This window comes from Squalius cephalus (genome assembly GCF_949319135.1).
Source record: "Squalius cephalus genome assembly, chromosome: 13".
Classification (NCBI taxonomy): Eukaryota; Metazoa; Chordata; class Actinopteri; order Cypriniformes; family Leuciscidae; genus Squalius; species Squalius cephalus.
In genome coordinates, this window is record NC_137134.1 from 33,287,754 (window position 1) to 33,431,932 (window position 144,179).

A 144,179-nucleotide genomic window follows, 5' to 3' on the forward strand; every position below is an offset into this window, starting at 1 on the left:
CAAACAATATGATGCAGTTAAACGTTAAAGTGTTAAAATTATGGTAATTCTAGCTTTTTTATTATTATTGAACTTTAAAAATTACAGAATTCCATGTCAAGTTCTTGACACATTTCTTTTACAGATTTTCGCATTTGTAAGTAGGCCTACGACTTGAAACAAGAATAATTTAAATAGCCTAAAAAAATTAAATAAAAACTTAAAAATAAAGGGCATCACAAACGTTAAATTAATTTAGCAGAGATACAGTTCTTTGGAACTTTTAAAAACTTTACAGACTCTAAAGACATTTTAAAGGCTGATTTAAAATGAGCAAACTTGGGTTTTGATCATAGGCTTGCAGCCGCCAGACCCTGGGCTTATCTGATGTGACTCAGTGTATTTTCTTCAAGAGGATCTCTGCTATTTGCCTAAACGCCCAGATTGTCGGCTGTTTCTTTTCATCTATATAAGAGGAAGTTTTCTGTTTTTACCCATTATCTGGAGTCTTTTCCATTGTCTCAATAAAGACATTGTAATTTGCATTTGGGTCCTCTCTTACCTTCACAACAAGATGACAAATTTAAGACTAGGTTGCAGTTCATTTTAACACCTAGAAATTGAGACATCTCATACCAAAAGCGATGTACAATTTAGGACTAAGTTAAGCGAGTCATCGTGAAGAGGCAAAAACAACGCAAGAAGTGCTCAAAGTTCGAAGTTCATACGAAGTTCAGGCATTGCTCAGAGTAGCATAAGCCCGATAAGGGAAGATTAAAGGAAAAGGAATTTCCATCACTCCATGGTGGTCTTGGGAAACAAGGCTTATCTGCCTATAAAACAGTATAAGCAGTGACCCAGACTGCCCCATGAAACAGTGCCCCAGACAGTGAGGTCTAAATATTAGATGGGTCAGCAGTCATCAACATGCTGAAACCAGGTGTAGCTAAAACCTTGCTTTTCCAGCCAGATCTTCATGCCTTATATCAAAGAGTAACTTGAAAGGGTCAACAGAGTGGATATTGTATGGGACTGCAATGAAATTACCAGCTTAAATTTCCAGAAGAGGGGAAAGGGGACAAGAACAAGAGTGGATGTGGTGGATGCTTTTTACCCCAAACCCCATAGTTTTACATATTCTTCCGTTATTGAAAAACTGTTGAACTGTCAAACTTACCTTGAACAAAACATGAAAATAGTTGAGACCTCTGTCTCAAAATATATTCAACAATTTTATTGATTCTCATTTAATCCCACTTCAGTTGTGAGTGTAAGTTTTTCCTTACAGATTTTAGTGTGGGGAATTAAAAAGCATATTAGGCTAATTTAAGATGTCCACATGAGTTCTGGGAAGGTCTAACATTATTGGGGATAGTCATGTAACCACACACATTTATTTCGGGGGATTGCCTTAACACAATGATTATCAAAGCTCAGAAATGACAGCTGAGTTTTCGAAGTTCATTTTTGAATAGCTCGTATTATTTTTATTTATTTTATATCTATCTATCAATCTATCTATCTATCTATCTATCTATCTATCTATCTATCTATCTATCTATCTATCTATCTAATAAATCAAGAGTCTTGTAATTTTCATTAAAAAAAATTAAGGTGACAACTAAAAACAGTGTGTATATTTTATTAAGAAAATTGTGGTTCAGTGTTGTATAGAAAATATTGAGAATATTTCACTAAAAAAAACAATGAGGAACCAAATAAGCTGATAAAATTAAGGAAAAGGGCTACATATTTATTTTAAGAGAATTAGCTCAATTATGCGGTTTTATTTATGGTTAGTTCCCAGCATGCTTTGCATATGGCTGGAAATGGAGAGTAAATATTTAAATTAAGTGTTATTTTATGTGTTTTTGAGTAAAAGGAAACTCTTCAGTTATGTTTGACATTTGAAAGAGTTCTGATATGGTGAAGTTTTGATCATTAGTATTAGAGCCGTAGAGCTTTTGGTTAGGTTGTGAATAACTGCACTAATAATATGAAGCATGTGGCTATGTTCAATGAGAAATAATTTAGCTAATGCCAGTATTTGATGCTCTGATAGCAGAGATCTGAGTGTCTGTCTGTACTTATTTATTGTGTTATTTATTATTTCAGTTTATTTAAATATCTTCCAATTTATTATAATTTATGTAATTTTGTCATCATTTTATTTGATTATTTGCCGTGCCGTACTGCTGCATAGGAATGCTATTTTTGCTTTTTGAAACTGAGCCAGACAATGTTTACTTCATGGTTAATGGAATAAAACACTCATTTCAACTATTTAACCGAGTATTTAATCATTTTTTAAATTCATTAACACAATAGACCTAGACTCCCTGTGTTCTACTACCGGTCACAATTGTGACCAGACATAACACCATTTGTTTCATGGACTTTTCATTTTTTTTTTACATAATTGAAATTGATTGTTTAATATCCTTACACATACCATGCAGATTCATACATGTCATCTCTGGGAAATTTTTCGGATTAAATGGGTCAAATCTACTAAATAATAATATATATATAGGCCTATGTAAAAAAAAACATCAAAGAATAGGCCTAGCCTATAGCCTATATCAAAATAGCGCAGAATGCCATCAAGGATCAGTCAAATTTAACTGTGTCTTTTGAAAAGTGGATGTTTTGGACGTTTTATGCATTAGCAACCAGCTCCGGACATTTAATCCAGTAGAAAGATTTAAAAACGAACCGACTTACATTTTATTAGACCATACATGCTAAAAATGAGGGATGGATTTCACAAAATGAGTGTGATTTTCTTTTTTTACTTACTTACTTACTGCATAACTAATAAGTCATTATTGAAGAACTAATAGGTAATTATTCATTAACTACTTCTTCACTACTGTTAACTACTAAGGAAGATGTGTTGTAATATATTTTTATGATTGTGTTAAGTAACAGTTAGTTAATCAATAAATAATGAATTCTGTCATAACTCTTGAAGAACTACTACTAATTATCTACTAATTAAGGTTCAAGAAAAATAACTAAGAAGAAGTAACTACTAATGAACAGTCATACAAAACTAACCTCAGATTAGTTTTTATATTTTATATACAGTACTGTGTGTGTCTGTTTTCCTCAGCATAGAATGCCATTGAGTAAATTCATGTTTGAGGCAATGACTGAGGGAAACTGAAAATATAGGGAACTTATTAGTAATTCATAAATAATTATCAAATAATTCTGCAGGAATTACTTGGAACCTGGAACAGTATTCTAAAGTGAGAATATAGGGAACTCATTAGTAATTAATAAATAATTATCAAATAATTATCCAGGAATTATAACCTGAAACAGTATTCTAAAGTGAACATATAAGGAAATTAATTGGTAATTAACAAATAATTATTAGATAATTCTTCAGGAATTACTTGGAACCTGAAACAGTATTCTAAAGTGAACATATAAGGAAATTAATTGGTAATTAACAAATAATTATTAGATAATTCTTCAGGAATTACTTGGAACCTGAAACAGTATTCTAAAGTGAACATATAAGGAAATTAATTGGTAATTAACAAATAATTATTAGATAATTCTTCAGGAATTACTTGGAACCTGGAACAGTATTCTAAAGTGAGAATATAATGAACTCATTAGTACTTAATACAGAATTACCACATACTTCTGACTCAAATCAAACTTACTGTAAAAAACACATTATTAACGGTAGTATCTAAACCTTTGTAAAATAGATAAGTTATCATACATTATGATACATTTTGCTAATTAAATAAAAAGTTTGCTTATTTGCAGATCAATATATAGCCTAGTAAATATCTGCACTTATCTTTCTTATTAGTGCTGAAGAATGACTAAAACTGGCTAGAAGATAAAATAAAAAACATTGATCAGTGCTTTTTACTTTTCAAGTAATTACCTTTGTACTTTTACTAAGGTAATTTTGAAAATGAATAGGCCAATAGTTTATCATTTTACTGGAGTAATATTTTATTGGGTTATCTGTACTTTTACTCAAGTACTTGATTTGTGTACTTCATCCACCACTCCACTGCTAAAATAAAACGGTTTATTGTAGTAACCACTGTGTATGACTGTTCATTAGTTACTTCTTAGTTATTTTTCTTGCACATTAATTAATAGATAATTAATAATAGTTCTTCAAGAGTTATGACATAATTCATTAGTTATTGATTAACTAACTGAAACTTAACACAATCATACAATTATATTACATACTAATTAGTTAACACATCTTCCTTAGTAGTTAACAGTAGTGACTTAAGTGTTAATAAATAATTATCTATTAGTTCCTCAATAATTCCTTATTAGTTATGTAGTAAGTAAGATACAGTATTCTAAAGTGTTACCAAAAAATCTTGATTAGAAATATATTTCAGCGGCACTTCAGGTAAATTTGTACACAAGCGACAAGACTTTTGTCAGGGGCTGTAAATGATACGAGAAATATCATTCGTTCTATAGATACGCACTTTCATGAGATCGGGCTCCTTATTGACTGACACTCCGGCAAAATCCGGCAAAAACACTAAAAACAAAAGAAAAGAAAATCATTAAAACATAATCCTAAAAACAATTTCATAAAATTGTAAAACTACTACCTCCTTAACGGTGTGTAGCCTATCATATATTCAGCTCTCAATAACGCTGTGCCAACATTTAACATAACTGCTCGTCCGCTATACTCTTCTTCTGAAGTGATCAATCTGCCGCGACATCATTCACACATGACTCACAATCAGTGCAGCAAAGAGGAAGCGAGATAGCAAACTAATCTCTATATCTACCAGCAGTTGACGCTTTAGATGTGCCGCGACATCCATTCATCCACAGGTCAGTCAAGGACAGGAAGCGAGAGAGAGCGAACAAACCTCACTACTTCATTATATAGAGCTATAGGGCTGATGGGACTTGTAGTGCCCCAACCATGTCCCATCAAGTGTATACTAAAAGCGTCCTGCAACATTCACTTTGGGTGAATGAAATTACCCTGTTATGACTGAAGGAAATATGATTGCGACCACAAATAATGAAAAGTTAGAAATGATGGCAAAGGCTTTTGTTAATATATATATAGGCTATATATATGAAATTTGTAAATATTTGTTAATAAATATAGAAAGAAAATATAGGCTAATAGAAAAAAATGTAAATAGAAAGAACAAAAGCACAGTATAAGGATGTAATATGCAGGAAAGTTAATGGAGATGAGGAGCAAGATGCTCTTTTAAACATGGGAGAGGGAGAGTTACAGAAAGCATTGAATAGCACAGGGGAAACGGCTCCAGGAAAAGATGACGTGCATGTATTGCAGTATGGGAAAACAAAACTGGAAAGTCTGGATACTGTTGTGGAACGTGGGAAGGCTTCCAAGCTGGAAAGAGCCAGTAATTATTTCATTAAAAAAGATGCTGGTCACCCTTTATAATTTAGACCTATTCCATCAACATATAAGAGAATGGAAAACTAACACATTTTTTGGAGGGTAGAGGCTCCTTGGAGAATAAAATGGCTAGATGTCAAAGCGGATTTAGAAAAGGAAGAAACACAATGGATCCTGTGATAAGATTGGAGGAGGAAATCTGAATGACACCTGTTAGTGACATCACCGTCGGCTGACAAAAAGACTGGATTTGTTTTTTAGCGTGAAGGCTGCGAAAAACACACAAAAACGCATCTAAAACGGGAAAGAGCTTTGCGTATGAGTGACTGTACAACTACACTGTGAAAAATTTCTAACCTCTCCAAGTCAGAATTTTCTAGTGACTGGTCACATCTAAATTTTTAAATTGGCCCAAGTGCAATTCTTGTTGCAATAGTCTGTTAACATTGGCTCAATGAGAAATAATACGTCAGACTAATTGAAAAATTTAGATTTTATCAGTCACTAGAAATTTTTGACTTGGGGATGTAATTTTTTTACAGTGTACATTTGATAAGAAAGCAGAGGTATATTTTACAGACTGGTGAAAGCTATAGAACAGATAAGCAAATGGATCGTTGCGATTCATAGAAACAACTGGACTCCAGGCAGAGAAAGGTAGATTTATCATTTTGTGTCAATATGCTGAATTTAGGGGTAAAATATCCAATATTTTGTATTGTTATATATTGAATTGACTCATCAATTCTCATCAACTCATCAATTAAATATTTACTATCGTTCTGCATAATTGGATGTTTTAATATAAACACTGACAAAAAACTATACTGTTTTAAGGATGATATAAGATTGATATACATAAGTGATCATATGGATTTAGACCTACTTATATTGTATTTATATAAAGCGTTCACAGACAAATTTTCTTTATGTATTTCCCGGTGTCAAAATAAGGACATATATAAATGTCAGGAAACACGATTCCTGCTGCATGTCAATATCACTGGCAAGGCCGCATTAATGCACGGGCTTACCTGGGCTGAAGCCCAGGGGCCTCCCAAGTTCAGGGGCCTCCCAAGTTCAGGTTCATGATGAGCTGAAAAGGTCATTGTTTTGTAACTTGTCAGGTTTTCTGTCAATCACTCTAATCGTACGTTACATGTCTGCTGATTGAGTGGCCCCATAAGCCCCGTTCACACAGCCAGCGATTTTGTCGTTGTATGTCGCTAGTCTCTATACTGTGAAGTCTCTTGTGGGTGTTGGTAGTGCTGTCGCTCTAATGTTATTGGTAGACTGCTCGTCTGGCCACATCTATACAAAACACCATCACAAGTGATACAACTATATTGTTTTAATTTGACTAGGTATTAGGCTCAAAAGAAACAGTATGCTGTTTTTATATTACCACACAGTGTTCAGTGGATTAAATAATTTACTAGATTAACGATCGATCAATCTACAAATTAAACTCCCCAAATTTGACAAATAATACATTTTCTTGTCCCTAATAGTCAAGATAATGCAGGGGAAACTGTAAAATGAACTGCAGCAGTGCTAAACTTGCATCATAAAACTACAACACTCGACCTATAAATGTATGAATTAAACTCACTGAGACTGTCGACTGGTTGTGGTTAGTTGGTCAAATCATATAAAACAGTGAAATCGCCCTCGAACTCTTCTGTCTCCTGCACTGCACTGGAGACGGTGACGGGAGCTCCACTGAAAGGCTTCTTTCCTATTGGTTGTCGCTCGCTTCTCATTTGCAATGAGAAATTTCTCAGCTGTGATGTAGATTACCTAGATATTACACTTTTTTTAAAATGAGACTCTATAAATTGAGAGGATGGGGGGCCTACAAAACCTCTCAGCCCCGGGGCCTAATATTAGGTTAAGTAACCTCTGATCACTGGATCTTTGGGAAGTTGCAAGGAACACTATATTGAGTCCAACCTTTAGTTTAAAATGATAATTGTTTGTTTTACTCGCGTTTTCACAGTTTCTCCTATTAAATCCAACAGCAGCTCTTCTGTTCTTAGGAAATCCGGTGGAAAAGTGACGTCAGTGCATGCCTTCCATACATAATTGACGTAATGACTCAAAGATGAACTGCAGCACGTGGAAACTTACCAGTATTACTCAAATTAGAACACATTATTACAAGTTTACCATTGTGAATTGGGTTAAGGTAAGGATATAGTAAGGAGATCGAACCAAAAAAAGTTACGAACTGCAGCTTTAATGGACCTGAACTAATAATGATATTATTTTAACTAATGTTGACAAATAATAACTTCTGTAACAAATGTAGCTTGCTCATTGTTAATGTTAGTTAATGTATTAACTAACGTTAACTAATGAGACCTTGTTAAAGTGTTACCTTGTTCTTTATAATAATACCATAGGCTACCACAATAAAATCTTTTTAAGCAATTAGTGTAGCATGAAAATTTTATACTGTCACATGCCCAGAACTTTCCACTCCTATTGGTGCATTTATTAAATTGCGCCCACACACTAATTTGAGGTTAGTAGCTTCTGGCTCTTATTGTGCAAAATACAGTTTTGTTGGATTCTTTGTTGTTGTTTAATTCTACTTCATTGTTTAAATTAAAGGTTGTCTAAGCGATCCCGGGAGACGTTTCTTCTTGTTGACATTCGAATTATTGTCAAACAAAACGGAGGCTGGCTAGACCCTCCCTCCTCCTCATCCCGTCTCCTCCCTCCTCCCCTCCCTTCCGGCATAAAGGAAAGTCAAAATAGTCACTACAAAGTTAAGTTTTACTGATACTTCATTCAATGTGTAATGTCGCCAAGTTAGATAAATGCTTTTATATATTGCAGAACAGAATGCAGAAAAAGAGAAAAATTATCTTAAAATCGTTTTGCCACCTGAGGTTATAAATAGCTCCCATACAAGGACGCAATGATAGCAAGATAACGTTAGCTTCGCGTTTCCCAGTGAGCATAAACAACGGCGGCGTTGTAAACCAATTTAGTCAAAGTTGTCAATAGCCTATAAATGAACATTCAAATTCACGACAAACCGTGGGTGAAAACAACCCTTAACTTACACAAATTGTCGCCCTAACGTTACTGTGAATTTGCTTGATCGCTGCTAGAAACATAACGTAGGCTACATGTTGTATTCACCAAAGTTAACGCTGACTGCATAAATCTAGCTAATTACATCCTTGTGTTGGTTTGGCGAACATGAACGTCAGTTTAGAAAGAAAAGTGAATTTAACGTTACCTGTTCTGCAAAAACAGAGCAACTGAATGTCGGATAGTAGCTAATCCCTTCTGCCGGCGGAGGTCTCGCCACATTTCAAAGGTTTTTCCGATGTAAATTCGGGACTTCGCACGTTCCTTATCCTTGTCCCTCTTGCAAGTTGTTCTGTTCATCGGAACGTCGTCTCTTTGGTCGTGTGTCGGCCATAATTCAAACTTCCCTCTTCATCTCTCTCCTCCACACACCCACCTCATGTGCACGCGCACTAACCCCGCAAACGCGCAAACCCCACCCTCCAACACTTCTTGTCGGTGATTGGCTGGAGCTCTGTTTGTTATGTTTCGTGGTGCGGGTGAGCACAGTTTGTTTTTGTTGCCGTTTGTGGAGCCTGTGGTGTCTACAGAGACCGCGTTTTTTTACAGTGTGTTCAGGGGACAGGCAGCTAGCGGATAGTGAGGAGATGTTTGCTGTATGTGACAAAAAATGTTTTGGCCTGACATCGCTTAGACAACCTTTAAGTGATTATTTTTATACAGACCGACCTGAGGAAGAAAATGTTCAGCTAACTGATGGTGAGATACAATTTACTTTGTGTGTACGGACTCTTGTGCTTATATGTGTTTGATGTGGCATTATTCTGTCCATTGAGACATCTTTACAAAGATATAAAGTCATAATATTATAGTTAGATGACAGAAGGCTTTATTGAATTAAATCGTGTGATTGTTAATGTGTTGTTGAATAAAACTTGGCTTACACTGATCTGTGTTCTCCAGATGTGAAAACTGAGAGAGATGAAATTAAGTCAGTATTCGTGACCGTGAGAGAACCTGTGACTCTACAAACTGATATCACTGAAATACAGGAAAATGAGCTGATACGTTGGAAGTTTGCGGATTCGAAAGGAAACAATCAGACTGAATTTGTTGTCATAGCTAAGTGGGATAAAACAAACAACGAGGAATACCTACATAATGAAGAAAGATTCAAAGGCCGTTTAAAACTGGACTACAACACCGGATCTCTCACCATCACTAACATCACACATACACTCTGTGGAAATTATAAACTCCACATCTCCAGCGAGGGACAGAATAGCTCAAAGATATTCAATGTTACTGTGAGTAGGTTGAGTACTTAAAAGTAATAATTGTTTAACAATCTTTAACTGATAAACTATGTCAAGCAGATGTGACAGATAATACAGTGTGTGCAGAATTATTAGGCACGTTGATTTTCTGATCATATTTTATTTCCAGGAACATTTTGCCAATTCCAAACCATATTAATCTTAATAACTACTATTAATTTTGTATTTAATCATTTTTAAGTGATATATAATTGTTCATGAAGGCTGGAAATGAAAAATGTCTTATTTTCAGGTGTGCAGAATTATTAGGCAAGTTTTCTTTTACAGATAAAATAAGCCAAAAAAGAGATTTAACAAAGACTGAAAAGTCAAAAATTATTAAATCCCCATGAGAAGAATGCAATACTAATGCAATACTAGAGATTACAGTTAAGGCATGACCATTGGAGAGTGAAATGCTCATTGGGTCAGCAGGGTCAGACAAAAACATGTGGAGAAGAAAAGACACATGCTAACTGCAAAAGAATGAAGAATTATGGTGAAGAATTAAGTGTGAAACCATCAGGAACCCTTTAGTCTTCAGAGCCATCATTTTCCAGAACTGCAACCTACCTGGAGTCTCCAGAAGAGCAAGGTGTCAGGGTCTCAGAGACTTGGGTTAGGCAAAGAATCCTAAAAAATGACCCCCTCTTAATAAGAATCACAAGCTGAAGTGTTGTGAAATACATGAAGAAAATACATAAGAAATACATAAGTTTTGGGAGTTCATTTTTAGTCCATCTCTGCAAAACGGACTTCAGGGTAGGAGATGGACAAAAAATGAACTCCCAAAACTTATTAAAACGTATTCTAGAAGATGAATTTTTCAAACAGTGGTAGAAGAGGATGTGGTGCTGGTCCTTCAAGAGTCACTCTCAATCTGTCTGTCTATAAAGCCTTCAAAAAAACAGTCTTCATGTATTTTACTACACTTCAGCTTGTGATTCTTATTAAGAGGGGGTCATTTTTTAGGATTCTTTGCCTAACCCAAGTCTCTGAGACCCTGACACCTTGCTCTTCTGGAGACTCCAGGTAGGTTGCAGTTCTGGAAAATGGTGGCGCTGAAGACTAAAGGGTTCCTGATGGTTTCACACTTAATTCTTCACCATAATTCTTCATTCTTTTGCAGTTAGCATGTGTCTTTTCTTCTCCACATGTTTTTGTCTGACCCTGCTGACCCACTGAGCATTTCACTCTCCAATGGTCATGCCTTAACTGCAATCTCTAGTATTGCATTAGTATTGCATTCTTCTCATGGGGATTTAATAATTTTTGACTTTTCAGTCTTTGTTAAATCTCTTTTTTGGCTTATTTTATCTGTAAAAGAAAACTTGCCTAATAATTCTGCACACCTGAAAATAAGACATTTTTCATTTCCAGCCTTCATGAACAATTATATATCACTTATACATGATTAAATACAAAATTAATAGTAGTTATTAAGATTAATATGGTTTGGAATTGGCAAAATGTTCCTGGGAAAAAAATATGATCAGAAAATCAACGTGCCTAATAATTCTGCACGGCCTGTAAAAGTGAAGCATGGAGAAACTGTCACTCTAAACTCTGGTGTTGATGACTTACCGAGAGATGATCGACTACGATGGAAATACGCTGATTCCAGAGTGTCTGATTCCACAACCTTATTTACTGTCATTGCTGTGTGCCATAAAAGGCAAGGCAAGTTTATTTATATAGCACATTTCATACACAATGGCAATTCAAAGTGCTTTACATAGAAGAAATTAAAATAATAAAAGAAATAAGAATAATTAAAACAGTTTAGAAAAATAAAATAAAATACAGTACAAACAGTCGGACGAACATTGGCACAGTGCTCATTCAGTAAATGCACAGCTGAACAGAAGTGTTTTGAGTCTGGATTTGAATGTGACTATTGTAGGAGCACATCTGATCTCCTCTGGAAGCTGGTTCCAGCTGCGGCTAGCATAATAGCTAAAAGCGGACTCGCCATGCTTAGAGTGAACCCTTGGTATTTCAAGCTGATATGATCCTAGTGATCTGAGTGATCTGTTGGGTTTATATTCAGTGAGCATATCTGCAATGTATTGAGGTCCTAGGCCATTGAATGATTTATATACCAGTAACAATACTTTAAAATCAACCCTAAATTTAACTGGGAGCCAGTGTAAAGACCTGAGGACTGGTGTGATATGTTCATATTTTCTGGTTCTGCTCAGAATCCTGGCGGCAGCGTTCTGTATGAGCTGCAACTGTCTTATGGTCTTTTTGGGAAGGCCAGTGAGGAGTCCATTACAATAATCCACCCTGCTGGTGATGAAAGCATGCACTAGTTTTTCTAAGTCTTGTCTGGAAACAAAGCATCTAATTCTTGCAATATTTTTCAGATGATAGTATGCTGATTTAGTTATTGCTTTGACATGACTACTGAAACTAAGGTCTGACTCTAGTGTCACACCAAGATTCCTAACTTGATTTTTAGTTGTTTGACCCCTAGAGTGAAGGTATGCGTTCACCTTGAGAACTTCATCTTTGCTTCCAAACGCAATGACTTCAGTTTTGTCTTTGTTTAACTGAAGAAAGTTTTGACACATCCAGCTGTTGACTTCATCAATGCATTGGCACAGGGAGTCAGTGGGGCTGTAATCGTTAGGCGATAGGGCTAAGTAGAGCTGTGTGTCGTCTGCATAGCTGTGGTAAGCAATTTGGTTCTTTCTCATTATTTGGCTCATTGGGAGCATATACAGGTTGAACAGGAGTGGCGCAAGAATTGAGCCTTGAGGTACTCCGCATGTCATGGATGTCCACTCAGACTTATGGTCTCCTATACTCACATAATAGCCTCTCCCATCTAAGTATGACCTGAACCATTTTAGGACTATCCCAGAAAGCCCCACCCAGTTTTCCAGCCTGTCCAGAAGTATGTTATGATCGACAGTGTCAAATGCAGCACTGAGGTCGAGTAGTACCAGCACTGATAGTTTGCCTGAATCAGTATTTAAGCGAATATCGTTTATTATCTTTATGAGCGCTGTCTCTGTGCTGTGGTGCGGTCGGAAACCAGATTGAAAATTGTCAAAGTATCCATTCAAGCTCAAGAATTTGTTCAGCTGATTGAAGACAACTTTTTCAATGATCTTGCCTATGAAAGGAAGATTTGAGATCGGCCTATAGTTGCTCAATATGGTCTTATCCAGATTGCTCTTTTGTTCCAGATTGACAACTGCAGTTTTCAGGGAGTATGGAAAACTCCCAGAGCGAAGTGAGACATTTACCACTTCTAGGAGATCTGCTTCTAAACTGTTTAACACACTTTTGAAAAATGATGTGGGAAGTGTGTCAAGAGCGCAGGTTGATGTTTTAAGGTGCTGTACAGTTTCTTCCAAACTTTTGCCATCAATTTCTTTGAAATCAGACATAGTAACTACTTTCTCAGGTGGTTTGATCTGTTTGACCTCATTGCAACTTTCTGTCTTTTACCCTTCTGTGTTTCTTTGTTTTCTACAGCTGCCACTCAAATATGTGGGGATAATCTAAATGAGACAATGTTGTCCTTGATACCAGAAGAGGACCCCAACAACACTAGTACATATACTGTGCAGCCGACGGACACTTTATCCAATGAAGATGAGGAGGAGTCAGGTGGGGAACGGTGACACAATTTCACATGACAATGGCAGCTGGCAGATTTAGTCTATACGGATTTACACACATGCATATCACTTTTTAAATGGTTAAGAAGTGCAGGTTGTGTGACTGTATGCAAAAACAGGTGCTTGTTATGTGTTGATAACTATATTTGATGAGAATATTTAGCTATATGCTAAAGACATGCTTTCAACACACTAACATTTTCATTATGCTAATCTCTGAACCAAAATCACTCAACATGACAGTCTCAAACCAGTTATGAAACTTGTATTGTATAAACAGTATCTAGGTTTTTTGCATTTTATATAATAAACTGAGAGGGAGATATTGCTATTAACGTTTGTGTAAATATTTGTGAGCATATTGAGTTTTTAATATTCAGGCCAGTGTTTATTTACATACTGTGATATTTGAAATGTTCTTTGTAAATTTACTGTGAAAACATGCACTCTGTATTATGAAATATAAAATACATTTTATCAACTAATAAAACTTTCACGAGTTCCTTTGCCCATATAATCTTTAAGCTAATAAGGTTAAGCGTATTTGGCTTGCTGTCCGCAATGGAGGGGCTCGAGGAAGCAGCTTCAACTCGAGCTTATAGATAAACCCCCCAGTGGGACTACAAATGCTTAGATTATGAGTATGGTAGCAAGATGCCTATATTTTGTTGGTGGAGTGGGGGAGGTGGAGGGACGCCAGAACAGCTGATGCCAGAGCACGGTGAGCGGCTGCTTATATGATCTGCAGTTCATTGAAAGATTAGGTGGGTTCACTCCTCCCTAGTTAGTTAGTTAGTTAATTAGTTTAAACTACTAATATTCTTGCTTGGGCTTAGTTAAGACAACATATTCTATTAAGTCTGCAAAAAATATATTTGAAAAATCCAGTCAAGTTTCAGAATGTCTAACGTTGACTGGACTAATAAACACAAATCCAGCCAATATTTGATAGCATCAAGACCACACTCACACCCCAGTTGGTCTCATTTAGTTGCTTATTAAAAACATACATTTTCAAAAATGAATATAACTGCTTCAAAATCCCAGATAGCAGACCCAGATATGGGCCACTTCAGGCAATGATGCGGCACTGCAGGTCTTCTTATGGCCTGGAAAAAAATGTATTTGAGCCTGATGTGGCCCACATGTAAAATGGCAAATATGGCCCAAATATTTTAAATCACATGTGGGCCTTTTTAGGCAAAGATGCGGCACTCATGGCAATGTGTAATCTGAATGGAAGCCTAAAATGTTAGAATTGACTAAACAGTCAATAACTCAATGAATGTCAACATTAAGAGTGACCAGGCGATGCATGAATCCTCCTCTAACAAGATGTAAGTCTTGAGTCTACACACACACAGTGCTGAGGTTAGAGTTGCAAACATGCTTACTATGCAGCATAAACTATTCTTGTAGACAGCCACAGGTTATTTATTTATTTATTTATTTATTTGCTGTATCCTATATTGTTGAAGGAGAAATAAAATCAGAAAATAACATTCTGTGTAACTACATTTACTATATTATTTTGCTGTAAATGTTTGTTTGATGTGGAATTCAGATTGTGATATTCATGTTAGTGAAAGGAAAGAAGCTGTTCACCCACAAACTCTTGTGCACACGCTGTCTTTCCTCCTAACAAATGAAACCACTTTTTGTTCTAGATAAACAAATGAGGACACAACAGGTTTCACTTTGACTCACAAACTGAGTGTCATGCATTAAGTGAATCACATATCATTTTCTTTCTGCTTTATATAAACATATACTGCCTGTGAGTCGATTCTAAAATGCTAAAAATGACATTTAAGTACTAAGAACGATTGTTGTGGGTAATATTACCTTTAACTGCAAAATTAGACCTTGCTTTTTAGAGATTATGACAATGGCATTTGTAAACTCAGACATTTATGGTTATTGCTCCAACCTGACTTTAATCATGCAAATGATTTGGGTTTTAAATGCACTTTTTTGCATTTACAACACAGACAGAGAGAGAACAGTGTGTGAACAAGATGCCCCAAGACCTTTTCAATATATAATATGTACTTTTTTTTTTAAGTGAAATTGAAGATGTTGGGGGTGTCAAGTGAAGTTTTCTACCTGCACTGCATGTTGTATCAAATCAGGCTATTGGGATTCAGTGCTGAATCTCTGGCTCTCTATCGACATCTAATGGTTAGAATTTAACTTTGCAAATTACATGTGGATGAACATTTGATGAAAGATAAATGGCTCATTGACAATTTTAATAGTATGTTGTTTGTTGTTGTAGTTGTTTTAACATTGTTAAAGTTGATAGTTTCTTTAATAGAAAAAAAAGCTTGTATTTCCGTAGTTTTTTTACTGAAAAAAATATCATGCACAAACAACATGGCAAAAATAATACATCATTGCAATATAACAGTAAGATCAGGTGCAAAAATGGATTGAAAATCTTTTTTAATTAAACTAAAGAGAGGGTTTATTTTCAATTCATAATCTTCTATTATACCAAAACGTTGCATTTTAGCGTTTTTTTTTTTTTGTGCATTTTTACCTTTTCATAATTTTAAGGGCATTCGTAGGCTATAGAAAAGAATACAGTCTATAATAGACGTGCATTTCCGTTGAATGAACAGTTTCATGACTCACTCAAAGACAGTCGCGTGGCGCCATCTTGTGGTGTAACAGTGTAACTGCACTGATGACAGCCTCTCTATAACACGCAGAGAGCAATGCCGATCCTGGTGAAATATCAGCAGAAAGCCTCTCATAAAGTGAGATTCGAGGATCGGAACTAACTGTTATATAACAATGGCCTAACAAGCTTATTGTCAGGTTACCGTTTATGTTCTGTTATTATATTATGTGGACTCTTATTTTGACATTGTATTTTGTTTACTCCACTTTAGTTTCGGTTTCATTGATGAACATGTACTCGTCTTCGTGCCTGCTGACCACAGCGTATATTTAGCAATAAATAAATAAATAAATAAATAAATAAATAAATGGAGATAATACCGCATATTGCGCTGTTGAGTCACTCAAAATTACCTCCAGGGAAATTCCTTCACCACGACAGCCCTGCTTGTTTCTCATTGGCTATTTTGACAGGACTGACGTCATCACAGTCTTAAGTCTTCGATTTAAAATCCTATATATCAAACATGTTTGAACTTGAACTCATTTTTATATGATAATACTGGTGAATAATTTTTTTTAATTTTAAATTTAAAATTTTTGTTATATTGTGAATTTAATAAAAAATATTTATCCACAAATGTAAATGGAGAGTAATAAAAAACAAATTTGACTCATTTTAAAATAGAAACAGGCCAATACTGGTATACATTAAAAGAAACAATAAATAATAAAGCGAAAGAAAAAATAAACTATCTAATCTTTGAATAATTTGTAACTCTTATTTGTAGTTATCTGAATTTCTCTCTGCGTTCTCTTTTTTCTTTTCTATTATATTTGTTTATTATTATATTTAATTTTTTGTTGTTGGGATGTTATTGCCCTTGTATGTTCATTGTTCAAAAGATTGCAAGAATTTTTATTTTTAATGAGTTTGAGAACATGACAGAATTTTCTAAAAGTGTAAACGGATCTTAATTCACAAATATTTCATTTCAAACACCAGTTTTCATATCGCTTCCTGCCATTATATTTTGAAGCATATTTCTTGTGAATTGTGAATTGACTGTCTGTTAAATGGCGCCTCACTGTGGCCAAACCACGAACAACAACAGTCACTGTAACCAACTTTGAAATGAGCAAACGTGCTATGTTTAATAGTTTTTAGTTTTCAATTAACCGATTGCAAAGCTACAATAGGAGATAAAATAATGTGAAAAGGTTATCAGGCAGAGGAGCAAAGAGAGCGACTGGTGAATTAACGATGACAGACACTGGAGCGCCAACTAGTGGAGGAGCGAGCAAACAACTCACTCTCTGCAATTTCCTTAAAACTGATGCGTAACATTAGCCTGGGTTTCCCCATACTGCCTTGAGCAACGCGATTTTATTCACGCTGCAAGGTAGTCTGGATACCATGGACTAATTTTTCCCCTGAAATAGGGAACCAATCACAGAACGGGGAGGGAGCAGGAAGACGATGACGAAGTATATGCGACACACCGAAGCAGTTTGTTTATCTATGGATCCAACATGACAGACGTAAAAATATATGCATATTTTTAGGAACACATCTACAAAAATATGCCTGTATTTCAAGTTGATAAAATAATTTAAAATCCACATCAGTTTATTTGTGCCGACGCGCCACGCCCTCCCAGGATCTATAACGTTACCAAGGCTACTTTCATTTTTAAAAATGCATCACAACCGCGCGCGCGCGTTCTGCTTGCAGTCGTCAAGATGGATGCTGAGGAGTTGAAGAAAAGAATAGCTAGTGGAGATTGTAAAGTTGTCGACAATACGTCATCAAAAATCAAGTCTAGTGTGTGGGAGAAATTTGGAGTTATCTGAAGAAAATATTGTGAAAGGCTTTGCTGCAAACATTTTCGTGTTGGATAGCCGCAAATGTGGAACTTCATCCCTGAGGAAGCACGCAGATAACTGGTAACAAAGCAGCTCTATCGAACGGTATTTTTCATATTTAACACTGTTAAGTATGTGTGGTGTGCAGGGTGTGTTTGAACCCAAAATTGTCAGATGTAGGCTAGACGAAATTGTGTGGCATATAGTGTTGTAGCCGCGTCTGGTAAAATGTTATAAGGCTACTCAGTTTTGTGGTAACGTTAGCCATGTTCTTCATGTATCGGCCTTTTGACAGCTTCGGCTGAAGTTGTCCTTAATGGTCGTGTAATAACTTCTGTATGACCTGGCAATAAAAATGTTTGTAAGTGTGTCTATAATGTGATAGTCTAAACTGATTTTATTTCGGGCGCGAGTCGGGTGTCGGTTCTATTTTAAGCGGGTCGGTGCAGATTTTTATTAGTGCTGCTGTTGGAAAACGGGTCGGGTGCGGATTTACAAAATCGGACCCGTGCAGGACTCTCTGGTGTACACATAAATCTGACCCATCGTCGTCGTCTTCGTTGAATATCTGTCGCTCTACATACGTCATCTGGTATAATTTGAAATGATTGGCTATGAGCTGCGTACAGGCGCATTTGATAGACATTCGTAGCGCCCAATAAACGGCTCTGGGCATTCGTAAACCACGCCTCAAATACGAGAAAATGTACATGTGGTTTCCAGACCACGTCTCAAAGAGAAAGTGGTCTGACGTTAGCCAGGCTAGCGTAACATGTTATAATAATACACATTCACACATTGAGAATTAATTAAAGGAGTCATAACCTAGTATTACCTTGTATACCTACTGCTGTATTATAGTCTTTCAGGCCCTTCTAAAAAAGAAAAGTGGAAAAAAAATAAACAGAGCTCCTCAGACCCTTATTTCTGAAGGCATTATTGTCTCGCGAGATCTGATGCAATATTTTGGCTGTCGTGGACGGTCATTTTAATAATGCAAATGAGGGGCGCGATGATTGGTTGCAGGAAGGAGGGGGGTTGACACCGCAGCAGAGCCATAGAGAGAGAGAGTTGCGACAACGGAAGTTCAAAATGCTTCGTTGTCACGTGATTCGCGTAGACCTCAGATAGTTCCAGGAAGTGCTTCGGAATCAACTAGCATGCTTTAAAACACAAGTTTATTTGATTCAGATGTACTGATAATATACAATCTTATTCTTTAAACGTCTTACCTTTTAAAAGTGCATCACAAACGGTCTGTTCTACCGCGCTGTTGTTACTTCCGGGAACTATTGAGAGGCTCTACGAGCCGCCATTGCTGTAAAAAAAGCGTTCCATTGTTGTCAATGGAGTTGTCGCAACTCTCTCTCTATATGGCTCTGCACCGCAGGTAATGCTTTAGCATATCATTCCAAAATGACATCATGGCGCATTTGTGAATTAACCCGACCTGGCCGCGACCGGCTTCCCGGCCAGTGTATAAGCGTTAGGCAATCAATATACAATAGCCGAGTTCATGATGATCTCAGTCATTTGTTTTTTGCAAAGTATGTTAGCAGCCATTCCCCATGTTTACCTCGAAGCTAATACTCCCGCCAGTGTTGTGCCTGAACGCGTTCATTGAACGATAGTTCATGAACTCGTTCATATTTTGGGCGAACGTGAACTGAACGCATTACTGCCTGATGAACGTTACTGTGAACTCATTCATTCTGGTGTCTGAACGCCACGCTCTCTCAGTTTAACTTCGTTCAGTAGGATGCCGGATTTCTATACAGCCTCCCAGGCGAAAACCCACCTAAAACACACCGTAAACCGGCCTTAATATGTAGCGGAAAAACACCCAATCTGGCAACACCAGCCAACAGTGTCCATTGACTCTCTTGTTCGATATCGTTCATCAAAATGAACAAATCTTTTTTCGAGTCATTTCGTTCATTTAAGGGACTTTAAATGTTACTATTAACTGGCAAATTCCCCGAACACATCAACCTAAGCAATCCTTGATCATATTCTGAATTAAGAAATCATTATAAAATAATTACTTCACCTCGAGTCTTTCGTTTATTTGTCTAGTGACAGACGCAATAGCATACAATAGCCGCATTAGCAGTTAGCGGCTGTTTGTTACACACAGTAGAGCAATAAAAACACAGTCTTACCGTTTCAGTTGCAGGCAATTTTGTTGGAATGGCGCTTTTCCCGAGCTTCGATGACAACTTCGCCTGATATTGCCCCAAATTTGTGAAGGATTCCGGCGTACAATGTTTAGCACAGCACAAACACCTAACGAAGCCAGTGGGAAGGGTTGAAGGAACCGCGTCATTTAAAAATTAATTTAATCCACTGGTCCCTGATAGCTAGGTCCGTTCTTGGTAGAGAAAACACATTTACATGTTGATTCTGACAGTCAACCACAGAGCAACTCACGTGTGCACTACGTTTCTCCATCTTTCGCGACTGAATATGAGGGGGAGAGGGGAAGGGCGGGCTTCCTGCTGCGGTGTCCATATATGGTATATCCTGCCCCGTCTTGACGTCAAGACGGGGCAGAAATAAAAATCTCATTTTTTAGTGCGCGTGCACGTGGGCTATTTTACAAACCCTGAGGTAAACAAACGCTTCACTTTTAAATATCGGCTTCCCGGCCAGTGTATAATCATTATGCAATCATAACATACATTGATTCTCGTGGAAAAGTGAAAATTGCAGGTTATGACTCCTTTAATACAGTATCAATATTCTCCCTCTAACTAAATAATGGAAGTTTATTGTGTAATTCTAATACAAACTATTTTTAAAAAAGTTTTCTGATCGTTGTGATCGTTTCCTTTCCTCCGATCTTTGTAATGTATGGTTGCATTTTATAAAACAAATTTTTTTTTGTTGCTGTTTTTCTTTATTATCAGTATAATTGTTTTTACATTGTACCAGTCAAATGTGTTTATTCTGAGCAATGATTTCTTTACACACAAGTGTGACTTTCTGAAGAACTAAAATGGTGTTTCTCCAGTTTTCCAGTCTGGGAGGATCAGGATGAGAATAAAGCAGACGACAGCCTCAAGATTTGTGTTTTTGTGGTTTATTTTGATTATTTTATTCAGTAACAGCATGAAGTGAACGCTGTGCGTCCAGCTCAAATCAGCAAATACAAAAGATTCAAGCTGAAACTTCTCTGATAAAATGAAATGAAAGAACAATCAGAAATCAATAATTTCACACAACAGTGAAAATCATCAACAGAGAATCAGAGTTTATAATTTCACATTCACATCTGATCTGAGACACAGATGGGCAGATTCACTTCAGATAATACAAAATCTAGAATTATGTATCATAAAAAAGACAGATTATAATATGAGTAAATAGAGTAAGGCTAAATAATACTAGAGTAATATAAATGTGCAGATAATTCCTGCAATAACAGAGTTTCACACAGAGATGAACAGTCAAAGTCACACTGAAGCTTCTTCAATTAAACTGTTTCTAGAAACTTCTAGAAGTGAAGAGACTGTTAAAGTATCTAAAGCTCAGGATTAAACATGCTTGTTATATAAAAACACACATTAGTCCGTAGTGATGGGGACGAGACCGCCTATGCCGAGTCCGAGTCAAGACCGAGTCTTTGAAGGGTCGAGTCCGAGTCGAGACCGAGTCCGTTGGTTTTCAAATTCAGTCGAGTCCGAGTCAAGACCGAGTCTTTGAGGAAGCAAGTCCGAGTCGAGACCGAGTCTTTTGGAGTCAAGACCAAGACCATAAAAACATGTCAGTTTTCATATTCATGATTTAATATCACCCCAGTTAATAATCAACAGTTAGGCCTACAGACTAAGCTAGATTGGGAATTGTTTAGAGGAGCAGTCTTAACGTCTTAATATGGACTATGTTTTTACTATCATTAAAAAAATCACTACCACATGCATCATCTTCTGCCTATTTTTCTAAACTGCTTCAACAGTGCTGCGCTGTCATCAACATGTTAAGCCCACCCTGACTTTTTTAATCATAGTTAGGACATGCAGAGCAAATTAAAATTTTCTAGTGGTATGTATTCTAGTGGACCAGTGATGGGGACGAGACCGCCTATGCCGAGTCCGAGTCAAGACCGAGTCTTTGAAGGGTCGAGTCCGAGTCAAGTCCGAGTCTTTGAAGGAACAAGTCCGAGTCGAGTCTGAGAAAGCAGAAATCGGTCTCGAGACCGGACTCGAGTCCGAGACCGGACTCGAGTACTACATCACTATTAGTCCGAGAAATACTGGTTTAGCACACACACATTCTTCTTATATAGTCTATACATGACATTTCTCATCAGATATCTTGTCTAATAGATGCAGAAACAGAAACTGGTTTATACAGTGTGTATTATACGCCATGAGTAACAGATGCAATGTGAGATTTAGATTAGATTTACATTAGAGGATCAAATAAAGATGAGAGTTAGTCTAAAGATCAGTGTGAAGAACATAGTAAATGAAATGTGTCTGTATGTTATCCTGTTGTTTAACTGCACAACATCACACACACACACACACACACACACACACACACACACACACACACACAGCTAGATCTCCTTCATACGGGGGTTTAGATTGATTTTGATTGATTTTGAATGTTGATAATTTCACAGTCCGGAGTCAGGGAACATGTGCACACTTATCAAATGCACATTCTCTGGGTTATCTTCTGAAAGAAAACGCAAGAGACAGATCATATTAAAGGAAACCTTTGCATATACAGTATATATATTCTACTGTCTAGAATAAGATTGTTATTATACTGACATATTTGATTTACTCACCAAGGACATTGACCCTGAATAAATAAGTTTCGACATATCCTCTGGAATATTTATCTAGCACATAAATTCCAGCATCTGTGGGTCTGATCTTCTTGATGGTCAGTGATCCGGTCTGATGATCCAGCTTCAGTCTGCCTTTGAATATTTTATGAGCTGATGGTGAGATTCCCTTAGTCTCTCTTTTGATTTCAGCGATGCGAGTGTTTAGTCCAAACCTCCACAGGATCTCATCAACTTTCTGTATGTCAGTAACATCAGTCTCCAGTGTGACAGATCCTCCTTTATTCCCTGACACTGGCTTTATAACTGTCTGAGCTACAGAGAAACACAGAACAGAAATCAGAAACAGAAAACCAAGCAGTAAAAGCAACATGGATAAATTCCTCCAGACCTAAATACCTAAAATGTACTCATTTTATAAATAAAATGAATGTAATTTCTCATTATATAAACAACTAACTGATGGTATAAATCTATAAACAAGTCAAATGGCCTCAGTTCTCATGTGTTGTGATGTGTGTGTTGGACCAATCATATTCTCTGATTCATGTGTGATCATCAGGATGAACACATCAGTGTTTAATTGTGTTTATTCCAGGAAACAATATCATTTTTATTGAATATCATGTTTCATTGTGGTTTGTTTTACGTTCCTCTTTGTTTTCTCTTCTTATTGTTCCAGTAATAATGGTTTTATTCTGATTATCTCTACACTTTATATATTTATAGTGGTGAACTTGAGAAACTGCAGATCATTTTTTCTTTCTATCAAAAGACTGATGTGATTTGATTCAATCATTTTCTTGTGCTAATGTGTTTATGATTAATAATGTGCCGTCACTGACTGTTTCTCTGTCAGAGAGTTGTTGAGGTCTTCAGCGGCTCACAAAAACACAACATATTGATCAAGTTTAGTGCACAATAATTAAAACAATCAATACTCGTTTGATTTTAAAGTGATTTGAAATGAAACTGTGCCTTTATATACAGCATAATAGATGACATTATGCTTCAATACTTGTGCTGAAGACTGTGCATATAAGAAGATATCACCAAATAAACCCATAGTCCTTAATTTAATCAATTCAGCTGATCCATCCATCCATCTTCCTCCGCTAATCCGGGGCCGGGTCGCGGGGGCAGCAGTCTAAGTAGAGATGCCCAGACTTCCCTCTCCCCGGACACTTCCTCCAGCTCTTCCGGGGGGACACCGAGGCGTTCCCAGGCCAGCCGGGAGACATAGTCTCTCCAGCGTGACCTAGGTCTTCCCCGGGGTCTCCTCCCAGTGGGACGCGCCCGGAACACCTTCCCGGGAAGGCGTCCAGGAGGCATCCGAAACAGATACCCGAGCCACCTCAGCTGACCCCTCTCGATGTGGAGGAGCAGTGGCTCTACTCTGAGCTCCTCCCGAGTGACTGAGCTTCTCACCCTATCTCTAAGGGATCGCCCAGCCACCCTGCGGAGAAAGCTCATTTCGGCCGCCTGTATCCAGGATCTTGTCCTTTCGGTCATGACCCAAAGCTCATGACCATAGGTGAGAGTAGGAACGTAGATTGACCGGTAAATCGAGAGCTTCGCCTTGCGGCTCAGCTCTTTCTTCACCACGACAGACCGGTACATCGACCGCATTACTGCAGAAGCTGCACCGATCCGTCTGTCAATCTCCCGTTCCATCCTTCCCTCACTCGTGAACAAAACCCCAAGATACTTAAACTCCTCCACTTGAGGCAGGAACTCTCCACCAACCTGAAGTGAGCAAACCACCCTTTTCCGACTGAGGACCATGGTCTCGGATTTGGAGGTGCTGATTCTCATCCCAGCCGCTTCACACTCAGCTGCAAACCGTCCCAGTGCATGCTGAAGGTCCTGATTTGATGAGGCCAACACGACAACATCATCCGCAAAGAGCAGAGATGAAATCGTGTTGTCACCAAACCTGACACCCTCCGGCCCCTGGCTGCGCCTAGAAATTCTGTCCATAAAAATTATGAACAGAACTGGCGACAAAGGGCAGCCCTGCCGGAGTCCAACATGCACCGGGAAGAAGTCTGACTTACTGCCGGCAATGCGAACCAAGCTCCTGCTTCGGTCGTACAGGGACCGGACAGCCCTTAGCAAAGGACCCCGGACCCCATACTCCTAGAGCACCCTCCACAGGCCGCCGCGAGGGATACAGTCGAATGCCTTCTCCAAATCCAAAAAACACATGTGGACTGGTTGGGCAAACTCCCATGAACCCTCCAGCACCCTGTAGAGGGTATAAAGCTGGTCCAGTGTTCCACGGCCTGGACGAAAACCACACTGTTCCTCCTGAATCCGAGGTTCTACTATCGGCCGTATTCTCCTCTCCAGTACCCTGGCATAGACTTTCCCAGGGAGGCTGAGAAGTGTGATCCCCCTATAGTTGGAACACACCCTCCGGTCCCCCTTCTTAAAAAGAGGGACCACCACCCCGGTCTGCCATCCCAGAGGCACTGTCCCCAACCGCCACGCGATGCTGCAGAGACGTGTCAGCCAAGACAGCCCCACAACATCCAGAGACTTGAGGTACTCAGGGCGGATCTCATCCACCCCCGGTGCCTTGCCACCGAGGAGTTTCTTGACTACCTCGGTGACTTCAGCCCGGGTGATGGACGAGTCCACCTCTGAGCCCTCAGCCTCTGCTTCCTCAATGGAAGACGTGACGGCGGGATTGAGGAGATCCTCGAAGTATTCCTTCCACCGTTCAACGACATCCCCAGTTGAGGTCAACAGCTCCCCACCTCTACTGTAAACAGTAGTGGTAGGGCACTGCTTCCCTCTCCTGAGGCGCCGGACGGTTTGCCAGAATCTCTTCGAGGCCAGCCGATAGTCTTTCTCCATGGCCTCACCGAACTCCTCCCAGGCCCGAGTTTTTGCCTCCACAACCACCCGGGCTGCAGTTCGCTTGGCCTGCCGGTACCCGTCAGCTGCCTCAGGAGTCCCGCAAGCCAACCAGGCCCGATAGGACTTCTTCTTCAGCTTGACGGCATCCCTTACTTCCGGTGTCCACCACCGGGTTTGGGGGTTGCCGCCTCGACAGGCACCAGAGACCTTACGACCACAGCTCCGAGCGGCCGCTTCGTCAATGGAGGTGGAGAACATGGTCCACTCGGACTCAATATCTCCAGCCTCCCTCGGGATCTGGTCGAAGCTCTGCCGGAGGTGGGAGTTGAAGATCTCTCTGACAGGAGACTCGGCCAAACGTTCCCAGCAGACCCTCACAGTACGCTTGGGTCTGCCGAGTCTGTCCAGCTTCCTCCCCCGCCATCGGATCGAACTCACCACCAGGTGGTGATCAGTTGACAGCTCCTCCCCTCTCTTTACCCGAGTGTCCAAGACATACGGCCGCAGGTCAGATGAAACGACCACAAAGTCGATCATCGACCTCCGGCCTAGGGTGTCCTGGTGCCATGTGTACTGATGGACACCCTTATGCTTGAACATGGTGTTCGTTATGGACAAACTGTAACTAGCACAGAAGTCCAATAACTGAATACCACTCGGGTTCAGATCAGGGGGGCCGTTCCTCCCAATCACGCCCCTCCAGGTGTCACTGTCGTTGCCCACGTGGGTGTTGAAGTCCCCCAGTAGAACGACGGAGTCCCCAGTCGGAGCACTTTCCAGCACCCCTCCCAGAGACTCCAAGAAGGCCGGGTACTCTGCACTGCCGTTTGGCCCGTAGGCACACACGACAGTGAGAGACCTATCCCCGACCCGAAGGCGCAGGGAAACGACCCTCTCGTTCACCGGGGTGAACTCCAACACATGGCGGCTGAGCTGGGGGGCTATAAGCAAACCCACACCAGCCCGCCGCCTCTCACCATGGGCAACTCCAGAGTAGTGAAGAGTCCATCCTCTCTCGAGGAGTGTTGTTCCAGAGCCCAAGCCGTGCGTAGAGGTGATCCCAACTATCTCTAGTCGGAACCTCTCAACCTCACGCACAATCTCAGGCTCCTTCCCCGCCAGCGAGGTGACGTTCCACGTCCCTAGAGCTAGCTTCCGTGTCCAGGGATCAGGTTGCCGAGGTCCCTGCCTTCGACTGCCGCCCGATCCTCTCAGCACCGGCCCCTTACGGTCCCTCCTGCAGGTGGTGAGCCCACGGGAAGGCGGCCCCACGTCGCTCCTTCGGGCTGAGCCCGGCCGGACCCCGTGGGGGGAGGCCCAGCCACCAGGCGCTCGCATACGAGCCCCAATCCCAGGCCTGGCTCCAGGGTGGGGCCCCGGCTGCGCCATACCGGGCGACGTCACGGTCCTCGATATAATTTTACTAAAACTTTTGAACCGCTCTTAGTCTGACCCGTCACCTAGGACCTGTTTGCCTTGGGAGACCCTACCAGGGGCATATAGCCCCGGACAACATAGCTCCTAGGGTCATTCGGGTACTCAAACCCCTCCACCACGGTAAGGTGGCAGTTCAAGGAGGGGCGGCAGTTCAAGGAGGGGATTCAGCTGATTTAAAATTAAATCATTATTACTTAAAGATTTGAGTTTCTCACCGAAGACAGAAACACTGAATCTCTTTATTGAGATATTTCCCGATCTGGTGATCAGTAGCTCATAAAGTCCAGAGTCTTTGGTTCTGGTGTCTTTGATGATCAGAGATCCAGTGTGGGGATCCAGCTTCAGTCTGTCTTTAAATCTCCCATCAAGAACATCATCACGTACAGTGAATCTATCAGCAGCTCTCTTCCTTTCAGCAGCGCTCTTCCTTTCAGCAGCGCTCTTCCTTTCAGCAATACAAGAGCCTCCAAACATCCACAGTAAGTTGTCGTCTTTATGTACTTTAGTATCATCAGGGTTTAGAGTGATACGTTCTCCTTCCATCACTGACAGTATCCTCCATTTATCAATCACTTCGCATCAGCAAACAGAAACAGAGAAACACAGAACAGACATTAGAGAAGAAAAGCAATAAAAGCAGAAAGGAATAAAATCAACATGATCATTCGCTCCACATCTGACTCCTGCTCAATGATTGATCATTAAACCTGAAAACACTGAATCACACTCACAGCAAAAGACAATATAACTAACACATTATCTGATATACTTCAACATCATTCATAATCTGCGTTTTCTGTTGTATATTCATTATTAATTAAGTGCTTCTTTTTTAAATAAAAGTATCTGCTAAATGTTTCATGTTGGGTAGTCAGAGAAGGCTTTATTTATTCCCCCTCTGACTTTAATCACAGGTTTTGAACACAAATTAATTTCCTGACTTATATTCACGAACACATACAAATAGGTTCCCAAGATGGAAGGGAAGGAAGGGAAGAAAAAATGTCGATATGAATGCACACTTGTGGTAAACACGATTCCCAAGAGTTAAAGGACACCTATTATGCAAAATTCCCTTTTACATGGTGTTTGAACATAAATGTGTGTTGGCAGTGTGTGAGCAAAACCACCCTAGAATGATAAAAATCCACCCAGTGTTTTTTTTACAATCTCAATAAATCATAAACACTGTCTCAGAATGAGCTGTTCTCAGATTCGGCGCAATGTGACGTAGAATTGAGCAGGCCCCTCCCACGACTGTTGAGTGACACTTCAGTTTGAGCCCAGACCCGCCCTGAGTGAGCTGGACACAGAGTCCGCCATTGTTTCGATGCTTGAGCAGCTGTAGACAAGAATGTCTCCTAAGCGATTGAGGTGTGTTGTTGGATGTAAGAATGAACATAGCAGTCTTCATTTACTCCCGTTGTTACTCAAGTATGGATCTGTACTGTTTGTGATCAAGCTTACACTCAACAGGCCTAACGTGACTGGACACGGAAGAAATGAAAGTGCGAGCGCGCTCTTTATGACAGCTCTTCGAGTCATTTTACGGATATAAGGTTTAACAGTTTATTTAGCACCCACTGAAAAGGTGTGTATATTTGTTTACTGTTAGTTGTAACGAGTGTTTTGTGTACTTCGCTGTGTATGTTGTTGATAATGAAAGGGAGAGAGAGAGAGAGTTTATGGATAAGACTTTAATGCGCACTTCTTATACTATGTTTATTCAGCTCTTACTGTGATTCTCTGGAGTAAAACTAACGCTCATCTTTGTTGTGATGTACAATAAACTTTACTGAACTCGTCAGTATATTTTGGTCATCATTCGGACGGGGTTTTGCTACAGCAGGCTTGTATTCGTGGATAAAAGCAGATGACAAATAAGTTATAACCATAATTAAACTAAACTATACCTGTTCTATGTCCATACAGCATATATTCTCTGGCTCTGTGGGCATTATTGTCCGACTCCAAGTCGAAATGAACACCGCAACTTAGAGTTTCTGTTCTGATATTATCAGATGAGATTGTCCTGACTGAAGCGCAAGCTCGTGAGGCTCCGCCCCCTGTGCCGTGCAGCAGCAGTTCATTTGCATTTAAAGGGCACACACTAAAACAGCGCGTTTTTCTGAGCCCCAAAAAATTACAATTTAAACATGCTATAAAAAATGATCTGTTGGGTATTTTGAGCTAAAACTTAAAGGAGAACTCCGGTCAATTTTAACATTGAGCTCATTTTTTTGTACATTTGGAGTGCTGTCAATACAGAGAACAACTACAAAAATCAGTGTTGCCTACACCGAGTTATTCTATTTTTAAAATTTGCACCCTGTTGACTTCAATGGGGCAAGTACTAAACCTATTTCTCGTGCTTTATCAGCTGTAATACTCACATGCTTTTAGTTCAGAGATCTTGTGGCGATGGTAAAACACACCAGCAGCAGCTGCAGCAGCAGCGAACCCCAGCACAACATCAACAACACCAACACTGATCCCTGCTTTAGCTCCTGGAGACAGACCTGGATCTGTAATGATAAAGAGAGAGTCAGTGTGAGTGAATCTGTCAGTCTGATCTATTTAAATATGAATCTGATTCTGTTGAAGGGGAATCATAAATGAGCCTCTAATGTAATTTCAGATATCATGATTCTCCTTTTCACTGTGTTCATCTTCTGTATTACTGTGTTACAGCAGGAGTTTGATGTGAACACAAGACTGATCTCAATAAGAGCAATACAAACAGCAATGCAGATTAAACAGTTTAAAAACAATCAGAAACATGCCAACAGTCTTAAAGCATTTACTGCAGATACAGATGAGCTCTGACATTTTATTTTCTTAGTTAGGAGTCTGAATTTTTTTTAAATGCTTGTATTAAAACTAAGAGAAAAACATAAAAATGCATGCACTTTTGGTGTGATCATTAGAGTAATAGATGTTATCACTGTTATCAATAATTTAAATGCAACTAAATGTTAATTAAAAAGTTTGTCTCAAGCGTGAAATGTTGAGACATTGTTAGTTAAAATAATATTCCCTTTACAAATATCTTTTGCACCAAAATCTTGCGAACGAATAACAAATTATAACTTATTTAATTATAAAATTCTGTTTAAATTAATGCTAACTTGTGTTCATTTAACTTTAGGGTTGTTCTCAGAGCTCTCAATAATAAGATCATCATCATATTGGCAGAAACGATCTACTCACCAACAGTGACAGTTACAGTAACAGTGACAATGAATCTCTTGTGTACGGTGCGTCTGCTGCTGCTGATCTTCAGTTCATAGAGTCCAGAGTCTGTGGTTTTGGTGTCTGTGATGGTCAGAGATCTAGTCTGTTGATCCAGCTTCATTCTGCTGTCAGATGTGGAGAATCGATCGTCTGCTTTATAGCTTTCAGCTATGACATTGTCTCCAAACATCCACTGCATTAAATCATCTGTCTGTATTTCAGTAAGACTAGAGTTTAAAGTGACAGATTGTCCCTCCGTCACTGATAGTGCTGACTTCATTTCACCTGTAACAACAAACACATGAAGATCATTGACAAACACAGACTCAGAACATGCCTACAGAAAGTCTGTTAACACATCTCACTCATATAAAGGTCAATTAAATCTCACTTAAAAGTCAAAAAGGCACAATTAAGTCTAATAGGATATTTCCTGGGACAGAAAATTAAAAAGAAAAGAAACATGTTCATACGATGAAATGATAGTAGAAGGAAACATAAGTTTATTGAATACTAAACACCCCGAGTGGCTTGCAACAATATTGTGTTTGTGTGTGTGTGTGTGTGTGTGTGTGTGTGTGGGGGGGGTCTCCATTTGCTATTAATAAAAATATATCATTTTATTAATATATGTAAAAATGTCTAAATAAATATAATAATTCAATATACATCGAAAATAATTATTAAACTGTTCCTGTTCACTATTTAAGCTCGCTGATTAATCTCGCTTTTTGCGGCATACTGTTACTGAAGTTCCCTTATCGAGTCGGTCCCTCGACATTATGAATGGGGAAATCCATTTTCCTCAAAATGCTGAAGCCTGATTTGAATAGCTCTTTTGCTTGCAAATGGCCAATGGTGCTTGTGCCCTCACCTGATTGGCTGACAGCCTCCAATATAGGTGACATCAAGCGGCAAAAACCTCAGAATCTTTGTTCTTCACCTGGAGCCTGGTTTCACCGTGGATTCACACAAACAGAGTGGACAAAGTGGATTATCCCCTCTCGCGTTCCCGCAGATTTTTTGCTGAGAAATGTCTCTTTGCGGCACATGTGGTGGTGCTATCGACTTCCCGGACGCACACAAGCAGTGTGTGCTGTGTCTGGGTCGAGCCCACGCGGAGGCGGCACTCAAAGGTTCAGGTTGTCGAGCCTGTGAGGAACTCCCTATCAAGATCCTTCGTTCAAGCTGGCTCGTAACGGCAGCCCTCCGACTCCTGCCTCCCCCCCCCCACCCGCCGCCGTCGAGCCGCGGGCCAGGAGACTGCAGAGAGCTCCGTCTATGGACTCTGTAGAGGAGTTGGCATTGGCCCAACGCCCACACCGCCCTCACGTATCAGAACCTTTCACCTACACTGAGGCCAGTTACCGCCCTCCGAAGGAAGCACGCGAAATGGTATCTTTCGGGTATAGTGAGGACGACGCCATGTCCATGAGCACCTCCGACCTGGGAGCGTGGTCTGAGGCTCCTTCAGAAGCCACCCCGACCTCGCTGGACGCGGAGCTCATGGCTATTCTTATGGAGGCAGTAGCGGACTTGGAGCTGGACTGGGCAGCCCCCAAAGAACAGCCATCTAGGAAGTGGATGGACGGGTCCTTCCTGGGCGTGGGCCGTCAGGCGGACGCCCCTCAGAGACCTGCACCCTTTTTCCCTGAGCTCCACGAGGAGCTCACCCGGTCATTGCGCTCCCCTCACTCAGCCCGAGCCCATGCACTGGGTACCCAGCTGCTGACAGTGGAAGGGGTGGAGAAATTGGGCTACACGCGACCGCCTCCCATCGAGGACGCTGTCGGGGCCCACCTGTGTCCTTCTCCCGGATGGAAAACCGCTTCATTGCCTTCCAGGCCATGTAGAGCCACTGCCCACATCGCCGAGAAGTCATATATCTCAGCTGGACATGCAGCATCTGCCCTCCACACGATGGCAATCCTGCAGGTCTTCCAAACTCGACTCTTGGGGTCCCTGGACGAGGAAGGCCCGGACCCCGAGTCTCTCACGAAGCAGCGCACGGCCGCGGATCTGGCTCTGTCCACCTCTAAAAAGGTCACGCAGGGTATCGGCCGTAATATGGGCAGCCTCGTGGTATTGCATCGTCACCTGTGGCTGACGTTCACGGAGATGTGCGATGCTGAGAAGAAACAGCTCCTGGACGCACCGGTAAGGCCGTCGGGTCTTTTCGGCATTGCAGTCAAGGCTTTTTCGGAGAAGTACACTGAGACCTTGAAACTAGGGATGTCCCGATCAGGTTTTTTTGCCCTCGAGTCCGAGTCTGAGTCATTTGATTTTGAGTATCTACCGATACCGAGTCCCGATCCGATACTTCTATAATACATAAAAAAAAGAATAAAGAAGAGTGAAAAATAGATCCAGGATGTTCCTTATTTTTTATTTAATTCACCTTATTTTAACATTCAACAACTCTGTAAACAAACAGAGCACTTCTGTGAGGTAGCTTGAACAATCAAGTAATAAATAACATAAATTCTTCACTTTTAGACTTAGTGCAACAGTAAATATAAAAAAAGTCTAATATATAAACAAATAGCACCTCAACTTAAAATACTCAGCAGGCATGTAAACAAATAAAAAAATAAAAGTGCCACAGTGTTTGCAAAGCCAGTAATGTGCTTTTAGGAACTGCACTCGCTGGTTTCACACTGCACGCGTTAGCAGAGCGTATTTTTTTCGGCGCCCATGTTAACAGATTAGAGCATTCACATCGCACGCAGAGGCGACGCGGCAGCGCATAGCAGGAGCAGAGCAGAAGCAATAGTGCTGCGATCGTTTCGGCGCGAGTCTATTTTTGCTGCGCCGCTTACGCTGAATTAAAGTGACAATGCATTGATCATGGCCAAAATACACCGCAGTTTTATCCAAAAAGTGCATTGATGATATCTATTGTGTTTTGAACAGTCGATCAAATGACCAACAGCAATTTAAAAAGAAAAAAAAAAAGTCCAAAAACAAACTTGTTGCCAGAACAATAAAAACAAAGATGAACCAAAAGTTATATGAATGAAATTATTAATAAAATAAGCTTCTTGACAAGCATTTTCTCTTAAATATATTTGAAAACGAAATAAAGCAATGCCAACTTATCCATTATAGAGTACTCTGTCTGTACACAACCCACGGTTCAGCCGCGTGTGACAAACGCTGCCAGTGTGAAAGCAAAACGCGCGTGTCCTGCTCCTGCGCTGCTTACGCTCTGCTAACGCGTGCAGTGTGAAACCGGCGTAACTCTGTGCCACCGCATAACTATAGATGTGTTAAAAAATAATGAGAATATATATACATATATATCCGAGTCCTGATCGGGAGGTAACGTCCGATTCCAATCGAGTCTGAAACCACGTGATCGGGCCCGATTTCTGGGACCGGGACATCCCTACTTGAAACAGTCAAAGATGATGCCGCATCTCCTACTTAAACGTTCTCAAGCCCCCCCTAGAGCGAGGTCTAGATCGTCCTCGGCTCAGCGTCCGCGCATCCCCGAGCGCAAGAGAGCGACGTGAACCTGAACCGCTGCTTCGCCAGAGGCAGAGCGGAAGCCCAGGGCAACCCGAGGATGTGATTTTGTGTGTCCCCGTGCAAAGAGCAATGTACGAGTCACCGGTCACTCATACAGCTGTCAATGCTTCGGCAGCACTCGCATCATGCGTTAATGCCCCCTTTATCGAACGACTTGAGCGCGTGGTTGACGCCGCCAGATTGGGCAATCAACACTCTAAACGCGGCTATACGCTTCAGTTCACTCGCAGACCACCCCGCTTCGGCGGTGATTATGTCAGAAGTATCAGAACAGAGCGCCCCGCTGCTACGGGCAGAAATCTCCTCTCTCCTGGCCAAACAATCAGTAGAGATAGTGCCCAAAGAACAGAGAAATTGCGGGATTTACAGCCGCTATTTTCTAGTCCCTTAAAAAGGATGGAGGTATGCGCCCTACCTGAGATTACTGAACAAAGCGCTCGCGAAGCACGCGTTCAAGATGATTACGGTGAAGCAAATCCTCGCACATATTCAGACCGAGGATTACTTCATCGCAGTAGATGTGAAGGATGAGTACTTTCACATTCAGATAGCCCGCATCACAGGCGATTTCTGCGTTTTGCATTCGAAGGTGTCGCATACCAGTTCAAAGTGTTAGTTAGTTTAGTTAGTTGGTTAGTTTAGCTTTATTATCCCACATGGGGCGATTTAGTTTAGAGCCAGCAGTCACATACAACGTACCATCAACACAAAACAAAGAACACATAATAAAATAATACATTAAATATACTCATTCATTTAAAAGACTAATCGCTCTGGGGATCATGGACTTTTTGAACCTGTTGGTGTTACACTGTGGAACATTATAACGACACCCGGAAGGAAGCAGTAAAAACTCTTGGCACAAGGGGTGAGAAGGGTCTGCAACAATAGCCTTAGCCCTCCTCACACACTTCCCCTGTACACCTCGCTAAGGTCATTTAAGGCAATTCCAGCAATTTTACTACACACTTTGACGACATCATTAAGACGGTTCTTTTCCTTCTCCAAGAGGGAACCGTGCCAACAGATAAATGAGAAAGTAAGAATTGATTCAATAAAGCAGGAATAAAACATTTTCATAAAAGTAGTGTCCAGGTTAAAATTTCTAAGTTTCCGATAAAAGTACATACGTTGATGAGCCTTCTTGCAGACAGCATCTACCTGGGACTCAAAGCGCAACTTATTGTCAATGACCGTCCCCAGGTATTTGTAGTTCTCTACCTGATCCACAGCCTGGCTTTTGATAAGAGTGTTGCCGTTCGGGCTGGCTCTGGCCCCCCGCGTATTTACAATGTGCATGAATGCAGCGCTCGCACCCCTGAAGCTCAGTGGGATGCGCATACTGAACTATCTCGATGACTGGCTAGTCATTGCTCAATCGAGAGGCGCTCTCGAGGAACACAGACGCAGACTCCACGCCCATCTGACATGCTTGGGACTGTCTGTGAACATACAGAAGAGCATGCTTCAGCCGAGCCAGTCGATCACATTCCTGGGTATGGTTCTGGACTCGCGCCCGATGATCGCACGCTTATCAGAGCCGAGGATCCAGTCCATTCACAATACTCTAGCCCTCTTTGTTCAAAGCAGAGCTGTCCCCTTAGACAAACGTTTCAGAGGCTACTGGGTCTGATGGCAGCCGCAGCCTCCGTCTGCAGACTGGGCTTGCTACACATTAGACCGCTGCAGCACTGATTGCAAAGCCGAGTGCAGCCGCATGCGTGGAGAGCAGGGACAGAACGTTTATCATAAAGCGTTCATGTCTCGAGACTCTGGCACCTTGGCCCGGCACGACCATGTACGAACAGGGTGCTGCTATGGGCAGAGTGGTCAGACGGGTGGTGGTCACTACGAATGCATCACTATCAGGCTGGGGAGCCCTCTGCGATGGCAGACCAGCGTTCGGTACGTGGGCGGGGGACCAGAAGCGCTGGCATATAAACTGCTTGGAGATGGAAGCGGTTAGTTTGGCTCTGCAGAGCTTCCTCCCGTTCGTGAAGGACCGCCATGTTCTCATCAGAAGGGAACATGGCTGTGGTGGCGTACATCAATCACCAGGGAGGGTTGCGCTCGCGGTCCCTGCACAGCTTAGCGAGGCAGCTGCTCTTGTGGACGGATCGGATACTTTTTTGAGCAGTACACGTACCGGGCAGTTTGAATTGTGGCGCGGACATGCTGTCCAGGAACGGCATTGTACACGGGGAGTGGAGGCTACACCCGCAAACTAAAAATATGATCTAGAATCTCTTTGGGAAAGCAGAGATCGACCTCTTTGCTTCAGAGGAGAACACCCACTGCCCGCTGTACTTCTTGCTGACAACAGCTCCCCTGGGAGGGGACGCGCTGTTGAACCGCTGGCCCAGGGGGCGGAAGTATGCTTTTCCCCCGGTCAAATTAATGGCGCTAGTGCTGCAAAATATCAGGGAAGAGAGATGTGCGTTGATTCTGGTAGCGCCCAAGTGGCCCAACCAGCCGTGGTTCCCGGAATTAGTGAACATGTTGCAGCTCCCCCCATGGCGAGTCCGGTCGAGAGGGGACTTTTATCCCAGGCGAGGGGCACCATATGGCACCCTAGCCCAGAGCTGTGGGACCTACAGTGGGGCAAAAAAGTATTTAGTCAGCCACCAATTGTGCAAGTACTCCCACTTAAAAAGATGAGAGAGGCCTGTAATTTTCATCATAGGTATACCTCAACTATGAGAGACAAAATGAGAAAAAAAAAATCCAGAAAATCACATTGTAGGAGTTTTAATGAATTAATTGGTAAATTCCTTGGTAAATAAGTATTTGGTCACCTACAAACAAGCAAGATTTCTGGCTCTCACAGACCTGTAACTTCTTCTTTAAGATGCTCCTCTGTCCTCCACTCATTACTTGTATTAATGACACCTGTTTGAACTCGTTATCAGTATAAAAGACACCTGTCCACAACCTCAAACAGTCACACTCCAAACTCCACTATGGCCAAGACCAAAGAGCTGTCAAAGGACACCAGAAACAAAATTGTAGACCTGCACCAGGCTGGGAAGACTGAATCTGCAATAGGTAAGCAGCTTGGTGTGAAGAAATCAACTGTGGGAGCAATTAATAGAAAATGGAAGACATACAAGACCACTGATAATCTCCCTCGATCTGGGGCTCCACGCAAAATCTCACCCCGTGGGGTCAAAATGATCACAAGAACGGTGAGCAAAAATCCCAGAACCACACGGGGGGACCTAGTGAATGACCTGCAGAGAGCTGGGACCAAAGTAACAAAGGCTACCATCAGTAAAACACTACGCCGCCAGGGACTCAAATCCTGCAGTGCCAGACGTGTCCCCCTGCTTAAGCCAGTACATGTCCAGACCCGTCTGAAGTTTGCTAGAGAGCATTTGGATGATCCAGAAGGGGATTGGGAGAATGTCATATGGTCAGATGAAACCAAAATAGAACTTTTTGGTAAAAACTCAACTCGTCGTGTTTGGAGGAGAAAGAATGCTGAGTTGCATCCAAAGAACACCATACGTACTGTGAAGCATGGGGGTGTAAACATCATGCTTTGGGGCTGTTTTTCTGCAAAGGGACCAGGACAACTTATCCATGTAAAGGAAAGAATGAATGGGGCCATGTATCGTGAGATTTTGAGTGAAAACCTCTTTCCATCAGCAAGGGCATTGAAGATTGAAGACGTGGCTGGGTCTTTCAACATGACAATGATCCCAAACACACCGCCCGGGCAACGAAGGAGTGGCTTCGCAAGAAGCATTTCACGGTCCTAGAGTGGCCTAGCCAGTCTCCAGATCTCAACCCCATAGAAAATCTTTGGAGGTAGTTGAAAGTCCGTGTTGCCCAGCGACAGCCTCAAAACATCACTGCTCTAGAGGAGATCTGCATGGAGGAATGGGCCAAAATACCAGCAACAGTGTGTGAAAACCTTGTGAAGACTTACAGAAAACGTTTGACCTCTATCATTGCCAACAAAGGGTATATAACAAAGTATTGAGATGAACTTTTGTTATTGACCAAATACTTATTTTCCACCATAATTTGCAAATAAATGTGATTTTCTGGATTTTTTTTCTCATTTTGTCTCTCATAGTTGAGGTATACCTATGATGAAAATTACAGGCAGCGAGAAGTTACTGCAGTATTAGCTGTGGTTGATATATCCACATTAACTGTTATGTGGCCCCTTTATTATGCCTGCGTTCATAAGCCGGCAATGTTCTCAAAGCACAAACATGTTTGCTGCATTTTTCCCCTATATCACACCAGTTCAGTGTTGCTTAACTGGGTTAGGGGAGATACTGATGACGTTGAAGCCGAGTTGGCTCTGTGCCAGAATACATTGGGTGTTTCAACCAGGTTCGGTACCCTGCCTAGAGCTAGCGAGCTATCAGTCTGAGTGCTTATAGTGCTTGTGCTCTACAGGGGCTCGATCGAGCTGGGCCAACTTCCACACGGCAGGGGTTTTATATGTTCCCCATACGTAATGTCGAGGGACCGACTGTCAGGAGATGCACACACAAAAGGTAGGCTAAGATCCAAGTGCAGCTTTAATGGGGTAATCCGTAATCATAAACAGCCAGGCAAAAGGACAAAATCCATACAGGCTTCAGCATTTCGAGGAAAATGGATTTCCCCATACGTTATGTCTCGTTCCCTCCTCTCAGGGAACTACGGTTACGTGAATAACCAGAGATGATTTAAACATGATAAAAGGTTATCAGGGTGGTCGCTGAAAAGGAAAAATGAGAGAACAACTGGCTGGATGTACATTATCCCAATTATTACATAGCTACTTGCCACGCAAGTAAATAATTAGACAAAATTTTGATCGAAGTCTAAATATTTTATTAGCTCTCGAAACACAAAGCTTCCGCGGAGAGTAGCTGTTAGTGTAACTGGTCTGTAGTCTGCGTTGTGTTTTGGTTGGTATGAGAAGAACAAGACAGCATTCGCAGTTTCACCGATCTTTTATTCCTGATGTACAAACAAATGTAATCAGCCTCTTAGTGAGATTCGCCCTCTTTAACTCTCTCAGTGCGTTACCAATGCAAAGAGCAATAAATCACATAACAATAAAATGCATATAACAGAAAACATACCTGATGTACAAACAAATGTAATCAGCCTCTTAGTGAGATTCGCCCTCTTTAACTCTATAAAACAAATGTGATGTACACTTGTCACATGTGCTCTCGTTTCACATTTAGGCCCAGATGCAAAAATATAGCTCAATCGGGGTGAAATGACGAAAATAACCACACAGATAGGTAAAATAATATTATATACATAAATTAAAGTGAAAATATAGACATAAAAGCAACAATTAAAATTAGGATTAAATAAGATTATCAGGAGCCCAAAATAACCTCACCTCTCAGTGCGTTACCAATGCAAAGAGGAAGAGGAGGGGATGGAACAGGAAGATATACTGACTCATGACGTCATCACAATTAATTAAAGGGAAAGGTACTCATTTCACTTAGGCAGTCATATCAGGTACATGTAAACGAACAATTTTGTGAGAATTCTAATAAACTATACATACATTTAACAGTACACTTTCTGTACCTGTTACATTAGCGCAGCAAGTTCAAACTAAACGTACATTTAAGAGATATGGCAGTCATACCACTTATTACACAGCATTTCACCACATAAATAATTATGGAGATAAGAGATATTGATTTCAGATTAAACTGTTTTAAAATCGTACCCGTTTGAATCTCATAATCCAACAGTGTACAAAAACAATAGTCACAAAATGGCAGCAGCTGCGTTTGCATGAAACAAGAGAGAGCGAGTTCACAATACAGGGTGGCATAATTAAATAACTGTACACAAAATATGGATTTGACTGAGTTTGAATATTTTATTAGCTCACCAAATGCAAAACTTCTATGAAGAAAAACAGTTCCGAAAGCGTATAGCGCTGCTGACTTCAGTGACCCGGATGAGCCTGTGTTTCTGTTTTCAGAGGTTGTCATCTGGGAACAATTTACTGCTGGATGGCGCGATTGACCAATCAGAATCAAGTATTCCAGAGCCGCGTAATAACTAATGTTAACAAATTGTAACAAATTGTAAAGTGTTACAGATAAATCTTCTGCAATGCCTGACATAAAAAAACTAGAACAATCTAAACAAAGAAAATACAGTAGTGACTACCTAGCGCTAGTCTTTACGTGCACAAGCAGTAGGGTGACCACCGTCAAACAAACCAAATGTGGGACGATTATAAGTTTGTGTGGGACAATGTGGGACATGTTACCAACACTAAAACATAACCTGAAACTGTTATATAATGTCTATCTAACTTAATAAAAACATTTGTAATCTGCCTTTCAGATGATAAAAATGATTTGTTCTTTAGTCCCTTTCAGAAAACACAACATAACATGTCTTTATTTTACATGTCATTTAAATTCAACATCACTGAGCCCAAAGGCATCATGCAGATAACTATTTTTGAAACAGTTCTGACCAAGTCCAACTAAAATCCAACAAAATAAACAACGAACAGTATTTATATCGTTTTTTATCTTGTAATAGAGCCACGTCCAAGTGATCTGAGGGCGTGAGCGCATCCTGGTGTGTGACGTCACGTGTGCGCAGACTGGTGCATAGATATACATAGACTAGATGCCCTATTGGCCGCAGGGCACTGAGAAATGCGGCCGCCATCTTAAACCGGTCGTACTCCTAGTTTCGTTGCATGGCAGCAGTAGATGCCAGAGAGCAGTGTGGAGCATTTTTCCTGTTTTAATCGGCGGACCATCGCAAATAGAGCCCGGGGGATTACTTTTAACATTACCGTACTATTGGTTGTATTTTGTGAATAGAATATTACCAGATAATTGAGCAAGGATCTTTGATATTACTGTACTGAAATCGTAGCCAGCTAACGTTAGCTAGGCTATGTTTACTGCACCAGCCGATGTTCACCCGGCATGGAGAGGTGGGGTAAAGTAATAATTACAAGAGCTTCTCGGTTATTTTAGTCCCGTCCTAATGTGCCATCTCAGTAATCATTACGGACAATGTCAGTAAAGATTACGGCGACTTTTACCTTCTGTAAAAAGGTCCGGGAAAATAACCTCAGGAAACGTTTATATTAATAGACGTGCGAATATACCCTCTGTAAATAATTTCGAGTTTAAAAGTAGTTTCCTGTGGTTATTTGTATTAATGTGTTTTCCACATACCATTCAGATCAGAAAGAAGTTCGAAAGCACTTGTTAGAGGCACGAAACTTATAGCGTTACGTTAGGTAACGTTAAGTGCCTATTACAAACATAATCCAAACTGAAGTTAATTCATATTGTTCGACCGGACATAACTGTTTTATATGTATATATATAAATATAGGTTATTTGTGTTTGCGCACGTGATATCAGGAAGCAATTAATGTACACACATGTTTCTTCAACTTATTAAAATATTTAACTTTACTGCAACTATCTGTTTCTGCTTCTTTATCATATTTATAGTGTGTGATTTATAAAATACCTTATATCCTACATCACATATTTTGATTTTGGACGTCTGGTCACCTTATATCTTATTTCAGAATATTATATTACTGTTAAGCCTACTATGAATATTAAAATACGCCGAACCTTGTGTCCTGTATCATAGCAACATGAATGACCTTTGCAGCAAAAAAACCCGTGTGAAAATCAGTTCGGTATTCAGTGAGATATTATTAATTAAATGCGCTGATAGCTTATTGCACCTGCCATACAGATTACACTGAGTGGAGCGGGTGACCGGTCTAAGATGGCGGCCCTACTGCTCGACTGCGCCAATAGGCAGTAGCGGTCAATAGGGCGTCTATCTATATGATGTCTGTGGATATATACAGGTGCTGGTCATATAATTAGAATATCATGAAAAAGTTGATTTATTTCAGTAATTCCATTCAAAAAGTGAAACTTGTATATTATATTCTAAGGGCGAAATAGTCAATCACACATTGGGGGGGACAGCTGTGGGACTTTTTGTGTTGGCGCATGCACACATTTTTTTAATCAAAATAAAATAAAAGTCAGAGTCCGAACACTTAACAGCATACAACAGTCAAGAAAATTTTGTACATTTTAAAGGTAAGTTCATTAATCTGGTGCACTTTGAGTCACCCGAATCCACTGTTAAAAATAAATAATCCACCTGCTAACCGCCCGAACCTATGATATTCTCTGATTTAGATATCTGCATCTGAGCATCACATTACAATTATTCAAATTCTTATAGTGTTAAGCATGATAATATGGTAACATATCACACTGACATAGGCTGATTTAAAATGAACATTTATTTAAAATAAAAGTTCTTCTTTTGCCAAAATTATATTTCCTTAATAGCCTAAAAAGAGGCTTTACTCAGTTTGGGCCATGCAAATTATGGGAGTTTCCCGGGAGAAATAACAAACCGGGAGGGGTCCGTGAGATAGGGCTAAAAAACGGGAGAAACCCGGGAAAAACGAGAGTGTTGACAGGTATGGCCAAATGTCTGTCAGATTTGGCGCTCCTAACTCTTCTTCTGTTTGGTTTTTCCTAACTCACTGACGGTGCACGAGCTACTAAAGGTATAGGGAAAACATGACATGGATTTCAGGAGAAATAGGTTTTGTTAATGTATAGTGTAAGGCCAGTCGAAAGGATTTCGGAAATGGACTGGCCGGGATTTTATATTTTCGGAGCTGGAAAGAAAGACGTATTTGCAATCACATCGATATTGCCCGCATAATCATACAGTATGATCAAATATTGGGGGGGACAAATTGTCCTTCTTTGAATATTGGGGGGGACTTGTCCCCCTGTCCCCCCATAGAATTACGCCTATGTTATATTCATTCATTACACACAGACAGATATATTTCAAATGTTTATTTCTTTTGATTTTGATGATTATAACTGACAACTAATGAAAATCCCAAATTCAGTATCTCAGAAAATGAGAATATTACTTAAGACCAATACAAAAAAAGGATTTTTAGAAATGCTGGCCAACTGAAAAGTATGAACATGAAAAGTATGACCATGTACAGCACTCAATACTTAGTTGGGGCTCTTTTTGCCTGAATTACTCCAGCAATGCGGCGTGGCATTGAGTCGATCAGTCTGTGGCACTGCTCAGGTGTTATGAGAGCCCAGGTTGCTCTGATAGTGGCCTTCAGCTCTACTGCATTGTCGGTCTGGTGTATCGCATCTTCCTCTTCACAATACCCCATAGATTTCCTATAGGGTTAAGGTCAGGCGAGTTTGCTGGCCAATTAAGAACAGGGATACCATGGTCCTTAAACCAGGTACTGGTAGCTTTGGCACTGTGTGCAGGTGCCAAGTCCTGTTGGAAAATGAAATCTGCTTCTCCATAAAGTTGGTCAGCAGCAGGAAGCATGAAGTGCTCTAAAACTCCCTGGTAGACGGCTGCGTTGACCTTGGACCTCAGAAAACACAGTGGACCAACACCAGCCGATGACATGGCTCCCCAAACCAACACAGACTGTGGAAACTTCACATGGACTTCAAGCATCTTGGATTGTGTGCCTCTCCATTCTTCCTCCAGACTCTGGGACCTTGGTTTCCAAATGAGATGCAAAATTTGTTCTCATCAGAAAAGAGGACTTTGGTCCACTGTGCTTTATTAAATCCAGATTCAACGCAGGCGTCTACCAGGACATTTTCAGAGCACTTCATGCTTCCTTCATTTTCCAGCAGGATTTGCACCGGCCCACACTGCCAAAATAACCAAAACCTGGTTCAATGACCATGGTATTACTGTGTAATTACTGTGTGTTTTCATGTAATATTCTAATTTTCTGGGATTTTGATTTCGTGGGTTTCATAAGCTGTAAGCCATAATCATCAAAATTATAACAAATAAAGGCTTGAAATATCTCACTTTGCATGTAATGAGTCTATATAATATATTAGTTTCACCTGTTAAGTTGAATTCTTGAAATAAATCAACTTTTTGATGATATTCTAATTATATGACCAGCACCAGCACTAGATGTCGCATTAAAGACATTCGTTCCAATGAACTGCCGTAGCCAAGGCGACATCTAGTGTATATATCTATGCACCAGTCTGCGCACACGTCACACACCAGGATGCGCTCGCGCCCTCAGATCACTTGGACGTGGCTCTATTACAAGAGGTAAAAACGATATAAATACTGTTCGTTTTCTCACACAAACCGCTCGTTTCGTGTCTTAGGCCATTAATGTGTACTTACGATGGGGAATTGTTTCATTTGGACGATGGGGAATTTTTTTAATTTGGACTCTGTGCATGCTCTTTGAGATAGTGACCATAGACCTGCATGATATGACTGTCAGACAAGAACGGTTTGACCTAAAAATATCAAAATTGAAACTACTGTGGAAAAAAAGACACCTACATCTTGGATGCCCTTGAGGTAAGCTAAAACATACCAAAATTTAATTTCAAAGTGAACTATCCCTGTATCCCTTAAGGCGAGACACTGCAGGTGAATAGGGTAACATTTTAAAATAATAGATAATTCAACTTTATAAAACTTCCTCAGTTGATCCGGAAAATGACAAACAACTAATTTTGAGAAAACAGCATTTAAAGATTTGTAATGTAAAAAAATCATACTTTTTTAGTAGAAACAACTATTTACAGACACAATATCTAATCAAATCATCAGCAACAACAATACAAACCACCTAAAACACATCAAAACTTATAACATAGCATTTATGGCCTTCAACTGAACAGAACCCCAGTCAAAAACACACTCTGGAAATGTCAGAGCACGTCACATGAAAGTGCCTGGGTTTAGTGTTCAAAACAGAAATGATGTCATCATAGTCCAAAGAGTCACACATAGTTCTTTTTCAAATAACGTTTTGGCTAAAAAGCAGCTAGCAAAGTTAGCTGGCTAAAGGCCGCCAGAGCTAGCCTGGTTCTACCAGACTCTCGAACATTTCATTTGTACAGAGAGTCTGGCCTCGCTCCATTGAGAAACGTTTACTTCCTTGAAGGCGGGTTCTCTGTTAAAGTTCAAAACTATTGGATCTGCCCAGAGTCACTCAGGATCTGCCATAGCCAATCGCTAACGTGTGGTCGTCCGAATGATCAGAGGATTATGTTTAGAATAATGGTGCATTCTATTATTGTCAACTAACCGACTCGGACCTCGGATATGACGTCACTTCCACACTTCAAGCGTTCTGGTATGTTTTGCTCGTCCGAGTCGGAGAAAAAGATGGACGCCACCCGGAAAGCTTTTGCTATGTAGCACTGGCCGAGTACCAGCCGCTCCAAAATAAGTAGCACTATGTGCTTCGTCTAGTAACTAGTTTACCTCCTGTTAGCAACGCTAGCCACGTTAGTAACACCTGTTTGAAACAAGGCTTCATTCAATATTGCACTCACAACAAGACCGATTACCATACCCAAAGGCAGTGATACGGACGCAGTAAGGTATTGCAGTAATACGTCGAGTGATTAAAATTTCAACAAAATCATTTAAACAACCAAAGCGGTACACAAACAATGAAAACAAGTCACACAGGGCGCAGCCATCTTGGATTCCGTATCGGAATTCTTGCTCGGTGTCCTCACGGTTGTCCAAACTTCCGAGCGGCAAAATGAAAAAAAAAAGGGGGCGTGTTGGTGCGTGTTGCTAGGCAACGTCTGTCTTTCTAGTCGGAACTCCGACACGGATAAATAATAGAACGCAGCATAAGATGTCTGTCTTTTATAAAGTTTATAAAGCGACGAGAATACTTTTTGTGCGCAAAAAAAAAAAAAAAAAAAAACGACTTTATTCCACTATTCATTTCCTTCTCTCTGTTCCGCGAGTCTTGATAAAGCAGCGCGTCTGTGTGTTGTACGTCACGCGTAGGCTCACTATTGGCTGACGCTAGTCATGTGTGTGATCACATCAACGTCATCATTCTCAGCCACTCCCTCTATTCGCTGATTGGTCCTACAAAAAATTTGTTTCTGGAAACCTAAGAATATACAGCAGTCCCAGACGTAGTACTGAAGGAAAATGAAATTGAGCGGAAGTACGTAGGAGGGCGGAGCCAGGCTACGCCTGAGCCCGCCTCTCAGAGAGTCCTGTCGGAACCCCTAGCAACCAGAGCAACCAATTACGTTCCAGAGAGAGGCTTTCTAACTTGCTTCAACAGTTAATTTTTTTTCGGAAAACAAATTAAACACACACACCAGTCAACAATAAATCAGGTTTATATTAATATATTTTCTTAAATACATTTGAATAATAAAAATAAACTAAAAATGTATTTTGATCAAACTTGCCTGGGCGGGCCAGTGAGTAATGTGGGCGGGCCTGGCCCATTACTGGCTACGCCCCTGGATTGGTTGTGTGGGCCATGTGTTGGAAAAGGATGGGAACCACTGATCTCAACTATTCACACAGTGCTAATCTAAACATACTTATTACATTGATGTACTCACCGCTGACAGTCACAGTGAACAACCTGTGTATGGTGTGATTGCTGATGCTGATGTCAACTTCATAATCTCCGGAGTGTTTGGTTTCAGTGTTCCTGATGGTCAGAGATCCACTCCAACAGTCCAGCTGCAGTCTGTCTTTGAATCCCTCATCAGTATTAGATGTAAAGGATTTTCCAATCTTTCTTGTGATTTCAGCTATAGGAGAGTTTAGATGTCCAAACCTCCACTTAATCACATCATATCTCTGTGTTTCAGTAACACCAGTGTTTAGAGTGACTGAATCTCCCACCATCACTGACACTGTCTTCACTGGATCAGCTGGCACAACTGGAGAAGAAACATAATTAATAAAACCTGCACTGCAATTATTCAGATCTTCACTGGTCTAAAACCAACATGTCAAATCTGTAAAGAGATTTTCTGGATAAGGCAGCAACATCTAGATAAGAATGTGTTCATGAAATCAAGCGAGTTACACACACCATAACTCCTGAGTTCAATGAATCCACATTTACATTTGTTCATTTACTTGTTCTTTTACCCAACGTGAAATAATAATGAGGAAAACATAGTGATTCATTATAAGGAGGCTGCGCATCTCAGACAGTGTGTAAATCATAAAAATTATTTCTCTTTCACTTCTCCTTGTCTGTGTTCTTAATAGCCACTGTCGGGCCTTGCCCCCGATCATGTCTCGGATGACTTCATATACCAGCTAACATCAGCATTAAAGACTTTTAAAATCAAAAGAAAAAAAAGTGTTTGAAATAACTTCTGTTTGTGATCTGATGTGGATTCTGATCACCGTATAAAGCAGAGATATTTATATGCGATGCAAAAGACTATGCGTGCTAACCATTACCATAGTAAACATGGTAAACACGACCGCTGACGAAATAAAGACAAATCATAGGCAATCACAATCCTGTATTCATTTTATCTGTCAGTATGTCTGACAAAACAGTTGAAAGTGATTCTGTTCTGTTCAATGACGCAGATAAAGAGAAAAACCTCTGAATGTCATTGATATAATAAACACGATGATATGATTTAAACATAACCTGCTTTCAAACATAATGACTCACCATGAACAGAAACACTGAAGATCTTTTCACTGTCGCTGCCCTTGATGATCACTAGTTTATAATCTCCAGAGTGCCTGTTTGTGATGTTCATGATGGTCAGAGATCCAGTCTGATGATCCAGCTTCAGTCTGTCTCTGAATCTCTCAGTAACTTTATTACACTGAACATCTATACAGATAATACTGAGATCTCCTTTGATGTGAGCGATGTTAATTTTATTAAAATACCATTTAATCTTCTCTTGTTGGTTTGTTTGAACACCAGTGTTTAGAGTGACTGAATCTTCCTCCATCACTGACACTTCTTCTGTATCAACACCAGACACACCTGAAGAAGAAATGAACAGAAAATGATGTGATGTCTATGACAGGTATCCAAAATAATAAAAGAGGAAGTGCTATAAAAATGTTTCTCTACAGATCAAACAAGCAGCGTAAAAACACAAATAACACACACGCACAATGCCACCGAAACAGTAACTATATATACAGGATAAATAACTCATCAAACGGTCTAAGCGGTAACATAGTACATGCTACTTTGAGCTAGATACTTACAGCTATAAAATATTTTTGCAAGCATTACACACAGTGAAATTTATAATGTTAGAAAATATTATATTTAAAAAAAATGCTGTTCCTTTGAACTTTCTATTCATCAAAGAATTTTGAAAAAAAATGTACACAACTGTTTTCAACATTGATAATAATAATGAATGTTTCTTGAGCATCAAATCATCATATTAGAATGATTTCTGAAGGATCATGTGACACTGAAGACTGGAGTAATGATGCTGAACATTCAGCTTTGATCACAGGAATAAATTACAGTTTAAAATATATTAAAATAGAAAACAGTCATTTTAAATTGTCATAATATTTCACAATATTACTGTTTTTTTTTTTATTGTTTATCAAATAAATGCAGCATTGGTGAGCAGAAGATACTTCTTTTAAAAACATAAAAAAAATCTTACTGACCCCAAACTTTTGAACGGTAGTGTATATTACCAAAATTTTACTACATGACCATAAAGTATAAAACAAGGTGCTTTCTGACATTTTACAATTATTACAGAGTGGATAAATCGTGGGATAAATTTAATAAGGTTTTGACCTGAACTGAACATGTATACATTTCTCAAGCACTCTGCACTCATCCCACGTGTTTTCATGAATATTAAAACCAATTTCTCCTAGCAGTAATGTGTACAATTTCGGCACACTACCACTCATGGGATGTACATTAACAATTCTCTCTGAGGTGGGATTCAAATTCAAAACATCAAAGTCTGGAATGTGCTTTCCAACGAAGTCTTTAACTGACAAATAACGTAAAAAAAAATGTGCAGAAACAAGAGCATAATTTTGTTTTAGCTGTTTAAAAGAGCTACACTGTAAAAAAAAATCCGTAAAAATCCGGTACAATGTACCATAATAATTTGAAGAGATTTTCCGTATTGGTCTTTTACAGGACTTTTACCCGTATTTTTAATTACGCGTTGCATTGTGGGAACTAGAACCTGATCGGCGCGAAAAGTTGAGACGCAAGCGCCATTGCACCTATGCATTACACACACAGATGACGTGGCCAAAGTTGCTTTTTAAAGTCGGATTTCGGATCTGTGGAAGCCATTCTGACACTTCTGTGGTAAAAACCGAAAATTATATTTTGATAAATGTCAAATAAGCTGTTTATGTAACGTTATTTAGTTGCCACCTGGCATGTTAGGCAATGTCGGACCCGCCGCGTTTATCGTTTTATGCATATCGTCACACATTGAAAGATTTAGTTCTTTTACGAGAGGTCTCTCGTATTGCGTAAGGTTAGCTTACGCATCGGGAAAGTCTTCTTTCTTCGAGATCTGAAGCCAAAAAATTATCCTTAATTTTGTATACATTGTCAACGCAGTGCAGCAGCCGACAGACCTAGGCAGGCTGTATAAGCGTGCTCATTGGCTGCTCGGCGGCAACTGCTTAAGCCTATCGGTGAGCGCTCTGAACGCGGCAACCAATGAGGGCGCTTCGCGCCCTCCACACCCTTCTAACCGTCAGAATGGGTGTGGCCAGCGTGTATATATTCAGCGCTCATAGGCTAAAATTCTGATTTTCTTGTCTTCAGCGACGCTCTTCGCATCGCTGGATCTTGAGAGCCGCCGCCGTTGAAACCAGCGACCAGCAAGCTTAGGACAGCGCCTGAAGAAGCCGGCCGTCTTCGCCGCCTTCAGCCATCCGTGCCTGCTACGCTATCCGGCGACATATCCTTTACATTATTACTGTTTCTGTGTGTATTCTAAAAGAGCACGAGGCGTTTTTGTAAACGCTCAGCAACGGAGACCGCCACCTTTCTGCGCTCTCCACCTGGGCCGCGGGCATGCCGCCACCGCACTCTCCGAGTGCGAAGAGCTTTCAATGTCGACCCTGCGGGCTCGACTTGAAGCTTTCGACCAAGCTGTCGCTCCGCCTGTCCCTGCCGGGCCGCGCAATAAGAAGCGCCGCTCGCAGCGACCACCGGAGACTGTTGTGACTGAGGAGCTCGCCGGAACCTCTCCCTCGAGCTCTCTCTCGCCCTCTCCCTCCCGGCCGCTCAACCGCCGGCTCTCGCCCGCGCCGCCGCCGCGTCAGGAGATGAGGCGAATGTGATAGATACCCGTACTCTCCCTCTGTTCGAGCCGTGCAACTACGCCGCTCACAAGGGATGGCAGAAGCGGACGGTCTCGGAGCGAGTTTCCTCTCCCTCTGTTCGAGCCGTGCAAACTGCACCGCTCACAAGGGATGGCAGGAGCGGACGGTCTTGGAGCTCTCTTTACGTTACAAGAAAGCTACTCCGTCCTCGCGCGTCACTCACCGGTGAAAGGGGAACAGAGTGTTTTCGTCCCGCCGTGGCCTGGACTATAACCTCCATTTCTCACACATTTCTCAGTCCCCTCTTAAGTTCAGGCGACTGGAATTGTTACTATTGCAGTATACGAGCCTGTTATAAATACGCGCTCGCCTGCAAGCAAACGCCGTCACAAGACATGATGACGCTAACCGAGTACTAATGTATTCCCCCTGTGGCTCAGTGGCGGAATCCTAGACTGTCAAGCTAGAGACCCGGGTTCGGTCCCCGCTCTCGCAGCAGATAAAGTTTATGCTGTTCGCTTCTCCGAGCTCGCGGCCAGTTTTTCTTACATACAGAAAACAAGCCCGCTCTCTCCCTCGTTGGGCCGCGCAGATTGCGCCGTTCAAGGGATGACAAAGCGGACGGTCACGAGCAGCGTTCAGCGTGCGCGCCTCACTCACCGGCGAAAAGAGAAGAGAGTGTGTTAGTCTCGCTACGGCTGGACAACCGCCAATCCTCACACATTTCTCAGTCCCCTCTTAAGTTCAGGCGACTGGAAATATTACTATTGCAGTAAACGGGCCTGTTTTAAACACGCACGCCTGCAAACAAACGCCGACGCGACACATGAGGGTCGCTTTTTATATGCTCGCGCTAACTGAAAGCTAATGTGTTTTCCCCTGTGGCTCAGTGGCAGAATCATACGCTTTCATGCGGGGGATCCGCGTTCGATCCCAGCTCTCGGGGAAGATAAAAATTTATGCTGCTTGCTTCTCCGAGCTCGCGGCCAGTCTTTCTTACTTACAGAAAGCGAATCCGCCTCTCGCACCACACCTTCTCAGGGTGCTCGAGTATTTTTGAGCGTCTAAACACGAGAGAAGAAAAGACGGTTAAATCCCGCAGCCCTGCGGCTGGACCACCGTCGAAGCTTAACGCTCTGTCAGTCCCCGTTGCCACGGCTACTGCAGCTGTTTACATCGCAGTCAACGAGCCGGTATATCTACCCGCTCGCCTGCGCGCATCCGCCGTTCTCACGGCAACCCAGAGAAATTTCAAAAGAGCATAATGTCTGGTTGCACGGCTGACGGCGTATGTGTTTCTAGTACAGTGAATGTGCCCACGTTTCTGTGTTCACCCCTGTACACAAGCACTATACATCCCGTGTCTCTCACAGAGCCCACTCTCATGAAGCAGGCAAAAGCCGCTTTAGTGTTAAAAGTAGGTCACGTGTCCACCTCTCCGTGCCCACACCTACTCACTGCCCGCTCTGTCACACGGCCTCGCACGACCGGTCATGTTTTAAATGTAAGTCCTGTGCCCGCCCTCGAGCGCTCACACATACTAACTAACATTTTCGCCCCGACGCCGACATCGCGCGTCGCGCCTCACACTATATGTTCCCCGTCCAAAGCCACCGGGACACTGTGTGTAAAACGGCCAGCTATCACTACGTGCGATCCGCCGTATCTAAGCACCAAGAGCGCGCGCGCCGCGCCCGCCCCTGAATGTAAGTCCTGTGCCCGCCCTCGAGCGCTCACACATACTAACGAAAATTTTCGCCCCCGACGCCGCCATTGCGCGTCACGCCTCACACTTTATGTTCCCCGTCTAAAGCCACCGGGACACTGTGTGTAAAATGGCCAGCTATCGCTGCGTGCGATCCGCCGTATCTAAGCACCAAAAGCGCGCGCGCCGCGCCCGCCCCTCCGTTTCGAGCTCTCGAGCCCGCGATGCGCGGCGATCGGAGCCCGGAGGCCATTCTGCCCCTGGCTGCACACGCAAAAGCGTGGGAAGCTATTCCAGGCGCATCAGAACGGGTGCTAAGCACAGTAAAACAGGGCTATACTCTGCAGTTCGCTCGCCGCCCTCCGCGCTTTCAAGCGCGTATCGAGACCAGAGTGAATGGGGAAGTAGCACATCTACTTCGAGCAGAAATAGCTACACTTCTGTGCAAAAGGGCTATAGAACCGGTTTCCCCTTCCATGAGCGAGTCAGGCTTTTACAGACGCTATTTCCTCGTTCCCAAGAAGGACGGAGCTCTCAGACCAGTTTTGGATCTGAGACGTTTGAACAAGGCTCTTATGAGAAGACCGTTCAAAATGCTCACAACCAGACAAATTCTCGCGCAAATTCGCCCGAGGGACTGGTTTATCTCTCGATCTAAAAGACGCGTGCTTTTCAGATCCAGATAATACCCCGTCACAGGCCATTCTTGAGATTCGCCTTCGACGGTCAGGTATATCAGTACACAGCCCGCCTGTCGACACAGCGCGCGCGCTGCATTCGACGCCTGGCCGCGTCCCTCCGTCCGGGCAGCACCGTACCTCTCAAAACATTTCAGAGGTTACTGGGTTGTATGGCCTCAGCCGCAGCAGTGCTTCGGCTGGGTCTTTTACGAATGCGCCCGCTACAACGCTGGCTGAATGCCCGAGTGCCTCACAGAGCATGGGCTTCCGGCGGTATTCGCATCAGAGTGACTCAGAGCTGCGTTTCAGCTCTGAAGCCCTGGTTAGCGGCCGACTGGTACCAGCTGGGAGTGACAATGGGAGCTATCTCACACCGCAAAGTTATCTCGACGGACGCTTCCACCTCAGGCTGGGGCGCTCTGTTCGAGGGCAAACCGGCTTTTGGCCTATGGTCAGACCGGGAAAAATGCCTCCACATAAACTGTTTGGAGATGATAGCGGTCGAGAATGCGCTCAGGTGCTTCCTCCCATTCATACGGGATCACCATGTGCTAGTCCGCTCGGACAACACGTCCGTGGTATCCTATGTGAACCGACAGGGCGGTGTCAGATCCAGGAATCTGTGCAGGCTGACAGAACGCATTCTCGTGTGGGCTTACTGCTCCGGATCCGCGCGCATGCGGGGTCCCGTGGGTGCTCTCCTTCTTACAAGAGCTGTTGGAAAAGGGCAGATCCCCTTCCACGCTCAAAGTATATGTGGCCGCTATTGCAGCGTTCGCTGAGACGACGCGCGGCCGGGCAATGGGAAGGAATGAGCTCATTATCCGCTTCCTCAGACGAGCTAGATGGATGAATCCCCCGCGGCCCCCCTCGGTTCCCTCGTGGGATCTGTCCTTGGTCCTAGCGGCCCTAGAGGCTTTTCCCTTTGAACCGCTTGAATCCGCGGATCTAAAGTATCTGTCGCTTAAAACCGTTTTTTCTGATAGCTCTGTCTTCAGTCAAACGAGTGGGTGATTTGCACGCGCTATCTGTTAGCCCTGCATGTCTTGAGTTCGGGCCGAATGACTCGAAAGTCATTCTCAGACCGAGACACGGTTACATCCCCAAAGCGATTGGAACCCCGTTTAGGGCACAAGTTATGTCCCTCTCGGCTCTGCCAGCATCCGACAGTGGGGACAGTGATAACCTCCTATGCCCTGTCCGGGCGCTGAGAGTTTACATCACGCGCTCCGCCGCTTTCAGGCTTTCCGAGCAGCTCGTTTGTTTCCTTCGGCGGACGCACCAAGGGTCTTGCCGCCTCGAAGCAGAGCTTGTCCAGGTGGATAGTGGACGCGATAGCAGCAGCTTATGCCTCTAGACACCTGCAGTGCCCTCTGGGCATCAGAGCCCACTCCACTAGAGGCATGGCCTCGTCGTGGGCCTGGTCCAGCGGAATTTCTAATCACGGTATTTGTATGGCGGCGGGCTGGGCCTCCCCGTCAACATTCGTGAGGTTTTATAACCTGGAAGTTCCTGCCCTACAGGCAAAAATACTGTCAGCATAAGTGACATGTATGCTCTGCCCATTTCTCGTGTGCAGACTACGTTCATATGCTGGCGCTATTCTGGTACTATACTCAGGGTGAAGTGTTTGACTCAGACCGGCTGATCCGCTCTGTTTCCTATTTCCCGTTACGCGCTGTTGTCGGTGCTGGCCCGCGCTGCTGGCCGCCTGTATTATTCTCTGTCGCGCGGGAATTTTTCCCTTCATGTGAGACCGACTATGTCGTTTTTCTCCTACCCTTATGAGTGCTTATGTACTGTATGGGCTCGCTCTGCCGGCCCTACTGTTTGTACTGTTATATGTTTATAGACCGGCCGCGCCGCTCTATTTCATATGCTGCATGAAGTGCCTGTACTGCGCTGGCCCGTCTCTCCGACCGGCCACATTTCCCAGCAGAGTGTTTTCCCCGGTTTCCCTGGGATTCATGGGCTGGATGCTCGGCGCACACGGCGTTGACAAAGGGTTCCCGATGCGTAAGCTAACCTTACGCAATACGAGAGACCTCTCGTAAGAGAACGAACTCGGTTACTAATGTAACCTCGGTTCTCTCTAGAAGAGGGAACGAGTATTGCGTAACCTGCCGTGTCGCGCCACGAGCATTTGCGCTTCAGACTGCGAAAACCAGAATTTTAGCCTATGAGCGCTGAATATATACACGCTGGCCACACCCATTCTGACGGTTAGAAGGGTGTGGAGGGCGCGAAGCGCCCTCATTGGTTGCCGCGTCTGTCGGCTGCTGCACTGCGTTGACAATGTATACAAAATTAAGGATAATTTTTTGGCTTCAGATCTCGAAGAAAGAAGACTTTCCCGATGCGTAAGCTAACCTTATGCAATACTCGTTCCCTCTTCTAGAGAGAACCGAGGTTACATTAGTAACCGAGTACGTTCATACTCGTGGAACCCTGACTGTATGTGTTATAGTGTCCTCGTTGTAATTGGTTTATTGGCTTTTATTTTGTAGACCCGGATGAGCCTGTGTTTCTGTTTTCAGAGGTTGTCATCTGGGAACAATTTACTGCTGGATGGCGCGATTGACCAATCAGAATCAAGTATTCCAGAGCCGTGTAATAACTAATGTTAACAAATTGTAACAAATTGTAAAGTGTTACAGATAAATCTTCAGCAATGCCTGACATAAAAAAAAAACTAGAACAATCTAAACAAAGAAAATACAGTAGTGACTACCTAGCGCTAGTCTTTACGTGCACAAGCAGTAGGGTGACCACCGTCAAACAAACCAAATGTGGGACGATTATAAGTTTGTGTGGGACAATGTGGGACATGTTACCAACACTAAAACATAACCTGAAACTGTTATATAATGTCTATCTAACTTAATAAAAACATTTGTAATCTGCCTTTCAGATGATAAAAATTCTTTGTTCTTTAGTCCCTTTCAGAAAACACAATTACATCACAACGTAACATAACATGTCTCTATTTTACATGTCATTTAAATTCAACATCACTGAGCCCAAAGGCATCATGCAGATAACTATTATTGAAACAGTTCTGACCAAGTCCAACTAAAATCCAACAAAATAAACAATGAACAAATAAAATCTAAAAACAACATGAAATTAGATAATTGACAGTCATGTAACGGGTACAGAAAGTTTCCTGTTAAATGTATATATTGTTTTTTAGAATTCACACAAAATTGTTCGTTTACATACACCTGATATGACTGCCTAATTGAAGTGTGAGTGCCTTTCCCTTTAATTGTGGTGATGACATCATGAGTCATGTTAAATATAGGTGGAAAACTACGCTGCAAAAAGAATAAATAAAATGCTTTCTTAAAGGCAAAAGAACGCATGCACGTTTTCTTAATATGATCATTAAAAACCAACAGACTGATGAAAATGCGGGACATTTTCTCAATATGCGACGTGCGGGACAAGGGGTGAAAATGCTGTGCGGTACAACGCAAAGCGGGACGGGTGGTCACCCTAACAAGCAGCCACCGCTCTGGTTCCACAGGAACACTGAAGCTGTAATAATAGGATATTGGTGAAATTGATTTGTCAAACGCTCTAGTGGGTATGCGTGTTTGCGCTATGGAGAGCATCAAATGTTTCTATTTACAATGTGCTTTTTCAGTGAGCAATGTAGCTAGCTAACAATCTTCGTTTCTAAGTCCTCATTACCAAATGTGACAAATAGTGGGGTCCATTAAAACTCTTGCAGTGGGAAGTGGAAACTTGCGTGATTGATTGTGTGGGCCGTGTGTTGGAAAAGGATGGGAACCACTGATCTCAACTATTCACACAGTGCTAATCTAAACATACTTATTACATTGATGTACTCACCGCTGACAGTCACAGTGAACGACCTGTGTATGGTGTGATTGCTGATGCTGATGTCAACTTCATAATCTCCGGAGTGTTTGGTTTCAGTGTTCCTGATGGTCAGAGATCCACTCCAACAGTCCAGCTGCAGTCTGTCTTTGAATCCCTCATCAGTATTAGATGTAAAGGATTTTCCAATCTTTCTTTTGATTTCAGCTATAGGAGAGTTTAGATGTCCAAACCTCCACTTAATCACATCATATCTCTGTGGTTCAGGAACACCAGTGTTTAGAGTGACTGAATCTCCCACCATCACTGACACTGTCTTCACTGGATCAGCTGGCACAACTGGAGAAGAAACATAATTAATAAGACCTGCACTGCAATTATTCAGATCTTCACCGATCCAAAACCAACATGTCAAATCTGTAAAGAGATTGTCTGGATAAGGCAGCAACATCTAGAAGAGAATGTGTTCATGAAATCAAGCGAGTTACACACACCATAACTCCTGAGTTCAGTGAATCCACATTTACATTTGTTCATTTACTTGTTCTTTTACCCAACGTGAAATGATAATGAGGAAAACAAAGTGATTCGTTATAAGGAGGCTGCGCATCTCAGACAGCGTGTAAACCATAAAAATAATTTCTCTTTCACTTCTCCCTGTCTGTGTTCTTATAGCCACTGTCTGGCCTTGCCCCTGATCATGTCTTGATCAGGCCTCGTCGGGGCCAATGGCCAGGGTTTTTTGGTCCGCTGAATAGCTTGGTCCAAAGCGGGCCAACTCAGGCTTGAGGAGTGGTTATGAACTCAGGCAGAGTTTACCTGAGTCTGGAGACGGCAGCGCCGCGGATGACTTCATATACCAGCTAACATCAGCATTAAAGACTTTTAAAATCAAAAGGAAAAAAAGTGTTTGAAATAACTTCTGTTTGTGATCTGATGTGGATTCTGATCACCGTATAAAGCAGAGATATTTATATGCGATGCAAAAGACTATGCGTGCTAACCATTACCATAGTAAACACGACCGCTGACGAAATAAAGACAAATCATGGCAATCACAATCCTGTATTCATATTACCTGTCAGTATGTCTGACAAAACAGTTGAAAGTGATTCTGTTCTGTTCAATGACGCAGATAAAGAGAAAAACCTCTGAATGTCATTGATATAATAAACATGATAATATGATTTAAACATTATAACCTGCTTTCAAACATAATGACTCACCATGAGCAGAAACACTGAAGATCTTTTCACTGTCGCTGCCGTTGAGGATCACTAGTTTATATTCTCCAGAGTGTGTGTTTGTGATGTTCATGATGGTCAGAGATCCAGTCTGATTATCCAGCTTCAGTCTGTCTCTGAATCTCTCAGTAACTTTATTACACTGAACATCTATACAGATAATACTGAGATCTCCTTTGATGTGAGCGATGTTAATGTTATTAAAATACCATCTAATCTTCTCTTGTTGGTTTGTTTGAACACCAGTGTTTAGAGTGACTGAATCTTCCTCCATCACTGACACTTCTTCTGTATCAACACCAGACACACCTGGAGAAGAAATGCACAGAAAATGATGTAATGTCTATGACAGACATACAAAATAATAAAAGAGGAAGTGCTATAAAAATGTTTCTCTTCAGATCAAACACGCAGCGTAAAAACACAAATAACACACACACGCACAATGCCACCAAAACAGTAATTATATATACAGGATAAATAACTCATCAAACGTTCTAAGCGATAACATAGTACATGCTACTTTGAGCTACTTACAGCTATTAAATATTTTTGCAAGCATTACACACAGTGAAATTTATAATGTTAGAAAATATTCTATTTAAAAAAAAATGCTGTTCTTTTGAACTTTCTATTCATCAAAGAATTTTGAAAAAAAATGTACACAACTGTTTTCAACATTGATAATAATAATGAATGTTTCTTGAGCATCAAATCATCATATTAGAATGATTTCTGAAGGATCATGTGACACTGAAGACTGGAGTAATGATGCTGAACATTCAGCTTTGATCACAGGAATAAATTACAGTTTAAAATATATTAAAATAGAAAACAGTCATTTTAAATTGTCATAATATTTCACAATATTACTGTTTTTTTTATTGTTTTTTTTTTAATCAAATAAATGCAGCATTGGTGAGCAGAAGATACTTCTTTTAAAAACATAAAATCTTACTGACCCCAAACTTTTGAATGGTAGTGTATATTACCAAAATTTTACATGACCATAAAGTATAAAACAAGGTGCTTTCTGACATTTTACAATTATTACAGAGTGGATAAATCGTGGGATAAATTTAATAAGGTTTTGACCTGAACTGAACATGTATACATTTCTCAAGCACTCTGCACTCATCCCACGTGTTTTCATAAATATTAAAACCAATTTCTTCTAGCAGTAATGTGTACAATTTCGGCACACTACCACTCATGGGATGTACATTAACAATTCTCTCTGAGGTGGCATTCAAATTCAAAACATCAAAGTCTGGAATGTGCTTTCCAACAAAGTCTTTAACTGACAAATAACGTAAAAAAATGTGCAGAAACAAGAGCATAATTTTGTTTTAGCTGTTTAAAAGAGCTACACTGTAAAAAAAAATCCGTAAAAATCCGGTACAATGTACCATAATAATTTGAAGGAATTTTCCGTATTTGTCTTTTACAGGACTTTTACCCGTATTTTTAATTACGCGTTGCATCGTGGGAACTAGAACCTGATCGGCGCGAAAAGTTGAGACGCAAGCGCCATTACACCTATGCATTACACACACAGATGACGCGGCCAAAGTTGCTTTTTAAAGTCGGATTTCGGATGTGTGGAAGCCATTCTGACACTTCTGTGGTAAAAACCGAAAATTATATTTTGATAAATGTCAAATAAGCTGTTTATGTAACGTTATTTAGTTGCCACCCGGCATGTTAGGCAATGTCGGAGCCGCCGCGCTTATCGTTTTATGCATATCGTCACACATTGAAAGATTTCGTTCATACTCGTGGAAGTTCCCCTGATTGTATGTGTTATAGTGTCCTCGTTGTAATTGGTTTATTGGCTTTTATTTTGTAGACCCGGATGAGCCTGTGTTTCTGTTTTCAGAGGTTGTCATCTGGGAACAATTTACTGCTGGATGGCGCGATTGACCAATCAGAATCAAGTATTCCAGAGCCGTGTAATAACTAATGTTAACAAATTGTAACAAATTGTAAAGTGTTACAGATAAATCTTCAGCAATGCCTGACATAAAAAAACTAGAACAATCTAAACAAAGAAAATACAGTAGTGACTACCTAGCGCTAGTCTTTACGTGCACAAGCAGTAGGGTGACCACCGTCAAACAAACCAAATGTGGGACGATTATAAGTTTGTGTGGGACAATGTGGGACATGTTACCAACACTAAAACATAACCTGAAACTGTTATATAATGTCTATCTAACTTAATAAAAACATTTGTAATCTGCCTTTCAGATGATAAAAATTCTTTGTTCTTTAGTCCCTTTCAGAAAACACAATTACATCACAACGTAACATAACATGTCTTTATTTTACATGTCATTTAAATTCAACATCACTGAGCCCAAAGGCATCATGCAGATAACTATTTTTGAAACAGTTCTGACCAAGTCCACCTAAAATCCAACAAAATAAACAATGAACAAATAAAATCTAAAACAACATGAAATTAGATAATTAACAGTCATGTAACGGGTACAGAAAGTTTCCTGTTAAATGTATATATTGTTTTTTAGAATTCACACAAAATTGTTCGTTTACATACACCTGATATGACTGCCTAATTGAAGTGTGAGTGCCTTTCCCTTTAATTGTGGTGATGACATCATGAGTCATGTTAAATATAGGTGGAAAACTACGCTGCAAAAAGAATAAATAAAATGCTTTCTTAAAGGCAAAAGAACGCATGCACGTTTTCTTAATATGATCATTAAAAACCAACAGACTGATGAAAATGCGGGACATTTTCTCAATATGCGACGTGCGGGACAAGGGGTGAAAATGCTGTGCGGTACAACGCAAAGCGGGACGGGTGGTCACCCTAACAAGCAGCCACCGCTCTGGTTCCACAGGAACACTGAAGCTGTAATAATAGGATATTGGTGAAATTGATTTGTCAAACGCTCCAGTGCGTATGCGTGTTTGCGCTATGGAGAGCGTCAAATGTTTCTATTTACAATGTGCTTTTTCAGTGAGCAATGTAGCTAACTAACAATCTTCGTTTTTAAGTCCTCATTAACAAATGTGACAAATAGTGGGGTCCATTAAAACTCTTGCAGTGGGAAGTGGAAACTTGCGCGATTGGTTGTGTTGGCAGTGGGTTGGAAAAGGATGGGAACCACTGATCTCAACTATTCACACAGTGCTAATCTAAACATACTTATTACATTGATGTACTCACCGCTGACAGTCACAGTGAACGACCTGTGTATGGTGTGATTGCTGATGCTGATGTCAACTTCATAATCTCCGGAGTGTTTGGTTTCAGTGTTCCTGATGGTCAGAGATCCACTCCAACAGTCCAGCTGCAGTCTGTCTTTGAATCCCTCATCAGTATTAGATGTAAAGGATTTTCCAATCTTTCTTTTGATTTCAGCTATAGGAGAGTTTAGATGTCCAAACCTCCACTTAATCACATCATATCTCTGTGGTTCAGTAACACCAGTGTTTAGAGTGACTGAATCTCCCACCATCACTGACACTGTCTTCACTGGACTAGCTGGCACAACTGGAGAAGAAACATAATTAATAAGACCTGCACTGCAATTATTCAGATCTTCACCGATCCAAAACCAACATGTCAAATCTGTAAAGAGATTTTCTGGATAAGGCAGCAACATCTAGAAGAGAATGTGTTCATGAAATCAAGCGAGTTACACACGCCATAACTCCTGAGTTCAGTGAATCCACATTTACATTTGTTCATTTACTTGTTCTTTTACCCAACGTGAAATGATAATGAGGAAAACAAAGTGATTCATTATAAGGAGGCTGCGCATCTCAGACAGCGTGTAAATCATAAAAATAATTTCTCTTTCACTTCTCCTTGTCTGAAAGTGATTCTGTTCTGTTCAATGACGCATATAAAGAGAAAAACCTCTGAATGTCATTGATATAATAAACACGATGATATGATTTAAACATAACCTCCTTTCAAACATAATGACTCACCATGAGCAGAAACACTGAAGATCTTTTCACTGTCGCTGCCGTTGAGGATCACTAGTTTATATTCTCCAGAGTGTGTGTTTGTGATGTTCATGATGGTCAGAGATCCAGTCTGATGATCCAGCTTCAGTCTGCCTCTGAATCTCTCAGTAACTTTATTACACTGAACATCTGTACAGATATAACTGAGATCTCCTTTGATGTGAGCGATGTTAATGTTATTAAAATACCATCTAATCTTCTCTTGTTGGTTTGTTTGAACACCAGTGTTTAGAGTGACTGAATCTTCCTCCATCACTGACACTTCTTCTGTATCAACACGAGACACACCTGGAGAAGAAATGCACAGAAAATGATGTAATGTCTATGACAGACATACAAAATAATAAAAGAGGAAGTGCTATAAAAATGTTTCTCTTCAGATCAAACACGCAGCGTAAAAACACAAATAACACACACACGCACAATGCCACCGAAACAGTAATTATATATACAGGATAAATAACTCATCAAACGTTCTAAGCGGTAACATAGTACATGCTACTTTGAGCTACTTACAGCTATTAAATATTTTTGCAAGCATTACACACTGAAATTTATAATGTTAGAAAATATTCTATTTTAAAAAAAATGCTGTTCTTTTGAACTTTCTATTCATCAAAGAATTTTGAAAAAAAAATGTACACAACTGTTTTCAACATTGATAATAATAATGAATGTTTCTTGAGCATCAAATCATCATATTAGAATGATTTGTGAAGGATCATGTGACACTGAAGACTGGAGCAATGATGCTGAAAATTCAGCTTTGATCACAGGAATAAATTACATTTCAAAATATATTAAAATAGAAAACAGTCTTTTAAATTGTCATAATATTTCACAATATTACTGTTTTTTTTTTTTGTTTTTTTTTTTTTTATCAAATAAATGCAGCATTGGTGAGCAGAAGATACTTCTTTTAAAAACATAAAATCTTACTGACCCCAAACTTTTGAACGGTAGTGTATATTACCAAAATTTTACTACATGACCATAAAGTATAAAACAAGGTGCTTTCTGACATTTTACAATTATTACAGAGTGGATAAATCGTGGGATAAATTTAATAAGGTTTTGACCTGAACTGAACATGTATACATTTCTCAAGCACTCTGCACTCATCCCACGTGTTTTCATGAATATTAAAACCAATTTCTTCTAGCAGTAATGTGTACAATTTCGACACACTACCACTCATGGGATGTACATTAACAATTCTCTCTGAGGTGGGATTCAAATTCAAAACATCAAAGTCTGGAATGTGCTTTCCAACGAAGTCTTTAACTGACAAATAACGGAAAAAATGTGCAGAAACAAGAGCATAGTTTTGTTTTAGCTGTTTAAAAGAGCTACACTGTAAAAAAAAAATCCGTAAAAATATGGTACAATGTACCATAATAATTTGAAGGAATTTTCCGTATTTGTCTTTTACAGGACTTTTACCCATATTTTTAATTATGCGTTGCATTGTGGGAACTAGACCCTGATCGGCGCGAAAAGTTGAGACGCAAGCGCCATTACACCTATGCATTACACACACAGATGACGCGGCCAAAGTTGCTTTTTAAAGTCGGATTTTGGATGTGTGGAAGCCATTCTGACACTTCTGTGGTAAAAACCGAAAATTATATTTTGATAAATGTCAAATAAGCTGTTTATGTAACGTTATTTAGTTGCCACCCGGCATGTTAGGCAATGTCGGAGCCGCCGCGCTTATCGTTTTATGCATATCGTCACACATTGAAAGATTTCGTTCATACTCGTGGAAGTTCCCCTGATTGTATGTGTTATAGTGTCCTCGTTGTAATTGGTTTATTGGCTTTTTATTTTGTAGACCCGGATGAGCCTGTGTTTCTGTTTTCAGAGGTTGTCATCTGGGAACAATTTACTGCTGGATGGCGCGACTGACCAATCAGAATCAAGTATTCCAGAGCCGCGTAATAACTAATGTTAACAAATTGTAACAAATTGTAAAGTGTTACAGATAAATCTTCAGCAATGCCTGACATAAAAAAACTAGAACAATCTAAACAAAGAAAATACAGTAGTGACTACCTAGCGCTAGTCTTTACGTGCACAAGCAGTAGGGTGACCACCGTCAAACAAACCAAATGTGGGACGATTATAAGTTTGTGTGGGACAATGTGGGACATGTTACCAATACTAAAACATAACCTGAAACTGTTATATAATGTCTATCTAACTTAATAAAAACATTTGTAATCTGCCTTTCAGATGATAAAAATTCTTTGTTCTTTAGTCCCTTTCAGAAAACACAATTACATCACAACGTAACATAACATGTCTTTATTTTACATGTCATTTAAATTCAACATCACTGAGCCCAAAGGCATCATGCAGATAACTATTTTTGAAACAGTTCTGACCAAGTCCACCTAAAATCCAACAAAATAAACAATGAACAAATAAAATCTAAAACAACATGAAATTAGATAATTGACAGTCATGTAACGGGTACAGAAAGTTTCCTGTTAAATGTATATATTGTTTTTTAGAATTCACACAAAATTGTTCGTTTACATACACCTGATATGACTGCCTAATTGAAGCGTGAGTGCCTTTGCCTTTAATTGTGGTGATGACATCATGAGTCATGTTAAATATAGGTGGAAAACTACGCCGCAAAAAGAATAAATAAAATGCTTTCTTAAAGGCAAAAGAACGCATGCACGTTTTCTTAATATGATCATTAAAAACCAACAGACTGATGAAAATGCGGGACATTTTCTCAATATGCGACGTGCGGGACAAGGGGTGAAAATGCTGTGCGGTACAACGCAAAGCGGGACGGGTGGTCACCCTAACAAGCAGCCACCGCTCTGGTTCCACGGGAACACTAAAGCTGTAATAATAGGATATTGGTGAAATTGATTTGTCAAACGCTCCAGTGCGAATGCGTGTTTGCGCTATGGAGAGCGTCAAATGTTTCTATTTACAATGTGCTTTTTCAGTGAGCAATGTAGCTAACTAACAATCTTCGTTTTTAAGTCCTCATTACCAAATGTGACAAATAGTGGGGTCCATTAAAACTCTTGCAGTGGGAAGTGGAAACTTGCGCGATTGGTTGTGTGGGCCGTGTGTTGGAAAAGGATGGGAACCACTGATCTCAACTATTCACACAGTGCTAATCTAAACATACTTATTACATTGATGTACTCACCGCTGACAGTCACAGTGAACGACCTGTGTATGGTGTGATTGCTGATGCTGATGTCAACTTCATAATCTCCGGAGTGTTTGGTTTCAGTGTTCCTGATGGTCAGAGATCCACTCCAACAGTCCAGCTGCAGTCTGTCTTTGAATCCCTCATCAGTATTAGATGTAAAGGATTTTCCAATCTTTCTTTTGATTTCAGCTATAGGAGAGTTTAGGTGTCCAAACCTCCACTGAATCACATCATATCTCTGTGTTTCAGTAACACCAGTGTTTAGAGTGACTGAATCTCCCACCATCACTGACACTGTCTTCACTGGATCAGCTGGCACAACTGGAGAAGAAACATAATTAATAAAACCTGCACTGCAATTATTCAGATCTTCACTGGTCTAAAACCAACATGTCAAATCTGTAAAGAGATTTTCTGGATAAGGCAGCAACATCTAGAAGAGAATGTGTTCATGAAATCAAGCGAGTTAAACACACCATAACTCCTGAGTTCAATGAATCCACATTTACATTTGTTCATTTACTTGTTCTTTTACCCAACGTGAAATAATAATGAGGAAAACAAAGTGATTCATTATAAGGAGGCTGCGCATCTCAGACAGCGTGTAAATCATAAAAATAATTTCTCTTTCACTTCTCCTTGTCTGTGTTCTTAATAGCCACTGTCGGGCCTTGCCCCCGATCATGTCTTGATCAGGCCTCGTCGGGGTCAATGGCCAGGGTTTTTTGGCCTGCTGAATATCTTGGTCCAAAGCGGGCCAACTCAGGCTTGAGGAGTGGTTATGAACTGAGGCAGAGTTTACCTGAGTCTGGAGACGGCAGCGCCGCGGATGACTTCATATACCAGCTAACATCAGCATTAAAGACTTTTAAAATCAAAAGAAAAAAAAAGTGTTTGAAATAACTTCTGTTTGTGATCTGATGTGGATTCTGATCACCGTATAAAGCCGAGATATTTATATGCGATGCAAAAGACTATGCGTGCTAACCATTACCATAGTAAACATGGTAAACACGACAGCTGAAGAAATAGACAAATCATAGGCAATCACAATCCTGTATTCATTTTATCTGTCAGTATGTCTGACAAAACAGTTGAAAGTGATTCTGTTCTGTTCAATGGCGCAGATAAAGAGAAAAACCTCTGAATGTCATTGATATAATAAACACGATGATATGATTTAAACATAACCTGCTTTCAAACATAATGACTCACCATGAGCAGAAACATTGAAGATCTTTTCACTGTCGCTGCCCTTGATGATCAGTAGTTTATATTCTCCAGAGTGCCTGTTTGTGATGTTCATGATGGTCAGAGATCCAGTCTGATGATCCAGCTTCAGTCTGCCTCTGAATCTCTCAGTAACTTTATTACACTGAACATCTATACAGATAATACTGAGATCTCCTTTGATGTGAGCGATGAGAGTCTTATTAAAATACCATTTAATCTTCTCTTGTTGGTTTGTTTGAACACCAGTGTTTAGAGTGACTGAATCTTCCTCCATCACTGACACTTCTTCTGTATCAACACCAGACACACCTGAAGAAGAAATCAACAGAAAATGATGTAATGTCTATGACAGGTATCCAAAATGATAAAAGAGGAAGTGCTATAAAAATGTTTCTCTTCAGATCAAACAAGCAGCGTAAAAACACAAATAACACACACGCACAATGCCACCGAAACAGTAATTATATATACAGGATAAATAACTCATCAAACGGTCTAAGCGATAACAGTGCATGCTACTTTGAGCTATACTTACAGCTATTAAATATTTTTGCAAGCATTACACACAGTGAAATTTATAATGTTAGAAAATATTATATTTAAAAAAAAATGCTGTTCTTTTGAACTTTCTATTCATCAAAGAATTTTGAAAAAAAAATGTACACAACTGTTTTCAACATTGATAATAATAATGAATGTTTCTTGAGCATCAAATCATCATATTAGAATGATTTCTGAAGGATCATGTGACACTGAAGACTGGAGTAATGATGCTGAACATTCAGCTTTGATCACAGGAATAAATTACAGTTTAAAATATATTAAAATAGAAAACAGTCATTTTAAATTGTCATAATATTTCACAATATTACTGTTTTTTTTTTTTTTTTTTTTATCAAATAAATGCAGCATTGGTGAGCAGAAGATACTTCTTTTAAAAACATAAAATCTTACTGACCCCAAACTTTTGAACGGTAGTGTATATTACCAAAATTTTACTACATGACCATAAAGTATAAAACAAGGTGCTTTCTGACATTTTACAATTATTACAGAGTGGATAAATCGTAAAGTTAATAAGGTTTTGACCTTAACTGAACATGTATAAATTTCTCAAGCACTCTGCACTCATCCCACGTGTTTTCATGAATATTAAAACAATTTCTTCTAGCAGTAATGTGTACAATTTCGACACACTACCACTCATGAGATGTACATTAACAATTCTCTCTGAGGTGGGATTCAAATTCAAAACATCAAAGTCTGGAATGTGCTTTCCAACGAAGTCTTTAACTGACAAATAACGTAAAAAAATGTGCAGAAACAAGAGCATAGTTTTGTTTTAGCTGTTTAAAAGAGCTACACTGTAAAAAAAAATCCGTAAAAATCCGGTACAATGTACCATAATAATTTGAAGGAATTTTCCGTATTTGTCTTTTACAGGACTTTTACCCGTATTTTTAATTACGCGTTACATTGTGGGAACTAGAACCTGATCGGCGCGAAAAGTTGAGACGCAAGCGCCATTACACCTATGCATTACACACACAGATGACGGGGCCAAAGTTGCTTTTTAAAGTCGGATTTTGGATGTGTGGAAGTCATTCTGACACTTCTGTGGTAAAAACCAAAAATTGTATTTTGATAAATGTCAAATAAGCTGTTTATGTAACGTTATTTAGTTGCCACCCGGCATGTTAGGCAATGTCGGAGCCGCCGCGCTTATCGTTTTATGCATATCGTCACACATTGAAAGATTTCGTTCATACTCGTGGAAGTTCCCCTGATTGTATGTGTTATAGTGTCCTCGTTGTAATTGGTTTATTGGCTTTTATTTTGTAGACCCGGATGAGCCTGTGTTTCTGTTTTCAGAGGTTGTCATCTGGGAACAATTTACTGCTGGATGGCGCGATTGACCAATCAGAATCAAGTATTCCAGAGCCGTGTAATAACTAATGTTAACAAATTGTAACAAATTGTAAAGTGTTACAGATAAATCTTCAGCAATGCCTGACATAAAAAAACTAGAACAATCTAAACAAAGAAAATACAGTAGTGACTACCTAGCGCTAGTCTTTACGTGCACAAGCAGTAGGGTGACCACCGTCAAACAAACCAAATGTGGGACGATTATAAGTTTGTGTGGGACAATGTGGGACATGTTACCAACACTAAAACATAACCTGAAACTGTTATATAATGTCTATCTAACTTAATAAAAACATTTGTAATCTGCCTTTCAGATGATAAAAATTCTTTGTTCTTTAGTCCCTTTCAGAAAACACAATTACATCACAACGTAACATAACATGTCTCTATTTTACATGTCATTTAAATTCAACATCACTGAGCCCAAAGGCATCATGCAGATAACTATTATTGAAACAGTTCTGACCAAGTCCACCTAAAATCCAACAAAATAAACAATGAACAAATAAAATCTAAAACAACATGAAATTAGATAATTGACAGTCATGTAACGGGTACAGAAAGTTTCCTGTTAAATGTATATATTGTTTTTTAGAATTCACACAAAATTGTTCGTTTACATACACCTGATATGACTGCCTAATTGAAGTGTGAGTGCCTTTCCCTTTAATTGTGGTGATGACATCATGAGTCATGTTAAATATAGGTGGAAAACTACGCTGCAAAAAGAATAAATAAAATGCTTTCTTAAAGGCAAAAGAACGCATGCACGTTTTCTTAATATGATCATTAAAAACCAACAGACTGATGAAAATGCGGGACATTTTCTCAATATGCGACGTGCGGGACAAGGGGTGAAAATGCTGTGCGGTACAACGCAAAGCGGGACGGGTGGTCACCCTAACAAGCAGCCACCGCTCTGGTTCCACGGGAACACTAAAGCTGTAATAATAGGATATTGGTGAAATTGATTTGTCAAACGCTCCAGTGCGAATGCGTGTTTGCGCTATGGAGAGCATCAAATGTTTCTATTTACAATGTGCTTTTTCAGTGAGCAATGTAGCTAGCTAACAATCTTCGTTTCTAAGTCCTCATTACCAAATGTGACAAATAGTGGGGTCCATTAAAACTCTTGCAGTGGGAAGTGGAAACTTGCGTGATTGATTGTGTGGGCCGTGTGTTGGAAAAGGATGGGAACCACTGATCTCAACTATTCACACAGTGCTAATCTAAACATACTTATTACATTGATGTACTCACCGCTGACAGTCACAGTGAACGACCTGTGTATGGTGTGATTGCTGATGCTGATGTCAACTTCATAATCTCCGGAGTGTTTGGTTTCAGTGTTCCTGATGGTCAGAGATCCACTCCAACAGTCCAGCTGCAGTCTGTCTTTGAATCCCTCATCAGTATTAGATGTAAAGGATTTTCCAATCTTTCTTTTGATTTCAGCTATAGGAGAGTTTAGGTGTCCAAACCTCCACTTAATCACATCATATCTCTGTGTTTCAGTAACACCAGTGTTTAGAGTGACTGAATCTCCCACCATCACTGACACTGTCTTCACTGGATCAGCTGGCACAACTGGAGAAGAAACATAATTAATAAAACCTGCACTGCAATTATTCAGATCTTCACTGGTCTAAAACCAACATGTCAAATCTGTAAAGAGATTTTCTGGATAAGGCAGCAACATCTAGAAGAGAATGTGTTCATAAAATCAAGCGAGTTAAACACACCATAACTCCTGAGTTCAGTGAATCCACATTTACATTTGTTCATTTACTTGTTCTTTTACCCAACGTGAAATAATAATGAGGAAAACAAAGTGATTCGTTATAAGGAGGCTGCGCATCTCAGACAGCGTGTAAATCATAAAAATAATTTCTCTTTCACTTCTCCCTGTCTGTGTTCTTAATAGCCACTGTCGGGCCTTGCCCCTGATCATGTCTTGATCAGGCCTCGTCGGGGCCAATGGCCAGGGTTTTTTGGCCTGCTGAATATCTTGATCCAAAGCGGGCCAACTCAGGCTTGAGGAGTGGTTATGAACTCAGGCAGAGTTTACCTGAGTCTGGAGACGGCAGCGCCGCGGATGACTTCATATACCAGCTAACATCAGCATTAAAGACTTTTAAAATCAAAAGAAAAAAAAAGTGTTTGAAATAACTTCTGTTTGTAATCTGATGTGGATTCTGCTCACCGTATAAAGCAGAGATATTTATATGCGATGCAAAAAACTATGCGTGCTAACCATTACCATAGTAAACATGGTAAACACGACCGCTGACGAAATAAAGACAAATCATAGGCAATCACAATCCTGTATTCATTTTATCTGTCAGTATGTCTGACAAAACAGTTGAAAGTGATTCTGTTCTGTTCAATGACGCAGATAAAGAGAAAAACTTCTGAATGTCACTGATATAATAAACACGATGATATGATTTAAACATAACCTGCTTTCAAACATAATGACTCACCATGAACAGAAACACTGAAGATCTTTTCACTGTAGCTGCCCTTGATGATCAGTAGTTTATATTCTCCAGTGTCTGTGTTTGTGATGTTCATGATGGTCAGAGATCCAGTCTGATTATCCAGCTTCAGTCTGTCTCTGAATCTCTCAGTAACTTCATTAACTTTATTACCTTCATTACACTGAACATCTATACAGATAATATTGAGATCTCCTTTGATGTGAGCGATGAGAGTCTTTTTAAAATACCATCTAATCTTCTCTTGTTGGTTTGTTTGAACACTACTGTTTAGAGTGACTGAATCTTCCTCCATCACTGACACTTCTTCTGTATCAACACCAGACACACCTGAAGAAGAAATCAACAGAAAATGATGTAATGTCTATGACAGGTATCCAAAATAATAAAAGAGGAAGTGCTATAAAAATGTTTCTCTTCAGATCGAACAAGCAGCGTAAAAACACAAATAACACACACACGCACAATGCCACCAAAACAGTAATTATATATACAGGATAAATAACTCATCAAAAGTTCTAAGCGGTAACATAGTGCATGCTACTTTGAGCTATACTTACAGCTATAAAATATTTTTGCAAGCATTACACAGTGAAATTTATAATGTTAGAAAATATTATATTTTAAATAAATGCTGTTCTTTTGAACTTTCTATTCATCAAAGAATTTTGAAAAAAAATTGTACACGACTGTTTTCAACATTGATAATAATAATGAATGTTTCTTGAGCATTAAATCATCATATTAGAATGATTTCTGAAGGATCATGTGACACTGAAGACTGGAGTAATGATGCTGAAAATTCAGCTTTGATCACAGGAATAAATTACATTTCAAAATATATTAAAATAGAAAACAGTCATTTTAAATTGTCATAATATTTCACAATATTACTGTTTTTTTTTTTTTATTTAAATAAATGCAGCATTGGTGAGCAGAAGATACTTCTTTTAAAAACATAAAAAAATCTTTTCTGACCCCAAACTTTTGAACGGTAGTGTATATTACCAAAATTTTACTACATGACCATAAAGTATAAAACAAGGTGCTTTCTGACATTTTACAATTATGAGTGGATAAATCGTGGGATAAATTTAATAAGGTTTTGACCTGAACTGAACATGTATACATTTCTCAAGCACTCACTCATCCCACGTGTTTTCATGAATATTAAAACCAATTTCTTCTAGCAGTAATGTGTACAATTTCGGCACACTACCACTCATGGGATGTACATTAACAATTCTCTCTGAGGTGGCATTCAAATTCAAAACATCAAAGTCTGGAATGTGCTTTCCAACGAAGTCTTTAACTGACAAATAACGTAAAAAAATGTGCAGAAACAAGAGCATAGTTTTGTTTTAGCTGTTTAAAAGAGCTACACTGTAAAAAAAAAAAAAATCCGTAAAAATCCGGTACAATGTAGGCTACCATAATAATTTGAAGGAATTTTCCGTATTTGTCTTTTACAGGACTTTTACCCGTATTTTTAATTACGCGTTGCATTGTGGGAACTAGAACCTGATCGGCGCGAAAAGTTGAGACGCAAGCGCCATTACACCTATGCATTACACACACAGATGAAGCGGCCAAAGTTGCTTTTTAAAGTCGGATTTTGGATGTGTGGAAGCCATTCTGACACTTCTGTGGTAAAAACGTACTCGGTTACCTAACGTAACCTCTGTTCTCTCTAGAGAGGGAACGAGTATTGCGTAAGAAGCTTACGCTACGGGTAAAGTCATCTTTTCTCGAGATATGAAGCCAAAAAATTATCCTTAATTTAATATCTTGTCAACGCAGTGCGGCAGCAAGCAGACCTAGAGCAAGCGAAGTCGCGTGCTCATTGGCTGCTCTGCGGCAACTGCAGCAGCCTATCGCTGAAACCTTAGCGTGACGTCACGCCCAATGAGCGCGCTGGGCGCGCTCACGCGTCACAGCCCGTGTGAGGAGGCGTGGCTTAGCTTATAAAAGAAGGTTCAGAGGCTGCTATTCTCTGGTTTTTGTCGCTGAAGCGAGTGAGCTCGTGGCGCGAGCACGGCGGGTTACGCAATACTCGTTCCCTCTCTAGAGAGAACAGAGGTTACGTTAGGTAACCGAGTACGTTCTCTTACGAGAGGTTCTCTCGTATTGCGTAAGAAGCTTACGCTACGGGAACTTCCCTTGTCAACGCCGTGCGCGCCCCGCATCCACTGAATGAGTCCCAGGGAGAAACCCGGGGAACACTATAACAGGGAACCGGGCGGCCAAGAATGGCTAGCGCAGTACATAAGCACACACATAAGGGGCTCAGAGCGGCGTGGCCGGTCTGACTAACAACCCCAGAATTGAGCTCAACCAGGAGAGCTAAATCACACAGCAGTAGTCTGCACACAGAGTGGGCTGGCTACGCGGGACTTAGACAGATAAGAGTTTAGCCTGCAGGGCAGGAACTTCCAGATTGTAAAATCTCACAAATGTAGAGGGGGAGGCCCAGCCTGCCGCTGTACAAATGTCATGAATGGAAATTCCGCTAGACCAAGCCCATGAAGAGGCCATGCCTCTGGTGGAGTGGGCTCTGATACCCAGCGGGCACTGCAGATTTTTAGACGCATAAGCGGCTGCAATCGCGTCCACTATCCACCTGGACAGGCTGTGTTTCGAGGCGGCGAGACCTTTGGTGCGCCCACCAAACGAAACGAAAAGCTACTCCGAGCGCCTGACAGCGGCGGAGCGTGTAGTATAATTCCTAAGCGCTCTGACAGGGCAAAGGAGTTTACCATCGATCTCGCTGCCGGATGACGGCAAAGCGGAGAGAGAAATGACCTGCGCTCTGAACGGTGTGCCCAGACTTTTGGGGACATAACCGTGTCTCGGTTTGAGGATGACTTTAGAGTCATTAGGTCCAAACTCGAGGCATGCAGCATTGACTGACAGCGCGTGAAGATCACCCACGCGTTTAACTGACGACAGTGCTATCAGAAAAACGGTTTTTAGCGTGAGATATTTCATATCCACTGTTTCCATGGGTTCAAAGGGATGCGCTTTCATGGCCTCTAAGACCAGGGAAAGATCCCAAATAGGAACCGACGGGGGTCGCGGCGGGTTCAATCTTCTCGCTCCCCTGAGGAAGCAGATGATGAACTCGTTCCTCCCTAATGCGCGGCCCAGCGCCGAGTCGGCAAAAGCTGAGATGGCCGCAACATAAACTTTGAGCGTGGAGGGGGACCTGCCCGCGTCCAACAGCTCTTGGAGGAAGCACAGCACCTGCGATACCCCACATGTTAGTGGATCCAGCCCTTTGGCGGTGCACCATTTGCTAAACACAGACCATTTTGAAGTGTAGAGCCGTCTCGTAGAGGGAGCTCTAGACTGTGTGATCGTGTTCACAACTACCCTGTCGGCAAGTCAACGGGTAACCGTTGATAATCCACGCATGCAGAGACCAGCGCTCTGGATGGGGATGCAAGATCGAGCCGCGGGCTTGAGAGAGAAGGTCTCTCCTCACCGGTAATGGCCAGGGGGTTGTGTCTGCCAGCCGTATTAGATCTGGGAACCACGTCTGATTCTCCCAATACGGGGCTATGAGGAGCACCGTGTGGCGCGCTTCCCTGAATCTCTCGATAACCTGCGGCAGCAGGGAGACCAGGGGAAAAGCGTATAGCGGGCCGCTGGGCCAGGTCTGGGCCAGCGCGTCCTCGCTCTTTGAAAAGAACCTTGGGCAGTGCGCGTTGTCTTTTGACGCAAATAGGTCGACTTTCGCTCTGCCGAAACGGCGCCACAGTAACTGGACTGTTTGGGGATGCAAAGACCACTCCCCCGGGGGGACATTGTCCCTGGACAGTCTGTCTGGACCTTCGTTCAGGCGACCCGGCACATGCGTGGCTCTCAGCGAGCGCAGTGAGTGCTGAGCCCACACGAGGAGGCGTTCCGCCAGGGTGCAGAGCGCTTTGGATCTGACACCGCCTTGACGGTTCACATAGGCTACCACTGACGTGTTGTCCGTGCGGACTAGTACATGGTGGCCTTGCAGGTATGGGAGGAAGTGCTTGAGCGCATTCTCGACTGGCAGCATCTCTAGACAGTTATATGAAGGCGACACTCCTGGTCTGACCAGAGGCCATAGACCGGTCTGCCCTCGAATAGCGCTCCCCAACCTCGGTTGGACGCGTCTGTCGAGATAACTTTTCGGCGTGAGACAACTCCCATCGTCACTCCTGTGCGATACCATTTGGCTGCCAGCCAGGGTTGGAGGGCTGAGACACAGCCCTTATTCACTCTGACTCGTAAGCTGCCGGCCGTCCAGGCTCGGTGAGGCACTCGCGCTCTTAGCCAGCGTTGAAGCGGGCGCATGCGCAGTAAGCCCAGCTGAAGCACTGCTGCAGCTGAGGCCATATGCCCCAAGATTCGCTGGAATGTTCTCAGCGGAGTCTGGCTGCCCATCTGGAAAGACGCGGCTAAATGTCGAATGCGGCGCGCGCGCTGCTCTGACAACCTGGCCGTCATAGCCACCGAACCCAGTTCTATTCCGAGAAACGAGATAGACTGGCGGGGCAGTAATGAGCTCTTGGTCCAGTTGACCGAGAGACCCAAATTTTCCAGATGGCTGAGAAGCGCTGTCCTGTGAGACAAAAGCTCTGTCTCTGACTGCGCTAGAATTAGCCAGTCGTCCAGATAGTTCAGTATCCGCATTCCCTGTCTTCTCGGGGGAGCGAGAGCCGTGTCCATGCATTTCGTGCCAAAGATAGACCGAACGGCAGGACGGTGTACTGATATACCCGACCGTCGAAGGCGAATCTCAAGAATGGCCTGTGACGGGGGGTTATCTGGATCTGAAAATATGCCTCCTTCAGATCGAGAGAGATAAACCAGTCTCCCGGGCGAATCTGCGCAAGGATTTGTCTGGTTGTAATTATTTTGAACGGCCGTCTCATGAGGGCTTTGTTCAGATGTCTCAGATCTAAAATAGGTCTTAATGCTCCGCTCCGTCCTTCTTGGGTACGAGGAAGTAACGGCTGTAAAAGCCCGACTCGCTCAGAGAAGGATGAACCTGTTCTATAGCCGCTTCGCTATTTCTGCTTGAAGCAGGTGCGCTGCTTCTAAACTCACTTTCGTCTCCGTCTGCGCCAGAAGCGCGGGGGGCGACGAGCGAATAGAAGCGAATAGCCGTGTTTTATAGTATTCAGCGCCCATTCTGACGCGCCCTGAATAGCTTCCCATGCTTTGCACGCATAGCTAGGGGTCGAATGGTCTCTGGGTTCAGATCGCCGCGCTGCGCGGGATGGGGAACCTGTATCAGAGATGATGGGGCGGCGCGCGCGCCACCGGTGCTCGAACACGGGGGCTGGTAAACAGTGCTGGCCGGCTGTACAGCGTACGGTAGCTCGGTCCCTAAGGATGGAGCCCGTTATGCTGTCAAACACCCCTGGCGCGAGAGCGGCGTGGGGTTATTGTGTCTAAAAGTGAGTGCACGTGCTCGTGAGCGGGCGCAGAGTTTACACTTATAACACGGCCAGTGTTTGGGAGCTTTAGAGGGTCTGTAACCCGAGGTAACTGAATGGCAGAGCGAGCAGCGGGTAGGTGTGAGCACAGAGTTGTGGGCACATTTACTATACTTAGTACTCGAGCGGCGTGTGTCCGCTTTATGAGAGTGCGCTCTGAGCGCGTTACCATGGGGACCGTGTTTGTGTGTAGTGGTGAGCACATGGGAGTGGGCACATTTTCTACACTTATGACACCTTCGGCCAGAGCCGGAATGTTTGAGAGCTTTAGAGGATCTGCAACCCGGGGTAACTGAGTGGCAGAGCGAGCAGCGGGTAGGTGTGAGCACAGAGTTGTGGGCACATTTACTACACTTAGTACTCAAGCGGTGTGAGTCCGCTTTAAGAGAGTGCGCTCTGTGAGCGTTACCGGGGAGACCTTGTTTGCGTGTAGCAGTGAGCACGTGGGAGTGGGCACATTTTCTACACTTATAACACCATAGGCGTTATAGGAAACTGATAGAGCAAAATGCGTTGATGGCTCATATGTTTAGACGCTCATAAATACTCAAGCACCATCCTGTGAGCGGGAGGGTGCGAGATGCGGGTTCGCTTTCTGTATGTAAGACAGCTGGCCGCGAGCTCGGAGAAGCCAGCAGAAAAAATTATTTATCTGCCGCCAGAGCCGGATTCGAACACGGGTCTCCCACGCAGGAGCCTAATGTTCTGCCACTGAGCCACAGGGACTGAGCATCATGTTTCGTTTCGGCGTATTAGTATTTCCAGCCGCCTGAACTTAGAGGGGACTGAGAAATATGCGAGGATTGGAGGTAGTCCGGCCTAGGCGGGACGAAAACACTCACTCTTCCTCTTTTCGCCGGTGCTCGTAACGTCCGCTCTGATATCCCTTGAGAACGGCGCAGTTGCGCGGCTCGAACAAAGGGAGAGAGAGCGGGAAGATGTCATCATGTGCTGTGACATCGTTTGTTTGCAGGCGTGCGTGTATAAAGACAGGCTCGTTTACTGCAATATAGATATTTCTAGTCGCCTGAGCTTAGGAGGGGACTGAGAAATGTGTGAGAAACGGAGGTGGCCGGTGAGTGACGCGCGCGACCGAGACGCGGGGTAGCTTTCTTATAACGTAAAGGAAGCCAGCCCGTGACCGTCTACTTCTGACATCCCTTGTGAGCAGCGCGTTTGCGCGGCTCGAAGAGAGGGGGAGAGCGCAGGAAGGGGCGTGCGTCATCCGGGGGGGGGGGGATAGCTTTCTTGTAATGTAAAGGAAGCTAAAGCCCGAGACCGTCCGTTTCTGACATCCCTTGTGAGCGGCGCCGTTTGTGCGGCTTGACAGAGGGGAGTAAGCAGCTGTCTAAGATCGCAGCGCTGTCTGCTTCATCCCCTGAGGCGACGGCAGTGCGGGCGAAGCCGGCCGCTGCGCGTCGGGAGGTGGGGGGGAGAAGGAGATAGCGAGGCTCGCGGGAGGGGCTCCGGTGAGCGCTCAGCTGCTGCATCCGCGAACGGAGAGACAGCGTAAGCGTCGAACGTGGCGAGTCGAGCCCGCAGGGTCGACATCGGCAGTTCTTCGCAGAGTTCGCAGCCGCCCGAAGTAAGGGCGAGGGCTGCGCGGTCACGACCCAGGCAGAGAGCGCAGATCACAGGCGGTCACTGTCGCTGAGCGGGGCTCTGGACGAGCCACAGGAATTGCGAGGCGTTTTGCAACAAACGCCTCGCGCTCCTAGATGCAGTGTGTCGCGGTAGGCGAACACACAAACACACACAACACAGAGCAGAAAAGGATATAATTCGCCGGATAGCGGAGCAGGCAGGGAAGGCTGAAGGCGGCGAAGACGGCCGGCTTCCTCAGGCTGATATCCTCGGCTTGCTGGTCGCTTGTTTCAACGGCGGCTTCCTCAGAGTCCAGCGATGCAGAGAGCTTCGCTGAAGAGACAAAAATCAGAGAATAGCAGCCTCTGAACCTTCTTTTATAAGCTAAGCCACGCCTCCTCACACGGGCTGTGACGCGTGAGCGCGCCCAGCGCGCTCATTGGGCGTGACGTCACGCTAAGGTTTCAGCGATAGGCTGCTGCAGTTGCCGCAGAGCAGCCAATGAGCACGCGACTTCGCTTGCTCTAGGTCTGCTTGCTGCCGCACTGCGTTGACAAGATATTAAATTAAGGATAATTTTTTGGCTTCATATCTCGAGAAAAGATGACTTTACCCGTAGCGTAAGCTTCTTACGCAATACGAGAGAACCTCTCGTAAGAGAACCGAAAATTATATTTTGATAAATGTCAAATAAGCTGTTTATGTAGCGTTATTTAGTTGCCACTTCCAGTTGTGGAAGTTCCCCTGATTGTATGTGTTATAGTGTCCTCGTTGTAATGGTTTATTGGCTTTTATTTTGTCGGTGATGCAGTTTATTTCGTGCCGAGCGCACCCGTTAACCAACTGGTATAGTTGTGCAGTTACTCGTGTTTTTGGAGCAGTTTAATGGCCTACCAGATGAATCGTCAAGAAAAGGAAAGGCTTGATTTAAAAGGCATGAAGATACAGCGTGAAGAGACTGTGTGTGAAGATGCAGTACAGCTGGATCAAGGATACCACATTTTCTGCCAAATGAGGTTCGTTAATGTTATGTTTACATTAGACTTTTTGTCTTGTCTTTGTTTTAGACAACACACAGACATTATACACACACACTACACATATTATTTGACTTTAAACCCCAAATAATGATCTTGAAAAATTTATTTACATGTAACTTGCTGTTATACTTCTGCCTGTAACGTTAGTCATTCTTTACCAGGTCCCTCCTCATTAAAGGGATAGTTCACCCAAAAATGAAAATTCTGTCAGTAATTACTCACCCTCATGTTGTTCCAACCCCGTAAGACATTCGTTCATCTTCGGAACACAAATTAAGATATTTTTGATTAAATCTGAGAGTTGTCTAACTCATATTGTTCGTCGGCCAATAGTGAGCCTACGTGGTGACGTGCAGCACAGACGCGCTACGCTTAAAGATGAACTGAACTGAAAATTTGAGTAAAGGTGATATAACAGATGTATTTTATTTATTCTCATTGGTACAATTATTAAAATATCAGAATTTGTTAAAAGGGATAAAATGGTACGTTGAAAATGTTGTTGTTACACGGGCGCCGCCATGTTGGATTTCAGCATTCCGCTACGTCACTGGCATGGTAAGCTACTCTGTTGCTAACCAACACAAGCAGAGCAGCCATAGCATGTACATAGTCTGAGGCTAGCTGACATGGCTGAGGAAACCGAAACCATGGCTGTAGTAATGAATTGTATAGGGCTGAGGCAGCTGGGGTTACGATACATTTTCACAGGCTACCTTTGACAAGGAAACCAGGCTTTATAGCGTTCAACAAAACTGAGACTGACACACGCGGCATTCATTGAAACCAAGCTAGATACCAAACGATCCAAACTAGGTAAAGAGCTAGCAGCTAAACATGTTGGAAGCACTTTTGTCAAACTCCACAAGCTAGCCACCACTTCGACAATATAAACTGTCTAAATAAATCATGACTCCGACGATATCACAGATCGATAATAATGCGTTTACTAGCAGCTAACTAAACCGCAGCAGGTCTGTAAACAGAATCCAATGTCCCTCTCTACTCACCCTGAAGCTAACTGATGTCCATCGTGTCAGGAAACATTGTTGATGCAGGGAGTTCAACTCGCAGAACTAACGTTAGCTGCTAGGTCCATAGTAGCCTAGGTATCTGTGCAGTAACCCGCTGTGTAGTATTTTGATTTTAACATTTTGCGTGCAGCTAACTTAACAAGCTTGATCAGTGAGGCAATACAGCGGGCGCCGCTGCATTTGCGCGTGCAATTGAAGAGTGTCCGCTACGAGAACAGGATAACGGCTGACAAGACAAGAAAGTCCGTTTTTCTGAGGTGAAAATCTTTATTTCAGCGTACACTTATGTCACTGCCTGGTAGTTCCCATAGTGCTGGGTTTTCTGAAGTAGTCATGATTAGGGCTGTCACTTTACGTTCGAAAATCGATTGCACAATCGATCGGACCAACCAACGCAAGTTTCGAAAACCAAAATAAGGAATCGATTTTAACGGTCTTCTCTTGGAGCGCGTCCAGCTCGTCACGATGCGCCCGCAGCGAACGCGCATCACACAGCAACGGCAGGCTCTGACAAACACGCATAACAGCAAATTATACTTCTGCATAATGTTTCTCTTTTTACTACAAAACTGTGAATTCTGCCGGTATGCAGACAGTCTCATGCATACAGATACAGTTTCGGGCTGGTCTTCAATCGCCTACGTAGGCGAAATTTGTTTGACATTTCTAACCGTAAACACAGCCATGTTGAAGACTGAGGTAATGTTTTTCATTTATGTTATGGTAGTCCATTCTGCTTATTGTTTTTCGAGAATGTTGCACTCCTGTTTGTCATTGTGCACGAAACTTCGCACCAATAAATCATCAGGAATATTTGCTGACTTGTGCGCGTCTCAAGCGCCGTCTTTACGTTCGTCCTAATGCCTGTTAGTTGTCCGTGGATTTGCCCATATTTGGCGTTTAAAATGGAAACGTCTTTAGACATGTGGAAAATCGATTTTACAATCGATTCAATGAACACTTATGTCTCAAAAATCGAACAGGATTTTTTCACAAAAGTGACAGCCCTAGTCATGATTCGCCTCTCATAACATAACATGCTCTAAACACACACACGCAGAGTGGAAAAGGAGGAGCGGGGGCGCGGGGAGCAAGGATCACAAATTTGAACTATATCAATATATGCAATATGGTCTAATTCCATATCGCATTTCAAAAATAAATGTTCCAGGTTGACCTCTCTGCAACAGATCGATTCCGGTGCAGAGTCCATGCTCCGGCAGCGCCCGCACCCACACCAGTCACTTCCCCCAAACGATCCTGTACTGTAGGTGGAGCCTGAAACTGAACGTCCTCCTTGTGGTGGTAGTCAGGTACTACTGGCCTGTCCCTCACAGGCTCAAATGCATAACCAAAATGACTCATTTTCGTGTGTATAGGACCTGCAGCTGCAGCTGCCTATATACCTTTGCAGGTCCTACCATTCCAGTGATGTCATCAGAATTGCCAGCGTTCTTATACTAACAAACGCTTTTTTTGTGTTGCTTTTAAAAAAAGCTATATTGATATTTTTAATATTTTTTTTTGTGTAATTTACTTTTAATTGTCATAAACACGATATTAATGTTGATTTTTTTCAGTTCAGTTCATCTTTAAACACTACGTGAAAAGACCCGAGGCCCAGAGAGAAGGTAATGAAAAGTGGAAAAGTCGTTATTTTTGTTTGTTTTTGCGCACAAAAAGTATTCTCGTCGCTTTATAAACGTACTCGGTTACTAATGTAACCTCGGTTCTCTCTAGAGAGAGGAACGAGTACTGTGTAGAATACGCTAGGGGGAAAATCCTTTTCCACGAGAATACTGAAGCCCAAAAATTATCCTTAATTTTTTATTAATGTAAAACGCGTTGCTGCAGCATACAGGCATAGTCGAGACAGCTCGCGCGCCTATTGGCTGGTCTGCTGGCAACTGCTTGAGCCTATCGAGCAAGACCTAGAGTGACGTCATACCCAATGAGGGCGCTTTGCGCCCTCTGCGTCACGTCCCGCCGAAACGGGCGTGGCTTAGGTCTATAAATACCGCTCGCGGGCTCATAACTCTGATTTTTCACAGTGAAGCAAGAGCGCGTGCATGCACGGCAGGATACGCAGTACTCGTTCCTCTCTCTAGAGAGAACCGAGGTTACATTAGTAACCGAGTACGTTCTCTTACGAGAGATTCTCTCGTACTGCGTAGAATACGCTAGGGGAACCTAATGTAAATGCATGCGGGGATCTGACACCATAGACTCAAAGGGCGACAGCCCGGAGTTCACATAGTGCACAATCACCCAGGGGACCCACAGGGAATCCCGGAAGAAGAGGGGTTTAGCCACTATCTTCCATATATGGCAGCATAGAGCCGCATTGCTATTTACAAAATAACCGTATAACTCAAGACTGACAGTGTCAGTTAAAGAGATTTGGCCGTACTAGACCGACAGTAACCTGGCTTGTAGTGCAGGAACCTCTAGGTTGTAAAACCTTATAAATGTAGACGTAGAGGCCCAGCCTGCCACCATACAGATATCTTGCAAGGCAATCCCACTTGACCAGGCCCACGAAGAGGCCATGCCTCTCGTGGAGTGCGCTCTGACACCCAAAGGGCATTGCATGCCTTTGGTTGTGTAAGCTAGCGCTATTGCGTCCACTATCCACCTGGATAAGCTCTGTTTCGAAGCGGCTAGCCCCTTAGAACGCCCGTTGAACGAAACAAAGAGCTGTCTGTCTGAAAACAGATGAGCGAGACACATAAGCTCTTAATGCCCTGACTGGGCAGAGGAGGCTTTCGTCCTCGTCACCTCCAGTGACCGGTAGGGCAGACAGGGAAATGACCTGTGCCCTAAACGGTGTATTGAGGGATTTTGGAAAATAACCGTGCTTAGGTTTGAGTATAACCCTAGAGTCATTAGGCCCACATTTCATGCACGTCGCGCTCACAGAGAGCGCGTGTAAGTCCCCTATGTGCTTCACTGAAGCGAGAGCCAGGAGAAACACTGTCTTGAACGACAGGTGTTTAAGATCAATCTCCTGCAAGGGCTCAAAAGGATAACCTTTCATGGCTTCCAGTACCGTAGAAAGGTCCCATAAAGGGACTGTGGGAGGTCTGGGAGGATTCAGTCTCTTAGCTCCTTTAAGGAAGCGAATGACTAAATCGTTCCTTCCTATAGACTGGCCAAGCGTTGTCGTAGAGAACACTGCTATGGCCGCCACATAAACTTTGAGCGTGGAAGGGGACCTGCCCTTATCCAGCAGCTCTTGTAGGAAGGAGAGGACCTCCGTCACTCCGCATTTCAGGGGTTGCACGACACGAGCTGTGCACCAGCCAGAAAACACCGACCATTTGGAGGCGTAGAGACTTCGCGTAGACGGAGCTCTAGCCTGCGTGATCGTGTTTAACACTCCGCGTGGGAGGTCACCGGGTACCCGTTGATGATCCACACATGAAGGGACCATAATTCTGGGTGGGGATGCCAGATCGAGTCGTTGGCTTGAGAAAGAAGATCCTTCCTCAGAGGCACTGGCCACGGGGCGGTGCTTGCCAACTGCATCACAACTGGGAACCAAGCTTGGCTCGTCCAGAGCGGCGCTACAAGCAGCACTGAACATCCTTCTTCCCTGATCCCTGGGTCAGGAGGGAGATGGGAGGGAAGGCGTAGAGAGGACAGTGAGGCCACATGTGGGTCAGCGCGTCCCTGCTCTTCGAGAAAAATTCTGGGCAGTGAGCGTTTTCTTGAGACGCAAACAGGTCTACCTCCGCTCTGACGAATTTCTTCCACAGCAGCTGTACTGTCTGTGGGTGTAAAGACTATTCTCCTGTCGGAACGTGGTTCCTGGACAGTCTGTCTGGTCCTATATTCAGGGGCCCTGGCACGTGCGCTGCTTTCAGCGAGAGCAGGTTGCTGCGAGCCCATATTAGGAGGCGTCTGGTTAGCCTGTACAGGGTCAGGGACCTGAGGCCGCCCTGGTGATTTATGTAGGATACCACCGACACATTGTCTGAACGAACTAGGACGTGGTATCCCCTTATCAGGGGACAAAAGCGCGTGAGCGCTTTTGAAGAAGGCCAAGCGAGTTCTCAGAGTCGCTAATGGCAATAGCTCGCAGTGAGGCCATCCGCCGTCAGCGAGCGCGAGAGCTGCGTGTTCTTCACACAGGCAGGGAACGCAGATGAGATGGCGGTCCCCGTCACCGAGTGGGGCTCTGCACGAGCCGCAGGATGGCATCTTGAAAAAGACGCGAGCTCTTTTAGAGAGTGTGTGTCGCGCCGGCGAACACACACGCAGTGCAGAGGAAAAAGGATATGGGCGCCGGATAGTGCAGCAGGAAGGCGATGAAGGCGGCACGGCCAGCAGCTTCTCGACTTGTCCCGCTGAGATGCTTCTTCAGACGGCGCGGCTTCTTCTCGGATCCAGCGATGTGAGTTGCTTCGCTGAAGGATTAAAAATCAGAGTTATGAGCCCGCGAGCGGTATTTATAGACCTAAGCCACGCCCGTTTCGGCGGGACGTGACGCAGAGGGCGCGAAGCGCCCTCATTGGGTATGACGTCACTCTAGGTCTCGCTCGATAGGCTCAAGCAGTTGCCAGCAGACCAGCCAATAGGCACGCGAGCTGTCTCGCCTATGCCTGTATGCTGCAGCAACGCGTTTTACATTAATGAAAAATTAAGGATAATTTTTTGGCTTCAGTATTCTCGTGGAAAAGGATTTCCCCCTAGCGTATTCTACGCAGTACGAGAGAATCTCTCGTAAGAGAACTTAAGATTGAGCCACTGTAGTCACTTGGACTATATTAACGATGTCTTTAATTCATTTTCTGGGCCAGCAAGTTTCACTCCCTTAGAAGCCTATGGAGGAGTGAGACAACTCTCAGATTTAATCAAAAATATCTTAATTTGTGTTCCGAAGATGAACAAAGGTCTTACGGGGTTGGAACAACATGAGGGTGAGTAATTACTGACAGAATTTTCATTTTTGGGTGAACTAGCCCTTTAACGTTAGTTTGTTTCATAGTGTTTCTGTTGTTTTCTTATCTATTGACAGGATTTTGCTGATGTACTGTGCATCCCTGCATGCTCCTTATGGGTTTGTATTTTGTTTTATATATATATATATATATATATATATATATATATATATATATCAATCATTATGAGTATTCAATATTGGCAAAACACATTTAAATTTAAAGTCTGAGGAAAAATGTTTATAGAAAAAGTTGGTTGCTGAATACCCCCTTCAAAGATGTTTTGCTTATATGATCAGTAGAAAAACAATGTATAGGGAAGATTTAAACAACTATTTTTGGAGCGGTTTTCTGAAGTGATCGTGTAATGTTTTTCATTTTGTAATATCTTATTTGTTTAAGGTGATGGGCATTCAGGATTGCTGTCATTCAAGAAGTTATTATTGACCACATCTCCTACCCCATTGAGGCTGTGAGCTACAAAATACCCAAAGAAAATGGCACTTATCCTGGAGTTCATATAAAGGTGAGCAACACATTTTTAATGAAAACTTGTTATAGTTTGTTGTTGTGTTACTGTTTATATAATTGAAAATAAGGAAACATATTATAAGGTATAATTGAGCAGACAAGCTAACATGACATGCAATTGGAGTCCACTGGAAACAGAAGTCTTAGCATTTTATTCAGTTTTTGAATTTGAAAGAATTAGGGATGGCAGTTGATAATTTAACAAACGTAAAATACTGTACGATTGTTTTTCAAACTCAACCTGGTTTGTATGGTACTTTGTAGTTCAATTTCCTTTATTTAATTTCTTGTGTAGCTAAAAACTTTTTTTTTCTTCATATCCAACTTTCCTGTGCAGAAATCCTGAACGAAGGTCGAAAAGGCTGAGATGAAGGAAACCAAACGTCTACACATTTCCTTCAAGACTGCTGAAGTTCCTGTATCAACAACAGAAAACCCATCTAAAGTTTAAGCTTTTGTCAAATCTCTTAATGGACCTTTAACTGAACATACCGAAGAAGGAAAGTTTTTCACGCAAGTTGTTCACTCCAAAATGAAAATAATGTTATTAATTACTCGCCCTCCTGATGTTCCAAACCTGCAAGACTTTAGTTCATCTTCAGAACAAAAATGAAGATCTTTTTAATGAAATCTGAGAGCTTTCGCTTCCTCTGTTTACAGCTTACGCAACTACCACTTTCAAGCTCCAGAAAGGTAGAAATGACTTCATAAATTTGAGGTTAAACCACTGGAGTCACATGGATTACATTTATGTCTGCATACCTTTCTGAACCTTGAAATTGGTAGTTGCGTAAGATGTCAATGGAGGGATAGAAATTTCTCAGATTTCCTCAAAAAGATCTTAATTTTTGTTCTGAAGACGCATGGAACAACATGAGCGTGAGTAATTAATGACAATTAAAATTTTTGGGTGAACTAACCCTTTAAGGAATATGGTGTTCTCTTACAGAAAAATGGCATCAACACTAACATTTCACTCTACTATTGACTGTCTAAAGCTATTTTTAATGATAAAAGCAGCAGACCTGTATTCGTATTCCATTTGTTTTTGTCTGTTTCTTTCTGTATTGTATTTGTATTGTATTGCATTTGAAAATGTTTTGAATCTTGACTTTCACAGTTTAGGAAGTTTTTTTTTCAAATAATTGTGTGAGCTATTTGACTGTAGTGTAAACCCTAATGTTGTCTTTACTTAAACAATCAAGTGTACTTGACTAAACATTACTTTAAATTTAGCATTTTGGCCCTGTCACTCAAAAAATAAGTTCAAGTAACTTATTTACCTTCAAAATACATAAACTTAAGATTTCAAGTGCTGTGAGCTCAAAATCATGATTAATCCTTACAAAAGGTCATTTTCACAAATGTTGTTTTCTTGACTGTGAAATGATAATACATTCATACATGCTTTCTTCAAGTGCAAGGTGTCATTCTTATTTTACCAGAAAACAAATGGCTTTCATTATATTACAATTATTGATCGTAATGGAAATAAACTGTATTTATAAAAAAAAAAAAAAACAAAAAAAAAAACAACCCTGATACTTTAAACTTGATAAATAAACTTTAATACCCATATACAAGTGTTTTTGTAATACTGGGGGTTGCACAGTTTTCAGTAGCCTTTTTAATACAAGCTCATACATTTATATAAACATGCACATGAACATATAGGGCCTATGCCACGTGCCAAAATGCATGAAAGAGTTCCTTACAGCCACCTCCCAAGTCTCATTAAAAAATATACAAAATAACAGAAATACACCGAGGACACATTATGTTTAACGTTCAATCAAATTAATTTCAAATCGGTTTAATTAAAATGGCTCTCTCTGGTCTTCCTTTGATGCGATTGCAAACAGTTCTGCCTGGCAACAAGAGAACTAATGCACTGATTGGTGGATTACAAAATTGGTGATTTTCGCATCGTCTGTTGTTGCTGAAACCAGTGCAAATTTCAAGACGTCACGACCACGGGAGTTTTTCTTTGTGTACCATTCTCGGTAAGTACAATTATTAAGATATAAAGATATTTTGTGACTTTTTTAAAACTGAAATATGTTTATTTAAATCCTTGCACGGTTCTATAATAAAATAGAACGCAGCCATAACGTTAATTACAATATTTCCTTGGTCATATAAGATACATATTTGATGATCTTTTTTTCTGTGCAAGAAAGAACATGGCAGCTACTGCTTAGACCATGTGGGTTATTTTTCCAGTGCAAACTTTGTCAGTTTCACCTGTAATTGACAATATTTTCATGATACATTTCTGATTGATTGAGAAATTGACTTATTTGATATTTTGACTTGTAAAACGTAGTATTTCGTAAAGTTTCTATCATAAGTTATAAGAACATTGTTACTATAGCTACGAGTGATGTTTCGTAGATGGTAAAATTAACGTCATGCTTGTCACCAATAATTAGCTACAAAGTGATTTAGTCATATCATCTGATCTAGGCCACCTTCCAGGATGATTGCCTTTTTTTTATTTTATCAGAGACCTTTATTTGCTGGTTTAGGTGTATTTTGAGTTACACTGTAAGATTACCATTTTAATTATAATGTAATTTTCTTTGTTTGATTTGTAAAACTTAATATTTTCAACTGTTGTTTTGTTACAGGTGATATGAGACAAGAACATGTGGAAATGTAAGTGTTGCATTTTTAACTCTGCAAAAAGAGGGGAACTTCTCAAACATTATCATTTAAAACATGGTGGTCATACAAAAACTGTAGCCTACCTTTTCCATGCCTACACAATGACTGTCTTAGTACATTCAACTCCATAAGTAGTTTAAAAGTTCATCTGTCAAAAATTCATGCAAAAACACACTTGGGACATGATCGGGAAATAGCACTGTCACTTACATTTACTTGTCAGCATTGTGAATTTTCTGAGCCCTGCACTGAAGCAGATTTTATTAAATTTATACAGGTTTGGAATAACTTGAGGGTGACTAAATGATGACAGAATTTTCATTTTGGGTGTACAATCCCTTTAAAAGCATTTCATTTTGTCAGCATTTAATCGTATATTCTCATAAAAGTGCTTCAAATATATTGATTAGTTGTTCTGGCATTAATGGAATTTCTTCAAGTCATGTTTAGTAAGTGCATCTGTTCTTTACCTGTTTACATTAAAATAACCACCTGTGCTCCCATTAGTCTAAGCATTTGTCAAGCATTTGAAAATCATGTTGATTTTAAAGCAATAGTTTACCCAAAAATGGAAATTTGCAGGAAATGTTCTCACCTGACTATTCAAGATGAAGATGAGTTTGTTTCTTCATCTGAAAAGATTTGGAGAACTGTAGCATTACATCACTTGCTCACAAATTGATCCACTATAGCGAACAGGTGCTCAAACTCGTTCAAACAGCTGGTAAAAACATCACAATAATCCACAATTAATCCATATGTTGGCTCTTTGGACTCTTACTTGTGAGCAATTTGTGAGCAAGTGATGTTATGCTACAGTTCTCCAAATCTTTTCAGATGAAAAAAAAAATCCTCTATATATTGAATGGTCTGAGAGTGAGTGCATTTTCATGTTTGGGTGAACTATTCCTTTAAAATACAAATGTGGCCAAGTCTTCAAATTAATAAACGTCATTTATACTGCATACTTAAAAAAAGTATTGTCTTTGCTGGAAACATGTACATTTTTATAAAGTCAAATGCATACTTGTCCATTTAATTTGGGATTAGGGTTAGTGATTTGTGTTTTTAATAAATCTAGTGCATGTTCTGATAAACATGCATTGATAAACATTTGATTCCTGATCGCGATACTCTATTTATGCCTGTTTTTTCACAAGGTGTCTGATCATCGCAACCCCATCCTTGATGTGCCAGGGGGCATCTTATTTGAGGACACTGAACTCCAGCCCCACAATTGACCCTTCGCTAAGCCCCGCCCTCCTTAGTTACTGTTGCTACGCCTGTCAAGCTTTTGCGCCTGGCACGTCTTTTACAGTATGTATGCACTGGTTTCAGACATTCCTAAGGAGATAATTATTTAATTAATTTTTGGCGAACAGGTGAAAATATGAGAGAACAAGACTGCAGTATGCATTCGAGGTATATATCCACCACATAATATGCAAACGATTAGAGAATAATTTCATCAAATTTGAAGCTAAAGCCTATAACGTTAGGTCCCAGCGCAAGCAGCAGCCGCCTCATACACTGACCATTCAAATGGGAAACACACAAATTGAGCCAGCAGGGTAAGTGAAATGTGAAAATATTCTAATATTTATAAATCAAACAACTTATCCATATGTATTGTGGAATAAACACAAAACAAACCTGACCACTATGCAATGATAACGATCTCCCGCTTATATTTGTAGTGCGCCAGGCTAACGTTACTGCTCACACGTCGTGGGTCATATAAGTGACTACTGTTATGAACTGATTAAGTTTGCATACCAACCTTTTCCTTGGAGATCTCCGGCAAGCCCCGTGATGTTCCCTGCTTTTACTAACTACCTTTTACTTTTACTAGAACTAACACCGGGAGAGTCGTGATCGGATTGGGTTAACGTTACTAGTTTGGCCGTCGATTAACAAAATGCTGAAATATATTTTTAAGTAATGTTAAATTATGTCAGTGAGCCTCCGTCTTGCCTTTAATCACACTGCTTGATCCACGAGCTGGGCAATAACTTTATTCTAGAGCTGCTATAAAGCCAAAACACTTTACTTTAATTTCCTATTATCAATGTAAAGCTGCTTTGGAACAATCTACATTGTTAAAAGCGCTATATAAATGAAAATGACGCCCGGCATTTCTCCCCTTGGGTTTTAGGTTTCGGGAAGGGAACAAAATCCACCACCCCGTCCAAACTTTTAGGATACCGGGTATCAGATTTGCACAATCCATACGCACAACGCTTCGGCATGTTTCCCTCGCTCGAAAGCTTGCCAGACCTCCCGCGCCTAGTTACGGTTGCTAAGCCACGATTGGCCTGTGGCGGTTTTCGGGCGTGGCTTAGCGAAGGGTCAATTCCTTGCATTTAACTTCTACGATTGGAATAATACTTAAAGGTCAAGTGGTGATGGAAAAAATGCAGGACCTCCCACAGGCTATGTGTCTCCTCTTCGGTCTGATCTATGCACTAGACCTGAATTACCCAAAATCACTTGCCAACACATTTGCTTTCATCTATTGTGTGCTAATGTCAATGGGACAGAATTCTCTCAAGACTAAATTGCAGTCTCTGGCAAACCAGCTTTTGTTTAAAAAAGCGTCACTGTGAGACTTAAACACCACTGTGAGAATGTTCTACAAATGAATGTAAATGTAAAAAGAATGTATACATTATGTTTACATGTTCAGTACATTAACACAAATGTGAGACTTATGTGTAATGTTTAAGTGATCAGAGTTGTACAATATATGTAGTTCACTACTTAATGTTGGACATTGTTGCCACCTTAGAGTTATGTACAGGGTGTGACTCATTTCCATTTGACATTTTGGTCAAAAAAGACTCAAAGGATCAATATGTTGTTCATTGTTTTATGTAAGTGCAGTGTGCACAAAACTTAAGTCAAAAATAATAACTTTAAAATTTAGAATTAAATTCTAATTTCAGTTAAATTTTCATGTTGAGTTTACTTAAATATACAAGTACACTTGAAATTAACACTAAGTTAAGTGAACTTTATTGTTTAAGTACATTAAATAATCATCAAGTTTGGTGAACTAAACAATTTAAATCAAGTCTACATAAGCACCAAGTTACGTAAACTTAAATATGCACGTTTTGGGAGACCCCATTACTCAATTAAATTGAGGGAACAAGTTTACTCAAATCAATTGAGTTCAATAAACTTATTAGGGTTGTGCAAGTACCTTCTCGTGTTTTCTTTTTTGTAATCTTTTTTTTTGTTTACATGAAAATTTGTACAAAATAAACCATTTTAAATTTATATATGTCATATATATATATGAAAGAAAGATATATATATATATATATATATCTTTTTTTTTGTTTACATGAAAATTTGTACAAAATAAACCATTTTAAATTTATATATGTCATTCTTGAATTATTTGCCACCAAAATATATGCTATAAAATTTCTATAAATATAGAAATTTCTGTGTAAGGATTATCTGTTAATAGTACAGAAAATGTACTGTTAATATACAGAATTTTCTGTTTTTTCGGAATTTTCCGAATTTTCCGTAGAGGTGAAGGAATTGTCCATAATTTTCTGCCAGTACATTATCCATTTTTTTACGGAATTATTTTTTACAGTGTATGTAACCCTGGAGGAAAAGCATGATTACTACAAATTGGAGTATCCACATATATATCAGGAATTTTCAAATAAGCTATACCTTAATTTGTGCACACTTCAATTAAGTTAGAAATAAATGTTTCCGTTGATACTTTAAAGAAGTCTTATTAAAAGAAGCTTTTTCAATTGCTTACCATTCTGGCTTGTCACCCCGAACCCAACTTTCTCCAACATGCTAAAGTATTTAAATTAGCTGCCCAATAATCATATTTAAAATTGGGAAGCCCAAATCCTCCTAATCCTTAAGTTTAGATGTTTCTTGTTAATCCTAGATGTCTTGATGGCTCAAATCAAGCTGGTTATAATAGATTGTAGCTGTTTAAAATGACAAAGGGGGATAAACAAAGGAATACAGTGAAATACAAACCAAAGTCTTATTTAAAAAAAAAAAAAAAATTATAGTGTTTATCCTGCCTACTAGTTTTAAGACAAAGACACTCAAAGTTTGGTTAATTTGATTTGCATTGACATAACAACTAAACAAATTTACAACAAAAAAAATATTAAATATATTAAAAAGAAAAGATTACATATTATTTTGGTTCATTAATATTTAGGCTACCTGGTTCTTGGACTGACAGGTCTTTGTCTGGATCTGGGTCTTGAATAAATCTCTGGTTTGAGCAGGGAACTCTATAAACTCATTCTTTTTTTTTTTTTTTTAAATCGTTGACTTAAAGAGAAATAAATAAATAAAATGTCTTACCATGCAAGAGGAATGCCAAAACTGTGAACAAATAAACGAAAAACTTTTTTGTCTCCATGTTTCCTCTCAAATGTGCTTTGATTCTTAGAATGAATGGAACAGCACTGCTTCAGTACAGTGGTATTTATGTCTCTGGTGTGTCGTACAGTGTACATGTACGTCATGTGGGCGTGGTCACTTCTCAAGAGCGGGAATGTCTGAAAAACAGTTGGAGGGCTTGGATTTCACCTACATGTGAAAAAGAGGTTGCAGTGAGCAGGGTTGCTATGGAATTATTCTTGTGCCAATAATAATGAACGTAGCTTTTCAAGCAACTAATGAAAATATAAATTGAAACTAAATAACTTATAATAAATCGTAGGCAATTTTTTTTACTTCGTTTTTAATACACTGCATGTTTTGCTAACTATTTCTCATATTTCAATCGCTGATGCACAAATGCACTTCCAGAGTTTTCATTTACGCTTCTGGAGTTTTCATTTACTCTTCTGGAGTTTTCGTTTACGCTCCCTGAGTTTTTGTTCGCCATTCAGACACATTCTCTCGTGGGGGCGGGGCTAGTAGCAGTGTGTTCTCATTGGCTACTGACTTTTTGATTGACAGCTTCTTGACCTGGAAGTGAAGATGTCAGTGGTGTGTTTATGTGTGGATGTGAACGTATGTAATCGCAGCTTTCTATTTCATTTTAGTGATATTAAGTTATGTTTGTTGTTTAATTTTATCTGTATTTACCTGCTGCTACTACTTCGACAGAAGCTTTTAGGAGCACAAGAGATCTATTCAGTTTATTCAGGTGTAATTGTAGTACATTACTACATTAAAGTACTGTATATAATACTTAATATATTGTAGTGTCCAATGTTTTCGGAGAATATTTGTTTATTCCTGATGATTCTTTTGCATGTTAGGCTCTGATTAGGTTGAGCTGTTACAATTTAAAGAGAATACTAGCAAACGTGTGTGATATATTCAGCCGTCAAGAAAGTCAAACTTCTACCAGGTAATCAAGGTTGGCAACCATGGCCATCACACTACTCATTGTTAGCATGATATACATTTACACTATCAAAATTAATGATCACTTAAATAAGAGGGATTTAAACAATATGAAAATTACAGTCGTGGCCTGCTGTCAGATACAGACCTCAAACATATGTCACAAAGAATGTTCTTGTTGCCATTTTTTAAATTGATAATTGTATTTAGTTATTTCATTTAATTAACACTATCTTCTAACATTTAAAATTGTAAATATATGATTGTAAATATATATGAATGCTATTTCATGCATACTGAGTTTTTTACACTGTTAAAGAGTTGGTTCTCTTACGAGAGTTCTCTCGTACTGCGTTTTTATCAAAACGCTACGGGAAAAGTCTCTTTTCACGAAACACTGAAGCAAAAAATTATCCTTTAATTTTCATATATGTAAAGCGCGTTGCAGCAGTACACAGCCATGGCGAGACAGCTTGCTCGCTCATTGGCTGCTCTGCGGCAACTGCGTAAGCCTATCGAGCGAGGCCTAACGTGACGTCAGGCCAATGAGGGCGCTTCGCGCCCTCCTCGCCATTTCCCGCTGAGACGGGCGTGGCTTACCTCTATAAAAGGAGCTCGAAAAGGCTGATTCACTTGATTTTAATCTCTTCAGCGAAGCTCATGCATCGCTGGATCACGAGGAAGCACGCCTCGTCTGATGCAAGCACTTCAGCGGGACGAGCCCTCGAAGCCGCTGGCCAACGCCGCCTTCTACCTTCTTTCCGACGCCATATCCTTTAAATTCTTTGTTCTTGTGTATGTGTGTGTGTGTGTGTGTGTTCGCTTTGCAACACTCACCCCTAAAAGAGCTGCGTCTTTTTCAAGATGCCTTCTCATGCAGCGCTCGCTGACGGCGAAACGCCTTCACTCCGAGCCAATTGCCTACGGTGACTCTGAGGACTCGCCGGGCATCCTTTCCGAGGCTGCCCTTCCTGGAAGCGGATGGCGGGATTAGTTTTTTCTTTACGTTACAAGAAAAGCTACCCTGCCTCTGCACGTGTCATTCACCGGCGAAGGAGAAAAGAGTGTTCTTAGTCCCACCGTCGGTCGGTCTGACCTCTTTTCTCTCACATTTCTCAGTTCCCTGTTCGGCAACTGGAAATATTATGGCAGCAAGTGAGTCTGCTATAACACGCTTGCCCGCTTACATGTTGACGCCGCTTTCAAAAGCCTGTATCCCCCTGTGGCTCAGTGGTGGAATTATAGGTTTTCCACACGGGAGACCGGAGTCCGAATCCCGGTCTAGCGGCATATATTTATGCCGCCAATGCTTGCTCTGTCAGTCCCCTGAAGGCGACTGCAGAGATGCATTTTGCAGCCAGCGAGCGCGTAGTACCCGCTTGCCTGCAACCGAATACCGTTTCTACGGTTCCCGTGCGTCACTGGCGAAAGGAGAATGGAGTGTTTTCAGCCCCGCTGAAACTGGGCGATATCCACTCTTCTCACATTCTGCCATTTTGCAGGCGTCTGAAAATGCGAATCACTCTGTTTGTTCCCCGAGAGGCAACTGCAGACGTGTTTTTTGCAGCCCACGAGCACGTGGTACATGCCTGCAAGCAAACGCCAGTGTGGATAATACTCGCGTTGACTTTGTCTATGTAACTTCACTGTGGTCCAGTGGTAGATTCTTAGGCTGTCGCGCGGGGGATCCGAGTTCGCATCCCAGGTCTGCGGCAGCAAATATTTATGCCGCCGAATGCAAATCACTCTGTTTGTTCCCCGAGAGGCAACTGCAGACGTGTTTTTTGCAGCCCACGAGCACGTGGTACATGGCCGGACTTCTACCGAAGTCCCGGCTACGGCCGATGATGCTATATGTGTAGAGAAGATGCCCACTGCCTAGTGCCCATCCCTACACACTAGCACAGCCCTTCACACAGATCTTATACTACACAGCGCTAAGAGATCCAGTAAAGAAAGCATTTGAACTCGCCACTAAAGTAATAACATCGCTGCTAGATCTAGTGAGAAACATTCACATTTCTCCGTTATAAACAGCGCTGACGTGGAAACCAGGAAGAAACATTGTGACATGAATGAACTATAGTGTCTGAGATCTGCAATATTCACCATGGATTTACTGTAGTAACACTAACTGCAACTTTGGAAGTTTGGCAGGAATAGTAGGCTATAATGCTTTCAAGTAACGTTATGTCGGATTTATTTCGACATTATGAATAACATTGCTGCCCTCAAATGTTAATCTGAACTAAAATAAACATTTGTTTATAAGCACAAAATATTACATTTAATTTTTTCAAAGGAGCTGTTTTGTTTTATATGCTCCTAAGAAGAGTCAATTATAGCTCCATCATTGCTCAAAGAAAAAAAAAGTCATACTTTATGATGTTAGTTCTAATAAAAAAAAGAATAAAAAAAAAATCAAGGAAATTTCTCTGCCATTTCTTTCTTTTTGCTGTATCGAAAACGTACCGAACCATGACACAAGTGTATCGTATTGAACCGAACCATGAATTTTGTGAACCGTTACACCCTACACTGTTTATTTTCTGGCCTTGAGTTGGACAATAAGTTGAAATTTAATTTCAAATGGTTCTCAAGCAGAGAGAAGAGAAACATTTCTCATTCAAAGCACTGAAAGCAGTGATTTATGCTTTCTTTTTCAGGTTTGAAAATGCCATATCCAATACCCTGTACCATTCAATTTTATTTTATTTAATGACATTTATGTCAAAGATACAGGAGAGTGATAATACACACATAGCAGCCAATAAAATCTGTTGTTCAATATCTGACTGCTTGTATTGCCTCATGACTGATGAAAATGTTGCCTTGTTGTGTGCAGTAGAATTTTGATGCATCGCAATGCATCGTAGAATCGAATTGAATCGAATCGTTACCTGGTGAATCGTTATCGAATCGAATCGTGAGGGCAGTGCCAATGCACACCCCTGCCCACTGCCTAGTGCCCACAAACACTATGTTCTGCATGCCTTGTGGCTTCTGTAAAGACGAAACCTGTGTGCATTCACTCTGCTCAGGCAGACAGTGCACTCATAAGGGCGTGATCTCTGGTGTCCTGGCCACGGCCGATGGTGCTATAAATGTAGTGTCGATGCCCACTCCTCAGTGCCCATCCCTACACACAAGCACAGCCCTACACTTAGGGCTCGCGCACATAAAATCGACTCAGGTCGATTGCGCTTCCAACATAGTAAAAGTGCCCACTTCCCAGTGCCCACGTATGCCCCCCGCCTCAAATGCCACAGGCATAACGCCTATGTTTGTGAGCCCCGAAGCGCCTCTGTCGCACGGCGAACCTGGATCTAAGACGGCTGAACAGAGTATTAGTGAAATGCAGTTTCAAAATGCTCACGACCAGCAAAATTCTTGCGCATGTTCGCCGAGAAGACTGGTTCATGGCGATAGATCTGAAGGACGCGTATTTTCAAATACAGATAGCGTCACATCACAGGCGATACTTGAGATTCGCCTTCGAGGGTCAGACATACCAGTATACAGTCCTGCCCTTCGGCTTGTCCCTGGCACCTCGTACATTTACGAAATGCATGGACGCAGCGCTCGCTCCTCTCAGACTCAGAGGCATGCGAGTGCTGAACTATTTGGACGACTGGTTGATCCTAGCTCAATCACGATCTCAGCTCGTGGAGCACAGAACCATTTTACTCGATCACCTCGAGAATCTTGGTATCACGGTCAATTGGGCGAAGAGTTCACTGAACCCCAGTCAAACGATTTCGTTTCTGGGTATCGTTCTGGACTCGCAGTCTATGACAGCGCGGCTGTTGCCACAGCGCATGCTGCACATTCAGCGCGCGGCGAAATCTTTCCGCTGCGGCGCTTTCACCCCGCTCAGGAAGTTTCAAAGGATGCTGGGTCTCATGGCCTCAGCATCATCAGTTCTCCAGCTGGGCTTGCTCCGCATGCGCCCGCTGCAGTTCTGGTTGAAAGCGCGGGTGTCCGGTCGATTACGCCTCAAGGTCGATCAGAACTGTGTTACAGCCCTGGTTCCTTGGATGGCGGACGACTGGTACCGATCAGGTGTAAGCCTGGGGACTTCCTCGGGAGTGAGGATGGTGTCGACAGACGCATCCACCTCGGGATGGGGAGCGCTGCTCGAGGGCAGACCGTTCTTCGGCCTGTGGTCGGAACGAGAAAAGCTCCAACACATAAACTGCCTAGAAATGACGTCAGCTGAGATCGCTGACCATTGCTGTCCCGAGATTCAGTCTCCTCCCTGCCATACTGGTTTATTTGTCTTCCAGAGATTCAGTTTTCCTCCCTGTCATACCGGTACGTTTGAAGAGGATTTATTGTGTAATTGTCTACCACTGCTGTCCTGTGATTCAGTCTCTCTCTCGCTTCTACTGGCTTACTCGAAGAAGATCTGCTGTGAAATCGCTGACCATTGCTGTCCCGAGATTCAGTCTCTTCCTTACTGGTTTATTCGAAGAGGACCTGCTGTAAGATCGCTTACTATTGTCACCCAGAGATTCATTCTCCTCCCTGTTATATTGGTACAGTTGAAGAGTAGCTGCTGTGTGACTGTTACTTACTGTTCGTCTTGGAGAGGCGTTTCTGCACTACCCCTGCCTTGCCCACCTTCGTCCAGTATCTATGGAGCGTCCCCTTGTCACTGTTCACCTTGAGGAGGATTCATTGAGTGCATACTTACCATTGCCTGCCCTGGAGAGGAGCTATTGTGTGGGGAGAGTCTTTCCCCCCCGTTGCTGGCCTGAAGAGAGGGGAGTTTGTTAGTCTCCCCCCCCCCCCCCCCCCCAGTAATAATGCACAGTATTCTCATCATATACATTACTATACAAAGTACACAATTACAAACACAGAATACTTATCAAAAATTCATATACATTTTAAATGTTGCAATGATTCTTTGAGCAGTTCCTGTTGCAGTACAAGTAACAAAGCAGTGACTGGATACAAGCAGTACCAGGATAGTCCACCCAAACAATGAGGATTCTCTCATCTACTCCCCTTCATGCTATCCCAGATGTATATGACTTTCTTCTTCACATAAACATAGACAAAGATTTTTAAGGAAATAATCCATCTCTGTGAGTCCATATAATACAAGTGGATTGTAACCCATGTACGTAAGATGGTTGGTCGGAATTTATTTTTATTATTTAAAACATTCATATTATTTTTCTTATCTAGCCTATTGTTTGACTTCAGAAGGCATTGATTCATCCACTGAGGTTGCATGGATTACCTTCACACTCACTGTGTGTGTTTTTTTAAAGTGTCTTTAGGACTACTAGAGATGGATTACTTTCCTTACAATCTTAATTCGTGTTTATCTGTAGAAAGAAAGTAAAATGTATCTGGGACAGCATGAGGGTGAGTAAAATAAGAGAGAATTGTATTTTTGGGTGAACTATCCCCTCAACATTCATTAGTAATGGGAAGTTCGGATCATTTTACTGACTCTCTCGTTCGATCTCGTTCATCAAAATGAACGAATCTTTATTTGAGTCATTTCGTTCATTTAAGTGGCTTTAAATGTTATACTTTTAACAGCCAAATTCCCCGAAAACATCCACCTACGCAATCTCGATCATATTTTGAATGAAGACATCATTATAATGCAGCCAAAGATAATTTACAGGGAACATAAATATTTAATTTACCTTCCGAGTCTTTGGTTCATTTGTCATGTGACGCACGCAATGAACGGATCGTTCGCGAACGACACATCACTAACATATGCTGTTGGTATGCTAATCCAAGATCAGCATAGACTAATAAGAATAAAGTGCAACCTCTTGTGTACTTGAACTTGAACTGTGTTTGTTTTAATCTAGAGGAAATTGAAATATTTGCTAGTTTATATTAAAATAAATCATTTGTCTGAAGATCAAGATCCCAGTCATTCAAAGGTGATGTGTCTGAACAAAGTATGATTATTGTCTGACAGGGACAGTGGATCTCTGGTACTATCACTCCATCCTCTGTGTCAGCATCAGAATTTTGTTTATGGAAAAGTTGCTCCACTCCATGGAAAATGAGAGAGGAAATGTATTATAATTAACAATACAAACTGCTTTGAACTCCCACATACTGTAACAAATTGCAGACTTAAAATATTTATTATATATATATATATATATATATAAGGGATTTTACAGTACTAAATATTTACCTCTGAGTCATACAGCATTTATCATCTGTAATACTGTTGTGTAACCAGTAGATGGCTGTATAGCAATATATATAAACATATATCCATGGCTGTGTATTCCCTAGTTGCTAGAGGTTTTCAGTCATAATTACTTGCATGTATTAAGTTTTTAATTTGGACATATATTTATTATTAAAGGCTATTAAAGATTAAACATTTTTCTCAGAAATGTTCATTTGAAATGCACTTTTTTGCATTATTATTAGTCAAATATGGACACAGAAAAAACATTTTGTTACTCATACTAGCTACATATAATAGCTTTATCAGTCATATTTATCACACAAAAGAAAGCAGAATAAATATTGCAACCAGGGCGATACTTCAAAATAATTGAGTGTTTACATATTATGAGCAGAGACGTGGTCTGTGGTCAAGTCGTGTCTCTCCTCTTTCAAAAACTCTGCATCGCAAATTAATCAGCAATTGATAAATTCAGGTTTAAATAGCTTTATTGGCATGGTAAAAAAGGCTTTACATTGCCAAAGTAGAATCAGGCAGTGATTGACAGCGCTCTGGTCCTATGGCATCGGCCCAATGTTGTTTGGGGTGCAGCTAAACAAGTCATGTAATGATTGAGCTAACAGTTAAATCAAGACAACACAGCTGTATAATGTTATGGGCTCTCGCTGAGCTCTAAAATGCCTCTCCACCTGAAAAAAGCCAGTACTGTATTATAAATAGTATTAGTATAATATTAATGAAAAAAAAAAAAATGCAGACTTACCACGAGTAGGCTAATGTTGTGCAGTATCCTGATATAGTGATGATGACTAATGATAATGATATAATTCGTCTGTACTATTCATTCTATAAGAAGTCATCTCAACAATATAGTCTAGTGTAGTAGCAAATAAATACAGATATAAACTTAATATCACTCAAATGAAATAGAAAGCTGCGATTACATCCACACATAAACACACCACTGGCGTCTTCACTTCCAGGTCAAGAAGCTGTCAATCAAAAACTCTGTAGCCAATGAGAACACACTGCTACTAGCCCCGCCCCCACGAGAGAAATGTATCAGAACAGCTAACGAAAACCCAGGGAGTGTAAATCAAAACTTCAGAAGAGTAAATGAAAACTTCAGAAGAGTAAATAAAACACTCTGGAAGCGCATTTATAAGTTCAGATCAGGGATTGAAATATGAGAAATAGTTAGAAAAACATGCAGTGTATTCAAAACGAAGTCAAAAAAATTTGCCTGCAATTTATTCTTTTTCAGTTTCAGAGATCATTTTTTTTAGTTTCAATTTATATTTTCATTAGTTTCTTGAAAAGCTACCTTCATTATTATTGGCACAAGAATAATTCCATATGTTGCCAGATGCCAACAAGGTTTTCCAGCCCAAAACCTTGTCAAAAACCGCAAGAATGAAAAAAAAAAAAATAAATAAATAAATAAATAAACACAAAAAAATATAAAAATGGCAAAAATGGTTTTGGCTTTTTTCCTGTTTAAACACATTGAAATCATAAGCAAGCAAAAGTAGGCTACACTGACCTCAGTCAGCCTATTTTTCTATTAACAATAATAATAATAATACAATTTTATTTCTAATGTGCTTTTCTTAGGGTGTATTCACACCAGGAAAGTCCGATAGTTCACTTGCTTTGGTCCGGACCAAAAAAATTTTTTTTTTTTTTTTTGGTACGGTTCGCTTTCACACTGCTCTTTTTGCAAGTGACCCAACATTTGTAAACAAAACCACACGTGTGCTAAGGTCGTCCATTCATTGGACAGGAATTCTCAAGCAGGGAAAAGTGGACAAACAGGCTCAGCATGGAGATATTTCGTACTGTAATATTTGTACTTTTAGGCCTACTGTTTTTGCGTTGTTCTCTACAAACGCAATATGACGAAACTAATGAGTATCATATGACACAATGTCATCTATACAATGTTATAATTCGGATTTTGAGAAGACGACGATGTGCTGCAAGACGGTTCCGGCGAGAGAACATGCTCTCATGTGCGCCTACCATGGGATGCTGACAGTGGCACTGCGCAGAAGACGGATAAGGTATAAAGTTTTAATTCATAGAGAGGGGCTATGTTCACACATTAAAATAATGATATTCTTATTGTATATACTGCTAACAAGTGCTGTCAACGTTAACGCTTGGGATTGTTTGACCAGTTTAACGTAAATTAATGCAGCACCACCTCCCCACCCATCCACCCACCCACCATCCTTGTATTGTAACTATCGTTACATTATATGAACTCGCTCGTATTCAGATTAGACTAAAGAGAACACTCTGTATGTGAATGTCCTGTATCAGTATCGTGTGGCCAGACAGCGCGCCGGAATGGAATTCTCTTTCGCACTTGAACGAACAATAACACATACCATTATGCCAAAATGTCCGTTGTGTTAAGTATCCTCATAAGAGCATACGAGCAGTCATATAATTAAATGAACGTAAAGACTTAATAATAGAATAATATAATTAAAAAATAAATAAATAAAAATAAATATATATATATATATCGATTGACTGCACTACTGCTAACATTACTGCATACTACTATGTGTAGTGCTATCCCTAATTAGTCATGTATTGCCATTTTCATCACCCCAATTTACATAGTAAAAATATAACCGTCACACTTTGCAAACTGCTTTTTTCACCAGATTTGTCTGTCATAGGAGATAGTTATCAGTGTAAATAAAGACACAATCTGCACTCTTGAGTATTGAAAATTCTATAGACTACCTATGGTTAATAGATAGGCCTGTTGTTGTTTCAGCATGTTCCCCTCTATGTGAAACTGTCTGTAACCTACAGACTAATTTCTATTTCACATTCTTTTTTTCTGCCTTCCCTACAGGAGAATCTGGGTCAATCCACGCTCTCAGGATTGGTGGCAACTTATCAATAATAACTGGACTGACAGAGAGTGGTTGCTGAATTTCAGAATGAGAAGAGGCACATTCATTCATCTCTGTGGTATTCTTCGGCCCTATTTGACCCGCCAACACACCAGATACAGAAGACCACTCCCTGTAGAGATTTGTTTAGCAATTTGTCTGTGGAGGCTGGCAACTAACCTAGAATACAGGTCGATTTCCCACCTCTTTGGTGTTGGTACGTCCACTTGCTGCCTCATCACCCAAGAAGTAGTCACAGCCATAAATACAATCATGAAACCACTGAACATCAAAACACCCTCTGATGCTGATTTAAGAACAACAGTACAAGGTTTTAGAGATAAGTTGGGATTCCCCCAAGTTGCTGGAGCCATTGATGGCTCCCATATACCGATCAAGGCTCCACCTATCACACCAGCAGATTACTTTAACCGGAAGGGGCAATATTCAGTCATCCTTCAGGCTGTGGTAGACAACAAAATGAAAATTTGGGACATAAATATTGGACAGCCAGGAAGAGTCCATGATGCTCGTGTTTTTGCCCTTTCGTCTCTTTTTGATCGGGGGCAGAGCGGCAGACTGTTGCCACAATGGACTGAGAACTTTGAGGGAGTAAATGTGCCTCTAATGCTCTTAGGAGATGCTGCCTATCCATTACTCCCCTGTTTATGAAGCCATTCCGAGAAGGCAGAGGAGTGACTGCTGAACAGATCAACTTCAACCACCGCCTGAGTCAGGCAAGGATGACTGTTGAGAGAGCCTTTGGGCGCCTCAAAGGTCGATGGAGATGCCTCCTTAAGCAACATGAAGCACACATTTCTGTGGTCAGCCAAATCATTTCAGCATGTTGTGTATTACACAACTTTTGTGAAGTCAACAATGAAATATTCAATGATGAAGACTATGAAGAGGATAAAAGTGAAGAGAATGAATTGGATGACAGACAGAATTGTGAGGAGACCGGAGATCAGAGTGGTCAAGATATTAGAAATGCACTGTGTGCCTATTTTTCAAGGCTGTAAGGGTAATGTTTAGTTAAATAATTGTCAGTCAAATTGAAGAAATCTTTTGCTTGTAATTGTTTTGATTCTGCTTTAAATAGTTCAATTGTTCTTCATCAAAGCAAAAGATACTTAACCAGCATCCAAGGTTGACCACTGACAATGTTTTATGTGGTGGTTGACTTGAATGACTACAACTGAGTTTTGTAACAACAAAAAATTACTTTATTGCTGAGATAGCAAAGTGTTATACATGTTTTGTTATTTATTTTACACCACTTTTCATTCTCAAGAAAGGTTCTTTATAGCATTTTAAATAAACATACCTTTTTTTTTTACATAGAAAGTTTTCTTTACTGAGAAAAGATTTTTAGAAAAAAATAAAATTCTTTGTTGATAAATTTAAATGCTAAAACATCTCTTCTTTGCTCATCTTTTCATAAATGTAAACTTAATTATAACAATAAAACATAGTTTTCAACACTATAAATTGCTGTGCAACTACACTCACAGTAACACATGCAGACTCCTTTACAACAATGAGCCTAACGAACAATTATAATACAAACCGATAACAGTATGAGGTAGATTGCTGTGCACCTTCACCATCTACAAGTTGTAGAAATGCTCACTGTCATTCACTTGATGAAGTACAGTGGATATAGGCAGGTTGCCATGTGATTCAACAGATGAAACATTTTGAGCCTCTTCACCTGGTCTGACCATAGATGCTCGCATGAGCTGCAGGGCCATGGGCTGCTGTGGTTGGGCCCAGGGTGGCTGAGGAATGGACCATGCACTGGTAGGGGTTGAATTAATTGGAGCTGGTGGAATCAACTGGGTTGGGGGTGGAATAAAGTGGGTTTGGGGTGGCATCAAGTGAGTTGGGTGCTGCGAGGGTGGGTGCTGTGACTGACCAGAAGACAATGCATTAGCGAGAGTGGCCACTAGCTGTGTAAACATTTGACGATTTGCCTCTTGCTGAGCTTGCATAGCTTGAAATCTCCTTTCCTCTGCCTCCTGATGTGCCCCTCAGCAAATTCTCAAGGACTGCGTTCTCCTGTGCTTGGCGTTTTTGCTCAGCTTCATACATTTCATGTAGCTGCTTGCTTTGCTGAGCCATATAAGCCTGCAGCCCACTATCATCCAGACAATCTTTGGCCTTACGCTTCCTTCCTAGGTGCTTCCTAGCTTGAGCCCCAGGAATGGCCAGCCTTCCACTGCTTTCTCCACGCTGCTCATCACAACTGGGTGTGGCATCGCTGTCCTCTATGTCAGTGGATGTGGCAAGAGGAGAATCTGTGGGGCCATTAGATTCTGGATCATTGGGTGTTATTCCCTTTTCTCCTGTCAGTAAAAAAAATGCATTAAACTCTCAAAAAGGCAACAACATGCTACTGAATGTCAACAAGAATTTCAGCCGTGATCATGAAGCTTCTGATGGCAACATCATGAATGGAATATGAATATTAACATATTCCATTAGTCTATATAGCCTAGTCTAGAGTCAGAGACAGAGGTCAGCATTTGTTCACCCAGTTCAGCCTATTATATTGCAGGCCTACAGCATGTAGAATGAATTGTGTTGCTTCTAGGTATGTAATAGAGTTGAGTAAATAAATTTTGACAGATTTAATATTCATATGAAAAATAGGGCATTTGACAAAATCCTTATATAACCTCACCCTGACCTGCAGTGGGAAATATAATAAAGGATAAAGGACAGATTATTGAAAATGATTACTGTCCTTTGCAAACTCATGCTCATCATCGAAGTGTTGTGACAATTTTTGCCGCTGCACCAAAAATGATTACTAGGGGACAGCAATGTTTTAATGATGATTCTGGCCAGTGACATTTTTAACAAAATAATTGGTGGCAGGTAATATATTTTTTATGATGTGCATTATTCTCACAAATTATGGTTTCTTTCTACATAATTTAATTCAAAACTGAAAAAACTCATGTATTCTATTAGACAATACCAATAATATATAGTTTGTAACGATTACTTCAGATAGGCTATAAAATGTAAAGATTATATATATATATATGTGTGTGTGTGTGTGTGTGTGTGTGTGTGTGTGTAGTATGTATGTATGTATGTATGTATGTATATTATTCTGACAGTTTGCCCACCTATGGAACAGTGACAGTTAACAGATAATATTACTAATAATTCAAACTTTGTTAACGCCATTCATCCTCTGCATTTTACCCATCCCTCTCAGGCAGGGAAGTGGCAAGTCATATATGTAATGAATAATTGTCACTTTTCGACCAAAATCATAAATCGTCCCATTGATTGCATGTGTGTAGTCATGTTCACTCACCATTTACATCAAGCTCGGTTTCTCCAGAGTAGCTGCTAGAAGATGGTTGAGTCATTTGGCTTGATGAGGTCTGGTCTTGTCTTTCGGGCTATATGACTCGACAATGTCAACGGGACAAACTGTTGGTCGCGTTCCTAGGATTTTGTCCAGTTCGTCGTACCATTGACATTTTTCTTTCTCATCTCCTGAGTTCCCACTCTTGTTTAGACAGAGGTGGGTAGAGTACCCAAAAACTGTACTCAAGTAAAAGTACAAGTACTTATAGAAATATTTACTCAAAGTAAAAGTAAAAGTAATAATCTTAATAGTTACTTGAGTAAGAGTAAAAAAGTATCCAATGAAAAAACTACTCAAGTAGTGAGTAACTAGTTACTTCGGATCATTTAGGCCTAATATATATATATATATATATATATATATATATATATATATATATATATATATATATATATATATATAATACGTTTATTTTATATAGCGCCTTTCTCAAACCCAAGGTCGCTTTACATAGTAGGAAGGCAAGGAAACACAACAACAACAACCAAAACAACATATATATATATATATATATATATATGAAGACTTCATGATGCAAAAGCCTCTGAGTGCCATCTGAAATTTTCTTCTAAAAAAATCATTTGTATCAAGCTTGTATATTTAAGGTTAGTAATTTCACTTTAATGACAATTAATAGGTAGGCTACTTTTCATTGCCATTTAAGTGTGAACATAAACATACAAGCTTGATAAAAATGCTCTTTTAGAAGAAAATTTCAGATGGTACTTAGAGGCTTTTGCCTCTGAAGTCGTAGGCTATATATAAAATGAAATATTTAGATTTTGTTTATTTAAATGACTATTATTATCAGCTATCTTTGCAACAAAAACAGAAGAGAGACATTATTTCTGCCATCTGTATAGCTCGAAAATCATTGCCATCTGGTTTGTAGCCTATAATATTAACTTATACAACTACATTTGGATTATTAGAAAATTTCGAAATAAAATGAATCTGCAGTGTTGCATTCAAAGGTATTTACAGAGAAGAGTTAAAAACTCTTCACATGTGCTCGCGCTCATGACTGCTACTGAACATCTGAACACACCAAAAAAAAAAAATATATATATATAAAAGTACATCGACGGTTCTTCTTCTGACTGTTCTCCAAACTATAATCAAATGTATATTTCTGCAAGCATGTTTAAACTGGTTAACTGTCAATGGCAGGCAAAGGCATTCGTTTTCAAGTCGAGTTCGCACGCCACTGCGCAACAATACACACAAACTACCGCGGGATGGCGGGTGTTCATTAACTGTGAACAATGGTAGCTTTATTTAATGTAAATTAATTTATATGTCCAAAAAACGGGTAATGTCATACTTTCTAGTATCGTGGCGTAGTAATCTGTTGCTGAAATGAAATCGAATATATCGTCCTGTGGAATCATTCATTCACAGACAGCTTACGAAGATGTTCAACTAATAAAGATCTTCATCGCTGGCAAAATGTTGATGCATTTGAAGATTTGCTCTCACTTGACTGGACTGTAGGTCCACTGCCACTTCATCTAACGCTCTTGATGTGCTTAAATCTTCCTGTTACGACTCCGAGTCGAGTGTGAATTGAAAGGGCTTCAGATGATTCAGTGCGTGCAGGAACTGAACAGTTCATTCAAACTGATTCGCGAACCGATTTAGACAGATCTAACTTGTTGTTTGATGAAGTCTTTGAACAGAATCGACTCAAAAGAGTGATTCATTTGTGAATTGAGCATCGCTCAAGTCCAGAAAAAAGATACAGCGCGCTTGGAATAAACTACGCATTTAACAACACATATAGCATTAAAATAAAGTAACGAGAGGAACGTCGCCCAATGTAACGAAGTAAAAGTACAGTTTTTTCATCAGAAATGTACTCGAGTAAAAGTAATAAGTACCCACATTCAAATCTACTCTTAAAAGTACAATTTTTCTAAAAAAGTACTCAAGTAAATGTAACGAAGTAAATGTACTTCGTTACTACCCACCTCTGTGTTTAGAGCATCGCGCACTTTCATATAATGTTGCCGAAGTTTTTTTACTTTAACGCGGCACTGTGCGGGAGACCGCTCATATCCCCTCTCCCTCATCCGTTCAGTAAACATGTTGAACACATCAGTATTTTTATGTGTCCTCTCCAGCAGCTGTGCTACATGGGCATCTGCCCAAATGTTAATAAGGCAGCTCGTCTCTTCGAAGCTCCAGGTCAAACCACGACTCATTTTATCAAATGTAGTAAATCAACAACATATCACTTTCCCATAACGCAACTCCGACTACGGAAGCCTGTTAACTCAAAAGGCGCAGTGCTTTCTTGCAGTTGGGTCGCTTCATGTTCACACCGTAAACGAACCGTACCAGAGTTCGTTTGAAACCGTACCGAGACCACCTCTTCAGCTGGGTCTCGGTTCGATTGTTTGGTCCGCACCCGAGTTCGATTGCTGTATTCACACCTGCCCAAAAGGTCCGCACCAAGGCGGGAAACGAACTAGAGTTCAATTCAATCGAACCAAACGAGGCAGGTGTGAATACACCCTTAGACTCAAAGCACTACAATACTCAAAAGAGAATAACAACAATAACATGCAATAAAGCTTGATGGCCTCTCTAATTGATTGATGGGTTTGCCCTTTCCCTGACCCTGCCCTAGCTTTGACCTTACCCTCTCGTTGACATTGTCACCTTTGACATTGTATTCTTCGGGAATTGGCAATGACCTATGACCGTTGATTAATGGGTTAATGGTATTATTTATGACCATGTGAGTATAAGGGGATCCACTGATGAAAATGTGAGTTATTTATGACCTTGTGAGTTTTAGGGAAATATTTGAAATTTGATGAACCTACAAATACACTTCCAGATATACACACACACACACACACTTACACAGAGGCCCGAAGTGCAGAGGACGGAAAGGACGGAATTCGGGGATCCATTGATGAAAATGTGGGTTATTAATGACCTTGTGAGTTGTAGGGAAATATTTGAATTTTGATGAACCAACAAATACACTTCCAGATATATACAGAAACACACACTTACACAGAGGCCTTGAAGCGCAGAGGACGGAAAGGACGGAATTCATGAATGCCCGTATATAGCAAAAAACATAGTACCACAACAGCCGTTTTGAAAGTTTTGTATGACATTGTGGGATCAGTTGATAAGGGTGATTACTGCAATTCCGTTTTTATCGATTTATCAAAGGCTTTCGACACAGTGGGTCATAAGATATTGCTGCATAGACTAAGGAGTGTTGGCTTAGCAAATCATGTTATTTTCTGGTTTAAATATTATTTAAGTAATAGAACTCAATGTGTTCAGGCTGAAGGTAAAAATTCAGGACTACTGGAGATTTTTAAAGGTGTTCCTCAAGGATCCATGTTGGGGCCTCTTTTATTCACTATCTACATAAACAGTATTGATTATGATATTCAAGATGTAAATTTTCACTTTTACGCAGATGATACTGTCATGTATTGTGGTGCACCTTCGAAACAGCAAGCCTTGCTTAAGCTTCAAGCGGCTTTTGATGTTATTCAGTCTCGGCTTCATACACTAAATATTGTTCTGAATGTAGATAAAACTAAAATCGAAAAAGGTTGTAGACAATTTTATATTTTATTATTTTAGACTTCACGATGTAATGTGATTGAGTTAGTAAAAGAATAAAAAAATATTGGCATTATTATCAACAAAAAAATTATCTTTTGGGTCTCACATAACTCATTTAAAGAAAAAATAAAGCTTGGGTTGTTTAGAAACAAGTTTTGTTTTTCATTTAATGTAAGAAAGAGGTTAGTTTCTGCTACTTCCTTCTCTCAAAAAAATAATCTGTTGAACAAACTTAATTAAACTAAGGAAAGGTTTTCCACGAAATTGAATTACATTTTTCCAACAAAATGGAATTAGTTTGAAATAATTTGTTGTAATCTTGTTGTATGAATTTAAATTAATTTAGTCATTTCTGCTAGATAAAGTTTTGTCAGGTTAACTACAGTATTAATGCAAAACACGTTGCAGCAGCATACAGACATAGGCGAGGCAGCTCGCGCGCATATTGGCTGTTCAGCTGCAACTGCAGCAGCCTATCGAGCGAGGCCTGGCGTCTTCCTTCGCGCCCACTGCGTCACGTCCCGCCGAAACAGGCGTGGCCTAGGCCTATAAATATCGCTCGCAGGCAGCTAATATCTGATTTTTCATCCTTCAAGCGAAGCACACGCATCGCTGGAGCTGGAGAGAAGCCGCGCCGTCGATCAGAGAGCACCTTCAGCGGGACGAGTCACTGAAGTCGCTGGCCGCGCCGCTTTCCTTGCCTTCCTGCTGCGCTTTCCGGCGCTTATATCCTTTTCACTCTCGCTACTGTATTTTGTGTGTGTGTGTTGCCACCGCAACACACATCCTAAAAGAGCTAGCGTCTTTTTAAAGATGCCATCCTGCGGCTCGTGCAGAGCCACACACAGCAACGGGGACCGCCACGTTATATGCGTTTCCTGCCTGGGTGAGGAACATGCAGCTCTCGCGCTCGCTGACGGCGGCTGCCTTCACTGCGAGCTACTGCCCATGGCGACTCTAAGGACTCGCCTGGCCTTCTTCTCCGAGACTGCTTCACCGCCCGCCGCGGCCTCGCGCCGTAAAAAGCGCCGTGCCCAGCGGGTCCCGGAACCCTCCCCCAGCCGCCAAAGCTCGCCGGTTCGCCCGCCTGCTTCACCGGCTTCGTCAGCTTCTCTTCCGGACGGACAGGTCCGCCGCCGCGTCCGTCGACATCGCTGACGAGGAAGCCCTGCTGGGAGAAGGGTATTCCTGCTCCATCCTGGCGTCAGGCAGCGAGGATTGGGCGAGCTCTGAAGACCTCGCGCCCACTGCCCGCACTTCGTCAGGCAAGAGAGCATCCATTGAGGCGGAGCTCATGCGGATACTCGCGCAGGCCGCGGGGAACCTCGGCCTCGAGTGGTCTTCGCCCGAGCAACCCGCTCACAACTGGCTGGATGGTTTCTACCTGCCTGGGGAGCGTGTTTCACCTGAGTCTAGACCGGCGCCTTTCCTTCCTGAGCTTCATGAGGAAGTCGCTAAGTCCTGGAACGCCCCCTATTCAGCTAGAGTGCATTCATCTGTTTCCCCGGCATTCTCCGCTGTCGACGATGCCAAAAACAGAGGATACCACTCGCTGCCGCCGGTCGAAGAGGCGATAGCGGCCCACTTATGCCCGCCCTCCGCTGGACGGCGCTAAGCCGGCCCTACCCTCTAAGGCTTGCCGCGCCACATCAAGCCTGCTCAGCCGCGCTTTCGCCGCGTCAGCGCTGCACACCATGGCCACGCTTCAGATTTTTCAGGCGGATCTCCTCCGAAGGCTGGACGAGAAAGGGCCTGAAGCAATCTGCGTGCCGGACCTCAGGAGCGCTACGGACCTCGCTCTCCGTGCCACTAAGTCCGCAGCACAGGCCATTGGGCGAACGATGGCCTCTCTCACAGTAACAGAGAGGCACCTGTGGCTCACGCTTTCCGAGATGGCCGACTCTGAGCGCACCGCGTTTCTCGACGCCCCGCTCTCCCCCACCGGCCTCTTCGGGTCCTCCGTGAAGGACTTCGCAGAGAGATTCAACGAAGTCCAGAAGGCGTCTCAAGCGATGAAGCACTTCCTACCGAAGCGCTCTAGTTCTGCAGCAGGCCGTGCGAAACCGTCTGCGCAGAGCTCAGGAACCCAGCCACCGCCCACCGCCGCCACTTCGCAGCGCCGCCAGGCCCGAAGCGCGAGACCACGCTCCCGCTCATCCAGCCGCCGCCCCACCATGCGAGGCCTGCGGCCTAAGATTGCGGTCAAGCCCGAGGCCCCGAAGTCGTCCTAGCACAGCTAGGAAAACAACGGTGTTCGAGTCCCGCTGCTGCCGGACCTCCACCAAAGTTATTCGCTCGTCCAGTTCCAGCAAGTGTGACTGGTCCAGTGTTTTCTGCAGTCAACAAGCCGGTCCCATTGCCCGCTTGCCTGCACACAAAAGCCGTTTTTACGGCTACCCAGATAAATCCCCAAGAGAGTGTATTTTCTGGTGTCCCGGCCACGGCCGATGGTGTTTTATGTGTAGAAAGATTGCCCACTGTCCAGTGCCCATCACTACACATAAGCACAGCCTGTCACATAGGGCTCGCGCACATAAAATCGACTCAGGTCGATTGCGCATCAAACGCGGTAAATGTGCCCACTACCCAGTGCCCACACACACCGCGCCATATACGCCTCGCGGTTTCTGTAAAAACGAAACCAGCAGGCATTCGCTTCACTCAAGCGAGAAATATTCTCAGTGTTATGAATGTGCCCGCTATCACGCGGCCACATCCACACACAGACATAGAAGTTCCTACGGGACTCGGCCAGCTCTCGCTCTCTCAGTTCACCACCAAAGAGAGTTTGAGCGCGGGCATTATGCCCGCTGTTATCAGCGCGCCCCCCCGCCTCCACGAGCGCCATGCTTGTGTTACAGCACACCGAAGCCCCTCCATTGCTGAGCGATCGGAGCGTGCTTCGCCGCATGGGCAAAGCTTCCCGGGGTTTTGAAATGGGTGCTGAATATCATAGAAAGAGGCTATTCGCTGCAGTTTCGCCGACGCCCTCGCCGCTATACAGCGCGCGTCGAGACCACAGTAAAAACAGAAGTAGCACATTTACTTCGAGCCGAAATAGCGAAACTATTGAGCAAAGGGGCCATAGAGCTTCTCTCTCAAGTTCAGAGCGAAGGGGGGCTATACAGCAGATACTTCCTGGTACCCAAAAAAGACGGGGGTCTCAGACCCATACTAGATCTAAGACATCTGAACAAAGTGCTTGTGAAGCGACGGTTCAGGATGCTCACGACCACCAGACAAATCCTTGCGCAAGTTCGCCAAGGAGACTGGTTCGTATCAATAGATCTGAAGGACGCGTATTTTCAAATACAAATAGCGTCACGTCACAGGCGATATTTGAGGTTCGCCTTCGAGGGCCAGGCATATCAGTACACAGTCCTACCGTTCGGCTTATCCCTGGCACCCTGTACATTTACGAAGTGCATGGATGCCTCGCTCGCACCCCTCAGAATGAGGGGCGTGCGAGTACTGAACTATTTGGACGATTGGCTGATTCTAGCGCAATCCCGCTCAGAGCTCATGGAGCATATGACCATTTTACTCGACCATCTCGAGAATTTGGGTCTCAGTATCAACTGGGCGAAGAGCTCTCTGTCCCCCAGCCAGACGATATCTTTCCTGGGCACAGAGCTGAACTCGCTGGCTATGATAGCGCGACTATCACTGCAGCGCGCGGTAGACATTCAGCGGGCAGCGAACTCGTTCCGCTGCGGCGCGACTGTCCCGCTCAAAAAGTTTCAGAGGATGCTGGGTCTCATGGCCTCAGCGTCATCAGTGCTACAGCTGGGCATGCTCCGCATGCGCCCGCTGCAGTTCTGGCTGAAAGCGCGAGTCCCACGCCGAGCGTGGGCATCCGGTTTGTTCCACCTCAAGGTCACTCAGAAGTGCATCGCAGCTTTGAAACCTTGGAAAGCGGACGACTGGTACCAGTCAGGTGTAAGCCTGGGGACTTCCTTGAGAGTGAGAGTGGTGTCCACGGACGCATCCACCTCGGGATGGGGAGCGCTGCTCGAGGGCAGACCGTTCTTTGGCCAGTGGTCAGAACGGGAAAAGCTCCTGCACATAAACTGCCTCGAAATGTTGGCATGAACAACGCGCTGACGCGTTTTTGTCCCCAAATAAAAGGACACCACGTCCTGGTCCGCTCGGACAACATGTCTGTGGTGTCCTACATAGATCGCCAGGGCGGCCTCAGGTCCAGGGACCTGTACAGGCTGGCAGAACGCCTCCTGGTTTGGGCTCAGCACAATTTGCGCTCGCTGAGGGCAGCACATGTGCCAGGGATCCTAAACGTAGGACCAGACAGGCTGTCCAGGAACAATGTTCCGGCAGGCGAGTGGTCTCTACACCCACAGACGGTTCAACTGCTGGGGAAGAAATTCGGCAGAACGGAAATAGACCTGTTCGCGTCTCGAGAAAACGCTCAGTGTCCGGAATTTTTCTCCAAGAGCAGGGACGCGCTGGCTCATGTGTGGCCGCGGCGCCCGCTTTATGCTTTTCCCCCGTCTATCTCCTGCCTCAGGTGATAGAGCGGATCAGGGAGAAGGATTGTGCGGTGCTGCTCGTAGCTCCGTTCTGGGAAAACCAGCCTTGCTTCCCAGTTCTGATGCAGCTAGCGAGCACTGCTCCATGGCCGGTGCCAGTGAGGAGGGACCTCCTCTCTCAAGCACACGGCTCGATCTGGCATCCTCACCCGGAATGGTGGTCCCTTCATGTCTGGGCCATCAACGGGTACATGTCGAACTCCCTAAGGGAGTATTAAACACGATCACGCAGGCTAGAGCTCCGTCTACAAGACGGCTCTACTCCTCGAAATGGTCAGTGTTTGCGGGCTGGTGCACAGCCCGTGGCGAGTCTCCCACTGAATGTGGGGTGACGGAGGTGCTTTCCTTCTTACAAGAGCTGCTGGATAAGGGCAGGTCCCCTTCCACGCTCAAAGTTTATGTGGCGGCTATAGCAGCGTTCTCAAGGACAACGCTTGGTCAGTCATTAGGAAGGAACGATTTAGTTATCCGCTTCCTTAGAGGAGCCAGGAGACTGAATCCTCCCATGCTGGAAGCCGTGAAAGGTGGACCATTCGAGCCTCTAGAGTCTATTGATCTAAAACATCTGTCTTTCAAGACGGTGTTTTTGCTGGCTCTCGCTTCAGTGAAGCGCATAGGGGACTTACACGCGCTCTCTGTGGGCGCGACGTGCATGGAGTTTGGGCCGAATGACTCTAAAGTTATACTCAAACCTAAGCACAGTTATGTTCCGAAATCTCTCAACACACCGTTCAGGGCACAGGTCATTTCCCTGTCAGCCCTGCCGGTCCCTGATGAGGAAGGAGATGCGGGCCTCCTTTGCCCAGTCAGGGCATTACGGGCTTACGTGTCTCGCTCGTCTGTTTTCAGACAGACAGAGCAGCTATTTGTTAAGGGACTAGCCGCATCGAAACAGAGCCTATTCAGATGGATAGTTGACGCTATAGCGCTAGCATATGCTTCAAAGGGCATTCAGTGCCTGTTGGGTGTCAGAGCGCACTCCACAAGAGGCATGGCCTCTTTGTGGGCCTGGTCGAGTGGGATTGCCTTACAGGATATTTGTACGGCGGCGGGCTGGGCCTCCCCGTCTACATTTATAAGGTTTTATAACCTAGAGGTTCCCGCCCTGCAGGCCAGGCTGCTGTCGGTCTAAGAAACCAGTACTATCTGACCTGATGCTATCAGCCCAGAGTGCTGTGTTTGTTGAGCACAGCTCCATGCTCGACAGTATAATCAAATAGCACAGGATGTGCTTGGGCGAACTGTGTAAGACCCACATTTTCCCATCAGTTCAGGCCGTACTCCGCCCTGTCTGTATGATGAAATTTGCGTCTGAAGCGACGCTGCTATAGGTGGAAGTGTGCGGCTTTGCCCCTCCCTCTTCCCGGACTCCCTGTGAGTTCCCTGAGTAATTGTGCACTATATGAACCCCGGGCTTTCGCCTTTGGGTCTTTGGTGTCAGATCTCAGCATGCACGGCGTTTTGCATTGGGTCCCCTAGCGTAAGATATCTTACGCAGTATGAGAGACCTCTCGTAAGAGAACGTACTCGGTTACTAATGTAACCTCGGTTCTCTCTAGAAGAGGGAACGAGTACTGCGTATCTTGCCGTGCATGCGCACGCTCTGGTTGCTTCTATGATGAAAAACCAGATATTAGCTGCCTGCGAGCGATATTTATAGGCCTAGGCCACGCCTGTTTCGGCGGGACGTGACGCAGTGGGCGCGAAGCGTCCCCATTGGGTCTGGCGTCACGCCAGGCCTCGCTCGATAGGCTGCTGCAGTTGCAGCTGAACAGCCAATAAGCGTGCGAGCTGCCTCGCCTATGTCTGTATGCTGCTGCAACGCGTTTTGCATTAATACAAAATTAAGGATAATTTTTGGCTTCAATATCTCTCGGAAAAAGGATTTTCCCCTAGCGTAAGGTTACGTTAGTAACCGAGTACGTTTTAATCTCAGAGAGATTTTCCTGCTTAAATAAAGGTAATTAAAAACAAAAAACAAATATAGCATATATATATATATATATATATATATATATATATATATATATATATGGAAACAGGAAGCCTCCTTGACTGAGGCAATAGAAGGTTGATATCATATGATTCACTTCCTCTTGAAAAAGCAAAAACAAAGACAAGACATTGTATAGGAACAATGTAACCCAGTTCCGTATATAAATGACTGTTTTTGCAGCACTTTTGATTTTGATCCCTGGAGAGAAATTAGCTCTCTTCCTTTCTTTTTTTGCTTATATTGCTCTGTATTCCGATGATTCATATTTGAACTTTGACATCAGGATGTGTGTGTGTGTGTGTGTGTGTGTGTGTGTGTGTGTGTCATATGCATGAATCAGGATGCAGTTCCCTCCCTGCTTCCCTCTGGAAGTGATACAAATATATTTTCTATTAATGATGTAGCCCACAGGTGTCAAACTCAGTTCCTGGAGGGCCACAGCCCTACAGAGTTTTGTTCCAACCCTGCTTCAACACACACACACACACACCTGCAGTTTTCAAATAAGCCTGAATGACTTGATTAGCTGATCAGGTGTGTTTAATTAGGGTTGAAGCTAAACTCTGCAGGGCTGTGGCCCTCCAGGAACTGAGTTTGACACCCTTGATGTAGCCTATATTTCACACTAATATTTTTTATAAAATAAATATATAAAACATAATATAAAATAAATATATTGCTAATTTAACTAAAGTTGAAAAACATTCCGATCTTTCTGACATCAGGATGTGTGTGTGTGTGTGTGTGTACTTAGCTCCCTCTCTTCCACCCTTCCTACCACCCTCCATCCCACCCTCCGCATTCCAGAGCACAGTGGAAGTGAGAAAAAGAGGTTTTCTATTATGTTGCTAATTTAAAGTAACCATATGTAAGAAATGTTTTTCAATTAATCATAAAATGGCCCTGATATGTCAATAGACATTAAGAAATCATGTTAATTTCAAATACCACTGACAACAGTAGTCCGGCCAGGATACTGTCATCTTTCTGACATCAGGATGTGTGTGTGTGTGTGTGTGTGTGTGTGTGTGTGTGTGTGTGTGTGTACTCAGCTCCCTCTCTTCCGTGTGTGTGTGTGTGTGTGTGTGTGTGTGTGTGTGTGTGTGTGTACTTAGCTCCCTCCCTTCCTCCCTTCGTCCCACCCTCCGCATTCCAGAGCACAGTGGAAGTGAGAAAAAGAGGTTTTCTATTATCTTGCTAATTTAAAGTAACCGTATGTAAGAAATGTATTTCAATTAATGATAAAATGGCCCTGATATGTCACTAGACATTAAGAAATCATGTTAATTTCAAATACCACTGACAGCAGTAGTCCGGCCAGGATACTGTCATTTAAAAAGTGATGTTGCAGCCCTCAACTGGGGCCTATACCATGAAGGTAGCTGAACAAACTCGGGGTTACAGGATTAGTTTTGAGTTGACAAAACCAAACCGATGCAATCAGGCTTTATTGGTACCATGATGCAGCTCATCAACTTTCTCTGTCAACTCAGGCTTTGATCCTTAAGCTATGATTACTCCATTACTCCATTTCAAGCTCGAAACAATACGGTCTCTGCTGCCAAAGCAAGAGAAGACTGTTGGAGAAAGATTGCTGATTGTTAATGTGTAAGTTAAACAAATACGTTCTATATTTATGTAAAATTATGTATATGTAGCCTATATGTGTAATATAGCATATAGCCTATTTTTATAATATATAAAAAATGTGCATGTATGTACTAAGAGATTAATATTCATTGTTTTTTTGTTTTTTTTGTTTGTTTTTTTTTTTTTTTTAGATGCAACCCCAACTCCAAATATTCTTGGCAGCAGATAAAGACAAAATATAAAAATATAATTCAAAGTGGTGAGTATTTACCACAACCTTTTATTATTTTTGTGAACATTTTATCACAAACACTTGTTTGCCGCAAACAGAAATGGAGCTAAATTCAGAAACCCAGAATACACTGGCAGAGGAGTTGGCTCTGAGTAGGCAATAAGGGAATCTGACCCTGGTGCTGGCTCCTCTAAGCAAGTAACACTGGGTACGTGTGCAATACATTACTACTTTTAAGTTTTAAATATGGCTGACTGTATGTTCTGCAGGGAAATACAGTGTCCCTGTTGAAGCCAGCACATATACACACAGAGGTCAGTGTGCAGCAGACAGAACACCAAACATAACAACAGTTATGCTTTACATTGGCCTATTTTTATTTATTAAGGTGGAGGAAATGAAGACACTGTCTGTGTGTTCTCAGACAGTAGCTGATGTGAATGCACTGGGCTTTTTACTATGGCAAACATTTGAATGTGTGGCATAAAAAGGGACTGGCCCTTACACATCTCTTTTATTGTAGGATTTTTCACAACCTGCCCCAGAAACTGAGGCCTCTACCTCAATGGGCTTCAGAAGAAATGTGAACAAGGTAAGGATTTAAAACCCTTGACATAAATTACAATCAGTCCTGTGTTTGTAGGAAGTCAAGGAACTTTTTGTGATTTGATGAGCCTCCAGAAAACTTGTAAAGATCATGTTTGTGGTGGAATTATGTTTCAGGTGGAAACCGACTCAGTCAGGGCCCTGTACTAAAGGAGTCTCGAACTAGACTGCACACTAAAGGAGTCTTGAACTAGACTGCACACTAAAGGAGTCTCGAACTAGACTGCACACTAAAGGAGTCTCGAACTAGACTGCACACTAAAGGAGTCTTGAACTAGACTGCACACTAAAGGAGTCTCGAACTAGACTGCACACTAAAGGAGTCTCGAACTAGACTGCACACTAAAGGAGTCTTGAACTAGACTGCACACTAAAGGAGTCTCGAACTAGACTGCACACTAAAGGAGTCTTGAACTAGACTGCACACTAAAGGAGTCTTGAACTAGACTGCACACTAAAGGAGTCTCGAACTAGACTGCACACTAAAGGAGTCTTGAACTAGACTGCACACTAAAGGAGTCTTGAACTAGACTGCACACTAAAGGAGTCTTGAACTAGACTGCACACTAAAGGAGCTGGACTGTGAGCTGAGGAGGCTCCAAAAAAAAGAAAAAAAATTTGAGATCAAACAGTTGGATAAAACTGATCTCAGTATGTGAACTTATTTAACTAAGTAACACTTTAGCATGAATATTTATTAATGCAACTTTATGTTGCTCTCTTTCTCCCTCCCATCCCACAAAACCAATAAAACAGTGAGACCTCTCTGCAGTTTCAGTGTGCTTTTATTAAGTGTAATTGTCACCTAGTGACCAACGCTAAATAAAATAAATCAGGTCCCAGCCACAGAAACAAAACAGACAGTCAATATGTGGATACAACAAATAGTCTTTATTAGGACAGCAAGCACTAACTAGAAATAGTATTACGTAGGGGAAAGAGTTCACTAAAATGATGTCTCTGAAGCCGTTTGGAGGTTCGGTGGCTGTCCCCCCTCCAAAAAGTCAAGCGGACACGTCCAGAATGTCACGGCAGTCGTCCGACCCACAGGAGAAAGTTATAGTACTCGGCAGCAAACAGCAAACGCTGAGGGGGGTGTAAGCAAGGCAGTCTTCACAGCAACACTGGGCCCAGGAGTCAAGATGGATAATCCAGAGGCTAGAAGAGAGCACCAAAAATGACCACCAACGTCACAGATAGGTCAACTTTTACACTGTAGTTCGATAAAATAATTACGGCCCTTCAGGCAGCATTAGAGAGCGTTGAGGGAGATTCGAGGATAGCCACAGTCTTCAGGAAAATGCCAGCCACTGGAACCATAAGATAGGTATTGCTGAGGCTAAAAGCAAACGACCACAATGAACACCAACACCACAGAAAATGGACACATTCACAATGTGTGGTAATAAAATATAATTACGACCCTTTAGGCAACATTAGCGAGCGTTGAGAAAATCCAGCTGCAGTATACCGATAGTCAAACAGAGATGCCTGGGAACCTGGGCTTCATTTGCAGAGCATGGAAGTGCATTGAACACAATGGCACCAGATCAGCAGCCACCAGGAAAAAAAAACCCCTCTCTTTGTTCCAAAGAGCCAGTTTTTATCTTCTTCAAACTAGGTATGACCAGCTGTTAGACAATTAGTCACTAATTGCCATTATCAGCAGCAATGCAGAGGCAATAATTAAGTTTTCTCAATCACAGGAAGTGTCGTCCAAATATGGGTAGAAAGGTGGAGCATGGTGACAATGATTTCAAATGAATTAATTAAGTCACATTAGCAGGGAGGAAGCACAGTCCAAATATGGGCATAGTAATAAAACAGGAAGCGGGTTGCCAGGTTTGTCCAAAAATGGGTGTCTATAAAGAGTCAAGCAGGGCAGATTAAGAAATAACAAAACCCACTACAAATTTGATGCACAGTAAATAACCACTACAATTCAGAGTGCCAATATATTAATGCACACAGTAAACACATCACACATGACACTGCACACAGTAAGGCCCAAATGTCTGATCAAAAACAAACAAAATACTGAGTCAACCTGTGACATAATCTTGTATGGTGATTGCATCTACATCTGCACCAGCTGGGTGGTCAAGTGTGATCAGGTGAGTTTCATTGGGGAGAAGCTGGTTTTGTGGTGTTTCTCGCTCTTTTCTACTGGTGGCTAATATATTGTGCAGAATGGCACATGCAGCTACTATCTGTGATGCCCGCTCTGGTGACTCTTAAGCACCAAACACAGTTGAAATGTGCCTTTAGGAGGCCAAAGGTCATCTCTATCTTCACTCTGGTTTTACTGAGGGCCACACTGAAGCGGTGCTGTGGCCCTGTCAGAGGGTCATGATAGGGGGTTATTGTGTAGGTTTTTCTATCTCAGTTCAAATTAACAGTGTTTTGTACTGTACCAAATTTAACTTGCTTTCCTCAAAGCGCTGACACAACACAGACTCACAGAAAAATTTGTGAGACAAGCACTGGAGCCAGGCCATTTGGCATCCAAACTTGTGATCATACGTTCATGACCACAAGTCGTCTGCAGATGAAATGTTTAGTAGATCATTGTTATATCTGTTAATGTTTCTATTAATTTAAAGATTCATCTCACAGAAAATAATCATCTCACATATTCAAATCATCTCTACCTGAATATTATGGCTGTGATAGGACTTCCTATTAACATAATCTGCCTCATGTTCCCCTAGAGCAGTGGAGATTGGAGCAATAGACTGCATACATGTTTCAATGACTCTAGGGAATCCTATCATAAGATTAACAGAATAATAATAAAAAAGATTTAAAATAATTCTTAACATGTATTATATTGTATAGTAGGCTACATTTGTGAAATTTGCTTTTTTTAAAAAAAAAAAAAAAAAGTGATCATGTGATGTCACCCTACAGTATCAATATATCTTACCGGCAATTTTATAAAAGCCCTCTTTTATGGACATGGTCGATAAATGTCCGGGAAACACTATTAATGGATCTATTCATGTACTCCTGCAGAGCGAGGACCACCTTGCGAATGGTTCGAGAAACATATGTTTTCCCCTTCTGTGCGTCACTGTGCAAGAATGTACCACTTGCAAAAAAAAAACCCAAAAAAAAAAACAGTAAGAGCATGAATTCGACGTGTTACATTCTTTATGTGCAGCTCAAGAAGTTCACAAAGATAAGACATTCCTTCCGCGGAAAATCTGTATCTTTCATACAAATAACTATCAGTTAAGGCAAGGGGATTTTGTCTGGCTAAAAACTTTTTCTTTACGAAGTGCTCGTCTAACAATTTGCGCTGAGATGTCCACCGGATTTGGAAGAAAAGGTGAAGTCATTGCAACAGACACTGGGAATAAGCTACGTCACCTATATGTTTCTTTGCTCTCAGCTGATTGGTCAAACTTCAGTCTGAGATCTTGAATCCAGAACATAACCTGCCCCGGAGCAGGTTAGCCGTGCAGCGTAAGATACCATGGCAACGAACACCGATTAAAGCCGAGCTACTTTCATAGTACCTAAAACCCAGGGTTGGCGGAAACTAAGCTGAAACATAGCTGGCTAGCACCTAATCCGGCTTCATGGTATAGGCCCCTGATGTTGATGTTGTCATGTTTTGTTTTGGCCTGATGCGCCACCCTCCACCTATCTACCAATCACAAAGTCAGTGTTTCGGCATCCGGGTTGCCAGCTCTGCTCTAGTTACGACAGCTGCAGCTACAAACACGCCGGATAAAAATGTCTAACGTTACGAAACCTAAAAGACCTCGTTATGAATCCGAAATACATAGTAACAAAGTCCGAAATAAAACGAGGATTTGTATAGGACATGCCTTTGAAAGATGGAGACGGCTGAAAACGGAGAAGAATTTGAAGACAGACGCCATGCAACGTTGCTAATTTTCTCATGGACAGGTTAGATTCATCTATGTTTGGCTAACTTGTACTAAATGTAAATGGACATTTCAAATATTCATGACAGTCGAACAAAGTTATGCATGTTCATGCAAAGTAACGTTGCGTTAGCGGATATATGGAGGAGGTGGGTCATCGAATTGAAAAGGCAAGGAATTGTTTTGGAAATAAAAACAGCGTGTCGTCATTGCTAACATTAGCAATGCATTATCAGAGCCCGTTTCTCTGTCATTATGCTGAGACGCTGAGGAAAACAACATTAGCACACCCGAGCGTACATCTTTATGATTATATTTGGCTAATCGCAAGTAGTAACATTTTTGCAATACATAATTACTTCGCAAAACATCTCTCATGAAGCATAAACATAATTAACAGAAAGAAAAATTACTGTGAAGTCTCGTCACTTGCCATTGGAAGCTCCTTGTAGCAGCCTATGTTCCTGCTGGAGTCAGGGGGGAGGGGATACACCGCTCTACAGTAATTTGAAAGTGATTGTAGTACCAGTTTTGGCCACAGTCTTACGGTTCCTTTGACTAAAGTTGAAAAACCTTCTGTTCTTTAGAAGAATATAATTGAAATGATTATAAAATAAACATCTTGCTAAAAATCTACTGAACCAATAATTTTAGTATAGATAAACAAAACAATAAATAAAATCATCTTACATTGAAGTTGAAGTAGCTCCTAACTATGGAAGCCTGTTTCTGCCACGCTGAGTAAAAAAAAAAAGATTCTTTAAAGCTACAATATGCAATAATTTTTTTTTTCCGCTAGAGGGCGCTACATTCCAAACAACAACAACAACGGCGTAGCTTGATGACGATGTGAAGGAGCGTGGAATGATGGGAACTGTTGTTTTAAATTCCACCGTGGATGTAAATCAGTCAGACGGGAATCGAAAAATTTCGTGCATGAAAGGGGTTATCTTAAAGTTCTATCTTTATAAATGGTGCGTTTAATGACATGCTTTTTGTGGCGAGGGGGGCGTGGTTCAGCGCGATCTGTAACGGGAGAGAGAGAGAAACGAGACGAGCGGGACGCAAGTAGGACAAGTGCAAATGACGAACACCTGTCTTATTGCTGCATTATTGGCGTGGAGAGACCGCTTATAAGCGGCGCTGGAACGAGAGAGAGACTGGAGAGAAAATTGGACGCAGAGAAAGAAAACCGGTGCATCCGAGCTCTCGTTTTTGAACTGTTTTGTGCCGTCGCGGTTGCCACGGTGAATGCGCATTGTCCGCGACTTTTGTTTGTTTTGTTTTATTTTAATAAAGTCCCAGTCACTCCGATCCCTGTCTTCTTCCTTCCTGACTCTTGAACCTTATCACACTTTTATTTCAGCAACCCCAATGCAAAGTGGCAAAGAGTATTGGTATCTGCCATTCTTTGGAGTCTACCACCCACAAAAGCCCAGCCAAATACGAGTGGTTTTCGACTCCAGTGCACAGTTTGAAGGCACATCTCTCAATGATGTACTGTTACCCGGGCCAAACCTGAATAACAGTCTGTTGGGTGTCCTCATCAGATTCAGGAAAAATCCAGTTGCAATCACTGCAGACATCCAACAGATGTTCCATTGTTTCCTGGTGAAGGAAGACTGCAGGGATGTTCTCCGTTTTGTCTGGCACAAACATAACAATCTCAGCGAGGAGGTGACTGACTTCAGAATGAGGGTGCATGTTTTTGGAAACAGCCCCTCCCCAGCCGTGGCCATCTTTGGGCTACGGAGAGCTGCGCAGCATGGTGAAGAACATTATGGGAGTGATGTCCGCCAGTTCATAGAGCGTGACTTTTATGTGGATGACGCATTAAAAGGAAGCCATTGACCTACTCAAAAGGACACAAGAGATGCTGGCGACCTCAAACCTCCGGCTTCATAAAATCGCCTCCAATAAGCTTGAAGTGATGGATGCATTTTCTGTGGAAGATCGTGCCAAAGACCTCCAGGATCTCGACTTATTTGTGGATGACCTACCTGACCAGCGAAGCCTTGGCGTAAGATGGAATATCATGTCAGACCACTTTTCATTCCACATTCCCCAGGCAGAGAGGCCTTACACACGGAGAGGGGTGCTCTCCACAGTTAATAGCCTCTTCGACCCTCTTGGGTTCCTGGCCCCAGTAACAATTAAGGGACGGTTGTGTTGTGGTTTAATTCTTTTTAGGGAAATGACTACAGAGATTTGCGATACCAGAAATATTAGACTTTATTAACAAACAAAGCAGAGTGCCTTCCTGCAGAAAGACCCCTCCAGCAAACATATATACCTACATCCTTCTCCCAAGTATGGTAATGCATTCTTTAGATTATTTTGAGAAATAGTTTGTACAATGTGACTTTACTGAAATAGAATTTTCTGCTGTAACAACACCTTGTGCTCTCAGGTTCCAAAGTCAGCCAAAGTCACCCACAGACAAGGAAATAATAGTGTACAAAAAACAGTTAAATTACTTATTTTCTAAATAATAAAATCTTCAACATTTGCTGCTGAGAGAGCTATCATCACAATCTCCTGAATGGGATTCTGCTCTTCCTGAAGATTTGCGAGAAAAGTGGATGGAGTGGCAGAACTCATTGCAACATCTAAGCAGGCTCCATGTGCCTCGCACAAATTCAACTGTTGGGGTCGGCAAGGCTAAGAGGTCAGAACTACATGTCTTCTCTGATGCATCCGAGAAAGCTATATGCGCCATTGCTTACATTAAAGTCACAAGCTCTGATGGAGGCACAGAAGTTGGGTTTGCCCTTGGCAAAGCACGACTTGCTCCTCAGCCAGCACTCACTATTCCACGCCTGGAGTTGTGTGCAGCAGTACTGGCTGCTGAGATAGCAGAAGTAATAGCTGAAGAGATTGACCACCAGCTTGACTCAATCAGCTTCTATACAGACAGCAAGGTGATACTTGGTTATATTCATAACCAGTCAAGGCGCTTCTACGTCTATGTAAATAACCGTGTTCAGCGTATCAGGGAGTCAACCACACCTGAACAATGGAATTATGTGCCAACGGCTCAAAACACTGCAGACCATGGATCACGGTCCGTTCTGGCCTCCAAGCTCCAGAGCACTTCATGGTTTACTGGGCCCCCTTTCCTCCAGCGTTTACCAGAGTTGTCTGTGAAAAGAGCAGCGATTTTGAACTTGTGGATCCAGTAAATGATGCAGAGGTCCGCCCAGAGGTGAAGGTCTTCTCCACACACATCTCAGAAACCCACTTATGCTCAAGGCGATGGGACCGTTTCTCCACATGGAAATCTGTGACTAAAGCTGTGGCTAACCTTAAGCATGTTGCGCGTTGCTTTGCCGGCTCGGCAAAGGATACTTCCTGTGTGGGGTGGCACATCTGCAAGACAGCTCTTAGTTGTAAACTGCTTGAAGAAGTTGAGGAGTTGGTCATTAAGAATGTACCGGCTGATGCTTATGCAGACGAACCTAGATGCATCTCTGCAAAGCAAGACCTTTCCAAACACAGTTCATTAATCAAGTTGAACCCTACTGTTGATGAAAGAGGGCTGCTTCGAGTTGGTGGACGCATCAAACATTCGGATCTTGCGCTGAAAGAGAAAAACCCCATCATTCTACCAGGTAAAAGCCAAGTCACAACCCTTCTTGTACGCTACCATCATGAAAAGGTCAGTCATCAGGGGAGGCATTTCACTGAGGGTGCCATCAGGGGGAGCGGTCTATGGATAGTAGGGGCAAAAAGATGCATAAGTAAGGTAATCAGCAAGTGTGTTACTTGTAGGAAGCTTAGAGGCAAGGTCGGAGAACAGCTAATGTGTGATCTACCTGCAGATAGACTTCAAGTGGAACCTCCATTCACCTATGTGGGCATGGATGTGTTCGGTCCATGGGAAGTATCTACAAGGAGCACACGAGGGGGACAAGCTAATAGTAAGCGGTGGGCGATACTATTCACCTGTTTGTGTACAAGGGCAGTCCACATTGAAGTCGTTGAAGGAATGAGCTCTTCTAGCTTCATCAACGCACTAAGGCTTTTCTTCGCACTGCGTGGTCCTGCAAAACAGCTGCGTTCAGACTGCGGCACTAACTTCATTGGTGCATGCAATGAAATGGGAGCAGGTAGTGCAGAGGAAAATAGGGTGAGAAGTAGGGTTTGGTACCGAGACCCGGTTCCAATAGGGAACCGGTTCCGACGTAAACGGTAGTAACCAGACCGAATAAGAACGAAACTTTCGGTGCCTGATTTCGGTGCCTGACGTTTTTTTACCGCCCCCTATAAAACATCTCGCGGCACGAATGATCCAATAATAAAACATCTCCAGTAAACCAGCAGAGCGAGCATTAATTTAGTTCGTTTGTTAAATAAGAGGCGATTAATCAAGTGATCAAAGTGCTCGTTGCCGCTGCGATCAGTGGCGCGGATACAGTGTTTTCTCTTGTGGCGCGCGCACACCGCACTGTCACTCGGACGCGCGCTTCGTTGCGGAGATCGATCTATTTATGAGGCGCCGTCTATATGATTATGTGCGCGGAGAGTTTGTGTGTGTGTGTGTGTGTGTGTGTGCTCGCGTCTCAGATGAGTATGCGCGGAGAGTTCCGCGCGTCTCGTGTGTGTAGAGTTTGTGCGTGAGCGACTTTAGATGTGATGTTGAGCATTTCATATTAGTTTGAGCATCCAGCAGTATACATGTATGACTACTTAGTAGGCCTATATGTGTATGCAAGGGTTTCATATGTGCGTGAATGAAGTTTGATTTAAAGGGATACTCCACTTTAAAATGAAAATTCTGTCATCATATACTCACCCTCATGTTGTTTCAAACCTGTATGAATTTCTTTCTTCTGCTGAACAGAAAGGAAGATATTTAGAATAATATCAGTAACCAGACAGTTTCTGGTCTCATTTACTTCCATGGTATTTTTTTTCCTACTAGCCTATGGAAGTCAATGAGACCAGAAACTGTCTGGTTACTGACATTCTTCTAAATATCTTCCTTCCTGTTCAGCAGAAGAAAGAAATTCATACAGGTTTGAAACAACATGAGGGTGAGTATATGATGACAGAATTTTAGACGACGCCTATCTATTCATTCTGGTGAAATCACAAAATATAATGGACACAAAGTGTCCCTGCTTGATATACAACCACTGATGAGCATAATCGTAAAAAAAAAAAAAAAATAAAAAAAAAAATAAACTACGAATGCGGATTAGAACCCAAAACCTCTGACACGCCTGACTAAAGTTCAAGTTCAGCTGCCAGTGTTCCTCTTCGGATAAGTCTAATATTTTAATGCCAACTGCAAATCTTGCATATCAAGTATGAAGTATATCAATATCAAGTATATTTATATGAGGCTATACTGTGTGTGTTAAATATTTCTGCTCAGTGTCAGATATTTCTCTGTTTTGTAAAAGTCATAATATTAGAAGACAAAATTTTGATGTTAACTCAAGTGTTTTGTGCTACATCAGTAGCCTTTTAAACGGCACAATTTTTCATTTAATCAGAAATCAGAAAATCACTCTCACACACACACACACACACAAACACACATACACACACACACACACACAGAGAGATGTATTATTTTTTTGATAAAGGGTGTGTGGTTTAGTTTTCTTAAGTACCGTTTCAAGAACCGTTTAAGCACCGGAACCGTTTGAAAAATACCGAGTAGGTACTGGTATCGGATAAAACCCAACCGATACCCAACCCTAGTGAGAAGCTTCCTGCAGGATCAGAAATGCGCCTGGGATTTCAACCCTCCCCATTCATCCCATATGGGTGGAGCATGGGAACGCATGATTGGGATGGCAAGGCATATACTCGACAGCATGTTACTGCAAACTAATCGCATCCAACTCACTCATGAGATCTTAACCACATTCTTGGCAGAGGTAACGGCCATTCTAAATGCCCGGCCCAAAAATGCAATGTGGCTTCTCCCCTTTCCAGCACTGTTAGCATTAAGGAGATGCTGACAAGCCAGTGGAAACGAGTTCAGTTCCTAGCTGATGAGTTCTGGAATAGATGTATTCTATGCAGCCTCGTCAGAAATGGCAGCATAAAAAGATCAACTTTAAAGCTGGAGATGTAGTCCTCCTTAAAGAGAAACAGGCCAGGAGGAATGAATGGCCAATGGGAATCATCATCAGGACTGTTCCTAGTCTGACTGATGTTAGGGAGTATTAACTGTGGTATCTCAGCAGATACCAGGCGGGGAGTGTTCTGGACTTCCTCTCTGCCCCAAGATCACACTGGCTCTTTAAGTCTGCCAGCAGGAAGCAGGAAGGAGAAGACAGGAAGTAAAGAGAGCAGACAGCTCACAGAAATCAAGGCAGCAGGAAGACTGCAGTTATCCATGCGCTGGCATCTGTTCCAATCCTCTTTTGTTAGCCCGTTTTAAGGCATTCCCTGTAAGTAAGACATTTATGTCAGCATTAACCTTTACAAATATTGAACCCTTTTATGTTAATATGATTTTATTTGATACATTTGAACAATGTGGATTACATTCATGCCAGTTCATTCAGCTAACACATTTGGCTTAGCTTACATTTACTTAAATGTGTTATATCTAGTTTATACTCGTTTTAATTATATTTTGGAGCAATGTGAAAGTCTTTGTACTTGACAGTTTCAATGTTTATTCAGTTTTTCCACCACTTACCTGGAATTCATACATTTTTTGGTGTAACTGTATTTGGAACATTTATGTTATCTTTTACTCATACATGTGTAAATCTGTATTTCAGTTTCACACCATTCTATAAAGGCTCTAAACGACAACCGGGTGTCCTGGCGTCTTGTATGGAGGTGTTTAACTTGTTGGATAGCAGAGTGATGGTTCTGCAAGGCCAATATAGTCATGAACGTATGATCACAAGTTTGGATTCCAAATGGCCTGGCTCCAGTGCTTGACTCACGAATTTTCCGTGATTCTGTGTTGTGTCAGCGCTTTGAGGAAAGCAAGTTAAATTTGGTACAGTACAAAACACTGTTTATTTGAACTGAGATAGAAAAACCTACACAATAACCCCCTATCATGACCCTCTGACAGGGCCACAGCACCGCTTCAGTGTGGCCCTCAGTAAAACCAGAGTGAAGATAGAGATGACCTTTGGCATCCTAAAGGCACATTTCAACGGTGTTCGGCGCTTAAGAGTCACCAGAGCGGGCATCACAGATAGTGGCTGCATGTGCCATTCTGCACAATATAGCCACCTGTAGAAAGGAGCGAGAAACACCACAAAACCAGCTTCTCCCCGATGAAACTGACCTGATCACACTTGACCACCCAGCTGGTGCAGATGTAGATGCAATCACCATACAATATTACACTTAATAAAAGCACATTGAAACTGCAGATAGGCCTCAAACTCTTTTATTGGTTTTGTGGGATGGGAGGGAGAAAGAGAGAAAGAGAAAGTTGCATTAATAAATATTCATACTAAAGTGTTACTTTGTTAAATAAGTTCACATACTGAGATCAGTTTTATCCAGCTGTTTGATCTCCCTGTACTTTTTTTTTTTTTTGGAGCCTCCTCAGCTCACAGTCCAGCTCCTTTAGTGAACAGTCTAGCTCAAGTCTCCTTTAGTGTGCAGTCTAGTTCAAGTCTCCTTTAGTATTCGATAGAAGGATTGGACTGTAATAGGTGATGATTTATTATTTCTAGCTTTCCTCAATGGGGTGTCGATCAGAACACACTAGATTGAATCAGTTCCATGCAAAGGTGGTTTATTGTTGACAGTTTTGGATATGCGCAACACAGCAGTCACACAGGTTGCTTAAAGTATTTAGATGTGTGTGTTTGTGCTATATATTTATTGACGCACTTTGCACACACAGTCTTGGTCGTACAGTCCCGCTCTCTAATGACGATGACTGACAGCAAGCATCGCATGCGCACATGACTCGGCCTTTCCAACATTTAGTGTGCAGTCTAGTTCAAGTCTCCTTTAGTGTGCAGTCTAGTTCGAGACTCCTTTAGTGTGCAGTCTAGTTCAAGTCTCCTTTAGTGTGCAGTCTAGTTCAAGTCTCCTTTAGTGTGCAGTCTAGTTCGAGACTCCTTTAGTGTGCAGTCTAGTTCGAGACTCCTTTAGTGTGCAGTCTAGTTCAAGTCTCCTTTAGTGTGCAGTCTAGTTCGAGACTCCTTTAGTGTGCAGTCTAGTTCGAGACTCCTTTAGTGTGCAGTCTAGTTCAAGACTCCTTTAGTGTGCAGTCTAGTCCGAGACTCCTTTAGTGTGCAGTCTAGTTCAAGACTCCTTTAGTGTGCAGTCTAGTTCAAGACTCCTTTAGTGTGCAGTCTAGTTCAAGACTCCTTTAGTGTGCAGTCTAGTTCGAGACTCCTTTAGTGTGCAGTCTAGTTCGAGACTCCTTTAGTGTGCAGTCTAGTTCAAGACTCCTTTAGTGCAGTCTAGTTCGAGACTCCTTTAGTGTGCAGTCTAGTTCGAGACTCTTTTAGTGTGCAGTCTAGTTCGAGACTCCTTTAGTGTGCAGTCTAGTTCAAGACTCCTTTAGTGTGCAGTCTAGTTCGAGACTCTTTTAGTGTGCAGTCTAGTTTGAGACTCCTTTTGTACAGGGCCCTGACTGAGTCTGTTTCCACCTGAAACATAATTCCACCACAAACATTATCATTACAAGTTTTCTGGAGGCTCATCAAAATCACAAAAAGTTCCTTGACTTCCTACAAACACAGGACTGACTGTAATTTATGTCAAGGGTTTTAAATCCTTACACATTTCTTCTGAAGCCCATTGAGAGGCCTCAGTTTCTGGGGCAGGTTGTGTAAAATCCTACAATAAAAGAGATGTGTAAGGGCCAGTCGCTTTATGCCTCACATTCAAATGTTTGCCATAGTAAAAAGCCCAGTGCATTCACATCAGCAACTGTCTGAGAACACACAGACAGAGTGTCTTCATCATTTCCTCCACCCTAATAAATAAAAATAGGCCAATGTAAAGCATAACTGTTGTAAAGCAGGTTATGTTTGGTGTTCTGTCTGCTGCATACTGACCTCTGTGTGGGAGACTGTGTGTGTGTGTGTGTGCTGGCTTCAACAGGGACACTGTATTTCCCTCTACTGCAGAACATACAGTCAGCCATATTTAAAACTTAAAAAAGTAGTAATGTATTGCACACGTACCCAGTGTTAGTTGCTTAGAGGAGCCAGCACCAGATTGTACAGCACCTGTAACCACATCCATAATCGGCCATCCCTTATTGCCTACTCAGAGCCACCTCCTCCGCCACAGTGTATTCTGAATTTAACTCTTTATTTCTGTTTGCTGCAAACAAGTGTTTGTGATAAAATGTTCACAAAAGTAATAAAAGTTTGTGGTAAATACTCACCACTTTGAATTATATTTTTATATTTTGTCTTAATCTGCTGCCAAGAACATTTGGAGTTGGGGTTGCATCTAAAAATCAATGAATATTAATCTTTCTTAGTACATGCACATTTTTATATATTATAAAAATAGGCTATAAGCTATATTACACATATAGGCTACACATACATATACATAATTTTACATAAATATAGAACGTATACATTATTTATACGTCATTACACAGCTCTATTAAATGCTATTAATTATCCTCATCTTAACCATTGGGAGTGTCATTGTTAAGGCAGAAGTACCAGTAAATAACCAATAAATGTCAGTAAACTATGTAAACAGAGCAAATAAGTTTATCTTATTTGCTCTGTTTACATTTAATCAACATTTAATTAAGATTTTCTGCAAAATGCAATAGTTTACAACATTTATAAATGTTGTAATTAAGAACAAGAAGGCAAACATGACCCCTTCACATTCATCAAGACCATTTAGAAACTGTCTAACAATAAATAATAACAAATATAAGGATGAAGGATTTAAATGGAAAACTAAAGGTATTCAGACTATTAAAGACTTGTATGGATGGAATACTTCTTACATTTCAAGAATTGTGTGATAAACACCAGATTCCCTCAAAACATTTTTTTTTTAAATATTCACAGCTTAAAAGTTTTATGTCTTCCAGGTCTACAGATATTATGTACATTCCCAAACTGTCATTAATTGAGGAAATAATTGGAAAAAGAGTTGAAAAGGGCCAATTGTCAAAATATTATAATTTAATAATGTCTAACTCTAAAGAGTCTGCTGTAGACAAATTAAACGCATGGAGGAAAGACATTCAAGAAGAAATAGAGGAATTTGAATGGACTGAAGCATGTTTAGAAATCTCCAATATTTTGACAGGGATGGTATAGTGCAAAGTACTCACGCATCCTGTCATCAATTTGGTCCCACTTTTTTTCAGGATCAGATGGGTAGCTTGTTAATACCCTTTCTGGGTCTAGAGGCTCCTGCTGCAAAACGAAATTGGGCTCACTTCTGGCTGGCTGCTGTTCTTCCATCAGTTTGTCCTTCTGTGACAGCGCTGATGTTGACGGCGCCACAGCGTCTTCCGCCGCATTTTCCGCCGCATCTTCGGGCCGTGTCTCCGGGCCTGGCTCGGCCTCTGGCTCTGCTGACTCGAGCAGGTTCACAGCTGTCGGACGGCTGCCCGACAGAAACTTCTGTAAAGCCCCCCGCTGTCTCTTCTTTTGTTCCTCTTCATTTTTTTTCTTTTTACGTTTTGCCGCACCCGAAAGCATCTTGACTTGAATGTTAGCCTACTCAAAACACACCTGCCTGCTAGCTCTGTTGTCCCGCTCTGACCTCTGACCGCCGCTGACATCCCCTCGGACTTAACTGGCTCTGGCTGGCGCCTTTATACAGTCATGGGCTGGCGTTAATGTGACGTAATGTAGCAGTCTATGGTTAAGATAAACATCGTCACTATTTTTAGTTAATTAATAAATATTTAAATAAATTGTAGATAGGACATTTGTACATTTTATTTATATATATATATTGTCCCTCTGTCTGGGCCCCATCCTGCCAATCAGGCCCTAGGCACGTGCCTAGTTTGCCTTTGCGTTAATCCGGCTCTGCTCACAGGACACTGCACTTATTCGCAATCATAAAAGTTTTGCCGGGTAAACATTTCATTGGCGTTCTCTTCTGACATGATGCACTTTTTCTGAGCGCGTAGAAGTGCGCACGCACTGTCAAACAGCGCCAAACTGGATTGTTGTTGGGTCAGACGCATCTGATAGCGGGGGGGCCGAGACCGCGAGAGCTACATCCCAGCAAACACATTTACGTTGTTGCAACGTTTGTGGCACGTTGCATTTCTGCTATGACAACGTCGCTGTCTACGTGCTTGCAACAATGTAACAACGTAGAATTGTAAGACGCCACAGGGCTGTAGCAACGTTGTTGCGCGACATTCAGTAACTGAGAGACGACGCTCTGGCAATATTTGTATATGCTGCTATATCCCCCATTTAGCATTTTGTTAGATAATTATATACTTTTTATAGTTTATTGTTTATCTATATTATTATTTATTGGGGCTATCAACACCCGCAAGTGTACACTTTGAAGAGTAAAAATGATAGAAGGTTTCGTTAATTCAACTTTATTAAAACTGCATGGTAATCAAATTGCACTTCCAAAAGTAATACATTTGTGAAAAAAGAAAAATACGAATATACACATTTATTTTAAGCATAATAAATAAAATATAAAAAGCAAAGGTAGATCAGAAGAACATTTAATGAACAAAACCGGGTCTGTGGCAGACAATAGCCGAAAGCCGGCCGATAATGTCACATGTCTGTCCTGTCTTGTTTTGCACTTGGGTGTTGGTTATGTTAAGTCAGGTGCTCATGTTCTTTGTTAGCCCCGCCCGTCTTGTTAGCTAGTTATTGGTTAATTTGCCCCACCTGTTGTGTTCGTTACCCTCCTTTGTTTGCTCCCCTATTTAGTCTCCTTGTGTCTGTAGTCTTGTGTGGTTACGTTGTCTATGTTTGGTGTTCTGTTTCCAGTCCCAGTTCTGTTTCAGAGTTCCTTGTATTTTTCCCCCTCGTGGGTATTTTTGTTATTGTGTTTTTTATTAAAGTTCTTCTTGTTTTGGCTGCAATTGAGTCCTCGGTTTTGTTTGTATCTAACGTGACAGATAAAGGTTGGTAACCGGGGAAACATCCACAAATCCAGAGGAGCAAAGACACGAATGAGAGAGCGGAAAAATCAAATGACAAACTAAACAGTGCAAGCGAGGCTACATATCACATTAGAAATTAAAGGTTGTGTTTGATAGCTGAGGAAGGCTAAATTAAACGCAATACTCACGTATCCTTGCTCGATGAAGAACGAGACAACACAATGAGCCCAACAACAGGTGGTTGGAATTTAAAAGGCTGATTTTCCCGCTTCAGGGCAGTGACGCGTACATTAGCCTATGTAGTCCAGTGGTTGTCCAGACACCCTAAGCACAACCTTAAGCAATGGCCCTGAACGGTGGTTTAATGTCAACATTGTGACAACGCTGTAACAACCTTAACCACACAACGTATTTATAGCAACCTTTTGGCCATGTTGATAAAACGTTGTTAGAAGTGTAGCAACTGAGACAAATCAGACACAATTATTTGCCATATGCACACACCAATCTTTAAAACTTCCATCCGAGAGCAGGGTCCCAACCCCCAGGCGGGGTGAAAGGGGCCTGGTTGCCATGGCCGCGATCAGATAGGATGTTTTATGACTCTCAGGAATGCTAACAAGTAACTAACTCTGCCACAGATATCAGAACAAACTCTCCTGCATTCATTTATTGATGAACTGACTGACATGAAATGAACAGGCATTCCAGAACATTTTGAGAATGATTTACTGTTGTGTGTTTTGTCTTTTAATAATTCTGTTGATACTATGATCTCTTTGATACTATGTAGTTATTACAAGACCAACTGTCTATGTAACCATGTTTGGTCTCGATAAATTGGTGCTTTGAAGATCGAAATGATTGTGTACATGATATGCCAATAGCTGTGGAACACATTAGAATTACTAAGAATCTTCCTTAGTAGTGTCATTAAACACCAATCCAGCATGCCAGTCCGAGTGAACACGCTTAAGACAAAGGCTTGTAAATCCTGGTGACAGAAGAAACTCCCGCCAGACAGTCCACCCTTCTCATTGGTACAGCAAACCCAGAGAGGGGTGGCCATTCTCAGGCTTTATTAGAGACTGACCACAGTGACCGTTCTCTCTTCTCAACGCTTCTCATCCGACAACAAGGCAGCTTCTGCTGTTACTGGGGGAGGGGCTGGACCCCTTCCCCCCCACTTGGGCCCAGCTCCCTGGGCCCAAACAGGCCTGAGCAATGCCTGCCATGCTTTCATACTCCAAAAAGGGAGTCAGACTTTTCTTCAATCTAGAAAACAACTGCAACTTTACCATCACTGACTCAACGATCCACTCCTGGTCTTCAAGCCAGGACAGCAGGCTTCGACTCACAACAGCCATGTGCTCGAAGCCACCATGTTTTTCTTCAAGGCCATAGACCCAATCAACGAATCCAATCCAATCCAAGAATTTTCCACGATTGCAACTGCCATGCAAGTATTCTTTGATGAGATTGCTATGAAATAAGCTGATGGTTCTTCTTCTCATACTGAGATCTTATTCCATAGTTCTATTTCCTGTTCCACACCACTCACCCCTTTACCTATGCATGTATGTATGAATGTATGAATGTATGAATGTATTTATGTTTGTTTAGTGTTAGTTATGTTTGTGATTTAGTTAATAAAATTTGTGCACGATTATGAATTTGGTTTCTGATCCTCTGTTTGCATACAATGTCCCTTTTACGATTTTGATCTTGCTACATGCTAATTGCTGTACACATAAGGAATAATTATTTTTCAGCGACCATGAACAATACATTTTCCTTAGAATAAATGAATAATCAAAGAGTTCTTTGGAACTGATTAATTGATTGTAATATTACTTTGGCTTACCTCAAAGTTAATCTGATTAACTGACCCAAATATTAATAATTAATCATAATTGGTAATTATGGATTATTATTAATATTTCCCCTTAGAGCTAATGTCCTTACAGAAGGTTGGCTACGTTGTGCCAACGTTCTGTGTTTGCTGGGATGGAGCTACAAGTAAAAAAAATATGCACCAAACAAGCCACTTTGAAATGTTGCTGTTTTAACAAAAGTTGGGTGACCCTCCTTCCTAGACTAAAAAAAGTTGGGTGACCTTCCTTCCTAGACTAAAAATCCTGTCAATCCTAAAGATGAAGGGCATCTCGGGAACCGCACTCCAATGGTTCAAGTCTTACCTCTCAGGTAGGTCCTTTAGGGTATCGTGGAGGAGTGAGGTGTCTAAGACACAACATCTAGCTACTGGAGTGCCTCAGGGCTCAGTGCTGGGACCGCTTCTCTTCTCCATCTACATGACATCACTAGGATCTGTGATTCAGAAACATGGCTTTTCCTATCACTGCTATGCTGATGACACACAACTCTACCTCTCATTCCAGCCTGACGATCCGACGGTAGCTGCTCGCATCTCAGCCTGCCTGACAGACATTTCTGGCTGGATGAAGGACCACCACCTTCAACTAAACCTTGCGAAGACAGAGCTACTCGTGGTCCCGGCCAACCCAACACTTCACCACAACTTCACCATTCAGCTTGACTCGTCATCCATAACTCCATCTAGGTCAGCCAGGAACCTTGGTGTGGTAATTGATGATCAATTGAACTTCACAGACCACATTGCTAGAACTGCCCGGTCATGTAGATTTGCCTTGTACAACATTAGGAGGATCAGACCCTTCCTATCAGAACATGCTACTCAACTCCTTGTCCAAGCGCTTGTGTTATCCAGACTTGACTATTGTAACGCTCTCCTGGCCGGTCTTCCAGCTTGCACAGTCAAACCTCTGCAACTGATCCAAAATGCCGCAGCTAGAGTGGTCTTTAACGAGCCAAAAAGGGCACACGTCACTCCTCTCCTCACAAAATTGCACTGGTTGCCAGTTGCCGCTCGTATCAAGTTCAAGTCACTGACGTTTGCCTACAGAACAACCACTGGTTCTGCTCCCTTTTACTTTAACTCTTTACTTCAGACTTACGTGCCATCCAGGAACTTGCGCTCTGCAAGTGAACGGCGTCTTGTAGTGCCATCTCAAAGAGGCACAAAATCTCTTTCTCGGACCTTTACCATGACTGTTCCCTGCTGGTGGAATGATCTGCCTAACTCAACCAGAACGGCTGAGTCCATAGCCACTTTTAAGAAACAGCTGAAGACGCTTCTTTTTCGACAGCACTTGATCCAGTAATACTAACACTTTCTCTACTACTCTATTCTATTCTGTTCTATAACTATAAAAAAAAAAAAAAGAAGTTCTGCGTTAGATTAAACTGAGAAGGGTCATAGCACTTGCATTTTGTTGTCCTACTGTTAGTTTAACTGCTTCTATTGTTCTCATTTGTAAGTCGCTTTGGATAAAAGCGTCTGCTAAATGAATAAAAATGTAAATGTAAAAAAAGTTGGATGACCCTGCACTCAACAAAGAATAAAAATACATGACCCTCCCCTATTTTCCTCCAGTGGCCCCTTCCATAAATACCAAACGGTATTTCCCTAACTTTCCCAGCTTCCAGAGGAGATCAGACGTGCTCTTACAATAGTCACTTTCAAATCCAGACTCAAAACACATCTGTTTAGCTATGCATTTAATGAATGAGCACTGTGCCAATGTCCGTCCGACTGTTGTACTGTATTTTATTTTTTATTTTTCTAAACTGTTTTAATTATTCTTATTTCTTTTTATTATTTTAATTTCTTCTATGTAAAGCACTTTGAATTGCCATTGTGTATGAAATGTGCTATATAAATAAACTTGCCTTGCCTTGCCTTGCCTTGCCTAACTGAACTTCCCTAACTATATCCCAAACTGAACATTAAAAATTAACAGATGTTTCCTTTAATCGAAAATTTCAATATTGACACTCTATTTCCAGCCATGTGCAAAGAGTTAACTCTTTGAGTGCCATGGCTCCCCTCTCTCACGCCTGACCGGTTAAAAATTGTAGGGCTGTGGTCCATAAAGAATTTGATGGTTTCCCACATCCTCAGTCGTTCTCCAAATAGCCTTAAAGGTAGGTAGGAACTGTTTAAAAAACTTCTTTTCCAAATTTGTTTAAACTTTATTCATATATCAATACATAATTAAAATGTAAGTACTCTGAAAAAAAAGTATAAAAATCGAGTGTCTGTAGACCTCTCACGACTGTTTTAAAGACAGCTCATTATTTCCATTCACTCCACCCCCTCCCTTCTGGGCTCCTTCCAAAGCCACGCCCCTAAAACACATAAACGCGCGACTCCGAATGCTGAGCTGGAGGACGCATTATTTACCTGAGACAAGCGGAGAGGAAGGAGCACAGTGCATGTAGTGACATCATGTCAGAATCACATGTAATAAAAAAATCTAACTTTATCATTATGAATATAAACAAATAAGATGTTATCATATTGATGCTATTGATGCTAGCATATTGATATTGGTAAAGTTTAAAATATTTTTTTTTGATTCGCTAACGAGCTAGTTATATCTATAAGGCAAAGCTAAAAACAGGTTGTATTGATACACGTTTTTCCATTACCATCAGTTACACTGTGATGAAGATGAATTTCGTGTAAGATTCATAACATGTTCTGCATGTAAGAGTTTCCATGATGAAAGCATTGTTGACTCTGATGAGGACTACACTCCGGAGAAAAGTAGCGCATCGTCAGCTCGAGGATAGGTCCGGGGTCGAGGGCGAAGCAGAGGAGGTCGTGCAAGAGGCTGTGCAACTAGGGTCCGTGGATATTGACAGGCGTTTTATTTCTTTGTTTATCCAAAGACTTTTTTTTCATTACCTTTTCTAGTAGGCTACTGTCTTCCTTTTTTTTGCCTTGTTTGCCTTCGCTAAACTGCATATGCCGGTAATTTGAATTTTGATTGCTCTTTCTCTGCCATTGTTTTGCTATTCCTAGGTTCCGTGCCTCTTGAATTCCTCAAATCAAACGGGTTCGCGCAAGTGGGCAGATCCTGTGGCAAAAGGGTGGTTGCCATGGTTGCGAGAGAGTGAAAGTCGCCTAAGCCAATCCTTTGTTTCGTCCCGAATGGAAATAATGAGCTGTGTTTAATGCAGATTAAATGGTCTAGAGTCACTCGATTTTTATTCTCTTTTTTTCAGAGTACTTACATTTTAATTATGTATTGATATATATAGAAAGTTTAAACAAATTTGAAAAAAAATCTTTTTTTATAAAATTCCTACCTACCCTACCTTTAATACAATAGGAATCTAGCAGAGTATGGGTTGCGAGTTCCTCTTGTGACGTCATCACCCAGTAACAGAAAAAACACGCTACCTTTGAAGAAACCCCAATAAATGTTATTTTAACGCATTTTAAGACAGAAATAATTAAATATATACATATAGAGCACTTTAATTTACACATTAATTGGCTGTGGTGGTTAACCTGCAACTTACACTTTAAATCTGCATATAGCGTGGGAATTGAAGATCGGATTTAAATCCGTTTCACAAAAACACATTTATGTGGCCAGATGTAAATGGAATCGTTTTGATAAATCAGATAGCTATCCGATCTGAGAAAACGCATGAAGTGGCCAAGTGTGAACAGCCCCATGCGCTTGAAAAAGCACAAATCTGTGGCAAAACTCAAGTGATATTACGACAGGAGTGACGGCGGTGTGTAAATCGAGTTTCCCCTCACACTTCTGCTAGTTTTCCTAAGATCTCTGATTCTGTGTGAATTGATGGCCATCATTATTACAGACCTCCTGTGTTAAAATTACATTACTCCATCTACCCTTGTAAAACTAATCCTGTCCGAATAGGGCTGTCTGGATCTTGGTCTTGACTAGACCTCTGGTTTGAGCGATAAACACATTTTTATAGATAGGATAGGATAAATTAAATAGATTAGATAGCTACGTCTTACCGTGCACGAGGAATGCTGAAACCGTGAACAAATAAACGAAAAACGTATTTGTCTCCATGTTTGGCTACTTTGAATGAATGGAACAGCACTGCTTAAAAACTGCGATATTGGTTTATCCTGAAGAGTGTCGTTGTTGTCAGAGTCTACGTGATCCTTATATGCCAAAGGTTGCGTGGTTAGCCTCTTACTTAATGTCTGAGAAATGTTAGCAAAACATGGTAATTGTGAAAATCCCAGAAACTCTACATTCTTCTAAAATGTTTTGCAAATTGCAGGAAAAGATTTCTCAAGAATTAGAAATTATGGGAATTAAATGAGTTCTTATTTTTGACTCGATGTAGGCTACTATATTAAAACATACACACACACACACACACACACACACACACACACACACACACACTAGGAGAGGAGAGAGAGTGATAGAGCTAATTCAGTGAATGGAGTCTATTAGGAGGCCATGATTGGCAAGGGCCAATGGAGGGAATGTGGGCAGGACAAGACATCCCAACCTACAAAAGTTCATTTTATGAAATTCATAATACATAATTTCTATAGGCTATAGGCCTATGCTAGCCTGACTACATCAGACTTTGTACTTCCGCTCAATTTAAGTTCGCTTCTGTACTCAGTCTGAGATAGCGACCTATCTCCCAGTTTTCCTCCGGCCTCAAAACAGCCGGCCAATCAACGAACAGAGTGCGGGCTGAGAGCCGTGACGTAGACGCTAAGCGCCGAGTTTAAGATTGTAGTTTAGGTTAGGGAAATCAAAAACGACCGCGGATATGGAGACACGGGATGCAATTCGCTCTGTTGTGGAGAATATTCCCGGCATTTGCAAACTAAAGCCCGAACAAGAAGAGTGTTTGTTAAACATTTTGAATAGAGGTGATGTTGTGGCCCTACTTCCAACAGGTTTTGGGAAAAGTTTAATTTATCAACTATTACCGATCGTCAGCGAGAAACTGGGGAGGCCAAAGGCCGGCAAGGCAAGTACTGGACCTATTTCAAACCTAGTATTGCAGTGTTTAACCCACCTCGGTGACACTGCTCCGTGATGGCAAGTCCATGGCCTTCCTTGACTTTTTTATGGTCCTTGGAGTTTTAGAGGGTGTATCTCGGTCTCTTTTATCTGTCGAGCTCGAACTGGCACCCTTTTGACAGGTCAGTGTCTCCTTTCTTTCCAGTCCTTAAATATTGCCATGTCATGCTGTAATCTTGCAATTAAGTTGCAGCATTTCAGACAGACTCGAGATGAACAAAGAGCTGTGTTTACCAGAACTAATCCTAACTTTGACAGTTGGCTGCAAATATTTTCTTGTTTCTCTCTACTGTCAAATATTAGTTTAGAGGCCCTGATTGTACCGTGGATGCGTAGATTTACTTAACATAATCTGCAAAAGTCGTTCACAGCCATGTTCACTCCAGTATTTCGCTCAATGGTTTTGTTTTCGCATCATACATGTGTTTACAGAGCCAGCGCATAACACACGTCATAACCAAACGCTATGTGATTGACTTAAGGGTAATGATTTTAAACTTCAACTGCCCTTCCAGACTCTGTCTACGAAGCAAAGTGAAGTAGCAGAGTTTGGTGTTACCAGGCTAGGCCTATGCAATTATTTGTTCATAATGTTACAATATGTAGATTACTTTTACTATTTATAAGCTGCTTATACTATTCATGTAAACTGCTTTTAGCCTATTTATATTCCATTGCAGCTTTAAACAGGTCTAAGGAATAATATGCACATGAATGAAATGAAAGTTGTTGAACTCACCTCAACATGTCTTTTACAATCATTTAACCCGCCATGGGCAATCCTGAAGGCACTGTTACAAACTGTACAGCGTGCAAGACTATCATTATGTTTTACTCTTATAAGACAGGGGTAACACTCATGTAGTCTGCCGTAAAATGTATTTTATACTTTCGTTTTTTGCATGTTTTTTTGTGGCACTCTCCCTTTGCCATGGCACTCCTGTTTCTAGATAAACTGAATTGATTAATTTGGTTCGGGAGAAGAGATAAAACCCGCCCACACTGACAATTGATTGGTTGATTTACCGAAACAGGCCAATCAGATGCTCTCTATCTTACACGCGCACACACGCACACACGCAAGGTCTCTCGCTCCCTCTCCCTCTCTGCTGTGCACGCGCGCTCTGGCTCGCTCGCTCTAGATTCCGGGAGATTTTAACTCATTTGCAGGTATCAGGGAGCCGCTATCAATATGCGGGAGACTCCCAGAACTTCCGGGAGACTTGGGATGTCTGCATCAGGGTTCCCACGAGAAGTGCCATAATGAGTCAGCGCCTCGGTTTAACGTCTCATCCGAAGGACGGATGTGTCTGGTGTTTTGACAATAATAATTCTGTCACAGGGTGACTATGTTCAGTGGGGGAGGAACGCACACACCAGGGAAAGGGTTTCCCTCAGGGAATGTTTTTAATGTGACCCCCAGCCAAATGGCTGTTTCCTGTGCCTGGATGTAAACAGTGACAATCTAGCGATCCAATAGATAAATCAGTTTCAGGTGTTCGGCGGGAAGAATCTACGCTGGCGATTGGCCCGCATGTGAGGCGGGAGTGCTTTATATGTTCATTGTTGCCGACAGCTGTGGGCAGCAGAGGCGGAGAGAACGCGGCAGAGGCGCGGGAGAGGCCGGCGCCCAGGAAAGGGGCGCTCGGCCGACGAGTGCAATAGACGCGGAGAGAGACCGGCGCCCAGGAAGGGGCGCTCGGCCGATGAGAGTGCAGCAGATGCGGGGGAGAGACCGGCGCCCAGGAAGGGGCGCTCGGCCGACGATTTGATCGAGTGCGTTTATAACGCGAAATCAACGCGATCATTACGGCTGCCGCCGTCACGTGGACACGGCCCCGATTGTCGGGTTGAGAGGCGTGTGTGCCTGCTTCGTGGTTCAATGTGAGGAGATGTGCGTCTGCCTGTGACTCCCCTGACCTGCATGGTATGGTGAGCTTTGCTCATATCCTGTTTTCTCTGCCAGTTGAAACAAATGCTCCCTAAGGGATTCCCTCGGCCCGTCTGCCTTACTGCTTTACTGTTCTGCCGCTCTACTACCTTACTGTTGTACTGCTTATTTTCTCTTAACACAGCAACTAGCCAGCCCAGCCCAACTTTAAGGAGATGTTTTTCTTGGACACTGCTCAATTGCCGTGGTCACAGTGAGTTTACTGTTTTGAAGTGTCCTGTTCTTGAAGTGTTCACATTGGGAAGGGGATGTGTGTGCACGAGTGCTTTGACGGTTTCGGATTGTTTGGTCTGCATCTACAGTTCCAGAAAAACAGCCTCCTCTGAGCCCAGTGAAGAGCTGCTAATGCTGTGAGTCATATGTGTCCTCCACTCTCTGTCTGAGCCCAGTGAAGAGCTGCTAATGCTGTGAGTCATATGTATCCTCCACCCTCTGTCTGAGTCCAGTGAAGAGCTGCTAATGCTGTGAGTCATATGTATCCTCCACTCTCTGTCTGAGTCCAGTGAAGAGCTGCTAATGCTGTGAGTCATATGTATCCTCCACTCTCTGTCTGAGCCCAGTGAAGAGCCTGCTAATGCTGTGAGTCATGTGTATCCTCCACTCTCTGTCTGAGCCCAGTGGAGAGCTGCTAATGCTGTGAGTCATATGTATTCTCCACCCTCTGTCTGAGTCCAGTGAAGAGCTGCTAATGCTGTGAGTCATATGTATCCTCCGCCTCTCTGTCTGAGTCCAGTGAAGAGCTGCTAATGCTGCGAGTCATATGTATCCTCCACCCTCTGTCTGAGTCCAGTGAAGAGCTGCTAATGCTGTGAGTCATATGTATCCTCCACTCTCTGTCTGAGTCCAGTGAAGAGCTGCTAATGCTGTGAGTCATATGTATCCTCCACCCTCTGTCTGAGTCCAGTGAAGAGCTGCTAATGCTGTGAGTCATATGTATCCTCCACTCTCTGTCTGAGCCCAGTGAAGAGCTGCTAATGCTGTGAGTCATATGTATTCTCCACCCTCTGTCTGAGTCCAGTGAAGAGCTGCTAATGCTGTGAGTCATATGTATCCTCCACTCTCTGTCTGAGCCCAGTGAAGAGCCTGCTAATGCTGTGAGTCATATGTATCCTCCACTCTCTGTCTGAGCCCAGTGAAGAACCTGCTAATGCTGTGAGTCATATGTATTCTCTACTCTCTGTCTGAGCCCAGTGAAGAGCCTGCTAATGCTGCGAGTCATATGTATCCTCCACTCTCTGTCTGAGCCCAGTGAAGAGCCTGCTAATGCTGTGAGTCATATGTATCCTACCCTCTCTGTCTGAGTCCATTGAAGAGCCTGCTAAAGCTTGAAGAACCTACTAAAGCTGTCTCTGTCTGAGTAGAGAACGAGGAACTGCTGGTCGATTCCTTCTGGGAGTAATTGCTTACTTCAAAGACTTTTAATCAATAAAAAAATATAAAACCTTTTGAATCTATTC

At 41.8% G+C, this 144,179-nt stretch overlaps 1 protein-coding gene across 1 annotated transcript; it reads right to left on the minus strand.

Annotated features, from left to right (window-relative positions):
- Positions 1-20,965: 20,965 nt before the first annotated feature.
- On the minus strand, positions 20,966-95,241 carry LOC307169987 (uncharacterized protein). The gene is made up of 17 exons (XM_079890890.1): positions 91,853-95,241; positions 70,200-70,544; positions 68,977-69,303; positions 65,770-66,096; positions 64,549-64,875; positions 61,329-61,655; positions 60,559-60,885; positions 57,345-57,671; positions 56,131-56,457; positions 47,264-47,590; positions 46,179-46,505; positions 38,823-38,876; positions 30,178-30,486; positions 29,361-29,492; positions 27,183-27,539; positions 22,666-22,980; positions 20,966-22,550 (listed from the first exon to the last, which is right to left on the minus strand). The coding sequence occupies exons 1-17, from the start codon at positions 91,908-91,910 to the stop codon at positions 22,489-22,491; spliced, it is 4,575 nt and encodes a 1,524-aa protein (XP_079747016.1). The 5' UTR covers positions 91,911-95,241; the 3' UTR covers positions 20,966-22,488.
- Positions 95,242-144,179: the final 48,938 nt, after the last annotated feature.

Bases quoted from the DNA above. Each gene is read 5' to 3' on its own strand.
- LOC307169987 (XM_079890890.1), bottom strand. From the start codon at position 91,910: ATGGAGACAAAAAAGTTTTTCGTTTATTTGTTCACAGTTTTGGCATTC. The intron at 70,545-91,852 runs GTAAGACATTTT...TTTCTTCTTCAG, and splicing joins TTTGGCATTCCTCTTGCATG to GTGTGTCTGGTGTTGATACA. The intron at 66,097-68,976 runs GTGAGTACATCA...TTTCTTCTTCAG, and splicing joins GTTCACTGTGACTGTCAGCG to GTGTGTCTGGTGTTGATACA.